The 144179-nt window shown below is 44.2% G+C and overlaps 1 protein-coding gene across 1 annotated transcript; it reads right to left on the reverse strand.

The window, feature by feature from the left end:
- Positions 1-4757: 4757 nt before the first annotated feature.
- Positions 4758-121263, reverse strand: LOC146071233 (uncharacterized). Its single transcript, XM_083179431.1, has 16 exons — positions 120950-121263; positions 72910-73450; positions 68030-68120; positions 43105-43202; positions 38368-38440; positions 35063-35162; positions 31825-31987; positions 27842-27875; positions 27147-27178; positions 22447-22510; positions 21539-21592; positions 19624-19708; positions 15616-15778; positions 14551-14584; positions 6641-6675; positions 4758-5331 (listed from the first exon to the last, which is right to left on the reverse strand). The coding sequence occupies exons 1-15, from the start codon at positions 120950-120952 to the stop codon at positions 6666-6668; spliced, it is 1545 nt and encodes a 514-aa protein (XP_083035557.1). The 5' UTR covers positions 120953-121263; the 3' UTR covers positions 4758-5331; positions 6641-6665.
- Positions 121264-144179: the final 22916 nt, after the last annotated feature.

A 144179-nucleotide genomic window follows, 5' to 3' on the forward strand; every position in this document is an offset into this window, starting at 1 on the left:
CTATGCCGGCAAAATGGAACTGATTTCAAAGGAAATCGGGTCCAGCGTGTGGATCGTGTACCTTAACTTAAAGGTACACGATCCACAAGATTGTGGCCGTGCTAGGAAACAAGTACCCATACAACATATAGAGCCTTAGGCTACAGGAACCTTGTATGGGGTTAGGAGTATACTTGAACATACACAAAACACAATTTGTATAGAACCTTCAGTGGCAAAGATACAGTATGTCAGGCAATTACGTCTGGGCATACCCAAGCATGCATTAGCTATGATAATTCAAGATGCCAAAATCCAAGACTAGTCCCCTGCACATACCAAAACTGAGGCAATATTTGTGCATGTGATGCAAAGACTTGTAGAGAGTAAGGTAGCTTTGCACTATTACAGAATGGATTTCTTTCCCAAGGTAATGATAAGAATCATATAGAAGGTAGAATAAATGACACCATCCATATAAATGCATACATATGTCAACCAGAACTATCACGCTTCTGTAAGGTGTATGCCTGGACATATACTGTAGGTACATTTACTAAGGCCTCTAAAAATGAAAAGATGCAATGTCATAGCAACCAATCAGATTATATAATTTCTCTATTGTGACCTAGAAAATGATAGATAGAATCTGATTGGTTGCTATGGGTAACATCAGGGGTGAAATGTAATAGGATGAGAGATTCAGAAAGTGAGAGATTTGGTAAGAAATCTCCAGTTTTTTTTTAAACCAACAATCATTTACTCTGCACAGCCAGTTTGATTTTGAAGTGTAATCATTTACACTTCAAAATCAAACTGGCTGTGCAGAGTAAATGATTGCCGGTTTAAAAAAAACTGGAGATTTCTTACCAAATCTCTCACCCTATTACATTTCACCCCTGATCTTTTTATTTAAAAAGCTTTAGTGAATTTACCCTATAGTGTTAGGTATCGAGTAGGAACTTTGATCTGTTTAATCAGAAAAATAGAGAACATCCTTTCCAACAAATAGTGCGGTCTACTATTGCAATTACAAAGCAGTGAATGATATGTGAGCAAGGGCCCATTTACTAACGGTCGCATATGCAATGCAGTCTGGCCGGGATCTTACCGCCCAGGATCGCATTGCAATAGGCAATCCCATTGGCAGCATTTATCACAGTGCAGAGGCAGGGACAGGGGCTTTGAAAGGAGTCCGTCCCTGAGAACTGCTCAGCTGGGTGCCCGGGGGTTTGCGTATGCACGGCCGGTGCTGACCCGGGCTACCTGCTGGCCACACCACACAGCACCCAATGTGGCCGGAAGTGTGGTGTGTAGCCCGAAGGCTACAATGGGCTACCACCATTCTGAGATGGCGGTAGCTGCAGGCACCTATAGCCGGATGTTTGCAGCTTACCTAGTCAGTGCCTATATGCGGATTTGAACACACCAACCACTTGTTTTGTGTTGGGGAGGCCATTTGTACATTCATTTAAAGATTAATTTGGACTGTATAATGCATCATGAAAAATGTTCTTTTAAACAAAATACCTTTGACATATGGCTAAATAATGGGTTTTTTTTATCGTCACTGGGCTGGGCGTCACTGAAGACGAGGCTGGTATAAGTGTTTTCAAAAAACATATCTACATTGCACAGATATTAAGGCCTGCAATAACATGTATACATTTGGGCTTAACCGCATAATTATGTTTTGGTTGCAGCCTACTTTAAAATGATCTGTAAAGCCCCATGAAATAGATTTTAGATTCCATGCTGATGTGTTTTTGTGTAGTCTTTGTCAGTTGGTATAATTTTTAAATCAATTGCATTGTCTTTTCCATTACAAGTGTTTATTTATAATTGTTTCTATTCTTTGCAGGTCCTTTTCATTTGATGTCAATACCACATTGCAGCAGCTGGGGGCGCACCCATGCAGACGCTTCAGCTGGACTTCCATCACCCAGAGCCACCTGTGTTCTCTGGTATGGGCTGCCTGATGGCTTGCTGGTCTTGGTAGAGCTGGCACCGACCAGATCTGGCTATGGGCGCCGCCATCTTGTTTTTGATCCTTAAGACCGATTCACAAATCCAACCAAAGCAGGCATCTGGGTATATAGCGGAGATTTATTTTTGGGAACAGCTGCCAATGCAATGATATTCACAGTTCTACTGTGCACACAAGTTCTCTGTTCTCCTAATCATGATAAAGCGCTATGGTCCAGCTGTTCACCTTGGGTATTTTTCTTTGGTCCGGTCCATCTGGTTATTTTCCAGCTCTATTATCAGCTCCAGAGTTAGTGCTTCTTTTGCAACTCTGGCCCAGTATGTCTGGTTATTGTCCAATCCTGGTTCACTGTGGATGAACTAGCCTTGTCCCTCACTATTTCTGGGAGCAACAGGTGTTTTTTATGGGGTGCCAGACAATCCAGCTGGACTACATTGCACAGATAAGATTACACAAGTACAGAACAACAGCCGTGGTGCCAGATGGCCTGCCAAATAAATAGTCTCATGCAAGAGTTGACCACAGGAGTGGTAGATTGGGTACATGAAGGGAATGTATTCTGGGGGATACATTAGGGAATCTGGTATTAAAACACATGTATGAACAGAATTTTGTGTGAACAATTGAACTCATATGGCTTATTATCATTTCATTTACAGATACAAATGCCTTACTACATATTTGATGCATTCAGGTAAAGCAAACATAAGATCCACACAGAAATCTGACCCCTTTTTCCCTTCTATCCTAGATGCACCATCAGGTTCTGCTGATTAAAATTATATGCAATTACATGCTTATATTCTGTATGTAATTGTTCTTGTACAGTGTTTTCCAGCCAAACAATGTAACATTATTTATGTAGATACAGTCACTATTACATGCAAAATATAGTCAAATCGCATATCATTGTATGCAGCTGTAAATGCATGCCTAATAGTGTTACATTGGGCCTCATTTTGGTTCACTCTTTCTGACAAAGGAGGTTATTCTGATCGTAGCGGCCAAACGTGCGTACGTTCGCAATTAACGTACGCTCTCCATACGCGGCCGTTGGGGTTAGGTCCACCCACAACTCAGCCACATTCGTACGGCCAGAAACATCGGCAAAGGGGAGTGGCGTACAATTGAGCGTACGCCAACGTACACGGACGGGCCAGCCCTTACACTCTAACAACTGGCGTACAATTGAGCGTACACCACCGTTTACGGACGTCTCTCGGCCGTCTTCCCACCGACTTCTTGCGGCTATCTGAGCGTACGCCAGCTTGCACGGACGGGTCCCTATTGTTTTCAATAGAAAAGTCAGCTTATGTCACCGCTCGTGAGAGTGAGCGTACGTCCGTGTACGCTGACATACCCTTCATATATATGGACCTGCAAATCTTGCCTTTCAACTATAATTATGAAAATTAATTAATTGATTGAATTAATTAATGTGCAAAATAGTGGGCATGGGCTTAAAACATTGCTGAAACATCCTTTGTAGGTGTTAGATGTGGTTTATGTTATTGTATCATAAATACAAAACCTATGTTTGTATTAGAGTGAACACGTTGACACATGTCGACTTGTGTAGATTGAGTGTGCTACTGTGTAAAGTCTATGAAAGCACGTAGTGAATGTGTCGAACTGTTTAACAAATACCTACCTTAGCATATATAAGCAGGTCTTACAAAGATTCTTACCTTAAATTAAATAAACCTTTAAATGTAGAGAAGTATAGAAAGATAACCTTCCAATGTGTTAGAGTGCTGTGTGTGGCTTGCAGGTAGTGAAATCATGGTTTGGACTTAATAGACTGCAGCATTGGTTATTACATTCAGGTGTATGTGTTTGGTAGTAATCCGCGTAAATTAGCTAACCCAGGCGCACGCTGGCATGCGGTATCTGTAGGGGTGGTTTGAGATGGCGGTTGGCGGCCGCCTGTTTTGTGTCCGAAATGAACGGTGCTTTAGTCGATCATGCGGTAGTAGCACCGCTCATTTTTGGTGCACACCCCCGTGTACACCCATATTTACGCCCATTTTCCCTCATTATTTCGGCCGCTCCCCTCATCACGCCCCTATGCCGCCCCCAATGCCCGTACACTCGCGTATAGGTTTTTTCGCACGTAGAGACCCGGCCGTAAGCGTTGTGGAGTGTTCGCGCCTGCGCATTAGCGAATGTACGCATGCGCAGATCATAAAAAATCCCGGGACGTACGCGTACGGCCCGGCCGCTCCAACCAGAATAAGGCCCAAAATCCTTCTTAGATGGGCAAAACCATGTGCACTGCAGGGGGGCAGATGTAACTTGTGCAGATATAATTAGATTTGGGTGGGGTTTTACTTCAAAGTGAGATCTATATTGCAGTGTAAAAATAAAGCAGCCAGTATTTTCCCTTCACAGAAACAAAATAACTCACCCAAATCTAATTCTCTCTGCACATTTTACATCTGCCCCCCTGCAGTGCACATGGTTTTGTCCATCTAAGAAGGATTTTGTCAGAAAGAGTGAACCAATATAAGGCCCATTGTTTGGCTGAGAAATGCTGTATCTAAACATTTTTATGTAAATACAGAAGCAATTATATACAGAATATAGGCACACTGAAAGCTTCTGACTTTTACTGAACTCTGACGCTATGCATTGCTCAACTTTGTAACTTGTCAAATTTTCCATAAAACACTGACATTTCACAAATTCTACTCCTATTACATACTGGGCAAAATCTTTTTTTTTTTTTTGGTTGGCCATGTTCTCTATGTAGAGCCTAAAAAGTGCACATTTTTTTCAGAATTTTTTTTATTCATAAAATCAGCACAAGAAATGGCAGATTACCTTATTTTGTAAAATCAAAACAAAACAAACAAACAGACAAATCTGTCAAAATGATCTTAAATACTTCACATCAATGGTTTGAATCGGCAAGTTATCAAACAAAGCTGTGAGTTATGGAGCCTACACACGGGGCGATTTTTCTTTCATGTAGTGATCTCACTACATCACTTAGAAAATGCCCTCACATCACTTCATTGTAGGGGCCATAGCGATGTGTGGCCCCACGCATTGCAATCGCCTGACGATTAATATCCACCATGCTGGATAAATGTAGTCAATCGCCGGGAAGGGCCAGTGTTCTCCACCAGAGAACCCTGACCCTGACAGATCGCTGAGCACACAGCGTTGACACATCGGTGTGTGCTGAGCGACCTTGCTGAGTGTTCTGAGCAATCTAGCTTCGCTCAAAATGCTTAGCAAATCTCCCCGTGTGTAGGCCCTAGTAAAATATACTGTGGTCATATATAATTTTGTCAAATAAATAATACAATTCAGAGATAGATGGTCTGCATTGTTTTTTCTTCGTTGGGTACTTCCAGGACCTGAAAGTATAATAAAAATAAACATTTCTCAGCAAACATATGTTTATAATAAAAAAAAAAAACACAAAAACACAAATATATATATGTGTAAAACAAGCATACATGAAAATGTTTAAATAGATTAAGCCATGCAACTGTACTTATCCAGAGAAAGACCTATATGACATTGAAATTTGGCCCCCACCCATTGAATTTACCAACCACCTGAGAGAACATTGGGATTAGGAGGCTATAAATATAGGGATCCCTTAAGGATCCACTAACACCTGTAACACACGGTCCCTACATAGTGGTACTGTACCCAGGGCCGGTGTAAGGCTTCTCGGCACCCTAGGCAAAACTTCAACCAAGTCCCCCCCCCCCCCCATACTGCTACCAATAACCGCTTTCCGGAATGGCAGGTCCACCCAGCTCACCGGGAAGGTGGGAAAGTCCCATGTTTTCCATGGAGGCCTCCCTTTGCCATCCACAATAGAGCACATATGTAGGGAAGTAAGCCTCAAGGGAAAGTATGGAGGTGAGGTCTTAGATGTTCCACAGCAGCCACCTGCATTAAGTACAACAAAGATCCTCATGGACATCCTTGATTTTTTTGATAGGTAGACTTGATGGCGCCCCCCCAGATCCTGGCGCCCTAGGCAGCTGCCTAATGGTAGACTGTAGAGCTGTAAAGCTCCCTGACTGTACCGACCTTCCTGTTGAGAAAAGGACAATCTCAAACATAGAGAGATTGCATATTGTATTGCATACAGTATATGCTTTTTATTACACTGCCGATCCCATAATTGTATCAAACACATATATCAAGGCACAGCTGTATGATATTTGCAAACACACTCATATATACTGTACCTACAGACATCTCATACATTTCATAGCCACATACTTATCCTGAGATCCCTGTACCTAATCCACACACCTATGTACACCTAGAGGTAAGCACAAGGTACAAATCTATCTATTCTATTGCCTACTTTCTGATTGGGACCACTCAAGTACCCAGCAGCCCCTTTAATTTAAGGCTAATTGAGCACCAGTATTCCCCAATTACCATAAGATAGCTACTAGCAATAAAATAAATCAAATAAGAAAATGCAGGGCAGAATCCACGCTTTCCAAATCCTAAATAGTCCTAGAGATCCTGAGAGGGTGGACTTCGTGTGATACTGAAAACCAACCCAGGTGGGTTCAAAAAAACTGCAAGCCCTGTTGCCCAGAAGATGCCAGCTATGCACTAAAAAGCACCAGGGTTCTTCCCATCCCATTTTCAAATTCTTAAAATTAGAAAACATTTAGTTATATACTGTACCTGGGGTGCCAACTCCATCTTACAATTATTTTTCACTGCAAATAAAAACATCAATGTTAAACTTGCATCTTTTTATTGCCATCATTTAGAGCTACTAGAAGATGTCTTAAAAAAAGAGAGTTGCAGCTTTAACCACACCTCCCAAAACAGTGTGCCTGAGTCAGGACACCTGCGCTGCAAAGGAGCATGGCATTGGAAAAAGGGGTGTGGCTTAGCCAAATGCTGCAATCCTGAACCACGCCCCCAATTGCAGTCACTGTGGGGGCATGCCCAGATTCTGTGAGCTGCTGCCCATGACCCCAGCCCCTCCGTGAATAGATGTGTGCATGTGCACAGAGTCTATTCACCACTTAGCAGCTGAATGACAGGGGGGTGTCCCAACTTCCCTCCCACCACCCGGCCACTGCTGCTCGTGGGTGAGACAACAGGAACAACAGTCCACAAATATTGGGACAGTTGGATGGTATGGATTTTACTACTTAGAGCATTGGGCTCTGACTAACAATCATGCAGTATGTCACATATTGGTAGAAGGTAAGGTCTGTACCACTCCTTTAAACCAGTATCTAGTCCATTTTGCTGCCACTGTAAGTTGTAAGAGAAACCAGAATACTCTTGAGGGTAACATTGTAATAAATTAATTAACTCTTGGAAACAGGTTGGCTAGATGAATCTCTATTAAATACCAATGTTTTTCTACAAAGAGTCCAATAGTGGTAAAAAGTAAATGTGAATGTCCAACAAAGGTATATAGGTTCCACAAAAAAAGATATATACCTTTGTTGGAACATTCACTCTCACTTTTACCACTAATGGATTGTTGGTCATAACACAGACAAATATCGGGAATAATGGCATTCAATAAACTAGGCAACCTGCATCCAACAGTTAATTCCTTTTATCAGCATGCAACTTATGCTGCTTTCACATTGCAAACCTGCTTTCAAGCCGTTTCTTAAAACGGGTCTAAAGCCAGTTTAGTAGGTCATTGTTCAACTATTTTGTCTTCACTGATGTTATTACTTGTGTGTCACACCAGGGGACTCAGTCGACGAGACTGAGACCTCTGGTGGGGACCTGGACCGGTACCTCAACCGGGGAGGTTGGAGAGGACCCTTGCGCATGGAGTGCGCGACAGTGCACCCAGAGCCAATAAGCAGTCAGAGATAAAATACAACCGGAGTTTATTTGCAGATGGTTGTAATATAAACAGACAGTAAAGTATGCAGGAGAAATAACAGAGTTCATGCAGATTGCAATACTTTACAGATGTGATGTTATGTGGGATCGATGGTGGAACATCAGATGTGAAGACTGTGGGTCCGGAATGACGGACGGAAGATTTGAGCTTGACTGTGGGTCCGGAATGACGGACGGAAGCTTGGCTTGGAGATCCGGAATATCGGACTATCGATGATGATGCGGGAACATCGGATTCGGGTATCGGATATGGAAGGAGACTGTGGGTCCGGAATGACGGACGGGAGATGACTGTGGGTCCGGAATGACGGACGGAAGCAGGAGATCCGGAATATCGGACTAGCGATGGAACATCGATGGTGGATGATGCTGGAGCATCGGAAGGACCAGAGTCCCGGAGCTAGGCTTGGTCGCTGGGCTGAAGAGGCAGGATCACAGGCGATGGAATAACCTGGACTTCACAGGAGATGGAACAACCTGGAACACACTGCAGCATGGAAAACAACACCAGCAGAGAAATACACTTGCACGGAGACAAGGACAGCTGACCATACACTGGAGACAACTGAAGCACTAGCAATGGTTCTGAGAGCTCCCAGCATACTTATCCCCACTGGGTGGCCAGGATTGGCCGAGGAAGTATGACAGGGAGATCAGAACCAACAGGATTGGACAGCACAGACATGTGACTGGAAAGAACATGGCAGCCCCCATGTCTGCTATGGCGGGAAAGTGTGTTTGTGCACACCATGCTGGATACTGGGAGCAATGGCGGCGGACAGGTGGATTGCCGTGCACTGGGGACTGTCACTGGGAGGCAGGACGCCGGCAGAGATGACGTATGGACCGCAAGCTGAACCTGCGGAGGCACTTAGCCGGTAGGAAAGTCTGTCTGACAGCTCGGATCGTGACAGCACCCCCCCCTTTAAGGGTGGCCCCAGGACACCTTTTAGGCTTGCGGGGAAACTTGGAGTGGAACGCCCGGATGAGTCTGGGAGCATGGACATCGATGGCATTGGTCCATGATCGCTCTTCGGGGCCGTAGCCCTTCCATTCGATCAGATATTGCAGACGACCATATCGGATGCGAGAGTCCAAGATCTTACTGACCTCATATACTGTTCCACGCTGGGTGCAAACCTTAGGAGCCTTGGGGAGCTTGGAATGAAAGCGATTCAGGACCAGCGGCTTGAGCAGCGAAATGTGGAATGTAGCTGGCACTTTCAAATAGGGCGGCAACTTGAGCTTGTAAGCTACTGGATTGACGACTCGCTCAACTGGGAAAGGACCAATATATCGGGGAGCGAACTTCATCGATGGCACTCTCAATCGAAGATTCTTGGTTGACAACCAGACACGATCTCCTGGACGGAGGGCTGGCACAGCTCTGCGTTTCCTGTCGGCAAATTTTTTGTACCTGCTTGAAGCCTTCAGAAGTGAAGAATGAATGAGCTTCCAGGATTTGACGAATTGCCGGATGGTCATGTCGACCGCTGGAACAGAGGACACAGGTTGCAGAGTGAAGTCAGGAACTCGAGGATGAAACCCATAATTGGCAAGGAATGGAGTGACATTTGATGAAGAATGATATTGGTTATTATGGCAGAACTCTGCCCATGGAAGGAGTTGAGCCCAGTCATCTTGGGAAGAAGAGACATATGTGCGGAGAAATGCTTCAAGGTCCTGATTCACCCTCTCTGTTTGGCCATTGGTTTGAGGGTGGTAGGCTGTGGAAAACTTTAACTTGATTTGAAGGGAGCACAGGCTTCGCCAGAACTTGGCTACGAATTGGACTCCTCTATCGGAGATGATTTCAAGAGGCAGCCCATGAAGCTTGAATATCTCTTTGATGAAGAGCTGGGACAGCTTGGAAGCTGACGGAAGACCGGTGAGGGGAACGAAGTGAGCCATCTTGGTGAACCGATCAACAATCACCCAGATGGTGGTAAACTTGTCAGACTCTGGAAGATCAGTTACAAAGTCCATAGAGATATGCGTCCAAGGACAATGTGGCACTGACAGTGGCATCAATTGCCCAGGAGGAGACTGACGACTGGTCTTGTGCTGAGCACATTTAGCACAAGAGGAGACAAAGTCCTGTACATCCTGTTTGAGGGACGGCCACCAGTAGGACCTGGTGATAAACTCGTAAGTTTTCTGAATGCCTGCATGGCCAGCGAATTTTGAAGAATGCGCCCAACAGAGCAACTTCTTTCTTAGAGCTGGCTTTACATATCTTTTCCCTGTAGGGGGGCGTGAGATTTGAAACTCTCGTTGCGGAGAATGCCACTGGATCAATAATAAAGTGTTGATGTGTGGACTTAGACTCACTTTCTTGCTCCCATGAGCGGGAAAGGGCATCAGCTTTTCGGTTTTGTGTCCCTGGACAGAACGACAGCTTGAAACGGAACCTGGAAAAGAAAAGTGTCCATCTGGCTTGACGGGGATTTAAACATTGAGCAGACTTGAGATACAGAAGATTCTTGTGGTCTGTGATAATTGTGATCTCATGAACAGCGCCCTCTAGAAGATATCTCCATTCTTCTAATGCCAACTTGATGGCGAGGAGCTCTTGGTCACCGATGGCATAGTTACGCTCTGCAGGCAGGAACTTACGGGAGTAGAACCCACAGGGATGAAGACGACCATCGGGCGCTTTCTGCGAGAGGACTGCCCCAACACCCACGGAGGAGGCATCAACCTCGAGAATAAAGGGCAAGGTGGTATCAGGTTGTCTTAAAACAGGGGCGGAAGTGAACCTCTGTTTCAACAGATGGAAGGCTTCGATGGCTTCTGCCGGCCACTTCGCTGGATTAGACCCCTTTTTAGTCAAGGCAGTGATGGGAGCCACAATAGAAGAGAAGTTACGAATGAATTTTCTGTAATAATTGGCAAAACCCAGGAAACGTTGAATACCTTTCAGCGAAGAGGGAATTGGCCAATCTTGGATGGCCTGCAGTTTTCCTGGATCCATTTGAAGACCAGAACCGGAGACAATGTACCCTAGGAAGGGTATAGACTTCACCTCGAAGACACACTTCTCCAGTTTACAGTAGAGATGATTAGCTCACAGCCGTGACAGAACCTCTTTGACCCAATAACGATGTTCTGTGATGTTATTGGCGTAGATTAAAATGTCATCGAGATATACAACTACATGACGATACAGAATGTCCCGAAAAATCTCATTGACGTAGTGCTGGAACACGGCTGGGGCATTGCTGAGCCCAAAGGGCATGACGAGGTACTCATAGTGGCCGTCTCTGGTATTAAACGCCGTCTTCCACTCGTCGCCCTCTCGTATGCGGATGAGATTGTATGCACCCCTCAGATCGAGTTTCGTAAAGATGGTTGCACCGCTGACACGGTCAAACAGCTCGGTGATGAGGGGCAACGGATATCGGTTCTTTACTGTAATGTCATTGAGGCCGCGATAATCAATGCAGGGACGTAGGCCTCCATCCTTCTTCTTGACGAAGAAGAATCCTGCGCCAGCAGGAGAAGTCGAAGGACGGATGAATCCCTTTGCCAGATTTTCCTTGATGTAATTGGTCATGGCTTGAGTCTCTGGAAGAGAGAGAGGATAGGTTCTACCTCTGGGTGGTTCTTTGCCTGGGATAAGTTCGATAGGGCAATCCCACGGTCTGTGAGGAGGTAGGACATCAGTGACAGACTTGCTGAATACATCTGAGTACTCTTGGTAGGGAAGAGGCGGAAGGTCTGCTGCATCGGCTGAAGAATGACGAGCTGGGAGTACCTTTTGGAGACAGGTACCGGAGCAGGAAGGATCCCAGGAAAGGATTTCCGATGTCTTCCAATCAAGACGAGGATTGTGAAGACGGAGCCAGGGTAAACCCAGAACCAGAGCATGAGTGGCTCGTGGTAAAACCAGGAAGGACAAAAGTTCAGTGTGCAGGACTCCCACTTTTACTGTAAGTGGCAAAGTTCTGCGGGAGACTGTCGCATCAGGAATCCTACTGCCATCCACAGCAGTAAGGAAGACAGTCTTGGAAAGACTTTCAGTGGGTAACCCCCACTTGCGGACCAGTTCTGCAGTAACGAAGTTGCCAGCGGCACCGGAATCAAGAAGTGCGGAGACAGTCTTGAAATGCTGACCAACTTGTAGGGAAACTGGAAGGACACAATCAGTTGCTGATGGAGAGGACTTAATTACTCCTAGCCTACCCTCTCCTTGACGGGCTAGGAGGAGGAGTTCTCCTTGACGCTTTGGGCCAGCAGAAATTTGATGTGCAGGATCTGCACAATACAGGCAGAGCTGTGCCAACCGTCGACGTCGACGTTCTCCTGGAGACAAACGGAAACGGTTTATCTCCATTGGTTCTTCTTTGGAATGGACCGCAGGAGCAGTGGGTAAAGAAGGCGGAGGAGTTGGCACTTTAACTGGAGCGCTCTTGTGACGTTCTACAGCCCTTTCTCGGAAGCGTAGGTCTACTTTGATACACAATGAAATAAGGTCACTTAGACCTGAGGGTAAGTCTCTGGTAGCGAGTTCATCCTTAATATGATCGGATAGGCCATGCCAGAAAGCTGCGTATAAGGCCCCATCACACCAGGAGAGTTCAGACGCCAGAATCTGGAACTGGACCAGATATTGCCCGACGGAGCGGGATCCCTGTCTGAGACGGAGGAGTTCAGTGGAGGCAGATGCTGATCGCCCAGGCTCATCGAAGATACGCCGGAATGTTGACACGAAGTCCTTGTAATTGGACAGGATGGCATCAGATCTTTCCCATAAGGGAGACGCCCATTCTAACGCTGCTCCACACAGGAGGGAGATGATGTAGGCGATCTTGACCCTTTCAGTAGGGAAGTTGCTGGGTTGCAGCTCGAAGTGAATCTCACACTGATTGAGAAAACCTCGACAGGTCTTGGGGTTCCCATCATACTTGGTGGGGACAGACAGATGAAGGCGAGGTGCAGCAGCCATTACAGGAGGATGAACGGGACTTGGAAGTTCTCTGACAGGCTCAGGGCCACTGAGAGTGGTCTGTAGCTTATCCAGCCGGGAAGACAGATCTTGCAGACAATGAATCACTTGGCTCTGCGCAGCCTCTTGCTGATCCAAGCGAACAGCCAGTTGCTGTACAGGGCTGGGTGGAGAAGCTTGGTTTGTGGCTGGATCCATTTGGATAGTGCTTACTGTCACACCAGGGGACTCAGTCGACGAGACTGAGACCTCTGGTGGGGACCTGGACCGGTACCTCAACCGGGGAGGTTGGAGAGGACCCTTGCGCATGGAGTGCGCGACAGTGCACCCAGAGCCAATAAGCAGTCAGAGATAAAATACAACCGGAGTTTATTTGCAGATGGTTGTAATATAAACAGACAGTAAAGTATGCAGGAGAAATAACAGAGTTCATGCAGATTGCAATACTTTACAGATGTGATGTTATGTGGGATCGATGGTGGAACATCGGATGTGAAGACTGTGGGTCCGGAATGACGGACGGAAGATTTGAGCTTGACTGTGGGTCCGGAATGACGGACGGAAGCTTGGCTTGGAGATCCGGAATATCGGACTATCGATGATGATGCGGGAACATCGGATTCGGGTATCGGATATGGAAGGAGACTGTGGGTCCGGAATGACGGACGGGAGATGACTGTGGGTCCGGAATGACGGACGGAAGCAGGAGATCCGGAATATCGGACTAGCGATGGAACATCGATGGTGGATGATGCTGGAGCATCGGAAGGACCAGAGTCCCGGAGCTAGGCTTGGTCGCTGGGCTGAAGAGGCAGGATCACAGGCGATGGAATAACCTGGACTTCACAGGAGATGGAACAACCTGGAACACACTGCAGCATGGAAAACAACACCAGCAGAGAAATACACTTGCACGGAGACAAGGACAGCTGACCATACACTGGAGACAACTGAAGCACTAGCAATGGTTCTGAGAGCTCCCAGCATACTTATCCCCACTGGGTGGCCAGGATTGGCCGAGGAAGTATGACAGGGAGATCAGAACCAACAGGATTGGACAGCACAGACATGTGACTGGAAAGAACATGGCAGCCCCCATGTCTGCTATGGCGGGAAAGTGTGTTTGTGCACACCATGCTGGATACTGGGAGCAATGGCGGCGGACAGGTGGATTGCCGTGCACTGGGGACTGTCACTGGGAGGCAGGACGCCGGCAGAGATGACGTCTGGACCGCAAGCTGAACCTGCGGAGGCACTTAGCCGGTAGGAAAGTCTGTCTGACAGCTCGGATCGTGACATTGTGCCATAACTGAAACCATTGGGACAGTGGTTCCCATACTGTGTGCCGTGGCACCCTGGGGTGCCTTGGGGGGACTTGCAGGGGTGCCCTGGATTGTTGGTCCAGGACCAATTCAAGTTATTTATATCCATTATAATAGTACAATTGTGGACAAACAGAAGGGAATCCTGTCCATTACCACATAACTGATCATAAGGATGAGATATAAACACAATTAATTTAACTTAATATTTGTTTAGCCTAAGGGTGCCACAAAAACATTTCTGATGCTTTGGGGTGCCGTGATTCAAAAACTTTGGGAACCCTGGCATAAGGACATACTGAGGCTTTTCCTCTAAAATAGGCTGATCTATATCTGTATACTCCCTCAGCTTAAACTCTTTTATAGAGTCCATACTTTCATATAAAGATTCATGGAGTGCTCATTTATTTTATTAGTTCTTAAAAAAACAAAATACTTACAGTTGCAAAACATATCTTCTTTTAACATATCCATCTAAAAAAAAAAAGGACCACATAATATAAGTGTCACTTTGATGGTGCTGTAATCATATCTTGCATCAGAAGTTTTAAGAAAAATAATATTTTACAAAAAATGATCGGTTTTATTTTTAATACAAATGAATGTAAATCAAATTGAAGGAAAAAATGCTAAGAAATGCAAACTAATCTCAGAACATTATGGAACATTTTGACTTTTCTGGTCTGCAGCGTGGTAGGCACAGAGGTGGTGGGGGGGAGGGGACCATGAAGCAGCCGCACAGTTGTCATTCTGACAGGTTGCATCAGTTGGGACTAGGGGTATACACTTTTCGGGTTTTGTGTTTTGCATCTGGATATCCATTCATGTGTTGGATCTGGATTGGTTTTGACAAAACCACCCTTCTAAGTTTTAGTTTTGGATATGTTTTTTTTTGGGGGGGTGGAGGGGTGGGGGGGGGTGGGAGGGGGGAATCATAAAATGACAGAATTTGGGTGGAATTGTCCTTGGGTCCTCCCACCCACCCTGGTCCTCCCAGGGGCAAGATGGAATTGTCCTTATGAAAAAAGATGTTGGTGGTGGAGATTGCAGGCGCCCCCATAGCAGTCATAGTAGTGCCCCCATGGTGCCGAACACCGGGACTTATATAGAGTTCAGGTCTCGCGAGAATCCGACAGCGGTATGATGAAGTTCGGCCTCGATTTGGATCTGGAAAATGGCACCAATGATCGAGCAGCTCTTGAACCGCCTTGGATCAGGTAAGTTAGGAGGGGTTCGGTTCTTTAGGGTTCTCTAGGAACCGAACCCGCTCATCTCTAGTTGCGACCATGGCTGAGAAAGCCCAGCTTGGTGTGGTTACATCTGATGCGTCCATGCCAGGTAACAGATTTCATTTATTTTATAATTAATAAGCTGTTTAAGTTGCATTATTAGATTCAGAAAAGTACTTTACTACTGTTATATTCTTCATTAAGTACTTTAATACTCTAAACTTATTTAATTAATGAAGCAAAAATGTTTTCAATATTTTACTACAATGTACATACATTTGCCTTTACTATTTCGACACAATATTTTTTCTTGGTTGGTAAACTGGATCACTTCTAGGATCTCGCCTTTACTGATTGGTAGGTCCTTTCCACCACCTCTCTTGTTCCCAGCACTCGGAACAACCATCATACGAGTTAAAACCTTTATTTCGCCTTCAATCTGAGTGACACAAAAGACATATGGGAGAATAATTTGTGGTTTACATTTTTAGTTTATCATATTCTTGTTAGTTTATACCATTATCCTTCATACATGGATTAATAAAAGTAATAATAATAATAATTATTATTATTATAATTATTATTATTATATATATTTCTTTACAGAAAATGGATTGATAATAAAACTATAAAGAAATAACAGGACAAAAATATTTAGGGGGGTATGCAATCACCGGCGAGCATCTCCTGATGGGGAAGATGGCCCGCCGCGTCCTATTCAATGCTGTCTTCCCCGACAGCATTGAACAGGGTAGCTCTTCAGAACGAGCCCGACTTCACAAGCTGTTGGGCTCGTTATTCCGAGAACGGCCGGGAAGTGACAAGATCTCAGCCGCAGCTCGCTCTTCCCGGCCGCAACTCGCGACCACACCCCCTTCTCATCCCACTGCAGGCGGGAGACTGAATCCTATCTGCGTGTTCTCGGACGAGCAGACCGAGAATGGGACAGGGTCAAGGCTGTCAAGCAAGCTCAACAGTTGTGACCCCCCCAGATTGAATACCCCCCTTAGTGTGTAAAATATTTCAACATAAAATATTCTTTGCTCGATTTACAATATTGTTCAGACTAAAGGGGGTATTCAATCACCGGCGAACATCTCCCCATGGGGGGGTTGGCCGCCGGGCCCTATTCAATGCTGTCTTCCTCGACAGCATTGAGCAGGGCAGAACGAGCTCGGCAGAACGAGCCCGACTTCACAATCTGTCCGGCTCATTCTGCCGAGAACGGCCTGGAAGTGACAAGCTGCTGGCTGCAGCTCGCCTCCCGGCCGCAACTCGCGGCCACGCCCCCTTCTCATCTCACTGCAGACGGGACATTGAATCCCGCCTGCATGTTCTCGGTCGAGCTGACCGAGAACGGGACAGGGCCACGGTGGTCGAGCAAGCTCGACCGCCATGACCTCCAGATTGAATACCCCCCTAAAAAAGCATTTTTTCACCCCAATCACCTAATTTAGGCAAAAAAGTTTTACAGCATCCTATCTTTGGGTTACTTCCGCTTTCCTCTGTGGCATCTCCTCCCTCACTTCATGTTTTATAATGCATCTCTTCCACGGTTGCCAACAGTGTAAATTTACTGACATAACGGGTGAAATTTAATAGGATGAGAGATTCAGAAAATGAGAGATTTGGTAAGAAATCTCCATTTTTTTTAAAGCGGCAATCATTTACACTGCAAAACCAGTTTAATTTGGAGGTGAAATTATTGCTGCTTTAAAAAAAACCTGGAGATTTCTCACCAAATCTCTCACTTTTTAAATCTATCATCCTATTTAATTTCCCCTAATGTCCCATATTCCAGGTGCACTGAATGACATACATAAGTATGAAACAGATGATTTCAAACATTGTCTAGTGAATTGTTTTCCTATTTTCACTGTTACTATATTTTTTTACTTAAAACTATATTTTGATAATATTTCCAGAGGTTGGCAAACTTATGTCATGAGATTTGGTAAATCTCTTTATGTACATGCCTCTAAAGCCCTGCATCGATTTTTCCCGATTTTCGACTTGATTTTGCTTATAGAAGCAAAATCAAATTGAATCCTAAACGAAATCGAATGGTTTTTGTGTCACTTTCGCTCTGCATTCGATTCGATGTGCGCTACCGTTTTCACAAAGTCGAACAGAAAAATCTACTGTGCCGCCAAGGAAATATCAAATTCGATCTAGTAAATCGAATGTGTACAACAGGCATTCCCAACCACGGTCCTCAAGGCACACCAACAGTGCAGGTTTTCTAGATATCCAGGCTTGAGCACAGGTGACTTAATTAGTATCTGAGGGATTCTGATTAAACCATCTTTGCTGAAGCCTGGATATCACTAAAACCTGCACTGTTGGTGTGCCTTGAGGACCGTGGTTGGGAATGCCTGGTGTACAATGTACCATGAATGTATATCGAATTCGATATCTAATGCAAAAGTACATATCTAATGCCAAATGGAATGGGAAGATCTCATGTCAGATCTAATAAAAAATCGAATCCAACATCGAATCAAAATCAAATCGATGTGTGTGTACGGGCCTTAAAGGGGTTTTTAAAATCCACCCTTTTCTTAACTACTCCCCCAATAAAGGCATTTCCTCCCATAATGGCAGTGGGTTTGCCGAATTCTAAAGCCAATAACATAAAAAACTATAATACAATTGCATGCAATGTAGAGTATATTTAAAATAGTTTAACATTGAAATATAGGGACATTTTTGCTGATAAATCCTTTCAGGGGTAAATGTTTAAAATGTGCTTGGACAATATGGACTATTGTCAGCTATGTAAAAGTCTCACTTCAAAGTCCAGCCTAATAGCATTTATTGTTACAATTCTGCCTCCAGTCAGCCCCAGCTATCTTCAAATCTGCTCCCCTTTCCATTTATATGTCCATTCATATCCCCTAAATGCAAATATGTGCAAGTCCTCGCTCCTCCAGTGTTCTTTAAATAATTATTTCCATTAAGTAGTACAGCGGTTCTCAAACTGTGGGTCCTAACTCCAAAGTGGGTCCCGTCCATCTCAGCATGGGGTCACGACTCCCTGTTGCTGACTATTAGGCTGATGACTTTTCTACTCTCAGTGATTCAAGAAGTCTGAAACATCTGTTGAATTTTCTGTTGTTTTTTGACTCCTCACAACATTTTGTGCCTCCACAATGCTGCCATGTATGTGCTGTCTGCTGATTATACATGTGATGTGATGACCTTCTGCAGTAACTTGCTGGGGTCCTGTAATTATTATTATTGTCTGATGGGGTCCCCGAGAAAATAGTTTGAGTATTCGTGAAGTAGTATAATTATATCATTTAGTTAGTATCATTATTTTGGTACTTGTTTCCTAGCACGGCGCCCATCGCATCGCATACCATAAGGCATAAGATGGTATGCGATGCGATGGCAGCTGATGTTATACAATTTTAAATTGTATACCATCGCATTGTATGCCATATACAATGGTATACAATTTAAAATTGTATAAGCACCCTAATGGGTGTTTTCAATGTTAAATGTGCCCCCTATAAGATAATTAATTGTATAAGCACCGTAATGGGTGCTTACAATGTTAAAAGCGTGCCCCGCGAGGGGACGCGGAATACAAGTAAAGTAATACACGTCCGCTAGCCACGCTTCGGGCTCGCTGCGCTCGCCACACTCTATAAGAGCGCCTCCACGCCGACGTGGATAGTGGGGGTATGAAAAGGTTGCGGGCTCGCTGCGCTCGCCACGCCTCGGGTTGGCGTTGATAGTGGGGGTGGCGTGAGGGTGCATTTAACATTGTAAGCACCCATTAGGGTGCTTATACAATTAAAAATTGTATAGGGGCTTATACAATTTAAAATCACATCGCATTCGCATGCGGGCATATGGCATGCGATGTGATGCGATGTCATACAACTTAATATCGTGGGCGCCGTGCTAGGAAACAGGTACCATTATTTTATGTATATATGACCAACATGTGAATTTGTCTATAACTGTTCTGTATACTCAACTAGGAACCTTTTTGGTATAACATAACATAACATAATAATAATAATATTAAGATGAAGAACAAGAATAATAATGAATTACATTTGTGACTAAGCAACATTTACTTGCAATTCAGTTGATTGTATTAATTATAGCACTATTAATTACTATTATCTGAATCAAGCTTTTTTATACACCTTTTAGAGGTTGTTTGTTGCCCATGCTTGTGCGTTATTATTAACCCTCAATCGCATCCAGAGATTGCAGCTTAGTATTAGTACAGATCATTGTTACACTGTTTCATTGTAAATGTAATACCTTAAATTTTTTCCTCAATTCTTTGAGCTCTTTGCTTTCATCTTTGACGTGTTTTGTACTGTTCCTTTTTGGCAATTCAGGTTTCCTGTAAAAAAAGTTTTAAACATATATCCAAAAAACAAATAAAATGTTTAATAATGCTCATATAACTATTTTCTATATTTTTCTTTTTTGCGTTACAATATTTTTTTATTATGACATAAACCATTGGGGTCATGGAGAGACATATACAGCAGCATTTGTTATTTAAGATAAACATTTCAATACTGCAAAATCACACCATATTTATCACCCTTTATATACCACCTCATCAGCGGTAGATTAAAAAAAAAAGTTGTATCTTTTCTTCAAATAGGGAGAAGTATACTCTGTTTAATCTACACCTGATGAAGTGTTCGTTAAGATACATTGGGGCAGATGTATTAAGCCTGGTGAGGAGATAAATTGGAGATAAAGTGGAAGGAGATAACGCACCAGCCAATCAACTCCCAACTGTCATATTTCAAACACAGCTGATTGGCTGGTGTGTTATCTCCTTCCACTTTATCTCTAGTTTATCTCTTCGCCAAGCTTAATACATCTGCCCCAACGTGTAGGTTGAGGTTGCAGAAGTATTTACCACTAGTTGCTGGTACCATCGGGAGCTCACACCCTGTGATAGGCTGTTAAAAACTCACCATTAGTGGGGCTAGACAGCATCATATTAAGGTGTTGTGTAAGCACATTTTTATATCTACATACAATAATTTAAACAGTTATTTAATGTGTTGACATTTTTTTTTTTGGTATGCGGGTCTGATTTTAGGATCCAAAAAGAAGTTTAACATCTAATGCTTTACCAAATAAGAGAGATACCCTAGAAGGGAGAATCTCCATTTGGTTAGCAGTCAAAGTGGGAATTTAGAAGTGGTGGTATGGAAAATTTAATGAGATTATGTGTTCATCCCAAGATGTACTGTTGCATGTGCCAGAAAATGGGGCTTGAACACTAGAGGTGGTGTTCTTAAGAATAAAGGGGCATGAGGCAGACTGGGGTGAGGAGGTATCACCTTAGTAAGCCTATTAATTTGACACTCAAACACCTTACATAGCCCTGATTACCTTTCCAAGCCCTAAAGCACTATCATTAGACACTCAGAACTAGCTTCCACACTGTCCTCAGGCCTTTTTTTTACCCTCTCAGCACTTCATCATCTTCCACAGCTTTATCTGCCCCTCAGCAATGCCCTTAGCCCTCATTACCTTCTTTAGCCCCCTCCACACCAGTCTCCGGGGCAGTGTAGCAGCTGCTGGTCACACAGGGAGATTCCCTTATGTTGCCATAGCTCCAGCCAATCAGCACACAGGGCCACAATATTGTTTTAATAAGGTGTAGTCAGTAAGTGTGTAGTCAGAGTCAGCAGTAGCTGCCTGTGCTGCCCAATGGGTGGGGAGTGGGGTGCCGTGGGCCACCCGATCACTGTAGCCGCTAGGGGGGTGCCAAGGGCAGTGATTAGGACACACAGCCACTGGGATGAATGGGGTTTTGCAGGCTGTACCATCACTGCTTGCTACAGTGGTCCTGAGGCAGCTGCTAGAAATACATTTTAGTGCTTGAAGTGCTAACATACTATAACATTGTATACTATAAAGTGCTGGTATACTAATACTATAGTATAACATTGTATACCGACACACTTTGAGCACTACTTCTTGTCTAATAAAATAAGTTGACATAGACAGATGACTTTTACTTTACACAAAGGGCTGCAGCAATTTGTAACTACATATCATATGGATTGTCATTAATGTGGTAATATTTATGTTACGTTTGTTTTATTGTCTCATGAACATTTTTATCTTCTCAGTTGCTGTTTAGCTTAATATATATTGTACTATATGCAAATTCATTATAATATATACAGTCTTACTCTACCTTGTTTGGTTGGTATTTCTTTGGAACAGTCTTGCGACGTATCCATTCTGTACTCTTCATTTCAGAATAGAGGGAATGGGGAAAACAAGATATCGATAATTCATTTGTGTTAAATTCAATACATATGTGAACATCCATTTTCTGGAATATCCTTTATTAATCTGTATTGAGTTATTGAAGAAAAGGAACTATAAGGTAATGTAAGTCATACATGATGTATATTGAGAGTGTACCAGGATATCAAATCCAAAATGAAATGTGTGATGGGAGCCTATTATAAATAATGCACTAAACGGAAAGTGTCTCTGTGGTTATTGATGGTGAGATTAAGGAAACCGCTTCCCAACTCTCTCACTTGTTGTCAGTTATGAACAATGCTAATAATGCTAATAAAAGATTACAACTTAATCCTGACATTCATTTCCTCTCATGTTTCCAAATCATTGGATATTAATCTAAGCACATAACATATGGTCACCACAGTTTATCACTATGCTGAATGAATGAGAAGGCTGTCCCAATTCAACCAATGCAGATGATGTGAAACGCACATTTGCTTACAAAGAAGTAATCATATACTACTACTACCACGTGCTATAGGTGCAAGAGGAAGCATTTTTGTAAAGTACTAGCATATCTTAGTGTACAGAATAACACAATCCTACACAATATTTGTTGTTAACGCAAGGTATGTTTCTGATATTGTGTTTAATTGTGCCACACATTACTGTGGTTTATTGGCGTATGCTTCCAACCCAAATCCATTTGAATAAAAAGCTATGACGTCAATATGGCATTCAGTGTTTCATTAAATGCACCATTAGAAAAAGCCAGGCTCTCTGTCACCTACAGTATGTTGGAAATGCCACACAAAATACAAATGCACAAGGAATAAAGGGAAAAGTCACCGCGGCTTGGCTGGCATAGCAGGAAATGTATTGGATATCAGCTCTGTATCATCATATATTTCATCTGTAAGGCAAAAACACAGATTGCATTTTGGGTTATTGGAAGGAGTAAAAATATATGGATCAGTAACTTTGATGGAACCCACTGGACCTATGCTTTCACTCTCTAGGACTGGTGGTTTCACTTTGTCTTAGTATTGTACCTGAACAATTCTACACTACATACACAAAGCGTGTGCCACTGTCAGAAATCAATGTATAATTTGAACTACGGTAATCATTTTCAGTGCATCTTATAAAATTGCTTATACTGCTGCAGGGGCGGATCCAGGATAAAATTACAGGGGGGGCACCATGATAAAAGAGGGTTTAGGTGGGGGAGGGGCAGTGTTAGTGGTGCCAGTGTACATGCTAAGAGAGCGTCAGAGAGCGGGTGAGAATGGGATTAAAGATAGGCCCTGGCATTTAAAGTACGCAGGCCCACCATGGCGACAAAAGTGAAGGATGTAGTTGTGCGCGTGCCGAAGGCACGCTCTGGAAAAGGGTGTGTGGCCACTCAACAGGGGGTGTGTCCTTGAGTGTAGTGTACAACACCATATACAACTTCTACACATTATGCAACAACATACTAGATCCCATTATACTTGCCCCTTACACATGATGCCAAATGGAATGAGCCAAAATTCACATAATGCCACATGGATTGAGCCAAAATTCAAATAATGCCACATGGATTGTGTCAAAATTCACATAATGCCACACGGATTGAGCCAAAATTGACATATTAACACACGGATTGAGCCAAAATTGACATAATAACACATGGATTGAGCCAAAATTCACATAATGCCAAATGGATTGAGCCAACATTCACATAATGCCACATGGATTGTGTCAAAATTCACATAATGCCACATGGATTGAGCCAAAATTCACATAATGCCACACGGATTGAGCCAAAATTCACAATACGCTTCATAAACAGGGACATTAAACATTTACACCATAATGTCCATTAACGGTTAAATTACACTCCATTATGTCCATTATGTATTATGCCAAACACCATAATGCCTTTTAAAAATTATGCTACATAAATGCTGCTTATCTACATGCTCATTGCCAAGGGTTCCATGCTCATTGCCAGAGGTTCTATGCTCGTTGCCATGTGGGATTACATGCTCATTGCCAAGGGGGAATACATGCTCGGGGTAAATGGAGGACAGCCGCCGCGAGGCAGAAGTGATAGCCACTGACAGTGGCAGAGCCTGGCTGTTTTCACGTCCCGCCTATTTGAAATAATACCCCTTTCACACCAGAAAATGCATTCCCAGGTTGGCCCCTTTTACACCAGCCTAGTCCCTGCATTTTCTGGTGTGAAGGGGAGAGAAAACCACCCCTCCCCCCTTTAACCATTTATCTAATTTAACCGGCTATATCTTCGGAACCAACTGACCCATTTACATTCAAGTATCATATTGAAAAACTTTTGAGTGGGCTTTGAATGATTTTGGTTCAATTGAAACTGGAATGTTTGGTTCCAGAGTAATCTGCCCTCAAAGAACATGAACAGCCATGAAATTACATTTAAAAAATAAAAAAATTGGTTTATACACAATATCTCTGGAACCGATTGACCGATATGGACCAGCCTGGTATCATATTGAAGGCCCAGCGATTTGGAATTGAATGAAATTAACCTCAAGCTTCTATGATGCCAGGGGTAAACTGAACCGGATGGGGGTTGGAATAGACGGGTCCCATATTATCCTATGGGGAAAAAAACGTTACAGCTTTGCCTGGCGATATCTCTGGTTCCCGGGGGGCTAGAGACACGGGGCTCAGCTCGTTGGAAAGCCCTGGTCCTCAGCTGCAAAATGAAATGACAAGGGGGGCACGTGCCCGGGTCCCCCCCCCCCTGAATCTGCCACTGTACTGCTGTATAAAACTAGATTGGTGTGGTCTCATCATTTTATATGGTGAAAAAACTCTTCATTTACTTCCACCATCACTTTAATTTATAGAATTAAGGAGTAAATTATCACATTGAAAAATCACCGTAAAAAATAACACAACACCATTTTATCAGTGATTTCTGTCTGCAGCCTCAGACTGAAGGTCAACAGGTCATTAGGTGGACACAAGCATTAGTTCGACATGGGGAAGGGCGACAGGCAAAAGGTCAACCTGGGATTCACTTTTTTGAGCCGACATGTGCCGACAGGAGGGATTTCATGCCCTACCATCCACTAGGGTGTGGTTGGAGAATAAGCGTTAGTTAGCACCCCCCCCCCCCCCCCCAGGCAGTAGTGTTAGCACAAAACACCCCCCCACCGCGGGCAGGAGCGTTAAAAAATTGATGGTCATCCATTGCATATTTAAGCACTATCGATGGCCAATTGCAGAATTGCAATCGATGGCAACCATCGATGGCAATGGCAACGATGGCCATCCCTACCCAGTAGTGCTTTGCACATACCTCCCAACATGACCTTCTCCAGGAGGGACACAATGCTCTGCTTCTGGACTTCTCTCTAATGTAAGATTGCCATCACCTGTGGTGAAGCACCTTCCTTATTAGTAAACCTGTTGAAAACAGGTGATGGCAATCCTACATTAAGAGGGAAGTCCAGAAGCAGAGCCTTGTGTCCCTCCTGGAGAGGGTCATGTTGGGAGGTATGTTTGCAGGAGGCGGGGCACACACACACACACACACACACACACCAGCACTGCCATTATGGAGACGCAGCTGAGCTCTCTCCTCCCTCTGCAATCTGCTGTTGTCTCTCCCCGGCGGTGTCTCACACACTCTGTTGGAGCAGGGAATAATCTCTAGTAACACACAGCTCCCTGATGCTGCAGTGTGTGAGAAGGGAGTTCATCTCACACTGCACACAGCAGCATCAGGGAGCTGTTTGTTACTAGTGATCTTCGTGCCTCCTCTTTCCCCGGGACATGACAGCCGGGACAATGGTATCGGCAGTACCCCCCTGATCTAGGACAGATGGCAGAGGTAATGGGGCCTACACATGTAGCGATTTAGGGGCATTTTCAAAGCAATCTCACTACATCGCTTGGAAAATGCCCCTAAATCATTCCGTGTGTAGGGGCATAGTGATAGCAATGCATGGCTCCGAGTGTCGCTAACGCTCCGGCAATTAAAATCCAGCATGCTGGATAAATCTGTAATCGCCGGTGTCAGGGCCAGTGCCCTCATGAGAGAACACATCACTCAGCATACAGCACTGACATACAGTATCGCAGGGTGCAGAGTGATCTTGCTGAAGCGTTGAGCATTCTAGCATCACTCAGAGGCTTCAGCATCTCCCCATGTGTAGGCCCCTTAAATCAGCAATTATAAGAATTTAGTCAGGATTGTGACAACCCTAAATGACCAGATGGGCCATATGGTCCTCATCTACCCTTGAATTCTATGTTTCTATGTCTAAATCATATGTACAATCTTTATCTTACATATTACTGGGCTGGAGAATATTCTCATGTGATGTGATGCAGCAGCGCGTGATTTCTGCAAGGCAATGATTCTCATCTGAGCAAGACTTCATTAGACTTGTGCTTTGGATTTTTTTACCCCTTTTTTCCTTTGACAACCTGTGCTGGATACAGCATTTCCTGTTCATAATATCTTTATTGAGGACTGAAGGATTCCTACTGTACATCCCCTGCTCCAGGCTGCACACTTATATTTCTGGTCCATGAGAGGTGGAACAAACCATCGATGGCAGGTATAATATTCTGTGTGGTGTAGTCAATGGTTTTGCCATTGAAGTTTCTGGTAAGCGTGCAACTGTCACTTCCTCTGTTTGAGAGCTGGGGGTGGGGCCAAGCTGTGATTGACAGCTGACCCTGTCTAGAAAGTGAAACATCCCGCTCTTACACATTGGCCCGTATTCAGATCTGATCGCAGTACATATTTGTTCTTAAAATTGGCAAAACCCTGTGCACTGCAGGTGGGGCAGATGTAACATGCAGAAAGAGTTAAATTTGGGTGGGGATTGTTGAAACTGAAATCTAAATTGCAGTATAAAAATAATGCAGGCAGTATTTACCCTGCACAGAAACCAAATAAAACACAAATCTAACTCTCTCTGCACATGTTACATCTGCCCCACCTGCAGTGCACAGGGTTTTGGCCATTTTGAGAAAAAAATTGTACTGCAATCAGATCTGAATGAGGCCACAGTGCAAGATCCAGAGGTCGTGTAGGGCTGCTGGCTGACAGCCTATTAGTCAGCAGCATCGAAAATGTCAGAGGTAAAAAACCCTCAGGAATACAGCTATCTCCGATGGCTGGAAATGATTTGGCTATAAATCATTGATGGTAGAAGGATCCAAAATAGACCATAGATGGCTTTGAATCATCTATGGTTGATGGCCATCCCTACTATATACTTAATTGGGGTTTTTTTCACCAAAAGTTAAATAAGTAAATATTCAGATACAACTGATAAAGGGCCAGATGCACCAAGCTTTAAAAATTGATAAAGTGGAGAGTGATAAACCACCAGCCAATTAGCCCACAACTGTCATTTTTGACAGTTGGGAGCTGATTGGCTGTTGTTTATCACTCTCTACTTTATCACATTTTGATGCTTGGGCATCTATTCCAAAGTGTTAATACATAAGAAAAAGCATTTATGTTGTAATTGGTAAAAGAAAAAAAAAGGCAGACTACGTACCACAGTTGAAATTATTGGACAGATTTTTCTCTCTAGCAAACAAAGAGAGATCAACATTAACATTTTGTAGCATTGTTAACAATTTCAGAGACAAAGAAATACTGTTTATCACTAGATATACATCTCAGTATAAAACTATAGAAAAGATTATCAAGAGACATTGGAATGTTCTTATCCATGACCCAGTATTGAAGGAACATCTGGGTCTCCACCCAAAGTTTGTCTATAGGAGAGCTTTGTCTACAGGAGAGATAATTTTAAACCCCAGACTGTAACTTGACAGTTAAGACCCATACACACTAGCACGATCCCACCAAAGCCGATATTGGCGGTGGAGGGACCAGCATCGGCAAGTGCATACTTGCCGATGCCACACACGAGGGGGACGACGGCCGTGCTGCCACTGCAGCATGGCCATCCTTAATGATCTTCATTAATGATGTGCGGGAGTGAGTGTACACACTTGATGATATCATTTAATATCATTCAAAAAGCCCCTGTGTCCAATATAGCCTAGTATGTATGGGCCTGTAGAAGCTGATTGGTTGTTGTGTTAGTACCGGCCACTTTAACACCAATTCATAGCTTCACAATGCTCAATACCTCTGCCCCATTGTCCTTTACCAGCAGATATTTTATTCATTACCAATTTAGTATTGCACATTTTACAAATGTATTTGTATAATATTACTTACAGGTTGAGAACAGCCTTTCTGGGGATGTATCCAACTGCAAGAATCAGAACACAATTCAACTGTTATGTTAATTTTCATGTAGGTGTGACATCAAATAACATGGTTTATGTTGTGTATTTAGATGGGCATTTACCAAATCATGAAAAAAGATAAAGTGGAGAGAAATAAAACACTAACCTGTTAGCTCCTGACATTTCTAAAACAAAGGGCAGGGTGTATTAGTGTTCCAGTCCAGTTCTTCTTAAAGGGGCAATCATTTACAAGGCATGGTTTTGCCTTGCAAATGATTTATGTCCTGAACTCAGATGCTATTACATCCCGCCCACAGTCTGTACAATGAGAGTTAGGCTGGGTACACAGTGTCATGGTGACACAATTGCGGCTACTCCCATTCGTATGCTGTGGGGACAGCATTTTTTTATTTTTACATCCGTGAATTGCCTAATTTGGAATGAAGAGGGCATGCTCGATGCCAGAGGACATTGTGAGTATAACCATGTACTTTCACAGGTACCCTAATGGATATCGACTGCAGAAGAGGACAGGCCTACGGTGGACCCTATGTGTAAGTATGCATGGATGAATTTAGTGTGTATTAAAGTTTTATTTTACTGGGTGTGTGTGTATCATTTATTTATTGAGTTATTTATTTAATGCCCCTGCATGCTAGGACCTGTGGTTTACCAAGTTCTTGCATACGGGGGTGGCTTCCTGGAACTTGTAGTTTCAACACTTAACCCAATATTTATTCATTCTATTTTTTTTACACTTTATGGCTATCAGCCCAGTGCACACTGCCCAGGGGCACCAGGGACAGCCCCGGGCTTTAGCCCTGGCTGGGGGTGGCCTGAATGCATGGCTTTTTATTGGGGGGTCTCCCCTCCCCCAGGGTCCCAAACAGGGCTGACCAGCTAGGGGTTAATGCTTTGGCTGGGGGAGCTTATATAAAAAGTCTTCCCCAGCTGTGGCATTAGCCTGCTGGATGTTTGGGCCTGGTGGTGGTTAAAAAATACAGGGTACCCCTATTCAGTTTGTCCCCGTATTTGGGAACAAGGAGCAGCCCATGAGCCTGGTGCTGGTTATAGAAATACAGGAGGACCCCAACTTTTTTGCACCTATATTTCTGCAACCAGGCAAAGGGCCAGATGTACTAAGATTGAAAAGTGATAAAATGGAGAGTGATTAACCACCAACCAATCAGCTGCTACCTGTCATTTTTCAAATACAGCCTGAGATATGGCTGTGAGGAGCTGATTGGCTGATGGTTTATAACTCTCCATTTTATCACTTTTCAAGCTTAGTACATCTCAATGCCTAATGCCTTATTGCTATGCAGGAGGACACCACGCCTTTTTTTAATTTATTTAATCTTTTTTTTTTTTACACTCAGCATTACACAGATCTCACTGGAAATATGCCAGCCAAATATGAATGTCTACACTATTGGAAATTCCGAATCATGAGAATACGGCAGTTAAGTAAATTTGTCCTATTCATGAATCAAATTTATGGTGGAATACGGACGATCCCGGTCATATCTATAGAAACATAGAATTTGACAGCAGATAAGAACCACTTGGCCCATCTAGTCTGCCCCTTTTTTAAACATGTTACCTCAAACCATATTTGATCCTTATTACTTTGTAAGGATATCAATATGCCTATCCCAAGCATGTTTAAATTGTTCTACTGTATTTGCCTCTACCCCCTCTGATGTGAGGCCACCTATCCTCTACCCTTTCTGTGAAGTAATTTATGATAGAAAAGGCTCAGGTAGGTATGATTTCCCTTCCCGTGATCCTCCTAACCCTCCCTTACAACACCCTATCCCCCCCCCCCCTCGCAGCCTGACCCTAACCCTCCCCACTAGAAGGTTAACCAAACCTCCTGCCTAAACCTAACCCTCCTGCCCACGGCTGCCACCAGGAATTTTGGGGCCGGGACTGATTTCCAGTCTGGACCCCGCCGGGCACCGTGGATGAGCTGTCAGTGCGGGAGGTAGCCTCCCCTCGCCAGGCACCGTGGATGAGCTGTCAGTGCGGACCCCCAGCTCCCCCCACCTCACAGCCTGGCTTTTTCAATGCAGGACACTGGCCGGCAATTAAAATACAGCACCAGAGGGTGATCCAATCAGAGCTACTGTACTGGCAGCTGCTCTGATTGGCTACCGGTACACAAGCTCTGATTGGTTTAAAAGCATTTTAATTGGATGCCGGCTTCCTGCATTGAATGATTTTGAACCATCACGCAAACTGCAAATGGGTGTTTAGTTTAATTTAATTAAAATTTGTTTGCTTGCCCACGGGTGCACTCTGCATGCGGGCGGCGTTTACATGACCCACAAGCAGCTTTGTGGGTCAACTGAAATGAGGGCCTTGATGCGCTGATAAATCTTTTGATATATATATATATATCATCATATATCAGCTGTGCTGCACAACCAGCGGTATATGACTGTGAAAATATAGTTCACTGACATATTGGGTGCACACTTCCCCGGGATAGCAATATCTATCAGCTAGTATATGTACCCAGGGGGTGAAGGAATGACCCTTCAGGTAGGATTTGCGCTGAGGGGGAGCAGCTTGATGTACGAGTTTAGATATAATGGGAGATTGTGCAGACACAATTTTGGGTCAAGCGCTAGGGAACAAGGGTGAGGACAGACTTGGGAGCACAAACAATTTGTAGGGAGAGGTGTACACACAGGCGATTAGCTTTGCATAGAGAGTGCAGGAAAGGAGTGGAAGCGTAAAAAAATATAAATAAAAACTGGAAAAAATGAGGAAGAAGAGGGGAGGATAAATGATAAATAAACCATAAATGAAATTAGATAAGAATAGATATAGAAAAATAAAATAAATAAATAAAAGTAAAAAATAGTAAATAAAAATCAAAATCAAAATAAAAAATAAATAAAAATAAAACAATAATAAAAACGTAAATAAATAAAATCAAAGACCAATATGTTTACACACTTTTGTGTTAATGTGGGAGTCTCGGGAGAAGCTGTCCCTATCTTACCCTGATGTTCTTGCTGGAAGTTAGCAGCGTTTGTGTGAAGCTGCGGGACTTCGCGGCTGGGTGCTGTGACGTCACCCGCCGGCTCCGACTTCTTTGTCAGGGTGGCTGGGGAAGCTTAGTTCTCCTCTCCTGGTGCTCCTTAACGTATCCAACGCGTTTCACACCGCATGGGTGCTTTTTCAAGGAAAATCCTTGAAAAAGCACCCATGTGGTGTGAAACGCGTTGGGTACGTTAAGGAGCACCAGGAGAGGAGAACTAAGCTTCCCCAGCCACCCAGAAGAACCTTGCCGCACATCCGACAAAGAAGTCGGAGCCGGCGGGTGACGTCACAGCACCCGGCCGCGAAGTCCCGCAGCTTCACACAAACGCTGCTAACTTCCAGCAAGAACATCAGGGTAAGATAGGGACAGCTTCTCCCGAGACTCTGTTGCTCCCACATCAACACAAAAGTGTGTAAACATATTGGTCTTTGATTTTATTTATTTACGTTTTTATTATTGTTTTATTTTTATTTATTTTTTATTTTGATTTTGATGTTTATTTACTATTTTTTACTTTTATTTATTTATTTTATTTTTCTATATCTATTTTTATTTAATTTAATTTATGGTTTATTTATCATTTATCCTCCCCTCTTCTTCCTCATTTTTTCCAGTTTTTATTTATATTTTTTTATGCTTCCACTCCTTTCCTGCACTCTCTATGCAAAGCTAATCGCCTGTGTGTACACCTCTCCCTACAAATTGTTTGTGCTCCCAAGTCTGTCCTCACCCTTGTTCCCTAGCGCTTGACCCAAAATTGTGTCCGCACAATCTCCCATAGTATATGTACCCCATTATAACTCTCCTCTGTAGGACTTTTCATACTGTGATAAATACTCCCATAAATCTGAATTGGGAAGCAGGATTACAAATTATATATATTAGTGCTATGGGCTAAATTGAATGTTACAACTTACATTTCCCCTCATAGTTGCGACATAATATCTTATCGGCACCAGTCAGCTGTATAACATCCAGGATTTCTCCTCTTGTGTATTCAAGATCTTTATGTCCGACTTTCTGAAGTATGGCATTAGGATCGACCATCACTCGGGTTAATACTTTAATTTCTCTGTGGAACTATGAAATAAATATACAGAAATATTTAGCACGGTATAACAAGAACATTGTTAATCTTCATAATTGCTTACTCTCCCTAATCACTAATAAATGTAGAAATAAACATGTATATATTTTATTAATGTCACCAGTAAATGTTGTTACAGCAACTCAATAGAATCAAGGGCCCTGAATCTAATTTCTTTGGTCATCTGCGTGTTCACACTGGGGACCAATGGTGAAGTACTGCACATGCACATACTGTATATGCACATGTGCAGGGCTTCTGTGCGGGAGCCTTTACCAACCTGCACAGTTGGCGTGGCGCTCCTACAGGGGGAAGCAGGATGGGGGCAGACGGAGGCGGAGGCGGCACTGGGACATGGGAACATCCAGCATTTCATGGGCGTCCCCATGCAAATGCTGGGCATTCCCATGTAAATGTGGTTGTGACGCAGTGTACTGGGGGCGGCGGCTAAAGTCACATGACATCAGTCGCCGACCCTGTCTTTGTCCTGGAGCCCGCAAATATAAGTTAGTCTCCACAGACATATTTGCGAACCCAGGAGAAATCATTTGATGGCCACATGCGAGGCGATGTATTTTAATAACAAATCCCCTCGCATGGCTGCGAGGAAATACGGCTGCGGGAGGTGGCATTTTTTCGGAGGGGCGGGCAGTCTGGGACTCCGTAAGCTGTGATTTTCGCAGCTTACCAAGTCTACTAGGATCAGGCCCAATATTCCTTCTACACTCCTGTTCTCTCACACAAGCAGTGGCGTAACTATAAATTTTGCTCCCTCCTGCCAAAAAGTTTGTGGCGCCCCCCCCCCCCCCTCCAGGCTCCTCTCCAGCATGTTTCCCCAGCATGTGACATGATGACATCACACGCATAACTGAGAAGCTGAAGCAGGAGAGAGGAAGGGAGACCAGCAGACACTGCTGCTTCCCTTGGCTCCGACGCATCCCAGGCCGCCCTAGCACGCCCATCCGCCCACCCATACTGTACACAGTACCCAATAGTCGGCTCTGTGTACAGTCAAATGAATCAGTGGGGGAATTTGTCATCTCTGCCATGGCCCCACCCGCGCTGCGGCTGACTCGCCTCCAGTGCTCAGTCAGTGGGCAGCGGTAGGCAGCAGCATGTCAGTGTGTCGTGCGGGTACCGGCACCCACACAGACCCTGCTGCTGCTTTCTCCCCCAAGCGGCTGCTGGGGCTGCCTTACAGTAGTTACGCCACTGCACACAAGCTATGGCACAGTACAGAAATAGGATTGGTAACATGTCCATACAGAAAAAAAAGTATAAGGTACGTACACACTAGATCAGGGGTGGCCAACCGGTCAGAGGTAAAGAGCCGAAAAATATCGGTAGTCAAGCTAAAGAGCCGACATCATGCGCGCGCCGAAGGCGCATGTGCCAAAAAAAGGGGCGTAGTCTATTTTGACCCCTTGGGTGGGTGTGATACAAATATGCCTCCAATAGTGCAGTGCCATATATATATATGCCCCCAATAGTGCCAGATACACATATGCCCCCCACGGTGCCGGGTATGCCCCTATGGTGCCAGAAAGCTGGTATGCCCCCACAGTGCCACAAACTGCTATGCCCCCACAGTGCCACAAACTGCTATGCCCCCACAGTGCCACAAACTGCTATGCCCCCACAGTGCCACAAACTGCTATGCCCCCACAGTGTAAATTTCCCAGCAGCAGCACTCACCGTGTTGCTGCTGCTACCAGGCAGGGAGAGGACAGTCTGGTGTCCGCCTGCATTCCTCCTGTCATGTCACCGATGGGAGGAGAGCACAGCACAGCACACCGCGCGTCTCCTTCCCCCTCACTTCCCTGTGACTGGGCCGCCCACCAATCAAAGCTCGCTTGCCGGCTCCTGATTGGCTGCTGGCCCACGAGCTCTGAGTGGCAGACGGCCCAGTCACAAAGATGCACAGTAAGGGGTAGGAGAGATGCACACTGCGCGCTCTCCTCCCCTCGGAAGGAGAAGGGATTCAGGGAACCGGCAGCAGGGGGGACTGGGACAGACGGTGGGCAGCAGTGGGAGCAGGAGCCGCACTTTACAAGGGGGAGAGCCGCATGAGGCTCAAGAGCCACAGGTTGGCCACCACTGCACTAGATGATCATCGTTAACAATATTTTCATGCATAGCATTTTGTTGAGAACACACATTGGGCCAGATGCACTATGGTTAAAAAATTCATAAAATGGACAGTGATAAACAACCAGCCAATCAGCTCCTACCTGCCATGTTACAAGCCTGGTTTGAAAAATGTCAGGCTGCAGCTGATTGGTTGGTTGTTTATCACTCTCCATTTTATCACTTTTTCAAGCTTAGTGCTTCTTGCCCATAATCTTTATTGATGTGTGCTATTGCGGGTCTTCAGCGTACCCCTCTGTCATCTATACATACAGTTTTCCTGACAATTTCATCAACGACAGCATTCTCCTGGATGTAGCCATGGAAGATATTATCTTTGAAGATATATTTTTATGAAATCTTTGTTGTAAAGCTCCACGGAGTTCAAGGGAAATCAATTATGATATTGTTCATGGAACTTATTGTCTGAAGCCCTGTACACATTGCCTACTAGCGACTCTGCTGATATGGTTCACGGTGCCGCTATTCAAACGTGGTAGTGCATACACACTGAATGATAACGATATCATTCAATGATGTCACTAGGTCCACGGGTGTCCATGCAGTCACTAACGATATAGTCAGATTGAGCTGTTTACACAGATGATGTAGGGAGGGGTTGTTAACGAGTCATGGAAGCCGACATTGTTAATGATATTGAGAAAACACACTACACTTTGCCAGCGTTGCTCAAATTTTTTTATATAAATTCAAATTGAAAATATTGTGTAAAAACAGATATTTCCTATATAAGGTAAACATTACAGGTCATTACGATGAATAAAAATGTTTGCTTGCAGATTTTCACAGTTATTTTGACAAATTCACTTGTCACTCAAAGGGTAATGTGTATCCAGCTCTACTGTAATGGCTGTAGCTATAAATGTGCACAGAACACAGACTACCCACTTCTCAATACAGTTTCACTACATTACACTTACCTGGAATTTCCTTCTAAATTCCTGCTCTTGTCTTTGCATTTTTTTCAAGTTTGTTTCATTTCTCCAGTTCGTTATTAAAACATTTTGCTCAGCTGGAGAACTGAAAACAGCAAATATATTATTTAGATACATTAATGGCATTAAGCATATTACATCAACATTCAGAAAGTCGACATTGTCTTATTGTTGTAATTTAAGATGTCAATATGAATGGAAGGTTGACATATCATAATCCATATTTTTTCAAAACCTTGGTTATTCTATATTAAAAGATCTAATTAAATGCTAAGTTTTAAACTAACTTCATATATACAAAAACAAGAGTGCGCCCACAAAGCCTTTTTTCTGTCTTGTGTTTGCCCTCTTCCGAGCAAACAAAAACCCCCACTCAGTTGCCATACTGAAATCGTGGGCGCACCACCAATCATTGACTATTAGAATTTACTCATTATAGTCCCTATGTTGGTCATCTAAATAATAACAACAAATTAATAGACGTCAGTGCGGCTCCAAACCCTACCCTACATATCATAATCCAAGTCACAATGTCAACAATGACATAATTTTAGTAATTGTGAATGTTGACAATCTGTACGTCTACCATGTGGATTCACAGAAAATTAATACTAAACCACTAACTGCAGCCTAACCCTGAATGGAATACTAAACTTCAAAACAGCAAAATGAGGGCGTCAACATATAACATTAGACGGTCCAAGTGATTCTTTTCTGCTGTCAAATTCTATGCTGCCGGGGGAGCTCAGGGGAAGTCGGGCCGACTTGTCCTTAGGCAGGGCCGGACTGGGACCAGAAATCGGCACTGGCATTTTGAGCACACAGGCCCACCTGCAGCAGATGGGACCCTTGCGCGGCAAAGCCGTGCAGCGAAAAGGGGGTGTGGCCTCATGGGAAGGAGGTGTGGCATCACAAAAAGGAGGCATTGCACATTAGGGAACACACCATAATGCCCATTACACATTGTAGCACACACCTTAATGCCCATTACACATTGTGGCACACACCTTAATGCCCATTACACATTATGCATCACACCCTGATGTTGTTTACATATTATACCACACACCGTAATGGCTACTACATGTTATGCCATATAATTTCCGCTTACCTACATGTTAATAGCCAAGGGTTTCTATGCTTGATGCCATGGGGGATTACATGCTCATAGAATAGGGTTCAGGCAGGGCCAGTCAGGGCTCACTCAGACTCACCCTGTTTATTATCAAGCAGCCTGTCCAGGACAGGTCCAGGAGGGCAGGAAGGCAGTCGGCAGAAGAAGACAGATGGTCGGAGCAGAGGTCCTCCAGTGGGGCCTGGGCCTGTACTGTATTAGTAGTAGCTGGACCGGTTGCTGCGCCTCCCAGGCAGGTGAGAGTGGAGGGCACACAGACACAGGGGTGCAGTCAGGGGTGCGGGTTCGGGTCAGGGCTTCTGACCGGGCTGCACAGCCTACTGTACTGCCCAACGGGAATACTGCACCGCATAACACAAGTCACTCGACGGTCCCGTCAGGCTCATACTCACGTCGCAGCGCGACAGTTGTCACGCAGCAAGTGCCACAGGAAAAGCCGGAGGGAGGAACATGACACACTGTCCCTTCCTTCTCCCAGCATGCGCCGCGACTCTAACTCACAGTATGTCACTGTGAGTGTCATAGAAATAGGTGGCACCTATGCAAATGCCGCTCAGCTCCCACTGCCTCTCTCCTAGTCTGCTATGCTCCACCATCCCGTCCCCTACACCGGCGCCTCTCAGACCAGCGGAAAATGGTATGGCTGTCAGTTCAGCATGTAAACGAATGGCGAAAATCAGCCCTACTGGCATTTGCCAGAAGTGCCAGATGGTCAGTCCGGCCCTGTCCTTAGGACAAGTTGGCCTAATGTATGGGAGCCTTTAGTCCCACAGCACATGCGTCAACATTAAAATCCATTACTGTAGTTGCTCGCAATGAGGATTCTTTCACAAAGTTATTGACAGGAATGGACTGTTTTGGTAAATTATCTGCAAAATTAAGTGTGTTGCAGGCAGGGCCGGCGCTACCCACCCAGCAGCTCCTGCAAAGCAGGGAGGCGCCATGCTGAAAAGGCGCTGTCTCCCTCCCTGCTCTGCTAAAGCTGCCTCAGCCCTCACTGTCAGTATGGAGAGGCTGAGCAGCTCCCTGCACCGCACACACACTGTCCTCCTCCTGCGACCTGCCCCATCTTCCTCACGGACACTTGCGCTGAGGCATGTAGCGCTGTCTGTGAATGCCTGGATCCGCCCCCTACACATTGCTCCCTGCGCCTGTCAGCTGTCAATCAAATGATGAACAGGCAGCAGCGCCACCTCCCCTTCCTTCCCTCTTCTCAGTGTGCTATGCCAGTGCCTCTGCCAGTCCTCAACACTCCGCCCCCTCTATCTCCTCCCCTCTTCTTCCATCTCCTCCTTCTCTCCCCTCCTTTCCCTCCTCAGTCACGAGTGCTGCATATACTTTTTGTACTGCTTTCGGATCGCATCGCACACACATTGCATGCATGCCGTGTGATGCGATGAGATCTAGCCCAGATTCTCGCAGCGTGTATGGGCACCTTTAGTGCCTGCAACATTTTGCGGACACAGCACTGAGATGGTGTATGCATACATGCACATGCACCCGAAATCCTCCATAGGATCGCATGTTGCATACACTCCCACAATCGGGCTGCAGCTTGTTGCAATGGCAATGTGAAAGGGCGCAAAATGTATGGTTTGCAGGAGGGCGCCGGACACCCTAGCACCGGCCCTGGTTGCAGCCATTTCAAGAGCATGTTGCTGTATGCATCTGTAATCGTGTATGCATTAAGAAGGCACAGGTGTCTCAGTTCATGCAGCCATTTTGTGTAACCATAGGGTTACTTAGTAAGAAAATAATCAGACATAGATCCCTCCTAGCATGCCTCTCAGCTGCAGGCGTCACTCTGGGTCACAGCAACACTAGCCAAAGTGTATATTGGCCCTCATTTAGACCTGATCGCAGTACAAATTTGTTCTTAAAATGGGAAAAACCATGTGCGCTGCAGGTGGGGCAGATGTAACATGTGCAGAGAGAGTTAAATTTGGGTGGGATGTGTTAAAACTGAAATCTAAATTGCAGTGTAAAAATAATGCAGCCAGGAATCGCTTTTACTTTTTTTATACATGGGTATCATGAATAGATTAGGATAGATAGATGTATGCTGGGCTGCAGTTGGTTCATTCATACACACACACACACACATATATAGGGTTAATTACTTGAAATAAATATTTAGCATTTAAAGTACAATTACCTTGGTTCTGGAATTTTTGGTTTATTCTTCTCTATCATTTCAACGATTGTTTCAACATCATCATACACATCTTCTAAATATGGAAAGATGAAAAAAAAAGGAAAGTTCATGTTTCCTCTATGTAGCGGTATTCCCTGGGTGCTCTATGTAGCGGTATTCCCTGGGTGCTCTATGTAGCGGTATTCCCTGGGTGCTCTATGTAGCGGTATTCCCTGGGTGCTCTATGTAGCGGTATTCCCTGGGTGAGGGCTGTTTTATACTATGTACATTTGGTATTCCAAAAAATGAAGCATTTTGCTAGTATCTGCCAAACTCAGAAGTTGCATAGATTCAGTAAGGTGCATAGCCATGTGTTGACCTTTTGTTTGTGTGAACCTTTTCCCATGTTGACCATATGTATGTCAACCACATGACGTTGACCTACTGACTGTCTACCTAGATATTGTTTACCAGCCATTTGGATTTCAGGATGCACATGGTCAACCACCTTAAACACCAGTCTGAACCCTAAACACAAGACAGGATGGATCCATGGAAACAAAATGCTGACTATGGGATCTGCATGTTGCAGCAGAAATTGAGATACATCAGAACAGATGGAGTTTTCTCAATCCTTAACAGTCTGGTCTTTGTGAACCAGTTCCTGGTGTATGCCACATTCATACTGTAAAAGACAGGAGAGGAACCAGCGGCAGAACTAGTGAGTGGTAGTCCAAGGCGCAACAATAAGCTTTAGTAGCCCACCCAACCAATTCTGAGAGAAGTCAGCTAGATGGTGCTTGGTACAGTTAAGTTCATAGAAAAAGGAATATGCAGAGGCAAAGGTTACAGATTTGCTACTGGAATTATGTAGAGTGCAGACAGGAACTAGCTGTAGGTCATATACTGGAAGTTTGCGCAATAACAGAACTAGGAAGAAACTAAGGCTGTGAGATAAACACTCTGGTAACATGCAACAGTTGTAAGAGTAAGACATATATATATATATATATATATATATATATATATATATATATATATATATATATATATATATATATATATATATATATATATATATATATAGAATGCTACTTTGAAACTGCTCTCTGGTGTCTTCAGTCACATGGCCAAAAGTACAATTTTGTGAAAGCATTTTGCACCAATCCACCATAATCCTTAAGGATTATGGGAAAACTGGTAGGACATATGCCATATACAGCATTTTGTGACAGTTATTTTGCTATAATAGCCAAACTACTGTATGATTCAAAAGCAGCCTTGGCTTACAAATATGACAGAACATTATTGTTGATCTGTAAGTGCTTTGTAGAGTTGAACAGTGGAGAAAAAATGGACATATATATATATATATATATATATATATATATATATATATATATATATAAATAATACAAGGAAGTACAAGAGAACTATAATAAATGTAAAGCAAATTACAGAGATGGCCTAGTTCATGAAAAAGCTTACATCACAGCTTTTTTAAAGCCACAAACTACCCACACTACTGTATATAACCTTTACAGCTGCCCCAATATGCCCAATGCAACACTCCCAGGGACTTATTAAGTGTCTAGTTCTTAACCCAGCACTTCCGTATTATACCTGCGATTTAAAAGAGCAATGCTTTTAATAGCCACGCTTTGGTAGTTAAAATTATTATTGGGCATAAAGTTGATCACTATATCATGTGAGCCCTTAGAGCCAATCTAACGGAGGGCCTTTGCCAATAACAGCCGCTCTTGTTCCCTTTGTGTACTTGATATGCCACCACGATTTATCCTCCAGACAGTAAAGGCTCACAGAATAGGCAGGAGACTGTTTGCCAACTCTAGAGTAGCAGTGCACTGCAGAGCCGCCATAAGAGGGTTGCTATGGGGACAATTGTCCCGGGTCCGGACACTCTGACAGAGAGTAGGGCCTGGACAGCTCTATCCCCAGTCGGCTGCTAGCACCGCCCTTCACAAGCAGCTGTGCCTGGCCGGCAGCCAGCCTCAACAGCAGTGGGCTGCATATCACCCGCAGCCCGCCGCTGATCTTTAATAGCGAAAACTGCCTGCTTTTCACTGCCAGTCAAAAAGACAGTGCAGCGGGCAGCAGAAAAGCTGGAAGGCTGAAGCAGCAAGCCTGCCTATAACTAATAGCATTTCACCCTTACAAAATAAAAACCTGGCAACAGAGCCAGTGTGAAACACTTAGTTATTGGCAGGTTTGCTGCTTCAGCCTGTGCACACTTGTAACAATGGGGGGGAGGCCCTTCCTATTTTCTAGGTCCCGGGCCCCACAATTTCTGATTGCAGCCCTGGTGCCTCAGATAGTATCAGAGAGATGGACTGGACTAATGCAGGAATATACAGTAATATGTACGAGACTGACAGCTAGCAGGAGAGTCGGTGCTAGTAGTTTTGAGTAAATGTAATGCTGCAGGGAGTATAACCCTGTTGGTATAATAACTTGGACTGAAGCTGAATATCCCACCCAGCTAAGAGCACACAGGAAGGTAAACAATAGTAGGACTACCAGTATAGAAATATTGACATGAGCTAGCAGCTCAGAGACAAAAATGCAACAATGCAATATGGATGTAAGCAGTAACTTATAAATGCAACAATGCAGAGTGATGATCTAAGTAATGTAATACAATTGCAACAATGCAGAGTGATGATATATGCAATAGCAAGCCAAACATCACAAAGCAAGAGGTCAAGTAAAAACATCAGGATTAATCAGTATATTTGGAAATGCCAGGACTCAGAGAACAGGAGCAGGACAGGGAAACCATCTACACCTGGACACAGTGGAACCGAATGACGAGGCTCACAAATAACATCACCAGCATCAGTGAACAGGAAGGGAAGCTATTCAAAGGTGAGCATCATCACTAATGAGGCCATAGGTGCCGATTCTGTGGGTGCACAAGGGCCCGAGCACCCACGGAAATTGATGAGCACCCACGGGCCTGAGTCACAATGGGCCACCATATTAACTTGGTAATTTGCTGCTGCAGTACCCGCATCGCCGGCCCTGTCGCTTCGCTAACAGTATGCCGGGAATAATAATAATAATAATGTAATAATAATGTCTTTATTATCATAAAATGCTCACATACATGAACATTAAACGAAATTCAGTTATGAACAGTACAAAAGATAAGAAAAGACAATAAAAGTAGAACAACATGCAAATAAGATCTATACCCAGAAAAATTCCGACTAAGAATTTAAAACACGAATTGCTGTTGGAAAGAAGCTCTCTCTGTATCGTTTAGACTTGCACAAGACAGAACGATAACGCTTGTTGGAGGGGAGTAAGGAAAACATGTCGCTACTGGGATGGGAAGAATCCCTCAAAATACTGTTTGTCTTCTTGAGAAGCCTGGATTCGAATACATGGTGGATACTTGGCAGAACAACCCCCACTATTTTGCTTGCCACTGACACCACCCTCTGGAGGGCTTTACGATCAGCTGCGGAACAAGAGCCGAACCACACCACAATACCGAAGGTGATTACACTCTCGATAACGCCAGTATAAAAATTCACCAAGGTTCTTCTGCTCATACCAGCCAGACGTAGCTTCCTTAGGAAAAACATACGCTGGTGGGCCCTTTTTGTTGCGGCGTTTATGTGGGCACTCCACAGGAGGTCTTTGGAAATAATTATGCCCAAGAATTTAAACGAGTCTACCGACTCCACTTGATTATTATTCAAGACCAGTGGGCAGCTTAGGGCTTTAGAAGACTTCCTAAAGTCAACTATCATATCTTTGGTCTTGTTTACATTAAGGACTAGACCGTTTTCCTTGCTCCAAGACTCCAACCTCGATATCTCCAACCTAAAGGCGGACTCGTTATCATTAACAATAGAACCCACAATAGCGATATCATCAGCAAATTTGATAATCTGAACAGAGTCAGAAACTGAGGAACAATCGAAGGTAAACAGGGAGTATAGCAGAGGGCTCAGAACACACCCCTAAGGGACCCCTGTACTAATTGTCAGTACACCAGACACTCGGTCTCTTATTCTTACTACCTGAGGTCTATCTGACAGGAAGTCAAGGATCCACCTGCACATAGGCCCACTCAAACCAATCTTAAGGAGTTTGCTCACTAATGAAGATGGGACTACGGTATTAAAAGCCGAACTGTAGTCTACGAATAAGACCCGTCACCAGGGAGAGGAGGAGGGGAGAATAAAACCTCCCTGTATGGTCTGGGCATGTAGCAAAAACTGGAACGGTCCGAACCAAACAGGGAGGCTGTAATCTACCCTTCACCATGTCGCTTACCCCCCCCCCTCCCCCAGGCAAAACATCAGTGACCTTCACCACAACTTCTCTCTGGTGACCACCTCTCACTGACTAACCCTTACAGCTATCCAATTCCACTTGTAGTTTCAGACTCTCTAGCAGCCTTCACATCATATCACAGCTTTTCTTAGTTCTTCTACAAACTACCCACACTACTTAACCTTTACATCTTCCCCAATATGCCCATTGTATCACTCCCAGGGTTTGACTTATTAAGTGTCTGGTTCTAAAACTACCGTCAGCCACTGCTGTGGGTGAAGGTCATTGATCTACTAAGGTTCAAGGCAGACTATATTGACATGAGATGAGATTCATGAAATGAATGAAAGGATGGTGTTGTTGGCAAAAAAAAATCATTGATAGTTGTGAATAAGAATACGCAAAAGCCAAAATAATAAAATAACACTAACAACTATGTTGAGAACATACCTGGTACAATCGTTTCTTTTATTCCAAAATGCTGTAATGAAGTTGATATCTTAATAGGACTAAACTGTATTACATCTTCATAGATCCCCTGGCTTCCCCTTAAAGAAAAGAAAATATGAGGTGTTATTAATATAAATAATGTATAATCAAATGTATTCCATGTTATGCTATTTTATGCAAAGACTACAAACTACAACAGTCCAAATAAATGTTGTAAGACAGTGGCAGGGAAAGTCATAGACGGCAGGTACTTTTCCCCTAGAATCCTGTCTTATGGCATATAGACTGCAGGCTATTTCAATCTGTGTGGTAAGCTCCGGCTTACAAAGGGTGTTCTGTCCTGGGCTGGTAATCAGGAGAACACCTGATTCTTTAAAAAGGAGTCAGCCCTCTCCTTAGCTCTCTCTCTCTCCCTGGGTGTTGGAGGCAGTAAGCTGCTGCTAGAGAGAGACAAGGCTGTAAGTACTGCATTACTTGAGCTATATCTGCTGTGTGTGTCCAGTGTCACATAGTGTGGCCCTGGTATAGAGAGGGACGTTTATTCTGTTTAGTTAGAGCTCAGACGAGCAGGTTTTTGTTTTCTGTTTTGCCTGAAGTGTAAAGGCTGTTGTTAGTTTCTTGCTCTGAGTGCTGCAATAAAACTCAGGCAAGCCCTGTTTTGGACCCAAGCCGTGATGTCACTGTCTAAGTCTGTGCCAAATCCTCACCTGTGCCTACCCGTTTGATGCTAAAACCCCACATATGGTGGAGAATGCAAGCAAGCATCTCACTTAAAGAGACATACACCGAACTATAGGACTTTTGCTACAGCAAGCTGGAAGTTGTTGCTAAAGGCAACCAGCCACAAGTGAGTGTCTGGAGTGCACTGATACTTGCATGTCCTGGCTAAAGGCTGCTGTAACACTGCAACAGGAGACTGTTAAAATGGAGGACCTTTTAAAACACTTGGTGCAGGCAAACGCATGTCAGCAAAAGGTGCATGAGGAGGCCATGCGTGCCCAGGCTGAAACCAATGTTTTGCTGCTTGAATCCAACAGACTAGCCTTAAAGGAACAGCAGCAAATTAATCTGCAATTACAAGAGCAAATACAGAATGTGGCTAAGAGTGTGGCGCAGAGTGTGCAAACACCCCAACCCTTGCTTCCAACCACACGGGCTGCAGTACAGAAATCTCTGCAAAAGATGACTCTCACGGATGATGTAGAGGCCTTTCTTGCGGTGTTTGAACGTGTAGCAGAGCGTGAACAGTTACCCGTGGATCAATGGGCAGGTGTGGTAGCACCTTTTCTAACTGGAGAACCACAAAAGGCGTATTTTGATCTGAGTGAGCAGGATGCTAACGACTACGCGAAACTCAAGGGAGAGATCCTTGCTCGCTTAGGCGTAAACATGAGTGTGCGTGCCCGGAAGGTGCATAACTGGACTTTTTCTGAACAGTTACCTGCGCGGTCCCAAATGTATGACCTGGTCCACCTGGTAAAGAAATGGCTACAGCCAGAGGAGTCTACACCAGCGCAGATCGTGGAGAGAGTCGTGCTGGACAAGTATCGTTGTTCCTTACCTCCAAAGGTTCAGCGCTGGGTCGGTCAGGGCGACCCTAATGATGCCGAGGGGCTTGTCAACTTGGTTGAGAGGTACAGAGCTACTGAAAATCTACTCCAAGAAGTGCCTCCTGGACATTCCACCCTCAAGAACAGCAAAGCGGCCGGATCATCTGGTAAGACTGTTCCGTTTACTAGAGGGGTGAATAATGTTGTAAAGGGAGGTGGCCTAGATGGGGAACAAACAGTGGAGAGGCGTTCCCAAGGGACAGTAGGGTCCAAACCTGGGCCGCAAAAAGACTGGGGCCGCATACAGTGTTGGCGTTGTCATGAACCTGGGCATATTGCTGCCAATTGCCCCTTTACTTCTGAGCCAATGGAGTGTGATACAGCCAGGCGAAGCTCTTTATATGCACGTTCTGTTTTCCCTGCTGAGACTGTGTCAGAAACTGGACAGCAAATTTGTCATGTAAAGGTGGATGGTTATCCCGGGAGGGCTCTACTGGACTCTGGGAGTTTAGTTACACTCATCCATGCCAGCTTGGTAGACCCTGGGACACTCACAGGACGTTACATAGGGGTCTTGTGCATACATGGGGACACCAAGGAGTATCCCACAGCTTTAGTCCAGCTAAAGAGTACTTGTGGAACTGTGTCCCATGAAGTGGGCGTGGTAGAGACCCTGATGCATAGTGTGATCCTGGGAAGAGACTTCCCATTGTTCTGGGACTTGTGGAAACAGAATGTACACTGCACTAGAAATGCTGTTAATAATGAGAATGTGTGCCCTGTGATTAGTCCTGAGCCTTTTGATCAGGATACTGAGGTTCAAACGGTAGGGGTGACCACTATTGAATCTGACAGTTTTCCCCTAGCTGTTCTTGCAGGTGAAGCTGAGGAGCAGGAAGAAGCGTGTGACATGCCTGAGCTAGAGATGTCACGTGATAATTTTGGGACTGCTCAACTTAGAGATCCCACCTTATTAAGAGCTAGGGAAAATCCTAAAGTCATAAATGGTGAGCCCCAATACCCCAATGCTGACAAAGAGTTCCCATATATGGCCATTAACCAGGATCTACTGTATCCGGTAGATAAAAAAGTGGGAAGTGTAAATTATAAAGTGTATCAACCAGGTAAACGGAAGCCAGAACAGTTGTACCATGTGAACTTAATTAAACCCTGGAAAGACAGAGAGACTCTGACAGCTGTAAGTGCCCCCTCTAGTGATAGCCCAGAGGTGCGGGTGTCAGAGACCCTGTCCAAATCCCAGAAGCAGGAAACTAAAGAGTTAGTACAAAGGAATTATGATGTGTTCTCAGAACTTCCATGGCGCACCACAGCCATAAAACATGACATTGTCACCGAACCTGGAGTTCGGGTACGCTTAAAGCCCTATAGAGTACCAGAAGCGCGTAGACAGGCCATATCTGGGGAGGTCCAAAAACGTTACCTGGGGTATGTTATCGGGAGAGGTATAATAAAGCCACAAATAAATAAAGTGGAGGCTATTCAAGACTGGCCTCGTCCTTCGACAAAAAAACAAGTCAGGGCTTTTTTGGGAATTCTGGGGTATTACCGTAGGTTCATTCCCCAGTTTGCAACCATAGCAGCGCCCCTAACCGATCTTACCAAAGGAGGTAGGGCAGTTAGGGTCAGCTGGAACCCAGAGGCTGAAAGGGCATTCCAAGAATTAAAAGTGGCCCTTTGTAATCAACCAGTCCTGATCACTCCAGATTTTAAAAAAGAGTTTGTCGTACAGACTGATGCTTCTGATGTGGGACTAGGTGCTGTCCTCTCCCAAGAAGTTGGTGGAGAGGAACACCCGGTAACATATTTGAGCAGGAAGCTCACACCTACGGAGAGAAACTACAGTATAGTCGAGCGGGAGTGCTTAGCAATCAAGTGGGCCCTTGAATCCCTAAAGTACTATCTCTTAGGACGCTCCTTTAGATTAATCACTGACCACTCCCCACTTACATGGATGTACCAAGCCAAAGAGAGAAATGCAAGGGTCATGAGATGGTTTCTCAATTTGCAAAATTTCAAATTTACAGTGGAACACAGAGCAGGAAGGCTTCAGGGTAATGCCGATGCCCTATCCCGAACATACTGCCAGTTGGCAGACAGTGTCCGACCCCACAGGTTCGAACAGAGGGGGAGGGTATGTAAGACAGTGGCAGGGAAAGTCATAGACGGCAGGTACTTTTCCCCTAGAATCCTGTCTTATGGCATATAGACTGCAGGCTATTTCAATCTGTGTGGTAAGCTCCGGCTTACAAAGGGTGTTCTGTCCTGGGCTGGTAATCAGGAGAACACCTGATTCTTTAAAAAGGAGTCAGCCCTCTCCTTAGCTCTCTCTCTCTCCCTGGGTGTTGGAGGCAGTAAGCTGCTGCTAGAGAGAGACAAGGCTGTAAGTACTGCATTACTTGAGCTATATCTGCTGTGTGTGTCCAGTGTCACATAGTGTGGCCCTGGTATAGAGAGGGACGTTTATTCTGTTTAGTTAGAGCTCAGACGAGCAGGTTTTTGTTTTCTGTTTTGCCTGAAGTGTAAAGGCTGTTGTTAGTTTCTTGCTCTGAGTGCTGCAATAAAACTCAGGCAAGCCCTGTTTTGGACCCAAGCCGTGATGTCACTGTCTAAGTCTGTGCCAAATCCTCACCTGTGCCTACCCGTTTGATGCTAAAACCCCACAATGTGTAAAGAATTTCTCTATTTTAATGGAGCCTTTCACCAAAAATGTAATATACAAAAATGTATGTACTGTACTGCAATCAGTGGCTTAACTATAAATTGGTGCCACCTGTCCAAAACGTTGAATGTACTCCCTCCCCCCTATCCTTGTTAACTGTACAACCCCTGGCTGCCACTACAGGTCTGCGGACCCATTGCACAGGGTTTGGATCATTTGGTCTAAAGCATGATGGTCGACAGTCATTAGTTCGACACCATTAGGTCAACATGGGTCAAGGTCGACATGGGAAAAGGTCGACATGGTTCTAGGTTGAAAGGTCATTAGTTTGACAGGTCGTTAGTTCGACAATGTCTAGGTCTACAGTCAAAAGGTCGACATGGGTTTTTTTAACTGAAGTTGACACAGTCAACATGGAATCATGGAGTGCATCGCTGCACTCGCGATGCGTCGGGCACGGTGCCTCGGCGCATCTGCACACTATTTTATTCTCCCACCACGCCCTAGTGGATGGTAAGGCACAGTGGTGCAAGTAGAAAAAATTTCTTAGTGGTACTGTGCTGGAAAAATGGGCGTGGTTAGGGGCGTGGTCATGACACAAGGGGGAGTGGCTACAAGACAAATATGTGCCAGATATGCCCCCATAATGCCACACAATTGCCCCCACAGTGCTAGATATGCCTCCACAATGCCACACATGCCCCCCACAGTGCTAGTTATGCCCCCCAGTGCCAGATATGCCCCCACAGTGCTAGTTATGCCCCCACAGTGCCACACATGCCCCCACAGTGCTAGTTATGCCACTGGTGCCAGATATGCCCCCACAGTGCCACACATATGCACCCAGTGCCAGATATCATATGCCCCCAGTGCCAGATATCATATGCCCCCACAGTGCCACACATATGCACCCAGTGCCAGATATCATATGCCCCCAGTGCCACACATATGCCCCCAGTGCCACACATATGCCCCCATTGCCACACATATACCCCAAGTGCGGCATTTGAAGTGCCACACATAAACAGTTGCAGTACAGAGAGCAACTCACTGTGTCAGGTCCTAGGTCCTGTATCCTCTCTGATGCTGTGTCCTCTCCGGTCCTGTGTCCAGTCCTGTGTCCTGTCCGGTCTGGTCCTCCTCTAGTCCCCTGCCGCCGCTGCATGTTTCTGGGGAGGGGAACGCATCTCGCGTCTCTCCTACCCCACATCTATCTCGCGGGCTGGCTCCTGATTGGCTGCCAGCCCGCGAGCACTGATTGGCTGACAGCCGACTGTGTCACAGTAACACAGGGAGGGGAAGGAGAGACGAGCAATGCGCTCCCCTCCCCTCCGAAGGCAATCAGCTGTGGCGGGGTGGCGGAGGCCACGCCCCCCGCCACTTCCATATGCGCGCATGCGCATTACAGGTATATTTGGCTATTTCTTATGGCGGTACGGGGTACCGGCAATATATCTTTTACCTGTACGCCGTACCACCCCGTACCGCCATACCTGCACCCCTGGTAAGGCATGAAATACCGCCTGTTGGCACATGTTGGCTCAAAAAAAAAGTGAAAAACCCCATGTCGACCTTTTGACTGTCGACCTAGACACTGTCAAACTAATGACCTGTTGAACTAACGACCTGTCAAACTAATGACCATTCAACCTAGAACCATGTCAACCTTTTCCTATGTCGACCTAGACCCATGTCAACCTTTTTCCATGTTTACCTGATGGTGTCGACCTAATGACTGTCTACCATCATGCTGTAGACCAAATGACCACATCCCATTGCACCTACCCCCATTGAAAAAGTCAAAAAGTCCAGCTTGTCAGGGGATCCCCAACCACATCCACCACAATGGGCCTTTTGCTCCTGCCCCAATTAAAAAATGTATCTCCCAAAACTGACCCAACCTCTTCTGGCATCCTTAACTCCTTCCCGACATTTGACGTATATTTACGTCATGGTCGGGATGTACTTCCCGACACATGACGTAAATGTACGTCATGACTTTAAACTGTCACCGCGTCTATAGACGCGGTGACAGAGGGACGATGTCTGCTGTCCCTGACAGCAGACATCTTCCCTCATTGCCCAGGGGGGGCACCGATGCCCCCCCCCTCAGCGATCGCTGCGATTGGCTGTTCAAACGTGAACAGCCAAAAGCAGCGTTTACTGTGTTATGTGTATAATTTTGACTCTGCTGCCCCCTAGTGTCCAAAAAAATTAAAAGCAGGTTGAAATAATGATGTAATAATAAAGTATACATATGGTCTATGTTAGTTATTAACTATTTTGAGTGGTATGATTATTTGTCTCACAAGCAGAAAATTTAACATTTAGCAAATTGCAAAATGTTCAATTTTTTTACGACATTTTGGTATTTTTCACAAAAAAAAACAGATTGTATCGACCAAAATTTACCACTAACTTAAAGTACAATGTGTCACGAGAAAACAATCTCAAAATCACTGGGATAAGTAAAAGCAAAAAAAAGTTATCCCCACTTAAGTGATACATGTCAGATTTGAAAAAAAGGCCTCTGTCAGGAAGGCAAAAACAGGCTGCGTCGGTAAGGGGTTAATACCAGTCTCCTCTGATGCGGTGGCCATTTTGGGAGGCCCATTTTCAATGGGGGCAGGCACAATGGGACTGAAGACAAGTATCTGCAGCTCCACGTAATGACATAGCAATGCCACTCACTCTAATGTTTAGGCCATGGGGCATATTCTGTATACTATTCTAAATGTAATAGCTCCATAAAGTCTTGTTAGAATGGGAAGCTTAGTTACCAGTATAGCTGAACTGTCCATTATAATGGTTGTAATATTCTTGAGCTAATGACTTTAGAGTAGCATATTTCTGATTACTATAATTGATCTGCATGAAAATCATATTTTATAGAAAAACAACGGATTTCTCTCTCCCATCTTTTTGAATTTCACATCCCCAGTTCAATAAATAGCTCATTTTTGTCAGATCTATTTTCCTTCTGAATTGTAGCCAACCAAACAAATCATCTAAAACTGGCAAGCCAGTTTTGTCATCTGTGCAATGTTAATGTGAGTGAAAATCTTAATGTAAGCTTCAAGTTGCCAGTTGTCAGCCCACAACCCTACAGCCATAGAACTACGTTCCAGTGGCTCTTTACATACAGTCTCTCAGTGTAGCACACTGGGAGTTAACCACTTGAGTGGTGGGTTTTTCTGGGGCAGGTAGTGCTGAAGCCAGTAGCAGCAGGGGCCCACACACAAACACAGGAACGCCCCAGCACTCCTGAGCGGTGGGGGGGTCAGCAGCTGAGGGTAGGATCAGCAGTGTGGACCCATTTAGGGGGGTGGGGGGAGGTTGGCGTACGATCGTCATTGAGCGGCGGGGGAGGATCGGTGGCGTGGACTAGTGGGTGGGTGGGGGGGGGGGGCAGCACTGGTTCTGACCCAGTGCTGCACCACTGGAGGCACCACTGGTGCACACCTGCTTATCAGTGGTATGCCTGGAAATTTTCCGGGCCAGTTGGCTAATGCAGTGCATAACACCAGAGCGCTTAAGCTGATGCATTGCTGCAGTAACTGGTGGTGAACCAGGGCTGCAGCACCTAACAAACATTGAAAACAAAATATTCATTTTTACACAACACATGTACAGCACAATACATATAAATACCCATAGGTCGTATGAAAGATGGTGGGGCAACATGAGGGTTAAGCCCCCACTGCCATAGCCAACATCTTGGCCACATAGCCTGGGTGTCTGGTCACATGTGCTATCTGAAAATGACATGAGCATGACCTTTGGATTGGAGAGTCTGCTTTTTGAGGATGACTGTCTCACCGTTCCACCTAAGGATCACTTCCCTTGGGTGGTAGTGAAGGGAGGAAAAGGGGGTTAAGAGCAGGGCCGGCATTAGACAGCTGCCTAGGCAATCCAGAATCTGGGGGGCAACCCTGTCTATCACAAATGACAGATCACTGTGAATTACTTTCCAGATAGCACATGTGACTAGACACCCGAGCCATGTGGCCAAGATGGTGGCTATGGCACTGAGGGAGTCAAACTGCATGTTGCACCACAATCTTTCAAAGGAACTATTGGTGACATATTTATATGGGAAACATCCTTGTTGAACTTAGGACCTTATTTTGATTCATTTGTTTTCCTGTGCATTCGCACGGGGGACCGATGGTGTGCATCTGCGCATGTGCAGATGCATTTCTGCGCATGTACAGATGCAGGGTGCATGCACCCACGGCAAACATTACATTCTGTTTGCCGGGTGCATGCACCCTTACACAGCAGGCTAGGGGTGGAGAAGGATGGGGGCACCAGGCAGCCTCATAACCATATGGGAACCCAACGTTTCATGGGCTTTCCCATGAGAACGCTACTCATTTTCATGGTAATGAGGCCGTGACGCGGGCGCGGGGGATGGGCAGCTGGATTACTGGTTGTCAGCTACCTGCCCTGTCCTCGCACAGGGCGACCGAAGTTTAGAGACACCGTATAGGTGTCTCTGAACCAAGATCGCTGGAGAATTCATTTGAGGATCACCAGCCATCAAATGATTTCACCCCGCCTGCGAATGGATGATTATCTATATCATCCATTCGCAGGCGTGCGGGGGCTGCACATATGAGGGGGGGGGGGGCGGCATCTGATGGACTCCCAAGGCTTCAAATGGTTGAAGTGTATTTCCCATTAGCCACTTGAAACATGTGCCTAGACCAGTGGTTGCCAAACTTTCTTGGCTAGGGCACCCTAGAATATCAGGATTTGTTCAAGGCACTCCTAGTCAAAAAGTTTCTTATGGATAATAAAAAATACAATAAATGGTGCTTAATTGTCCCCCTCAGGTTCAGTTATGTGCTGGCTGTGGTTCTAATTGTCCATACATTTTATGATTGGCAGCCACCAGCACTAGTTTTGCCTATTGCTTTGAGCATAAGTCATTTGTTTTGGTCATGGACCACCAACCTGAGCAAACCTTTGCAAACATCCTGAGGCCCTCCAGGGTGCCTAGATACACAGTTTGGGAACCACTGGCCTAGACGAAGCAACTGCTGAGATAATGCTTGTGATTTATTTATTTATTTGTTTACATTCATTATGACTTATTATATGTTGCAACTGGTATTGGGAGAGGGCAGAGACAAAGGAAAGTGGATTGGGTTGCAGTTGGTGGTTGAAGGTGAGGTGTGCAAAGTATCAGTGACCCTAAATTTGCAACAAACAGCAGGTGTTGAATTTTCTAAGACGCCACCTCCACACTTTCAACTGAGGTTCTATCAAGTCAGCATTGGTGTGTGGGTGGTGATGGGAGCAGTAATATGAAGCTTTGCCTGTGGTGCTTGAAAACCTTGGACCGACACTGTTTGGGGGAAGCAAACACCTCTGAATGGATGCCATGTGAGTAGAGCCCAGCATCCTTGGGAGTGCTGTGAATGCCCTCAGAGTGATGGAAACAGCTTAGACAAGGTTCACATTTCTGCCTCCCAGATGTTGGAATGTACGCATGACTCATTATCAGATGTAAAATTACATTGTTTCAAAATCAGTGATGGATTTTGCAATGTTATGTTAATATTTTCCTGCCTATTTACAAATTCTGATGCATACAATGGAACAGTAAATAAGATACACGAATACAACCAAAACATTTTCATTTAGTTTACAAAGATATTGGAAACAATGTAAGCTAATTTGGGGTTGCTGAATTAGTTATAGTTCTTGAAATAATGGATACCCTCAATAATTAGGGAACTAATTCATAATGCGTACATATGGGAATCTAAGAGAATTTTCTAGGAGGTGAGACAGATAAATATTCTAAGTGTTTACTCTGCGATCATTTAACATGGTATGCGTTGTCAATTGTGTTTTTGCTTGTTTCACATCTGCATATCTCTAACATTAGAGCCAATCTAGCAAAACTAATGTCATATTTGGAATCAGCATGACAGTCATTTAAATAACAGTTGGTCATGCCTAGATCAATGCCCATTACCGCTTTCTATGCTCACATTCTAAACAACTCACCAATATAAACTTTCACCCCATTTACTTCTCCTCTCTTTGTATCACATTGTTTCTTTTGTCTAATACTATATATCAACATTTGATCTCATGCTAATTATTTGTTACCCTGACCCCCCTTCTAAAACTCTAAATCTCCTTCCCATATTCCTCTATAATGTATATCCAATTGTAAAGTGCAACGGAATATACTGCTCTATATATCAAACTGTAAATAAATAATATCTGTAACATATTTTCTTTCTAATTGTCCCCCATTGTTTATGTATTACTTTATCCCATTTGTATTATCTCCCAAGTTACTATATATCATATACATCGCTATCATTGTATAATTAGACATACTCCTTTACCACTGTAGTAAATGTTATTGATTTTGTTCTGTACTTGTTATTCATTCTGAAGCTAATTTTATTGGGTACTTGTTTCCTAGCACGGCACCCATCGCATTGTATACCATAAGACTAAATATGATATGCGATGCGATGCTGCACGATGTTGTACAATAAAAAATTGTATGGCATACACTGCGATGGTATACGATTTTTTATTGTACAACCACCCAGATGGGTCCTTACAATGTTAAATGCTCCCCCACTTTCAAAGCCAACCCAAAGCTTGGGGAGCGCAGCGAGCCCGCGAGGGGCGTCGGTACGCGTCCTCCGACCTTTTCCTACCCCCACTATCCATGTTGGCGTGGAATTGATTTTATACAGTGTGGCGAACGCAGCGAGCCACCGAGCCCGAAGTGTGGGGACGCGGAATACATGTAAAGTAATACACGTCCCCTCGCTGCGCTCGCCACAATATCTAAAATCAACTCCACGCCGCCCTGGATAGTGGGGGTATGAAAAGGTTGGAGGACGCGTACCGCAGCGCTCGCCACGCTTTGGGTTCGCGTTGATAGTGGGGGTGGCGTGGGGGTGCATTTAACATTGTAAGCACCCATTATGGTGCTTATACAATAAAAAATCGTATCGCATGCATCGTACGCGGCTATATGGCATGCAATGCGATGCATAAGATGAAAAAATTGGGCGCCATGTATTGAAATGCCAGCATACCTCATGGTGCTTTACATGTGATGTCCCATGTAAATTTCCCCATACCTGTCTTAAGTATTTTGTGTAGGAGTGACATATGTGTGAAGCTGTACTGGTTGCATACAAAATTAATCACATTAGAATGTCTGTGTGTGCATGTACATGTGGTAGGGAATACAGATTGTAAGCTCCACTGGGGCAGGGACTGATGTGAATGTTCAAATATTCTCTGTAAAGCGCTGCGGAATATGTATGCGCTATATAAGAAACTGTTAATAAATAAATAACTAGTGAAAGCCAGAATGACTCTAAAGCATTCAGGGACTCAGAAAATGGACTCAGAAAATAAGAAAGTTTAGTGTTTTCGGCTTTTCGCTCAAGCTTAACAGGACCTAAGCAAAGAGATTTCCTGTTAAATATTTTTTTTTTTATAACAAATGATATGATTAACATTGCTCTGTTTATTCCATATTTGAGGTGAGTGCTAGATACTGTGTATTTAATTTCAATATTATGTAATTGTATTTACTTCTGTATACTGTAATACTCCTTTCACATCACACTTTTAAAACGGTATATTGCCGTTTTTTTTTCCATTTTAAAATGTTTAAGGCTGCAATGTAAAAGTGCCAGAGTTGATTTACCGGTTAAAGTTAACCGGTATTTCAACACGGTTAAAAAGCAGAGTCCTACACGTTTTAAAGCCATTTTTTTGCAGTTTGAACAGCTCTATTTCAATGGCTTTAAACGTGTCCCTTGGGGGTTAAACAGGTTGAATGTTTGAATGGAATTAAATGATTTTTAAAACGGTTTTCACCTGCAATGTGAAAGGTCTCAAGGCTCTGACCCGTTTTAAAGTCCCATTTAAGAATACCGTGTCATTACCCATTTCTGCAATGTGAAAGCAGTATTAGTATCACAATTTATACAGAAAAGCAGATTAGAACATTCTATGGTATTGACAATTAAAATCAGAATCCTATTATACATCATTTAAAGAATGAGGAACAAAGAAAACCAAATGTACCACATTTCTCGTAAAAAGAGTTTCACACACATGCAATTGCTGAATTTCCTAAGCCTTTACTACATCCTCCTGTACAGTATGTGGCAACTGGCTTTGCAGGCACAATACATAACTGTAAACATAACTGTCAGACAATGGTTTGAGGAATATTTTTATTCTATTTTTATGTTATAAATTGATATGAGATATATATATATATATATATATATATATATATATATATATATATATATATATATATATATATATAAAAATATACACATACAGTGCTCAAAGTGGGACGGTATACAACGGTATGACATACCGCCACTTCTAGTCAGGGCTGACACAAACTAGATAACGGGACTGGTATATAGATTGCAGGACAGTGCCAGGTTGATGATGTGCCACCTCTGCTCTGCTGCAGCAGCCCCACTGATCCCCTGACCTGCTGTCATCAGGGCCGCCGATAGGGCTTGCTGGAGGGGCCCGGCATGAGCCCTGGTCCGACCCCCTTCCCCCTCCACCCCTCCCGAGCAGCAGCAGCAGCACACACCTACCTACAGCAGGTGCTGTGCTGGCAGCAAGCTCAGCATGAGCGTCTCACTGACAGAATGAGAGCTCATGCTGCTGAGCCTGCTGTCAGCACAGAACATGCTGTAGGTATGCTGCTGCTGGGGACGACGACGACAATAACACTCCCCCCTCGACTTTAGAGTGTTTTATCACCCCTTAAACATTTTGGGGGCATGGCCTAATTCTGGGAGGTGGCCATGCCTCCCCCGATTGGGTCACACCCCAAATTTTACTGGGTCCCAGCATACCTCTCGGCTGCCATGGCTGTCATTATGTTGCAGCTCCAACAATTAGGAGCAGCAACACAGCCAGGCCAGCAGTCTAACTTATCTACTCCCTCCCATCTGATGCAGTCCGCAGTCCCCACTCTCCTGGCCCCCACCAGCAACTTCTTTGTTGTTGTCTTTGCTGTACCTTTGGTGGCCCCCTGGTAAGGGTCTATATCAGTGTCCATGTCATCATTCATGTCAGCATCTGTCATATCATCTGCATCAGTGTGTCAGCGTCTCTTTGTCAACATCTTTATGTCAGTGTCCGTCTGTCCAAGTAAATGTGTCCTCATCATCATTGTCAGATTCTGTCTGTGTACCAGTGTGTCATCATCTGTCTGTGTCAGCAGCTGTCTCTGTGTCAGTGTTAGCATCTGTGCCAGTGTCAGCATTTGTGTGTCAACATATGTCAGTGTGTCAGAATATGTCAATGTTCATCTGTCCATCTAAATATCCATATATAAGCGTATTTCTGTCTATCAGCATGTACTGTAAGCATCTGTGTGTCAATCTCCATCTGTCTGCATAAGTATGTCATCATCTATCAGTGTGTCATCATCTGTGTCAGCGTTGTAACCCTCCCCTAACCTGGAAAGGTTAATTATAGGTATGCTAGTGCCTCCACCCAAGTTAATTTACAATGAGGGCGGCTTGGGAAAAATACGTATTTCTTTATACAGTGTAGATGGTTGATTGATATGATAGTGCGGAGCCAGATGCTCCTCACTACTATTAGACTTGGATACTAATGTGTATATAAAAAGTATCCAATCCAATCAACCTTTTCTTGTTCTATTTAAAGTCTGCTCTTCTATATACAAAGTAACTTAATTCTGGCTGTTAGCCAAGATATTGATGGACACACAAGACCAGTGTAAAGTATTTGTTTCCGCACTGTTATTTCTCACCCTTCTTGCAGCGTTGCTGAACCTATGCCATCAGGATGCTTTAATATAGGCTGTACGTTTTGAAGCAGACTGCCTGTGAAACTTCCCTTTGTCACTCTACTTGGGCGCTGTCGCTTTCTTTCTCTGAGCTATAATTAGCGGTGGGCCGAGCTAAGCTGCTGTCAATCCTCATAAGTAGGTAATGATATCAGTGGCATCAACTTGTGGAATGGAGTGGGTCTCTTGGCAACCTCAGCAGCTCCCAGTGCTTCCCAGCGCCAGTGTGGGTGGCGCCGGTGCCTATGTTAGGTGCCTATGTTAGGCAGAGCAGAGATTGGAGGGAGGCGGCAGATCTCACTTCCTGCAATCAGTGACAGCAACAGCAATCAGCCTGTCCACAGCCGACTAGACAGGCTCCAATCCCGTAGAATGGGACGGCTTTGTGCAGACTCAGCTACCCGCTGCCAACCACCGTAGGTTATTGAGGGTTTGGGCGGTTGTCTGCTACTTCATATATGCCCACTCTAATGTCTACAGCTGTATGATTATGGCTCTGGAGGGTCAGTCATTGAAGGAGCGAACAGCAGTCTGTCTCTGACTGGCAATGACAGTGTTTTTTCTCCCCCAGAAACTGATCAGCTGACCAGCTCGCGGTGAACTGTTACTGCCAGTTTTTCCAACAGTTTGTCCATGCGACACAGCTTTGAATGACAGCTGCATGCCCAGGGGCATAGAGGACAGCACTAGGCTTCAGCCTGGCCAGGTAAGTTCTGTAGGGGAGGGGACCCCTTTATTGGGGGGTCCCCACTTCCCCAGGACTCCTGGCCAGGCTGACTGGTCGGTAGGGTTAATGCTTTGGCCGGGAGGACTTGTTTAAAAAGTCTCCCCCCAGCTGTGGCATTACCCTGCTGGCTGGTTGGGCCTGTTGCTGGTTCTTAAAATACGGGGGACCCCTAGTCATTTTATCCCCCATATTTTGGGAACCAGCCCGGCCCTGGAGCCTGAGGCTGGTTTCAAAAAATTGGGGAACCCCTATTTGGTTGGTTTCATGATTTTTCCATACCAGCCCCGGCTCTTTCAGCCAGGTGCTGGTTATGGCCGTAGGGGGACCCCATGCCCTTTTTTTATTTTTTTTATTTTTCTATTATTTTTACACACTGTAACCTGCACGGATCTGACTGATTGATAAAGGGCGAATGCCCGAAACGTTGACACACTTTACTGCTGTTCTGTTGACTTTTTATACTGTTTAACTGCCGCCGTGCAGTAGTACCAAAATCTCCAGAGTGCCATCTGCCTACCTCTTGGATATATATATATATATATATATATATATATATATATATATATATATATATATATATATATATAGACATTGTAGGGGCTCTGCACACACTAAATTAACTGATAATAAATAGTGGAGATTTGGTTCATGAATTGATCAATGCATTTAAGCCTGCAGCCCCCTTCACGGGACCCCACTGTTCTGCAGGCCCTAACACTATCGCTGGAAATGGCTACATTGTTTAAACAATGTGGTCACAAGCCATAGGGCACCCCAAAACTAGGAAAGGTGAGTGCCGATGTTAAGTGTATGCTCATAAGTTTACATACCCTAGCAGAATTTGTGATTTTCTGGCCATTTGTCAGAAAATATGAATGATAACTCACAAACTTTTCTTTCACTCATGGCTAGTGGTTGGGTGAAGCCATTTATTGTCAAACAACTGTGTTTACTCTTTTTTAAATCATAACGACAACAGAAACTACTCAAATAACCCTGATCAAAAGTTTACATACCCTGGAGATTTTGTCCTCATAACATGCACACAAGTTAACACAAACAGGTTTGAATGGCTTCTAAAGTTAACCATCCTCACCTGTGATCTGTTTTCTTGTAATCAGTGTGTGTGTGTAAAAAAAGGTCAGTGAGTTTCTGGTCTCCTGAAAGACCCTTGCATCTTTCATCCAGTGCTGCACTGACGTGTCTGGATTCTGAGTGATGGGGAAAGCAAAAGTATCTGCAGGAAAAGGTAATTGAACTGTATAAAACAGGAAAGGGATATAAAAAGATATCCAAGCAATTGAGAATGATATCCAAGCTGTGGAAAATGAGGGATTCTGTGAAAAACAAATCACGGTCAGGTAGACCAACAAGAATTTCAGCCACAACTGCCAGGAAAATTGTTCGGGGTGCAAAGAAAATCCACAAATAACTTAAGCTGAAATACAGAAGTCTGCATTTGAAGAAAAATGGGTTGCATGGTCGAGTCGCCAGAAGAAAGCCATTACCACACAAATGCCACAAAGCATCCCGTATACAATACTCCAAACAGCACAGAGACAAGCCTCAATACTTCTGGAACAAAGTCATTTGGACTGATGAGACCAAAATTGAACTTTTTGGCCACAACCCTAAACATTATATTTGGAGAGGAATCAACAAGGCCTATGATGAAAGGTACACCATTCCTACTGTCAAACACAGAGGTGGATCGCTGATGTTTAGGGGATGTGTGAGCTACAAAGGCACTGGAAGCTTGGTCAAAATTTATGGCAAGGTGAATGCAGCATGTTATCAGAAAATACTGGAGGAAAATTTGCACTCATCAACCCGGAAGCTGTGCATGGTACTTTGACGTTCCAACATGACAATGATACAAAACTCAAGGCCAAGTCGACCTGTCATTGGCTACAGAAGAATAAAGTGAAGGTTCTAGAGTGGCCACCTCAGTCTCCTGACCTCAATATCATTGAGCCACTCTGGGGAGATCTTAAAGGTGCAGATCATGCAAGACAGCCCAAGAATTTACAGGAACTGGAGGCTTTTTGCCAGGAAGAATGGACAGCTTTACCATCTGAGAAAATAAAGAGCCTCATCCACAACTAACACAAAAGACTTCAAGCTGCCATTGATGTTAAAGGGGGCAATACTCGTTATTAAGAACTGGGGTATGTAAAATTTTGATCAGGGTCATTTGGGTAGTTAATGTTGTCATTATGAATTAAAGAGAGTAAACACAGTTGTTTGACAATAAACATCTTCACCCAACCACTAACCATGAGTGAAAGAAAAGTTTGTAAGTTATCATTCATATTCTCTGACAAATGGCCACCAAAAAATCACAAATTCTGCCAGGGTATGTAAACTCATGAGCACAACTGTATATACACTGTTGCTTTCTCTATTGTGGATTGTACTCCGAGGAAGGGGCGCTGACCCTAATATATATATATATATATATATATATATATATATATATATATATATATATTAGCAGTCAGGAACAACCAGCTAAACCAGGGCTGTGCAACACCGGCCCTCCAGATGTTAATGAACTATACATCCCAGGATGCTTTGTATTAGTGCAAGGCATGCTGGGATGTGTAGTTCATCAACATCTGGAGGGCCGGTGTTGCCCAGCCCTGAGCTAAACCATGAGGTATAACACCCCTATGCAGTCACACTAAGTCCCAATTCCGGACTGCAGCTCACTCCAAGTATTTCCCAGGACTCACGGGAACAAGTAGAAATCTGTTAGAATAAAACAAAAGAGGAGCGCTCCATAGTGTAAACTGTCAATTTTAATACAGCACAATAAAAATGCTCCGGTACCGAGTACTGATTGACTACACCGGAGCATTTTTACTGCGCTGTATTAAAATTGTCAGTCAGTTTTATTCTAACGGATATATATATATATATATATATATAATACAAACAAAAAGTGGTCAGGAATTGCGCTAGGAATGGTTTTCCAACCAGCTGCACCTCTGGAACGGCTCTCCTGTTAGTGAGAGACAAAAGTAGAATACACAAAAAAGGGGGGGTGACCAGAGTGCGCTCAAGAGATACCACTTAGCCACAGAGCTAGACTCAAAGTTCAAATAAATGTGATCCTGGGGTCACTTGTATTCAAACGGAATGTTCATAGACTTCATAAATAAAACCGAAGACCTCGAGTGTGAAAACCAATTCTTTTATTGGAAGCCCAACGCGTTTCGTCTACACGACTTCATCAGGGGCAAGGCAAAGCCTAATACAGGCCGGGAATCCGGAGCGTAAGGACAGTATTGAACAATTTTCAGTTAAAATCCGAATAGGTAGAAGCGGATGATAACAGTAATCAAAGATGACAATCCAAAACAGGTATTTCTCAAGACCCTTCCTTCAAAGGTCTATATAGAAAAAGCTGTGTGTAGCCCAATAAATGAAATCCAAAGATTAAGGACAGAAAACCTACAGGTTTGGAGGTCAGACTTTCCGTTCTCAAATAGTTAAAAACAGTGGTAAAATCCGCAATGGAGCAGTGTAGATGCTTACTCCACCCTAGCTATAGTGGAGTAAGCATCTACACTGCTCCATTGCGGATTTTACCACTGTTTTTAACTATTTGAGAACGGAAAGTCTGACCTCCAAACCTGTAGGTTTTCTGTCCTTAATCTTTGGATTTCATTTATTGGGCTACACACAGCTTTTTCTATATAGACCTTTGAAGGAAGGGTCTTGAGAAATACCTGTTTTGGATTGTCATCTTTGATTACTGTTATCATCCGCTTCTACCTATTCGGATTTTAACTGAAAATTGTTCAATACTGTCCTTACGCTCCGGATTCCCGGCCTGTATTAGGCTTTGCCTTGCCCCTGATGAAGTCGTGTAGACGAAACGCGTTGGGCTTCCAATAAAAGAATTGGTTTTCACACTCGAGGTCTTCGGTTTTATTTATGAAGTCTATGAACATTCCGTTTGAATACAAGTGACCCCAGGATCACATTTATTTGAACTTTGAGTCTAGCTCTGTGGCTAAGTGATATATATATATATATATCTATCTATCTCGCAGGATGTTTGACTAGCATTCCAGTCCATCTAGCCCCCTAATCCAGCCCATCAGATATATCTGATGGTACAATTGTATACCATAAGTTCTATCTCCAGGGCTGCCACTAGTAATGTTGGGGCCCGGGACTGACCTTCACCCCCCCCCACCCTCCCCCAGGCTCAGCAGCGCAGCATCTTTTTCCTCCAGGAGTCGGGACTCCAGGAGTCAGGACTCGAGCCCCTCTGTATCCTAGGCTCGGCGCTCTGCAGGCGGCACTGTGTATTGTGCGTGCCTGGCCGCCGGGTGGGGGATGCATTGTACGGGTGCGTGGGGGTGGTGCCATGCCACTGTGGGCAGCTGCCGGGGCCCCTCCAGAGGCCGGGGCCTGGGACAGCTGTACCCCTGGCACCCCCCTGTCTATCTCATATAATGTATCTATGCTTGATCAATTGCATGAGATATATCTTATGGAAAATGACACCAAAGTACAAAATTGGATGGAATTGCTCCTAGGCAGGCCCCAGGGGAGTTCAAGGGAAATTCCATCTGATTTCAAGGTCAGACATATGGTTGCAGTGTATGGGGCCCTAGAGTTTATCAAAATCACTGTGATTTATATAGCAAATCAAGGCTATTTTACAGCCTGTCAATAGTGCTAGATTGTACCTGCAGGACTGCTGCCCCCCCATTAAATATGCCACCTGTAGATTGCATATTTATGGGGGGCAGGGGCTCCCTAGCAGTCACAGTGACTTCGCATAGAAAGCACTCCCTCACAGGCAGACAGGCATTACCTGGGGGACGTATTTTCTCCCCCTGCATCTGCCAGTCCACCAGCAATAGCAGAGTGCACTTCCCATAAGAGGCCACTCTCCTGCTGTAACATCAGCCCTATCTTGCATTTGTGGGATACAACTGATGGAGTCCATAGAGGCCAGGCTGTTTAGTAGCGTCATAGTTAAGCCCCCTGCACTGCCCCCCCCCCCCCCCCCCCCTTCATACACAGGAGCACTGTGTGTCATCAAATCCATAGGTAACCTGGAAATCATGAAATGTGTGGGGTCGTGAAATAAAGAAAATCTTACCAAAGGGCAGATTAATTCTCTTGAAGAGGTAAAGTGGAAGGTGAACTACCCAGCAGACAATTTTGGCTATGATTTTTCACAAAAAGCTGCATTTTACTAGCTAGATTCTCTGTCGTTTGTCATATCGTTCAGTGTGTATGCACAATATCGTTTGTCTAGGACACTGGAAAGTTCAAGGGAAATTGTTCTGCAATATCAATCACTGAACACATTGGGGGGAATTTAATAAGATGGGAGTTCTATTTCACATGGGATGTTGCTATGGGCAACTAATCAGAATCTACTTCTTATTTATTTAGCCCCTTCTAGAAGATAATAGATAGAATCTGATTGGTTGCACATAGCAACATCCTATATGAAATAGAACTCTCATCTTAGTCAATTACCCTCATTGTCTAGTGCAGGGGGGGGAGGTGGTTCGGTCCTTGAAATCTACCAATGGTCGACATTTTCAAAATCACTAGCTGTAGTCATAACTAACTGTAACTAACTGTCATTACTATCAGCCTTGTGAATCAATCTGAATAAGGGCCATTATGAAGGCAAACTGCTATGCCGCTATGGTGATAGATAAGTTTGTTCCAGTAACGTAGATAGTACGTTGCCTATTAACATAATGTTTGCTTTTAATAACAAAAGAAAGAGACATTTCTTTTTTAATAAGATATTTATGGCTCAACAAATTTGCTGAAATGATTAACTTACTGATTATTTAAATGCAACATATTTCAGTGGACTTTGGATGGGATAGCGACGTCATACGCACTTGATCACATTTAATAAAATACTGATTACATTATAGCTGACATTATAGTGAAAGTCAAAGTATGTATGTATATATATATATATATATATATATATATATACGACGTGGAACACATGGCAGCACTTGGAGACTTGTAGTAGAAAACAACTCATTTTATAAATACATGGTGCAAAAAAGATACCGACTTTTCGGGGAGGACCCCGTTTTCAAGGTGCAGAAGTACAACGTTGTACTTCTGCACCTTGAAAACGGGGTCCTCCCCGAAAAGTCGGTATCTTTTTTGCACCATGTATTTATAAAACGAGTTGTTTTCTACTACAAGTCTCCAAGTGCCGCCATTTGTTCCACGTCGTATCCACTGCTTTGGAAGGCACTGGAGCAAAGCACCAGAAGCGATTGAGTGCCAGTCCCACCCCACAAAGTATATATATATATATATATATATATATATATATATATATATATATATATATATATATATATAGCTAGCAGTTGTAAGTTGGCGCCCTTTTTTAGACTTTTCACAAATTTCAAAGCAATAAAAGTAAAGTCCAAAATTTATAAACATTTATTAAAAAGTCTCTTATTCCACACGGCAGTAGTGGTTGTTTCAGACCATAAAAAGTTCAGTAGTGTATTTCAGATATTTCACAATAGCAAACAGACGTTCCCTGGGGGACTGAGTTTCTCCACGGCTTATGAAATGCTGCTTTGATCCATACTGGTGTACAAGTTGATCTGCTGCTGCCCAAGGATGAGTATATTGTTTTTTTTTCTGCCTAAATAAATGTATATATATATATATATATCAATCAGGTTTGCCTACCTGACCCTCTCCTTCAGGGAGAAAATGCTCTGTTCCTGGGCTTTCCTGATAATGTATGATTGCCATCACCTGTGGTGAGCTAGGTAATTGATAAGAAAGGTGTTTCACCACAGGTGATGCAATCATACATTACCAGGGAAGTCCAGGAACAGAGCATTTTCTCCCTGAAGGAGAGGGTCAGGTAGGCAACCCTGATATATATATCTATATATATAGATATATATATAGATATATATATACACATTATTATGACCACCCCCTCAATACAAAGTTGGACCATCTTTTGCCCTTAATACTGCATGGATTCTTATTGGCATGAGATGTTGGAAGGTGGTATGAGGATTTTGAGACCATATCTGATGAACTGCACTTTCCAATTCCTTAAGATTTGATGGTAATGGATCTAGCTGCCTGATATCCCATTCAATCTCATCCCACAGATTCTCAATTGGATTGAGATCTGGTGATTGTGCAGGCCAACTAAGTAAGGAAAGTATCTGTTATGCTCTTAGACTCATCTACGGACAATTCCAGCTTTATGACAGGGAGCATTGTCCTGCTGGAAGTATCCATCCCCGGCAGGGTACACCATTAACATAACAGGAGCTACTTGATCTGCGATAACACTCACATACCCTTGGCCATTCAGACGTTATTCCACAGGAATCAAAGGACCCACACAATGCCAAGAAAACATCCCTCTAATCATAATATTGCCTCCACCAGCTTGAAGTGTTGTGGCAATGCAGTTGGGATCAGGGGCAAACGCACGATTTTCAGAAGGGGGTTTCTAGAGCAGCGGAGCAAAGCACGGAGATGGACACTTAGGTGACCCAGTATATGCCGGGTCAGTTAAAGTATTATAGATAGAACAAATGTACATAAATAATGATAATAAAAAATTGGGGCCCCTACCGATCCTCCAGTGGTAGGAGTGGGGGAAGCTTTGATGTCCCGCGGGTTGTAGGGGGTATTATATCCTCAGCATGTAGGGCCTGGATCAGTCATTTCCACTAATTACCCCTTTACTGCACAGATGGTGGGAGATGAGGTGGGAGAAGGGGGTCATTGGGCTGAATGAAGGGGCATTGATACATAACTTTCAGGGTGGTAGAGGATGTTTAATACGCAGAGGAGGGGTGTATAGTGGAATGGGCTTATTATTCATAATTTTCTGGTGGGAGGACAGCTTGCTTGACTGCAGATATCTCCAGTTTCCGGAAATAGATTTATTATATTTTAATGGAATTAAAAACTTGAGAATCCCACCTACCAAACGGTATTGGGGACTAGGGGATCAGATTTCAGGAGGCAGAGCAATCTACAGTACCAACGAGAATATAAAACTACATACCAGGTGTGTGGAGCTGTAGCAGTAACCAGCTGCTGGAAGGCTGATATCTCTGGTTCTGGGAACAGTAGAGACAAGCTACTAGTGTCTATCTAAGGGGGAGAGTCCCAGCTTTTGGAATATAAAAAATTCTAAGTCAGACGGAACCTGAAATATATGACTGGGAAGAGCAATTAACAGGCTTGGATGGGGACTACTTTGAAGTCATATATCTCCGGTTCCCAAGGGCAGATTTTTTAAATTGTTCTACCCATGGAAAGAGGGGACCCTCAGCTTTCAGCCTAGGGCCCTTAGACTCCTTTTCCAGTCATCTACTGTCCAATCCTTGTGCTCCTTTGCGAACTAGAGACATCTGCTCTTGTTCAAGGCGGACAGTAGAGGCTTTCGAACAGGCTTCCATAGCCTATACGGTGTAATAACAGTTCATACAGAGACCTTCGCAGTTGCTCCTTGATTAAGATTACCTGCAATTTGACATACTGTTGCTCTTTAATATCTGCTGCTCTCGAACACTTCACGAATGCAGCCATTTTGCTGATACTGGTTTGACGGTTCGAGCGCCTACAATCCCACATTCAAACTCAGTTAAATCACATTTTTTGCCCATTTCTTTGCAAGCAACACAGTGCAATTGATGCTTCACTTATCCTACATTCCCTTTGTATAGCTATCTCGCCCTCTAGCGGCAACAACGTGAAGTTATGGCCGATCTACGTATAAGTGTCAAGTGGTCATAATACCTCGCCAGAGGTAGCCTGACTGCCATTAGGTACCGAAATGAGATTCTCAGACCCCTTGTGAGACCATATGCTGGTGCAGTTGGCCCTGTGTTCCTCCTAATGCAAGACATTGCTAGACCTCATGTGGCTGGAGTGTGTCAGCAGTTCCTGCAAGACGAAGGCATTGATGCTATGGAGTGGCCCGTCTGTTCCCTGACCTGAATACAATTGAGCACATCTGAAACTTTGTGTTTCGCTCCATCCACCAACGCCACATTGCACCACAGACTGTCCAGGAGTTGGCGGATGCTTTAGTCCATGTCTGGGAGGAGATCTCTCATAAGACCATCCACCACCTCATCAGGAGCATGCCCAGGTATTGTAGGGAGGTCATACAGGCACGTGGAGGCCAAAAACACTACTGAGCCTCATTTTGACTTGTTTTAAGGACATTACATCAAAGTTGGATCAGCCTTTAGTGTGTTTTTCCACGTTAATTTTAAGTGTGATTCCAAATCCAGACCTCCATATATATATATGAGTCTCAGTAGTGTGTGTGGCCTCCACGTGTCTGTATGACCTCCCTACAATGCCTGGGGAGGTCTATATGTCTAATAGCCTCTGTTTTCTTTGCTTCTAGGCTTCTGTTTTGCATTGCCTACTACATCGAAACTCTGGAATGTGATACAAGGATACATGGCCCCTTTAGATGTCAATGCCGAATAGAGACCTAATAGGTAGTGTGACCAAACCTCTGAAATTGCCATTTGCAAAAGTTAGACCACATTTTTGCCTTTGGTGCATTCCTCCTCTAAGCTCTTATCAAAGACAGGTTAACCTTCTATTTTCTTTTAATATGAATGTGTAGTTGGGGAGATTGTAGCTTACGGATGGAATTCCAATCCTATTTTATTTCCAGAGACACTGTTGAGTCTCTGGGAGTCACTAGACATTCTGGGAGAGCAGGTAAGTATAATTGAAATACTGGGCAAATTTATTTTTATACAGGGTCGTAGCACTCTATTGGCTGCATATTTATATATATATTTGTAAACCAACAATTTCACTTTCTGCAAGGATTTACTCATAGCTTTAAAAGTCTTCAATATCTAATATCAATATCAATGAGGCCTTCGATATCTGCAATTTTTGCAATATTTCTACAAAGAAATCCTAATACAGTATATATCCAATATTATGAAAAATTGTATAAATTGAGCAAACATTAAGGCAATTGGCTAATATAGCCCCCACTGTACATAGCACATTAGTTGAAAATGATGTTCATCTGAAGGTACAACACAATACAGCATAGCAGCACTCACCCTGTTGAATTCCGAGAACTGTAAGATGGATAACACGTGGTGAGGTTAGGCTGCGATTGAGATGTGGTTAGTTGTGTTCTTTCTTTTGGGACTGAAATGTAAAAGAAAATTGTAGACATTGAAGCAGGTTATCTGGCATGCTGAACATTGCGCTCAGTGTTGCACCAGGAACCAGGTGAGCAGGGGTGCAGCAGGTCAGGGGAGACTTGCCTTCATTTACAAGAGGCCGGGAGAGCCCCCTGATTTTCCAGAGCCTCCTGGCTATTCCAGAAGAGTAGGCAAGTATAGTTCAAATGCATTCAAGCTGCATACACCTCTGCGCCACCGGATTTGCGCATGGTTTTGGAGCATGCGCAGTACGAAACATAGCACATCATTTCTACTAATGGGAATATGTTCAACTCAGCATCACACCCTGTATATCTAGTGAATATACTATATTGAAAACAAATGACCATTAAAATAGCTAAACATAGGTCTCAAATAGATATGTTGATACCAACAAAGTCTTGAAAGTATCATTGTTATTTTATTAATTTAAAATGATACTTTCTTTATTAAAAATGTCAAACTGTTTAATAAATGTGTGAATTAATCACAAAGTACTTGTGCAAAAAGGATCCAAATGGGGAATATATAGGAAGCTCCAATGAGCACTGTGGTAAAGCAGGTGAGGCCGCACACTGCCTGTGGATAAAAGTAAATGCACTCTTTGAAAAGCTTCCATCACAGGAATGAGATTGTTTTTTACCTGCAGTTTATTTTAACACAAAGACCGTCTTCACTTATGAGCTTGCACTCTGTGGACAAGTGAAGCCAGCATTGTGCCAGCGGCGATATGACACATCATCTGGAAGATCAGCATCTCTGCCCATTAGGAGCAGCCGCCACAGTCACCAAGTCTGCTAGTAACAGCTAAAACAACAAATGGGGCAATCAGCTGACTGAACAGTGAGAAGCTAACTACGTTTCTAAAGTGGCTGGAAAAGACACACACAGGAGTGGGAGAGCGGCATTTAATTTTTTCCAGTGGCAGGAACCTTTTTGTGCAGGTACTTTGTGAGTTATTTACAAGTTTATTAAACAGTCTGCACAAGAAGGAACTTAATATAGATATTTTGATTAATTTCAGAGATGTTTATATTGTGTTTTTAATAACATATTAGCGTTACATTGTTGCTAATTATTTTATTACCTGTTGCCCCTCTTTTTTGAATATTGAATGCTTAGTTCAAGCATTTGTTTTAATAAAACAATCTATGATTCTTCCTATCACGTTTTAATTAGCGCAATATAAAATCCATTGCTCCCAAGGCCCTCTTCAGTCAAGTATTTCCTGGGTGGATTCACGAAAAAGGCTACCACCACAAAGAAATGGAGTTGCCCCCATCAGTTGTATCTATCAGTTTTTCAAATACTTTAGCACAGATGACTGTGTAATGCTCAAAACACTTAGAGCACTAGATTTCGACCTATTCAATCAAAGTGCAGATTTTCAACTATTTTACACTTCCGGCATGGTCGAAAAACAAGTGAACTACACGTCAATCCACATGTTTTCGACAAAATTGCATCCAGTGTCGACCATTTTTTGCCAATGCAGTTTAGACTTACCAGTCAATCAGCTATTAACTGCTATGTCACAGGGCCTTATTCAGTGTTGATCACAAAAGCAAAATCTTTCTCAAATGGCCAAAACCATGTGCATTGCAGGTATTGGGAATGCATTAGATATAGGGGGGTATTCAATCCCTGTCGCTATTTCCATCAGGGGAAATAGCAGAAGGCACCTATTATATGCTGTCCTTCCCGACAGCATTGAAGAGGCAGCTTGTCAGAACGGACCTGACTTTAAAAGCAGTCAGGCCGTTTAGCTAAAAACGGCCCTGGATTGTCGAGATCACGACCAGATCTCGACAATGCATGGCCGTTTTCACAGACATGCCCCCTTTTCACATTGAATACCGCCTGCCGATAAACTGGTGAGCGGGACAAAAACAGGCCAGGGTCCTGACTGTCGGAACGCACCGACAGTGCAGACCTGGGATTGTATACCCCCATAGTCTACCTGGATTATGCAAAGGCCTTCGATACCATACCACACAAGAGCTTGATTAATTAAATGGAGGAGGTGGGACTAAGGGTACAAATCTGTAGCTGAGGAGGAGCTGGCTGCAGTATAGAGAACAGTGTGAATCATGTTTCTCACCACATAAGTGGACCTAAGGAAAACATTTAAATCACAACTAATTTAATGTTTTTCCTGAAATTAGTAACCAACACTTGGCCTAGGGGTGCCGCGAATAATATTCTGATACTTTAGGGTGCCGTGATTAAAAAAAATTGGGAACCACGGCCTTAGGCTATGAGGAAAGACAAGCCAAATTGGGAATGTTCACACTAGAAAAAACGACTCTTAAGGGGTGACATGCTTAACATGTACAAATATATTAAGGGCAATTACAACGATCTGTACGGCAGCTTATTTACTTTGATATCATTTATTAAGACACAAGGGCATGCACTTAGACTTTAGGAGAGAAGGTTTAGAACACTTAGAAGGATGGGCATTTTTTACCGTCAGGGCAGTAAAATTAAGTAACTCTCTTCCATGAGAGACGGTTTTGGCAGATAACAATAACGTCATTTAAATATAACCGGTAATCAAAGGTTGAATTTTGTCATTGAATTAATAACTGGTTGCACAATTGGGGACAGAGAGTGGTGGTAAATGGCATACATTCCAGCTGGGGTAAGGTCCAAAGTGGAGTCCCGCAAGGTTTAATATTGGGACACACATTGTTTAATATATTGGAAGCGACATAGTGAGTAAAATTGCAATATTTGCGGACTTCACGAAGTTGAGTAAGGAAATTAACTCAGGAGAGAATGTGGATACATTACAAAATGACTTAATTAAACTGGAAAGGTGGGTGGAAAGGTGGAAAATGCAGTTTAATGTTGATAAATGTAAAGTAATTCATTATGGGGAAAAAAAAGAAAAAGCTACTTATAGGCTAAATTGAGTTATTATAGGGAATTCTGCTGTAGAGAAGGACTTGGGGTCATCATAGACAAAAAAATTGGGTAATAGTGCACACTGCTCAAGTGCAGCAGCAAAAGAGAACCGGACAATGGCATGCATTAAAAGGGGTATAGATTAGGGTGGCCAATCCTGGGATTTGGCCCCAAAATTGCTGGGATTTGAATCCCGGGATTGGAGCTTCCAATCCCGGGATTCCAGGATTGGACTAGTCTAATGCTGGGCAGCGTCTGAGCACTCGCTCAGACGCAGCCCAGCTGCTTCTGTCCCCGATGCACAGCTCAAACTCGCAACGTGATGTGGTCAGAGGTCACGCTGCTCGTCACACTGTGCAGCCAACTGAACAGGCCCCCGCACCCTACTACCGGAGGCTCTTAGCCGATGTGACCAGAGACTCCCTGCCGCTGTGACCAGATTAGCTGTGACTGGGTGTGGCCGGGAGAGGTCGGGCAGCGAGCGAGTTGTGACACCGGAGGTGTATTGCTGCGGCCTGCGCAGCGTGACCCATGGGTCACGCTGCACAGGCGGCAGTATTGAACCCGCTCGCCGCCCGGCTGCACAGTCCAGTGACATACCGGCGCGTCACACCAGCAGCCTGCTTCCATTCTGCTGCCGCCTGCCCCTCTCAAAGTAAGGCAATGTGGGAGAAAGGGGGGTGGTTTATTTTATGCCCAGTGATTTTCCTCCCCAAAAATGGCGTGTGGATGCGCCTATAGTGCTTGTCTGCACCTAGCTCCAAAGTAGGGATGCCAATCCCAGGATCCCGGGACTGATCATTTTTCAATCCGGATTCCGGGGATTGAAAAAATGCTCAGAGATTGGCATCCCTAGTATGGATTCAAGGGGTGCCAATGTGATAGTGCCTCTTTACAAGGCATTGGTGAGACCACACTTGGAATATTGTGTTCAGTTCTGGGCACCGCGCCTTAAAAAGGACATAAATTAATTGGAACAGGTACAGAGAACGGAGACTAAGCTAGTAAAGGTCCTGAATCACTAGAATACAAATATAGGTTAACCAGGCTGAATATGTTTTCACTGAAGAAAAGGAGGTTGAGAGGTGATATGATTAGTATGGGAATCATATGGAACTGGGAGATGATTTGTTCACTATCAGGCCTATACTTAGCACACAAGGGCATGTACTGAGGCTCGAGGAAAATAAATTCCGTACTGAATTAAGAAGAGGATTCTTCACCATTAGAGCAGTAAATTCTGGAACTCATTGCCGGTGGGGGTGATTACAGCAACTACTGGTAATGAATTTAAATCAAACCTGGATACATTTTTGGCCACTAAGGGAATCCTATAGATATGACTTACTCACGTCAGTAGTTACAAGTCAGGTTGAACTCCATGGACTAACTTCTTTTTCAGCCTTAATTACTATGTTACTTGCTTACTTGAAGATCCTGGGAATGGTAAAGAGTGGCACAGGTATTTGTGAGGGGGCGCAATCAGAAGGATCATAAGTGGTTTGGAAGGGCCTCAGGTGGATTGCTCCATCACTTGCAATGCTAGCTAAGAGAGATATGAGGGTCAGGGCCTTCCTGCACTTCTACACTGTGCCGTGGTTAGACACACATATTTCACTGTAACAGGTAATTCAAGAATCTAAAGCATTTCATCATATACCGTATTTAAAATGTTTGAACAAGTATTTATTTATAAATGATGCTAGTTCTATTCTGAAACATTTTATAATGAAAATAATAGTTATATGTTACATTTTGTTTTGTAAAATGATAGCCAGAAGTAAATTTGTTGATATTGGTTACAAAGTATGTATACAAACGCATATTTTATAAAATAAAGACACAAGTGTAAATAAAATTACCTAGAAAACTGTTCATTGTGACATAATCATCAAAATCATCTGATATCCTGAATTTGTCAAGATCCACATATGGAGGACGAGCGGGTTTCCTTGGCTTTGGTCCAAGCGCAGCTTCACTAGGTAAAAGTTTTAATTTAGGTTTATTCAGATTCAAGTAAATATTTCCAATGTTTTTAGTAAGAGGAGTGTTCAAAGACGGTCTCTGTAATATTGGTCTTGTGGCCGGAACCAAAGGTTTATTGATACCAGCTTTATGGATGGATCCAGAATTACTTCGGCAGGAGAAGCTTTGATGTGATAGTAATGGTTTCCTTGGAGCTATGAAGGGATCACTTTTTGGGGAGACTTGTAAATCTGGAGAAGATAAAGCTTTGGGTACTGGATTCTGAAAGCAATGTACATTTATTGGCTGAATATTTGGTTTTGCGGGTACAATTGGTTTTACTCCAGGTTTTGCTGGTATAACAGGCTTGGTTCTAGAATTTTCTCCAAGGTCTTTTTGAAATTTGGATCTCAAGGTTTTAAAATCTTCAGGATCTGCCTGTGAAGTTAAAGGTGATACTGAAATAATTTTGCACACGTCACAAAATAAATATTTTAGAAAGGTTCCTGAGATCAGTCTACTGTAGATATACATCTCTAAAATATCCAAAAAGACAGTATTTTAACTCATATGTTGTACGCATACAGTAGCAAAAAGAGTTTATGTTCAAAGAAAATCAGATATACTAAACCAAAAACTGGTGAGAAATATTTTTTTGATATTCGCTTTGGCAGCAAAATATGCATTTCTTATTATGGTTTATTTAAATAAAATGCATCTACAATCTGGTAGGCATAATATTCCCTCTCTCATAAGAAATGAAAAAATGTATTTTAAAATGTACCCATAAAATCACAGGCATGAGCAGTTAAGTCACTATCAGCTTCAGGGCCAGATGTATAAAGCTTCAAAAAGTGATAAAGTGGAGAGTGATAAATAGCCAGCCTATCAGCTCTTTCCTGCCATTTTTCAAACCCAACCTGTAACATGACAGTTGGTAACTGATTGTCTGGGTGTTTATCATTCTCTATTTGATCACTTTTTGAAGCTTGATACATCTGGCCCTAAGAGAGCAACCAACAGACAGAGACAAATCAAAGCAGACAGGACTATATAGTGCTGGCAACCTCCTTCATCAACATTGTGTATTTGCTCTCAAAATTAATGATGGCTGCTTACATGTGTATCTAAACTCAACTATGACAGCTATTAAAGGACCGTTCCTGAGGCCAGGGCCGGCTCTACCCGCTCAGCAGGTGATGCAAAGCAGGGAGGCCCAGGGCAGGAGAGGTGCTCTCCCAGCCCTGTATCCCCTGCTGCTGCGCCTGTCATACATTACATACATGACAGGCAGCGGCACTGATAGCACACAGAGCGCTCCCTCCAGGCTCCTAATCACTTGGTCATCGGCAGGGACAGAAAAGGGACGGAGCTATGCGGTGGAGGGGGTGTGGCTACATGGGACAGATGGGGCGGAGCTACATGGGGAGCTTGTCTGATGAAAAAATGGATGCAGGAGAAGATGAGCTGGCAGCCTGAACTAGGTTAGTAACTTGTGGGCATACTATTGCTGGCAACTGGTGTGGGCATATATATAGGCAGCGCTACTGCTGTCCGCAACTGGTGTGGGCATATGTATAGGCAGCGCTACTTGCCTTGGCAACTGGTGTGGGCATATGTATAGGCAGCACTACTTGCATCCGCAACTTATGTGAGCATATGTATAGGCAGCGCTACTACCGTCAGAACTGGTGTGGGTATATGTAGGGGAAGCGCTACTACTGTCAGCAACTGGTGTGGGCATATGGATGGGCAGCACTACTAGTGTCGGCAACTGGTGTAGGCATAAGTATAGGCAGTGCTACTTGCCTCAGCAACTGGTGTGGGCATATGTATAGGCAGCGCTACTACCGTTGCCAACTGGTTTGGGCATATGTATGGGCAGCACTATTACTGTGGGCAACTGGTGTGGGCATATGTATAGGCAGTGCTACTACAGTTGGCAACTGGTGTTGGCATATGTACAGCCAGTGCTACTACTGTCAAGCGCAAACAGAATATGCTGCGCTATAAAAAAAACTGTAAATAAATTAATAAATACGGTCAGCAACTGGTGTGGGCATATGTAAAGGCAGCACTACTACCGTTGGCATCTGGTGTGGGCATATGTACAGGCAGAAAGACTACTGTCAGAAACTGGTGTGGGCATAATGTGTGTCATTATGTCATATGGGCATTATGGTGTGTGATATAATGTGTAATGGGCATTACAGTGTGCTACATATTGTGTAAGGGGAATCATGATGTGTGGCATAATGTATAATGGGCATTACTGTGTGTGTGGTATAATGTGTAATGGGCATTACGGTGTGTAGCATAATGTGTAATGGCAATTACAGAGTTATTGGTACTTTCATATGGCCTTCCCTCACGCTCCTATATTTTTGCCGCGTGCCACTCTCCCTATTTTGCCTGTGGTGGTAGGGCAGTCACCAATTCCCTTTCTGGCACAGGGCAGCAAAATGTCTAGTTAAGGCACTGTTGCTGTGTAATGTGAATAAGATTGTACTACTGTGTGCTGTAATTTGAAATGGGAGTACTATTGTGTGGCCATGCCCCTTCCTTGTGAGACTACATGTCTTTCTTTTGGTGTGCGCTGTACCTTTGTAAAGTATGGAAGAGCGTAAATTTATAGTTTGCAGGAGGGTGCCGAACACCCTAGCACCAGCCCTGCCTGAGGCAAATATGCTAGACACTTAGGTACTTGTGTAGTTTCACGGCGCCAGCATGGCCGTGCGTCTGAGTCCCCTTGCGGGCTCCGTGGCTCGCTACGCTTGCCACGCTATTTAAAAACAACTCCATGCCAACATGGATAGTGGGGGTATGAACTATCCATGTTGGCATGGAGTTAAGTTACTTTTTTTAACATAGTTCGTGGCGCCGTGAAACTACACAAGTACCGACACTTAATATATAGACAAAGTCCTTGATGAGGAATTGCGTTGGTGTGGAGCTTCCTGACGTACTCTGTCCTGGTCCCGTCCTGTGTGAACATCGTGGAGACACTGCCGTTGATACCATCCTACCGGTGCACTTGATTTCTGACGGTGTATGTGCTGTGCGGCTATGTCTCATGCTGATGAACCCTTATTGTAATGTATGTGAGCTTTTATTTTTGAGTAAAAGACTGTTATATTCTTTCTCATCGTGCACTCCTTCTTCTTCCTTCTCCATATATATAATAGATATATATACTTGCTATCGGGGTTTGGCACTCCGGATTAACACTTTATGCCATGGTGCCTTCCAGAGGAGAAATATATACAGTTATCCACTTAGTTCCCTCAGCAGGTTCCCTGTAGAAATTAGAGGCAGCACTCAACGGACTTGTATTTAAAAAAGTGTTATATTAAAGTACACCATTGGTACAGACATGTGCAGTGCGGTCTTTTCATCAGGTCTCTATGTAATTTGTTACAGAGAACTGATGAAAAGACTGCACTGGGTCTTGAAACGTTGTCGCACATGTCTGTACCGATGGTGTACTATAATATAATACTTTTTTGAATACAAGTCCGATGAGTGCCGCCTCTAATTTCTGAGGGAACTAAGTGGATAACTGTATGTATATATATATATATATATATATATATATATATATATATATATATATATATATATATATATAGATAGATAGATAGATACCAGGGAAATCCGGCACTCCCAGGGTTAAAAGCTGCTTTCAAATGCTGCGGTGCCTTCCTATTGGGAAGCCCAGATATAGAGAAACAACGGAGGCGGCACTCGTCAGTCTTTGCAAATAAAATCTTGTTTATTCCATTCCGACAGTTTCGGGGTTACCCCCCTTCGTCAAGGATAAGGCAGTACACACTGCCACAGTGCACAAGATCACATTATATACATGCACAAAACATACACTCCCCCCCTAATCCCGCCCCACCCATAATCAGGACACCACAGGGTCTCACCTGTTCAAACTCACACTGACCAATGACAGGATAGACTGCCCGTCACACCTGTCTGCTCCGTGCTTTAATGAACAGCCAGGAAGACACATGAAGACGCTCATCCATGCCGCAGCTCCGTTGCCGAGGTGTCCTGATTATGGGTGGGGCGGGATTAGGGGGGGAGTGTATGTTTTGTGCATGTATATAATGTGTTCTTGTGCACTGTGGCAGTGTGTACTGCCTTATCCTTGACGAAGGGGGGTAACCCCGAAACTGTCGGAATGTAATAAACAAGATTTTATTTGCAAAGACTGACGAGTGCCGCCTCCGTTGTTTCTCTATATCTGGGCTTCCCAATAGGAAGGCACCGCAGCATTTGAAAGCAGCTTTTAACCCTGGGAGTGCTGGATTTCCCTGGTATCTATATGGAATCAAGCTGACAAGGCTTCTTTCAAATCAAGGCACCCATTGAACCTGTTTTGGTTCACTACTCTTGCAGACATCGGTCCTGTCCTGAGACTGCTACATACCATCTATCTCAAAGCCGGAGGTGGTGAGATTTTTTACCTTTCTGCTGTATTGAGCACCCAAATTGCTATATGATCTGAAATGTCGGCTGCAAGCCAAGAAATGGATGCGGCGCTTGAGCTAATGAATTTGGATGCATGTGAATTGCTCACTTTTTCAGACACTGATGCAGAATCCATCTTGAATAAACAGCATTTGGATGATGTTGTTGGTGCTGTGGCACCTGAGACTCTTTACAAAAACCTTTTAAGGCTTAAGCAGAAAGAATGTGATTTTTTATATCACAGTATAAGTCTTTCAGACTATTATCGTTCTAAGCAGATTCCGCGTGGCTTCCGTGTTCGGAATTCTCCTACTATCGGCAGAAATAATATAAACTTCTGCCGCCGCTGGATTGCAATTCTCAACAAATGTTCGATGGACTTGTTATTATTAGTTATAGAAGAAGCTACTCGTGAACAATCTGCACTTAAACAAAAAATTGAGGACTATGAAAAAATACACCTCAATGCTTTGTCTCAGGACTCTGACAATGATTGGATCAATCGGATCCAGACACAAATGGAGACATACCGCCGTGAACTAGTTGCTTTTAAAAAAGAGAAACTTAGAAAAGTTCAGTTGGATTATGAACAACGTCGGGTCTACGATTGGCTGAGTACTAACCGCCAAACTAATTACCAACGTCCATACAAAAAGAGGGCACCCAGGTCCAGGTTTGGTGATACAGACGCATCCAGCACCTCAGCAAGCGATGCGGAACCTGGCAACCGATGGGCAAGATTCCCTTTAGGGACCAAGACCAGAGCAATGTTGGCCAAATCAGGGCAAGGAGAACCAGAAGGGCCAGACAAAACTGCCGGCAAAAAATCAACAAAGAAGGGTGTGGGGACCAAGAAGAACTAGTATTCAACCTTTCTTCTACTGCATTGACCAAAGCTGAAATGGAAGTCCTCTCAAAGGGGCTTTCATTTGTCCCAACTGCACCTAATGATCCCTTCAGATGGAAAGTGGATTCGTACAAATTCGGCAGATCTTTGCGTCTAAAGGACTTTTTTGGCCATCATACAGCAAGCAAGGGTAAAGATGACAGACAGGACATTCTACCGCAACTCAAGCAGATCTCCAAGCGCTCGAACTTTGACCCACAATCATTTAATCCATCAATCAGAACTTTCTCACGATTGGTGGACCAGCTGGGTGAACCTATGATGTCCCCTTCAAATCTCCACCACAATCTGTCTCAGGCACAACGGTCGGCCCTCAAGGATCTTTCTTCACGTAAAGACATTGTGATACGGGGGGCCGACAAAGGCGGAGCGGTGGTGGTACAGAATCTGGGAGACTACCAGCGTGAGTGCATTAGACAATTATCTGATAGCACTGTGTATTCATTGTTGAACTCTGATCCAACTGTGGGGTACAAGATTGAGCTAGATAACATTTTGTCCACAGCTGTCACCAACGGTGACATAACTGAGAGCTTGAGTAAATCTTTGATTGTTGAATGTCCTCTTACACCATTGTTTTATGCGCTGCCTAAGATACATAAGGGCTTGGTGGATCCCCCTGGCAGGCCTATAATATCTGCCAGGGGATCACTCTACCAGCCCATCTCTGTATTTTTGGACAGCATCTTGAACCCCTGCATTCAATTACTACCTTCCTATTTGAAAGATACTTCTTCCCTCCTGGTTATGCTCAGGGATCTGGGCACATGCCAGGATTTGACCAAGGTTACATGTCTCTGCACAGCAGACGTGAATAGCCTCTACACCTGCATCCCTCATGATGCAGGAGTGGAGGCAGTCCGTATGATTATATCTAATTGTCCCACCTACGTTGGGCCTCCAATTGAATTTTTCCTTGTATTGCTACGGCTTGTTTTAACAAGGAATTATTTCCTATATAATGGCAAGTTCTGGCTACAAGTCTCCAGGTGTGCCATGGGATCGGCGGTCGCTCCGGCGTATGCCAACGCCTTCATGTACCAGACAGAATCTCAACTATTCTTTAGGCATGATGTTATGCAATTGAAGGCAAAAATATGCCTATATCGTCGTTATATCGACGATCTGTTGATTTTTTGGTCTGGCGACATGGAGGCATTGAAAGAATTGTTTAATGCACACAATTTGACAGATAATCCCATTAAATTTACAGTTCAGATTGATGTAAGCAATGTGAAATTTTTGGATGTGGATATCAGTTTAAACAATGGTGTTATTAGCACAGCCTTATATACAAAAAGCACTGACCGTAACACTATTCTTAGAAATGACAGCTTCCACCCTCTCCCGCTACGCAGGGGCTTACCATACTCTCAGCTATTAAGAACCCGACGCATCACCTCGGATGATGCTACAGCGAGAAGTTCTCTTGATAGTGTCGTGAATAAATTTGTCCAGAGGGGTTATGATAGGGCAGATTTAATGAAAACCAAACAACGGGTTATGTCCATACCACGGGACATTCTTCTGGCCCCTAAACCTGAAGTGGCTAGGGAAGATAAACAAACTATCATCCCGTGGGTTCACAAATTCTCCACTGAGGACAGAGTGATCACCCGTAAAATCAAACAGTGGTGGCCTATGGTAGCCTCTGACAGGGATCTCCCTCTATTACATAACTCACGTATCCTACCTAGTCTCACTAGGAATAAGAACATCAAAGATACAGTCGTTAAATTGGATATCACTGGGTGGGACAAAAAACAACCCACTCAGCATTTCCTGTCCCAAAAAAGAGGGTGCTACCGCTGCTTAGGTTGCACCACCTGTAGAAGTCTCCAACCCTGTGACAAATTCGGACACCCACATACTGGAAAATATTACACGATTAATTATGCTTTGACCTGTACTTCCACAGTGTGGCTAGTATGAGGTCAATTATTATTGATCATATTCCCCTCAATATCAGGGGGGGGAATCGTAATAAAGCCCTCTTACAACGGGAAAGCCGGTGGATTTTTGTACTTAACACATTGGCCCCCAAGGGTCTGAATGAGACCATGGGTCTCCAATGTTTTTTGTAATATTTTTTGTAAGGTGTTTTCTATTACATATTTATTACCACATACAGCATTTTATATTTTTCTGTAATTGTATTCATACTTACATCTAACAACATCTTCTTTTACAGATGTCCACCCTTTGAATTGGCATTGGATGTCTGTTTTAGTTGTTCTTTATTGTATTTTTTTTGTGTGCATTCTATATATCTATACGCATTTGGCATAACAGCACCGCCACTATGTATTTGCTAATGTCTAGATTATGGCAGTACCGTTTACTTGTATTAATTGGATATTGTACATGATTGATTTTTCTTTGTTATGCGTGTTGCCTTTGCAACGATGAGCACAGGGTCTCCGACTCTGGCTGGGGCTGTATTGCACGCACGGCTGACAGCTACTATTGGCTGTTGGCTTTGCGTGCGTGATAGCCACGCCGGAGTTCCAGGTGCACATTGATGACGTCATCCCGCTTCTGCCGTTGTCTCGGCAACGGAGCTGCGGCATGGATGAGCGTCTTCATGTGTCTTCCTGGCTGTTCATTAAAGCACGGAGCAGACAGGTGTGACGGGCAGTCTATCCTGTCATTGGTCAGTGTGAGTTTGAACAGGTGAGACCCTGTGGTGTCCTGATTATGGGTGGGGCGGGATTAGGGGGGGAGTGTATGTTTTGTGCATGTATATAATGTGTTCTTGTGCACTGTGGCAGTGTGTACTGCCTTATCCTTGACGAAGGGGGGTAACCCCGAAACTGTCGGAATGGAATAAACAAGATTTTATTTGCAAAGACTGACGAGTGCCGCCTCCGTTGTTTCTATATATATTTGCACTTCCGGTGGGGGCTGAGGATGGTCGCATGCATGCGAGCTCCTGTCCACCGGAGCTTCCATCCCCGGCCCCCGGAGAAAGGGTTCCCTTGGACGGAGGGAGCTTGATGGGGAGAAGGCAGAGAAGCCACCTGGCCCAGACAGGTCACCGCCACAGCACCCGCAATGCCCCGGCACTGAGGAGACGGGGAGGAGACGGACCCGGCGCACAGTCAGTCACAGCATCACCACCCCCCCCCCCCCCGCGGCCCCTGCAACTGCCATGGCACGAGGAGTTGGTAGTAGCGAGGAGGAGGGGGACCCGTCCCGGCACTGGATGCAGCATAGGATCGGGCTTGTGTCACCACAGCCCCCCGGTGCTCAGCTCCAGAGGTTCAGAACGCGGCATAGGACCCGGCGCACAGCTCGCCCTCCCCTTCCTCCATCGGCACCGGACTGCGGCACCCACCTATGTCACACACCAGGAGGTGCCCCCCACCACAAGGCAGGAGGAGGTAAGAGGCGTGGAACTCAGCAAAAGCCCAGGGAGGGCCCAACTACAGCCCCAGGCCTCACTGTCTCCCCCCAGGCCCAGTGACTCTCTCTGCCCCCCCCCCCCCCCACCGCCCACCACCACCACACCACCTCCCGCGCTGGTTTCTCCTACAGGAAGATGGCGCCGCAAATGGCTGCCAAGGAACTGTGCACTCAGCTACTGTATGTAACCCCATGTCTTTGCCCCAATGTTACCTGGCTGGCTGGTGCAGCGACCAGTGGCGCCGCTGATGGCTGCCTAGGTGCTGTGCAGCTCGGCAGGTATGTGTTCCCTGTGTTACAAACTGTACTGTCCCTGCTTATACTGTAACCTACCGACTGCTGCAATGACCAGTGGCGCCGCTGACAGCTGCCTAGGCGCTGGGCAGCTTGGCGGGCATGTGTTCCCCACATGTAATGTCCTCAATGTAATGTATGCAATGTCCTCTCCCCCCCTCCCATCCCTGCTTGATGCTGCACTGTAAATCCACAGAAAATTCCTAGTGTGCGCAAGCACACATGGCCAATAAAGTTGATTCTGATTCTTCTTCTGATATATACACTCCTTCAAGGTGAAGAATGTTCAATACAAACATAACATTAGTGAAAGTACACACTCATAAAGTCACTCATAAAATGTTATAAAAGAAAGAGATCCAATTTGCTACAAACTTGTAGCCGGACATATTTGCTGTTACAATAGTGACTTAAGGTCATGGTATAGTATAACAAGATAGTTATATTACATGTATGGTTATAGCAGATTTGGTTTATAAATGTTTTCCATGAAGGCAGCAAACTGTCATGAATAGCAAATATTAATATATTAAATACACAACATCGATATTAAATGTTTATAATGTATAAATTAATACAATTACCTTTATCCATACTTGCCTACCCTGCTAGAATGGCTGGGATGCTCCTAAAAATTGGGTCCCCTCCCGGCCCCCAGGAAGGTGGGCAAGTCTCCCACCTGCCCCTCAAAGCCCCACAGCCTTTGAAATAAATTTGCAGGTCACGGGAAGGGGCAGGACCATAATGATGCAAATTTCATCTATAGTGAATTTTTAGCCCCACGTCCTCCTCGCCGAGTTTATGTGGATTAAGGGCAGGGCTTTGAGATGCCAGCCTTTTTCCGCCCCCCCAACATGTACATTTGGTTGCCCTTTTCAGGCTTCTCCTGAGGAGGCAACTATAAAGGTCGGCAAGTATGCCTTTATCATTGCCACCAATGGGAGGGACAATGGGACAGTCTACAAATAACTTGACTGTTCCACTGTAATCGGAACAGTTGGGAGGTATGGTTTGTTCATTATCTGTTTTTATGATGGATAATGCTGAAAACATAACCTGAGGTTCAAAATCTGGTATGAACATCTGTATTCATAACGGAAGTGGTACATCTGTCAGAACAGACTTAGGTCTACAGTCATTAGGTCGACCCCGGAAGGTCGACTGTCCCCAAGGTCGACAGGGTTAAAGGTCGACATGGCTCAAGGTCAACATGACTTAAGGTCGACATGGGCCAAGGTCGACATGGTTTTAGGTCGACAGTCATTATGTTGACATCAGTTTTTCACTGTTTTTTGACCCGAATGTCGACACAGTCGACATGGACACAGTTGGAGTCGAACCACAGCTGCTCGCAATGCTTCGGGCATGGTGCCTCGCTGCGCTCGGCACACTATTTTATTCTCCCACCGCGCCCTAGTGGATGGTAGGGCATGAAAATACTGCCTGTCGGCACATGTCGGCTCAAAAAACAGTGAAAAAATCATGTCGACCTAATGACTGTCGACCTAAAACCATGTTGACCTTGGCCCATGTTGACCTTAAGTCATGTCGACCTTGAGCCATGTCGACCTTTTACCCTGTCAACCTTGGGGACAGTCGACCTTCCGGGGTCGACCCAATGACTGTCGACCTAAGTCTGGTCTGACAGATGACCGTTTCCCTTCATAACATACATGGAAACTGAGAAACGTATGGGGAGGTGTCTTTATTTGGTAGGAACGCCAGAAAACTGGTTGTGCAACAAACTAAAAAACAAATATGAGTCACCAAAAGAAATAGGTCATGTATAAATGCTATGCTTGTACACAGATACTGTAGTTTGACTTGCAAGCTGCACTGAAAATAATAAAATCCCTTTTGAAACAATATATACTAGCTGATGTGATGAGGTTTGCTGATGAGGTGACAAAACATTTTACCCCTTTTCACCCCCTTAAGAATCGAATTTTGAAAAATCATTGCGTGGGTGGCTGCAAATAATTGTCAAAGTTTCCAGATCACCCAGCAGGTCACATGTCCCCAGTCACCCAGGACGTGCACAGGGAGAGCTCACCAACTCTCTAATTTTCCAGAGCACAATGGTGATGCATTGTTGACCTTTTGCCATGTAATTACAAAACAAATCAACTAATTACAACTTCCTTTAACTGCATACTGTATCCAGGGCAGCCGAGAAGGGGGGGGGAGAGCGGGTTTTTCTTTATTGCACTCCATGGTATTCTCTCATGGAATACCTTCAATCTCTCTGCAACTCACTCCTTTGTACACTTTGCAACCTCAATTATCCACTTCCCCCTTATTAGGGGAAAGGTCTAAATGGTAGACAGTCAAGTTTGACATTGACAAAAGGTCTACATAAGCAAAAGGTTTTATTTATTGCTCCACTACAAATAAGACCACAGGTTCAGATACGGGGGGGGGGGGGGTTCTCTTTAGAAAGCCATCTTCTTCAATAGTGTCTGCTCCTGTCGATCACTATGGTTGTTACTTTGTTTTCTCCTCGAAACCAAGCTTACCTCATCTATAGCTGATGCTCTGTACATTTCCAGTGGAGTTTGTATGATATGTTATGCCAACAGCAGATGCTACAGTACACTGTGTATGTATTTACACTTAACCTGTCTGGTCTACTCAGGAAAGACCATACCCTTTTTTGGGGTTATGTCTCATGAACTGTATTTCAGGGGTACACTTGTCAATGGCTATTCTATAAGCCAGTTAGTGCGAGACCTATATCAGTGCGAGACCTATGGGTTTTTACAATCAGGCCTCCTTAACTCATACCTCCCAACTTGCGTCCGGATGAAATATGCCCGAAAAGGGGGCGGGGCGTATGCAAATGAGGGCGCGGCTTATGCTAATTAGCCGCGACCTCATTTTCATACGAGAATAGACGCTGTGCGCATGCGCACAGCGTCTATTCTACTAGATTGGGGGGTCTCCCAACTGCCACCCCCCGCAGCGGGACAATGCCTGCCGCGGGTGGGACGTCGGGACAGGACCCGAAAATCGGGACTGTCCCGACGGAATCGTGACAGTTGGGAGGTAAAACTGCTTATTCACTGCTTGACACGCAGAGGTTCCCATTTCCTCAGCATACATACTGCAGGGCACATGCAGGCTCATGCACAGAATGCATGCCAGCATTTTAGAGGTATACACACTGTCTTAGGCACCATGCCTATTAGTGCAGTAGGACATTGCTGTCCCTTGTTTGGGATGGTTTCGCTGCATAGTTCAGTGTTCACTAATTGATTCACTAATTGTTCACTAATTGATTCCCCTGTCTGTCAGCACTTCCTCCAGGACATGACTGGCCCACTGGGCTCTGGTAGTGTCAATTTCCCCACTAGCTAGACCAGTTGTCAGATTTCCCATTCTAGCAACCCCAGCTTCACCTTATGGGCTTGATATTGGGACCTTTTCCACGATATTGCAGACCCACCACTTCCTTGGTGTTGTGTCCGCTGGGGATACGTTTTATTGTCTTTGCCTTTAAGCTCTTTTGGAGCTTTCTTCTGGAGCTCTTCTCTGTTCCTTCCTAACTGTCTGACTGGCGCCACGTCCTTGTGCTGGCTAACATTTGCTAATGCGAGGGGAGGGGCGAGGGCACAGTGAGCGGCAATTGGCGCGCTGTGGCCACACTGCCTGTGTGTATTTCAAGTACACAATTCTGTGAATAAGCCACTCCACCATTGTGTGAGTGACAGCAATCTCACTCAGTGTTACTCAAGCAACATTTCCATTAATGATCAGAATTTTATTGCTTTTTGAAATTCAGTTTTTGACATTTCAAATCATATCTAAGACGCTTTAATCGGACATGTGAAACCATCAGGTGTTTTTGTCTACGGATAATATATAATATTAAGGTATTAAATATTAAGGTATTAATTAAGGCAGTGGCTCCCACTGTAGTACAGTGTCCATATCAGCGGATCTATGTGGGCAAAACGATTTGCATGCTAAAAGAACACATAGCGATGCATCGGTCATCGATTAAAAAAGTCTTTAGTGTACGAGACCAAAGCACACCACCAGTCACGAGGCATTTCTTCGAGGCTGGCCACACAATGAGAGACTTTAAGTTTATGCCCGTGGACTGCATTAAACACCTTAAAAGGGGTGGAGATCGACATCTTTAAACTTCTCCAAAAAGAGAGTGAATTAATTTACAATTTTGAATTGATGACGCCGAAAGGGCTTAACGAGGAATTCAATCTAAACATGTTCCTTTGATGGGCTACTGTTGTATAGTTTAGTTATCATGTACCCTTGGAGATAGGTATTTATTGCTTAGATTGTGCTAATTTACTCTTCATGTCACTGATATAATGCTAGTACTATCTTTTTATGTATTTCACTTAATGGGACCGTTAGCTTGTTCCTAATAGTTTAATTCTGCCAGTTTAATCTGATTGAGGTTTTTCCATGAGACTTGGAATCATTGTGTCCGTGTCTATGTTTGATGTACAAAATGGATGGGGTGACCGCCGGGCTACCTATACGGTTACTAGTTGTTACATTACAAGTTTGCTATTAAAAATGATGTGCCGTGCTATAATGATGGTGGTACTTTGTTATTTGTTATGATCCACTTTCCATGACAATGCGTCTCGTCGAGGTGAATGGGAGGAGGCACATAGATTGAGTGATGCTGGTGGTCGTGACGGGGGAGCCTGACGCAGCTGGCAACGCTCTCGCAATGCCAGCCCTCCCACGCTGGTGACACTGACCAGGAAGTGACTGCTGCGTTCCACCACCCGCTTCCGGTTTCAGGTCCGGATGCCGCAGATGGAAGCCGGAAACGAGGTGCTCTATGGCTGTGCACGTGGCAACTATGGATACGGCCTTAGACCACCGACACTTAGGAAACAGGTGTAACTGGTTATGGTAAGTTTGGCGGGAACCCTACCCCTATTTTAATGTCATTGTATGCTTATTACATTTGTGCCCTTGAGGAAGGTGCTCACACAACGAAACAGCTGTTGGGCTGGAGGGGGCTTTGATGCATGGGCAGTTCCCATGTTGGAAAAATGATAAGAACAGCATGTCATTCTTTGCTTGCATTTGAACTGCATTGCTGTTTCCCTGTTGAAAAGACCTTATCGTCCAATATATTCAAAATGATTTAACTGGTGGTGCGCTGGTCTCTTATTCCTGGACACTGTTGTGGATAGGAGGTGTTACATATGATTTTTTTTATGGGATACAGCACCCGGAATTGATGTTTTCAAAAGTGTGCGGCTCTTCTGTATAAGGATATATATATATATATATATGTGTGTATATGCTAGTAAGCCCACTCAAAGCAACAAAGCAAATGCCTCTGTGTTTGTGCATGTGTGAGAGAGAAAGAGATGTACTGTAGTTTTACTTGCTGCCAATAGATGGCAGTATTTCGGAGACACAAACGGACTCTAGACATATATATATAGATGATCACATTATACCCTTTTTATAAAGCAGGATCATGGACACGATATGACTTGTCTAAAATAGCATCAGTACACAAAAAAAAACCTCAAAATACTGCATAACCATGCAAAAAAAATCTCAAACAGTTATATATTGCATGATGCTTCTAAGAACTTGTATTGCCCTAGTTATTTTTGTAACATTTGTAGTAGCTATTTTAACCAAAGTGGTTTTTAATGCAGTATTGATGTCCTAGTTACTGAAAGAATAAAAACTGGGCTGACAAGTAAAATATAACCCGTGAACATATGCTACATTCAGTTACCAGAAGTCAAAATGGCACAACATAACTTTAATGTCAGCACACTGGAAAAATCTAGAAATATGGTAATGGATGGTCCCAGATGCAACTACTCCTGAAGCAGGGACTCTCGCATGGCGAAGCTGTGGGCACCAAAAAGGGGGTGTTCCCTTGTGAAAAGGTGGCATGGCTTAGTGGGTATGATCAGGGCCAGCGCCACCACTAGGCAGGATTAGGCATTTCACACTATACAATTTTTCTGTGATCTGCAACTGGCACTAAATGAAGGTTGCAGCTAGGTAGATTCCCCTGGAGACCATCAATCCTCCAATATTATGTAGAAAACTTCGAATTGGGGTAGAATGGGAAACAACCAGCGCAGGAATAGAAATTTGCTTGTTAGCAGGAGATAGCACTCGTTGTACTGTAGCACTTGGTTTGAGTTTGAAGAAACTCAGGGAGCCCGAGGTGTGCTCCCACCACCACCAGTGCTGTGCCTAAACACGTGCAAAGGGGGCAGCCGTACGAACGTGTGGGCCCTCTCCCAAAGGAGAAAGGCCCCATGGTTCCCCTAACCCCCCTCAACCATAAGGCCGAGGAAGGGAAAAAAGGGATCGGTGGGTCCTCTTCGCCGAAGCTCAGACAGACCCGCTTTTCCTCCACCCCCGGAAGGGTTTTGGACGGTGGGTCCTCCGCACCCGAAGGTTTAGAGAGACCCGCTTAGGCTTCCCTCCGCCTTGCGGCTCGGGGTTGCCCTCGAGGGGACCGGGACTCTCCCCAAAAGGTGAAGAGTCCCAGCCACGTTTGGGGAACGGAAGGCCTGTTAGGGACAGCCGCACTACCCAAATCAAAAAAACGTGACAAACTAACGAAAAAACGTGAAGTGCCAAAAGTGCAAATCAAAGAAATAAATAAAAGAGGCCCTAGCCAGAAGGCCGGGGTGGGGGTGTAAAAAATTGTCCTACCCCATCCAAAAGGACGAGGTAAGGACGTGTAGCCTAACCTAGAGGGAAGTGCGCAGTGTGTGTGCCAGTCAGTGCATGGTGCTGGATATCACCAGTGCAAATCAGGCACCCCCGAGTTTCCCCGGGGGCACAGTGCAGCCTCGGGCTCCAGGCAGCCGACCCTTCAGCGTCCGACCAAGCTTTTCTCCGTCTCACCAGCAGGCATTTTCCAGCCCCCGGCATGGGAATGGGTACTCCACTGGGCTTTTCGAAAGACTCCCTTTGGGGCTGCACCCCCTCCGGAAGAGCAATCTACTCAGTCCCAGTGTTTCTCCGCTCCCAGAGTTAAGATACTAGGCTGAGCTTTTCGCTGTGCCCAGGCTGAGGACCTGCCCCAACCTGGACCAATCTACTCGGTCTCAGCTTTTCTCCGCTCCCTGGGATTGGATACTAGACTGAGCCTTTCGCTGCTCATCCTTCGGGGGCTACAAACCCCGTCAGGAGAGTCAAACTACTAGGCCCAGTGTTTCTCCCCCCCTCTTACCAGTGGATTTACGGAAACAACACCTCCTACCAAAGGCAGAGGTGAAGATACTTAGTGAGACTTTTCACTGCTCCCGGGAAAAAACAGAGGGGTCCCACACCCTCCGCCCATCAGAGCAGCTACTCAGTCCCACCTTTCTCTATTCTCTGCCAGAGGCCAGTCCATACCCACTGATAAGAACAGATACTACACTTGATCTTAGCCAAAAGGCCGAGCACTTGGTGGGCTAATTAGACCACACTTACTTTAAACTCCCTTCTCGCGTTCACGTAGCAGTTTCTTTATAAAGGCCACACTTCCTCAAGCATATGACTATCCTTTGTTGTATGAATGAAAAGTGGAGACTTACTTTAAAATTCTGTGACGCGTTCCCGTAACAGTGTCTTTAAAACCGCACTCCAGGGTAGAGAAAACAAATTTATTCAGACATCCGACAAACAATAAAACAGCAAACAGCAAAACAGCAAGGTGTCCCGAGATCCCTTCAATGAGCCAGGTGTTCTCTGTCCCGCTCCCAGCGCTGCAGACGCTGAATAGGAAGGCTCTGGTCCAGGACCCGGCACCAACACTTGCACGCAGACTGCTGGCGGAGGGTACGCCAGTGGTGGTCACGTCAACGTGTTTCGGAAATAATTCCATTTTCAAGACGTCTTGAAAAAGGAATTATTTCCGAAACGCGTTGACGTGACCACCACTGGCGTACCCTCCACCAGCGGTCTGCGTGCAAGTGTTGGCGCTGGGTCCTGGAGGATTTGCGCGGGGGGGCTTTGTCTGGGGTGGGAGGGGGACTTGCAAGCCACTCCCCTGTTTTCACTGCATTTGTGTAGATTAAGACCCTGAGGCTTCAATCTAGTTATATATATATATATATATATATATATATACTGTGTGTGTGTGTGTGTATATATATATATATATAAACGAATACTTAGATACAGGCACTCACAACATGCAGCGAATTGCAATAAGAAATAAATGCTCCCACACGGGTATGCTTTTGCCAACGTTTCGGGTCGCTGACCCTTTATCAAGACATAGTGAAATAAAGACAGTACTTACATTTATAGCAGAATACATGTGACAAACACCCCGTGACTGATCAAAGAAAAAACTCCCTGTAAGTGCGCCTTCCACGGAAAGATGAGGCAGTCACCTATACTAAGGTGAGTTAGTTCATTATGGAGAGTGTTGAGTCCCTGTATTTGTATATATGTATATATGTGTGTATATATATATATATATATATATATATATATATATATATATATATATAGACATTGTAGGGGCTCTGCACACACTAAATTAACTGATAATAAATAGTGGAGATTTGGTTCATGAATTGATCAATGCATTTATCAGAAAGGTGGGGTCCCATGACGGGGGCTGCAGGCTTAAATGCATTGATCAATTCATGAACCAAATCTCCACTATTTATTATCAGTTAATTTAGTGTGTGCAGAGCCCCTACAATGTCTGTTTAAACAATGTGGTCACAAGCCATAGGGCATCCCAAAACTAGGAAAGGTGAGTGCCGATGTTTAGTGTGTATATATATATATATATATATATATATATATATATATATGTGTGTGTAAGAAAGATGTAAAGTGCGCTTCTTTCACCTCAATGGACTGTTTCCTCAGTCTCCAGTGGCTGCATTCAGACACTGGAGACTGAGGAGCTATTTCCATTGTGGTGCAATTTGAAACACTGACATCATACAACACTGACGTTTGTTTACCAGTACCCCTGATGAAGTCACTTCGGTGATGAAACGCGGTGGGTCTGTTCCCATGTTTTTATGAAACAGATTGAAAATCACCACGTCTCATATGATGAACTCAGAATTGTTTTAATAAAAAAATAGTTTTTTATCAATAGTTGTATTTATATAAAAATAAGGTCCATTGAGGTGAAAGAAGCGCTCTTTACATCTTCCTATCCCACTCTATCCTCCGCTAACAGGGAGGTTTTGTAAAGTGCAGCTGACCAATAGAGCGCAAACAACAGTCTGTTCACACATATATATATATATATATATATATATATATATATATATATATATATATATATGAGAAAAACAAGAAGGAGCGCACAAAATAAGCAATCATATAGCAATCTTTACTATAAAGTTATAAAAGCTCACATACATCTCAGAAAGAAGTTAACAGCATGGATAACAGTAGCTGCATAGCATGGAACCATCCAGATATTATCACAGATTCCAAACGAACATGGCAGGAGGTAATTGAAAGCGTCTCTCTCCACAAAATCAAGCACGGAACGGAACCAAGATTCAGGGTAGACAGTCAGGAAGCCACACCCCAATGCATTTCGTCATCAAGGACTATATACACAGTGGTCGAAGTGGAAATTTTAAAGTGGGGGTATGTAAAAGTGAAGGAAATTTGTATGCACGCGCCAAAGGCGCGCACGCTCCAGGAAAAGGGGCATGGCCACTGGCGTGGTCCTGTGTAGTGTGCCACGCTTATATACATTATGCAACACAATAGTAGACCCCATAATACTTGCCCCTTAAGCCAAAATTCACATCATGCCACCCTGATGGAGCCAAAATTCACATCATGCCTCCCGGACCGGGCTAAAATTTGCATCATGCCACCCAGATTGAGCCCAAATTCTGGGTTTTTGCACATGAGTGTGCCCCTACCCGGTATTTTTAGTCAGGGGAAATGGTGACAAGATAAAAATCTGGTCACTATTATGGCATAAGCTGAGACATGCAAAATATTTGAACTCACACCACTCGCTGTTCCTAACATTCGTGGGCAATGGAGACTTCCAGCATGGGGAGGCTGCATTCCCCTTTACCCTGTTTGACAGAGAGGGAATCTCTAGTTTGAAGGACATATGCGACCCCTCCTTAAACAAAGTATTAACCTTTCAGCAGGCTTGCCAGAAATTCCCAATACTGAATAACTTTCCCCTCGCTTACTTCCAAATGAGCCACTATGCCAAAATAACAGTTAAACACCTTTCTTACAAAGATTGGTACAATGACTTGGATGGGGTACTGAGAGCTAAGCCCGTAATCGAAAAAGCCATATCTTTGCACTACAACTACCTTAGACCACTTATAGTACACGAGGACACAAGGTCAGGTATGAAGCTATGGCTAAGGGATTTCCCCGATCTATCATGTGAAATATTGCTTAAAACCTTGGTAAACTCTTGCCGTATGTTACCTGCTGCCCAATACCAGGAGCAATTTTTAAATCTTTTTCATAGAGCTTATTTTTCACCTCACAGACAGCTCCTGGCAGGGATGCCATCAAATGGATCCTGCCCTCGTTGTGGAGAGGCAGAGGCGGGGTTATTACACTGTCTTTGGACATGCCCAATTACAAGAGGTTTCTTGCTACAAGTGAGGAAATTCACGCTAGATAATTTAATAAACTACATACCCTTTAATGCAGAATGGGCCATATTTGGAATCATTCCTACAGAACAGAGGGTGACTAGGGGATGTAGAAAACTTGTACTGGCCACTATTGGTCACTATTATGGCATAAGCTGAGACATGCAAAATATTTGAACTCACACCACTCGCTGTTCCTAACATTCGTGGGCAATGGAGACTTCCAGCATGGGGAGCATAAGGTAGCAGCATGTAAAACCATTTTGCATGATTGGATATCCACGCAGTCTCCTTCGTTGGCTCTCTTTAAAACTAAGCTCCATCACATCTTTCAGATGGATTGGTTGGAAACAACCTTAGATAAAGAAAAATGAACCCCAACATTTTTTTGAAACCTGGGAAAGTTACATTGTGACTCTACCAGCAGACTTTCAAAAGAGAATTCAAAACATCTTGCAATACACAGAGTGGTATGAGACGAGGAGGCTGCTGGGAGATCCCCCAATAGTAGTGGTATAGGCAAGTGGAAATCTTTGTATAAACCGTGAACAAAGGGAAAGGGGTCATCATATTGTTACTCTTGGTTGGGGGGTTTGGGAAGATGGGGCCTTCAGACACACAAACATACAAATAAATAATTACCAATAACTCACAGGAGACTTTTCTTGGTTATTTATATACTGCCTTTTAATGGAGAGGTGTGCAGAGGACATTTTGAATTTTGAATATTGTTAAACAACAAAATAATGAAAATGTTTGCAGTTCATTTGAAGAATTGTATGATCAATTTGTAAATGTTGCAATGTCCTGAGATGTTTATGTTGCAATGCATTACACAATAAAAAAGAATTTAAAAAAAAATAAAAAAATCTGGTCACTAGCAATGTTTTTAGCAGGTCTTTTTTTGGTAATGATCTGAGGAGGCAGCTTTGACCCTGGATTTTTTACCCAGGCTGGGGTGGCTGGCATTGCACAGACAACTCCTGTTGCACGGCAGTCTGCTGGTCCCCGCAGGCTGCTTGGCCACCTGCTGGTCCCTGCATGCTGCCTGACCACCTGCCTTGCAGTCCACACATACTGCTTGACCACCTGCCCCTCAGTCCCCACACGCTATCAAGCCACCCACACACCGGTCCCCAGCTCAGCTAAAAGCCTGCCAGTCAGCTGGCCGTCGCTTTCAGTGGAAACAGTGTCAACCTGGGAAGAATCTGGGACAGTGAAAATGGGACCTGAGAAGGAAATGCACCAAAATCTGGAATAAAAATCCCAGGTGTGAACAGGGATTATGGTGGAAAAGCGGTATTACACTCAATGTCATCATATTCAGTACTAACAAATTGTTCTTTGTTCATTAAATCTCTGATATTCCAAATGTATCATTCACACAATGTACCAATTCATGTACAGGAGGAAACATATAGTATGCTATACAATTAATAAAAAAGCTGTAATAAAAGCCAATATCTTAATTAATGCAGAAGTCAGACACAGACTTCTCCAACCCAGAAGAGTAATCACAAGCACACAACAATAGAGTTAGACAAAAGTTATGCAATAATAATATTGTGCAATCAGGAAGCAAAGAAACAAAACAACAAACATACAAAGTAGAGCAAATGCTGATGCACTGGGAAGTGAACAAATGACCCAATGTTTTAGAGCACTCAGAATGCTTTTTATCAGTGAAATGTTAAAAAATGGAACAAACAATAATTACCATATATGTTTTTCTGTCAACTAATGTGTGCAGGCAGGGGCGTAACTAGTACTGTGAGGGCCCATTGCAAAACTTTGAAAGGGTCCCCCTTCACTACCAGAAAGGAGAGAATAGGACAAGAGGGGAGTACAGGATGACAGGAACAGAGTAGATGTGGAAAGGAGGTAGAGGAGGAGGCTAGAGGAGAGGTGGGTAAAGGATGAGAAGGGGGTAGAGGAGGAGAGAGTTTGTGGAGGAGGACAGTGCGGTGACAGAGGAGGAGAGGGAGGGGTAGATGAGGAGAGAGGTAAGGGAGGTAGAGGACGTGAGGGGTGGCAGAGAAGGAGTTGGGCAGGGGTAGAGGAGGAGAGAGGGAGGCTAGAGGACCTGAGGGGTGGCAGGGGTTGAGGAGGTGAGGGGATAGAGGAGGAGAGAGGGACGGTAGAAGATGTGAGGGGCGGCAGGGGAGATGAGCAGCAGAGGTAGAGAAGGAGAGGGAGTAGAGGATGAGACGTGTGGGGCAGGAAGATGAGGAGGAGAGGGAGAGCAGGGGCTTAAAATTGTTTGAATCCCCCTCCTCACCAGTGCAATCAGTGCTTGTACCGCCAGAAGTGCTGCAGTGTGGTCTCCTTCTGCTCACCAGGCGCCGATACTCCTGGCTGTACTTAATGTAGTATTTTTATATGTAGTTCAGCAAGCCCAAATTACATGTTATACTTTATCATGTATCTGTTAGGTCAGACTGTCAGAGGTTCCCAAACTCCACCATTACAGCCCAGTGAAGTAACCTGTGCTCAAGCATGGATATCCTTAACACCTGGACTGTAACAAACATGTTTTATAAACTCTGTATTAGGTGACAGACAGTGTGCACAGCATTGTGCAGAGTCCCTTTAAAAAAAATAACACAGCGTAAGTAAAGTACAGTACAGTACACCTTTGTTACCTGCTGTACATAACAAAAAAATCAGACTTGCCTTCTTTTAAAAACTAGTTTCAGGAAGATTGCAGGTAATAGAATATGCTGCACAATTAAGGGTCTGTTCTTTACAATGGTGTGTAACTTCACCTACAGATTTAACGCCTCTCAGCCAGCCGAGGGAATCACCAGATTCCCTGCTGCCCAGCCCTGCCTCCTTCCGCCAGCTGTGTGCGGTGTGACCTCATAACATCAAGCCGCACACAGCCGAATTGCCGGGGGCAGAGCCGGGCAGCGGCTGATAGAGTGCTCAGTGACCCTGCCCAGCCTCGGGAAATGCAGTGGGGATGGGGGGGGGGGGGTTTAGGGAGCGTTCCCCCAAAAAAACTTGCCCAGTGGGGAGCGCTCCATAAAAAAAAAAAAACACCATTGAAGGGGTAATAGAACTTCCATTTCAGTAAACTGACCTCATTGATGGCTATAATACAGATGGAGCCCCTCTCATTCTTGCAGGAGCTGGCGATAGAATCGCCAGCCCCTGGCAGCTGCCGCCAGGCCCCGCCAGCCGTCAGAAGAGAGCATGCATGCACCAGACGATCATGCACCCTGTTCCGATGGAGCTCCCCGCCACCATGTGCCACCTCCCCGGTCCCCATCGCCAATCCCAACTGCCTCCCTGAAACCAACCCCCAACCCTGCCCATCGCCCTGAAGTGGACTTCCAACTAACAGGGACACGCGTCCCAGTCTAATGGAGTCCCTCTTTGCCAGCGCTTGCCAGCGGTGATGTTCTTCCGAGCGCCGGCAATGAAAGAGGGGCTCCATCTGTACCTTGGTCCTCACAGCTGGCACTGAGCTATATATGCAGTACATTATTTGATATTCTAGGGGATATATAGACAATAATCACCTCCATGAAATAATATTCATTACTCCATACACACTGTATTTTCGCAGTCTCTGGTATATCTAGCTTATATCTATTGATTGCTATTACTCTAGATTGTAAGCTCCTTAGAGCAGGGCCCTCCTCCCTTCTGTTCTCACAGCACTCTTCTTGTATTTCAACTACAGCTCTCTTACTCATCTACCATCTATACCTGCATCTATTCTCATTCACTTCCTTATATCTCAGCTGTATTGTGTACTAAGAATTGTGCTTTAATTGTGTTATGTATAGTTCTGTGTACCCTGTACTGTTCTTTTGTGTTCTATATGTACGGTACTGGCTGGTGCAATCACCATGTGGTGCCACTGAATGGCTGCCTGGGTGCTGCACAGCTCAGTAATTATATGTTCCCCATATCCATGTCCCTCATTAGAGTACATCTAGTATGTATATATATATATATATATATATATCAGTACGGTTACTGGCTACCTAGCTGGCTGGTGCAATCACCATGTGGCACCGCTGATTGGCTGCCTGGGTGCTGCACAGCTCAGTAATTATATGTTTCCCATGTCTGTGTCCCTCATTAAAGTACATATATATATGAAAGAGAATGGTGGTAATAGCGCTACGATCAATCCCCTCTACTTAGGGTTATAAGAGTTAGTTTTGTCCTATTATAGGTAGTACATGTTGACTTTAACACGTATGCACAGTTCCTCCTTCCTTCAGAGTGGCAGCTCCTCTCCTGGTTGGTTCCTGTTCAAGTTAACCGTTCGGTAGAGATCTGAAAAAAGATGATTTTCTTGTGACTACTCTTTCCCCTTTGCTTGCTCCCTTCCTATCCAGGTTTCTAGTTTTTTCCACAGCTTCTGTTAAAACATTCTCCGGATATTCTCTCTCCATGAATCTTGTTCTATATAATTCTATCTGCTCCTCACAATTCTAGAGAATTGTGAGAGTGGAGTATTTGTCTTCCACTGTCTCTTGTGATTACTTCTGAAGTGAACATATGAGTTGGCGTCTACTGCTTTCACAAAATTTCTTGTGACTACTCTTTCCCCTTCGCTTGCAAGTATTAGGTCCAGATATTCCACCTCCTTATCACTCATTTTGTACGTAAAGGTCAGGTTGTACTCATTCTCCCCCAGGTCCTTCATGAATCTGTCAAACTCTTCCATGGTTCCATCCCGTATAATCAGTATAATATCTATATACCGCTTATATAGTGCTATCTGATTCGCAAACAAGTTGTTGATAGATGTTCTTCTTCTCCCAGCTCCCCATATGTAGGTTTGCGAAGCTGGGTGCGAAAACTGTCCCCATGGCTGTCCCACATACTTGCACGTAAAACAGCTCCAAAAACTTAAAGTAGTTGTGTTTTAAAATAAATTTTATTAGGGTACAGATAAATTCTCTATGCGAATTCTGTATGGAAAATGTGGGGTTAATAGAAGCCAGCACGATACCTAGGACGACTAGTGAGAGTGGTCACCTAGGCAACCAGGGCACAAACAAGACTGAGACTCTGGAGATAGCCGGGAGATCAGTGAATCCCGGAGTACGCCGATACCGGAAGTTGCGTGCGTGTCACACGCACTTCCGGAAATTACGTTTTGCGGCTCACATAACCGGAAGTGCCATTTGCGTTCCACTAGACCGGAACCGGAAGTGGGAAGCCGCGATGGCACGATTCCCACTCCAGTAATTGTTTAATCAGTGAGGGTATAAATACAGGATAGAGGGCCTGTGGAGAGTCACATTCCGGAGGAAGTCCTGCCTAGGGGCCACGGACGAAACGCGTTGAGGGGACTCTGTGCTATACCATGGTGATATATGACGGACTGACCAGATAAGCGATTTTTTTTTTAACATATTGTACGGACCACTTTTGTAATTTATTTGCTGTAAGAATAAATGTTTTAACAATATTACACTAGTATATTCCTGTATTTCCCTTTATGTGCTAGTGAATCTTTTGAAAAATACTTTGGATGACCTAAAAAGGAAGCAAGCATTTCCTGAAAGTCGCTGTCTATATACAATCAAGCTCTTATTATAGTGGTTGGAGACCACTATTAAGGGTACACCTGAATTTGTTGGGGTGCTTGTTTCACGGACGGTGAAGGGTCTCACTGTAGCGTATAAACGTATTGCACTAGGAGGTGCCCATCTCATCTTTTTTCATATATATACATGTATATATACATCAGTACTGTTACTGGCTACCTAGCTGGCTGTGCAATCACCATGTGGTGCCGCTGAATGGCTGCCTGGGTGCTGCACAGCTCAGTAATTATATGTTCTTCATGTCTGTGTCCCTCATTAGAGTATTAGAGTACATCTAGTGTGTATATATATATATATATATATATATATATATATATATATATATCTGTACTGTTACTGGCTACCTAGCTGGCTGTGCAATGACCATGTGGCGCCGCTGAATGGCTGCCTGGGTACTGCACAGCTCGGTTAATATGTTCCCCATGTTTGTGTCCCTTATTAGAATGCATCTTGTGCATATCTGTATGTGTGATGTATAACTGTACTGCAATTGTTGCCTGTTCCTTGTACTGATAACCCTTTGTATTGCAGTATGTGCATTGTTATTTTTAATGTCTGTGAAGCGCCTTGAGTCTTGTTGGAGAAAGTGCGGTATATAAATAAAACTTGCTTACAAGGGGTGGATTTGGATCTAAAAGTGGCCTTGAAAAAATTTGTAGAAGTGGCCTCACCAAATCAAATGTAGATATAGTCAGGATTAATGCATCACTACACCTGTGTGGAAGCTGTTAGTTTCAATACACTTGGCAATTTAGTAGCCCCCAGGCCTTTAAGCTGCTGTGACAAACCACAAACCTCCACATTTCAAATAAACTCCATCTCCCCACTGAGACTGAACACAGACTAACCGTATTACCAAAATCCCCAAATATTTCAAATTACCACCCCTCCATAACAGGAGTCCAGCAATATAAAATATATAGGTGTGAGTGGAACAAGATCTGCGCAAAAGGAGGCAGCTGGGATGTGCACTCTATAGGCAGAGCCGGCCCTAGGCATAGGCAAACTAGGCAACTGCCTAGGGCATTTGGAATGCCTAGGGGCACCAGCAGCTTCTGCTGATTAAAATGATATGCAGCATGCCTATATTCTATGTGTGTGTGAGGCTGTATCTGCATGAATTAGTGTATTCATGGAAATCACTGTAACATAGCATTCTGTATGCAGGTACAGCCACAGTCGCACACAGAATATAGGAATGCCACATATCATTTTAATCATCGGAAGCTCCTTGTGTGTCCTGGTTACATAACAATGCAAATAAGATGAGTTTTCAGCAAAAAAAGGCACCCAACATTAGCAGAACTGGCCTGGAGCTGCATGGCCTATTGAGGCAAGATGTATGAGGAAACATCTGTATCCAAGTAGAGGCAGAGGTCACAGTGTTAACGGCTGTGCGAGTGCTGTCTGCAGGTGGGTTGGTTGTGCATATGTGTAAGGGGCATTATGTGTGTCATGTATAAATGCATTAATAATGTGCGACGTGTAACAGGCATTATGTGTGTCATGTGTATAAGGGCATTAATAATGTGCAACATATGTGTAAGGGGCATTAATAATGTGCGACATGTGTAAGGGGCATTATGTGTGTCATGTATAAATGCATTAATAATGTGCGACATATGTGTAAGGGGCATTATGTGTGTCATGTGTATAAGGGCATTAATAATGTGCGACATATGTGTTATGGGCATCATGTTTGTCATGTGTATAAGGGCATTAATAATGTCCTACATATGTGTATGTGGCATTATGTGTGTCAGGTGTATAAGGGCATTAATAATGTGCAACATATGTGTTAAAGGCATTATGTGTGTCATTATGTGTATGAAGGGCATTAATATAGGTTGGCATAATGTGTAAGGGGCATTATGTTTATAAGGACATTAATAAGGGATTCAGTACTGAATCCCGGCGGTCGGGATCCCAGCGTTCAGAATCCCGATGCCGGAATCCCGACAGCTGAAATGCAGACAAGGGGGGGACGTGGATCGCCCCCCCTTGCGGGCTCGCTGCGCTCGCCACGCAGCGGGCCCGGTGCCTCGCTACGCTCGGCACACTAATTTATTCTCCCTCCAGGGGTGTCGTGGACACCCACGGAGGGAGAATGTGTCGGCATTTCGGCGGTCGGGATTCTGAACGCCGGGATCCCGACCGCCGGGATTGTAACTGCATCCCTTAATAAGGTGTGTCATGTGTAAGGGCCAATACTGTGTTGTATTATCAGATGAGCCGAGAGAAAGGGGAAGGGGGTACAAACTACCCAGGCCGAAGTCTAATGGAAGGGCCCAGTGGGGACTCCGGGACGGGACCCCTCCCCTTAAGTGACAGCAGCAGATGCAGCTCTTCTCCTCTGCCCAGCACACACTGCTTTGTGCTGGGTTGCAGTGTGGCCATGAAGTTGCTTAAAATACAATATTTTCTCATGATTTTTTTCTAAGGGTATAATGTGAATAATGTGAGGAGTAATGTATATTAGGTAAAGTGGTACTACTGTGTGATGTAACGTGAACAAAGGACACCATCGCATGGTATAATGTGAATAAAGTTGCACTAATGTGTGGCAGTAACCCTTCCCAGCAAGAACACACCCCTGTTTGGGCTGCGCACCGAATGTGTGCACTGTTTATATTTAAAATATTGTGGGTAGGAGCACCAAAATGATGACTGCTGGGAAAGGAGAGCAGGGTCAGAGGCAGAACTAGTGGCGGTTCTAGGGGGCACCAGCCAAAATCTTGCCTAGGGCGTAATTTAGGCTAGGGCCGGCTCTGTCTATAGGGGCGTTTCTTCCTCACCCAAAAACAACATATACATAAAAGCAGGTAGAGTACCCTTCACCAGCGCTTCAAAAGACACAAATAAAAATGAAATACTTCCCCTTTTTAGTTTCTAGAATATTTCAAAAGGGGGGAATGAGGTGGAATTCCTCCTTAGTAGTGGAATGTTGTTTTATCCATATGTGGAAGAAAAAATATGGTCATAGCGTAATACAGTTATTTTAATGACATATGTGTCAACTATATGTGTCATTAAAATAACTGTATTACGCTATGTCCATATTTTTTCTTCCACATATGGATAAAACAACATTCCACTACTAAGGAGGAATTCCACCTCATTCCCCCCTTTTGAAATATTCTAGAAACTAAAAAGGGGAAGTATTTCATTTTTATTTGTGTCTTTTGAAGCGCTGGTGAAGGAGTCCAGCAATGGTTACTCTCCCAGACAGCACCTACTCCTGTCCCTTTAACATATGTCACAATGAATAAACAGTAGATGGGCACTCGTCTTATTAGATGGGTATTTGCAACGTCAGGTATTCTGTGAACCAGCAAAGTTTGTTTGTATGGGCGACAGGAGGGGGATGGGGCCACTACTCTGGACAGGGCCACATCTTTTTTAAATAAAAAGTAAACGGCTAACAGGTGGCCTCAGTGATGCACCCACCTACCGGGACTCTTTCCTGTCAGATCTATGGCCAATCCGCCTCTGGTTATTATACACATACAGGCCCTTATTCAGATCTGACCGCAGTACAAATTTGTTCTCAAAATGGGCAAAACCATGTGCACTGCAGGTGGGGCAGAAGTAACATGTGCAGAGAGAGTTAGATTTGTGTGAGTTATTTTGTTTCTGTGCAGGGTAAATACTGGCTGCATTATTTTTACACTGCAATTTATATTTCAGTTTCAACACACCCCACCCAAATTTAACTCTCTCTGCACATGTTACATGCAGATCCTCACCTGCAGTGCACATGGTTTTGCCCATTTTGAGAACAAATTTGTACTGCGATCAGATCTGAATAAGAACCACAGTACAATGACAAATCTATACAGATACACTGTATATTGAAATTATATATTCTGAATGCCTTGAAAAGGCCATCGTCTGTCAGCTGTCTAAATTGTGTTGCTAGAACAACCTGTAATATTTCCTACTGTGTGATCTATCATTGATTAAAATAATATATTTGTGTATCACTCAGACCTGTGTCTACTAATTATAGTAACTATGGAAATTAGAGTTATGAGTGGATGAGCAATTTGGAGACCACCAATGCTCATCCCATAAAAGATCACTACAACATTTAATATCACTCAATTAGGGAATTACTAGATTCATTGGTTAATAACAATGCATAGTAGCATTCATCCTCTATTATTATTATAGAGGGAATTGCTGAATGCCAATAAAGTTATAAATACTTACAACATTGTATAGCAAAGTATTTGTTAAATTTAGCAAATTAATATTACTAGATATTAGATAGAAGCTATTAATTAATGACAGAGCACTGATAAGTTTCTAAGAGGATTGATTATAAACGATCTGTTTTATAAAATATAATATATACTACATGTCTAATAAGCATATTATCCCATACATATTGATAAATAACATATCTAAACAGTAAGAAAACACAGCAACCAGATGTATTGTGTTAGAATTTTAATACACTTTTTTCACTGTATTTTAACCCCTTCCCGACATTTGACGTACATTTACGTCATGGCCGGGATGTACTTCCCGACACATGGCATAAATGTACGTCATGACTTTAAACTGTCACTGCGTCTAGAGACGCAGTGACAGAGGGACGATGTCTGCTGTCCCTGACAGCAGACATGTCCCTGCATGCCCAGGGGGGGCTGCGATGCCGCCCCCCCCGTCGGCGATCGCTGTGATTGGCTGTTCAGTGTGAACAGCCATTCACAGCGTTTTCCTGTGTTACCAGCGAATCAGACGCTCGGTAACACAGGTGTCAATCACCGCCGGGCGTCAGGGGGCATGAGGGGGTCATCGGTGACGATGACACCTCACCCCACCCTCACCCCACCTGCCCCCAAGGCTGTGATTGGTCCGTCGGACCGACAGCCAATCACAGCCAAGGCGCGACATTTAAACTAACGGTGACTGCGCTGCAGACGCCATTCCGTTCTGGAATAGCGTGCAGAGCGGTCACCGTGCCTATCTGCCGTGATACTGACCTGATCCTTGCTAATACTTACCTGATCCTTGCAAATACCTTACCTGATCACCTGATCACTGCTTGTAGCGTGCTGGACGCTTCCTGGATCTGACTTCTTGGGACTTCCTGCTGCTGCTGCAGTGTGATAGAGAGATAGAGAGAGATAGAGAGAGATAGAGAGAGAGATAGAGAGAGATAGAGAGATAGTGACAGAGAGAGCTATATTTTGTGTCTGCTACCCCCCCTTTTTGGGGGTGCAGGTTTTTTTTATATATAAATAACTGTCAGTGCTGCTGCTGCAGTGTCATAGAGTGATAGATAGTGATAGATAGTGATAGATAGAGAGATAGAGAGATTTGTGTCTGCTACCCCCCCTTTTTGGGGGTGCAGGTTTTTTTTATATATATATAACTGTCAGTGCTGCTGCTGCAGTGTCATAGAGTGATAGATAGTGATAGATAGTGAGAGATAGAGAGAGATAGTGACAGAGAGTGATAGAGAGTGTATATTTTGTGTCTGCTACCCCCCCTTTTTGGGGGTGCAGGTTTTTTTTTATACATATAACTGTCAGTGCTGCTGCTGCAGTGTCCTAGAGTGATAGATAGTGATAGATAGTGATAGATAGTGATAGATAGTGAGAGATAGAGAGAGATAGTGACAGAGAGTGATAGAGAGTGTATATTTTGTGTCTGCTACCCCCCCTTTTGTGCTGATCAGTATATCTGTGCTGATCAGCAACTTTTTGGGGGCGCAGGGTTTTTTTTTTTTATATATATACCTGTCAGTTGCTGCCAGTTGCACTGTCAGTTGCACCAAAGGTTGTGCACCTGCTGCCCCTCACTGGTAATCAGTGTCGCATCACTGATCACCTTTTTTTTTTTTGAGAGTGCTGTGGGGTCTTTTTTAAATTTTTTTTTTACACACACTGTGATTTTGTGGGTGTCCTGTGGCCACTGTGCGCTGATCAGTGACGTACATCACTGATCAGCTTTTTCGGCACAGGGTTGATCTATTTTTTTTTTTTTGATCAAATTCCTGTTGCCTTTGAGCGCTGTTCAGTGACGGACGTTACTGACCAACATCTGTGCTCAATTTTTGGCGCAGGACCGTTTTTTTTTTTTTTTAACCCCTTCAATTTTTTATTTTTTTTATTGGGATCAAATTCCTGTATAAAGTATTTTTTTTTTTTCTGCACTACATACACACTACACACTACATACCCCCCGGGTTGAAATAAAGTTTGTACCCCCCCCCCTACACTATACACGTGTTGAAACATTTCACTACCAGTAACACAAAAATAAAAATGGCATCCCAAATGTCATCCCAAATGTCATCCCAAATGTCATCCCAGTCATCCAGAAGAATGTATTCAGTGGAGGAGGCATATGCCATGCTTGCCTCTGACTCTGACACAGCCAGTGATGCAAGCGGGGAATTTGAAGGATTCGTCTTAAGCTCCTCTTCCTCCTCTGGTGATGAGGGACCCCCTCAAAGACGCCCCCGTAGAGCAGCTGAGACCCCCCCCCAATAATTGATCTCGTATGGACCCCACCACCAGACAATTTTGAGCCCCAGGTTCCTGAGTTTTTGGCCATGCCAGGAATCCAATTTGATTCCACAGGTCTCAGAGAAATTGACTTTTTCAAATTATTTTTCTCTGATGATTTTATAAATTTAATGGTGGACCAAACTAATTTATATGCCCAGCAGTTTATTGCTCAAAACCCCACGTCATCATTTGCTAGGTGGACCCCTGTAGATGCAGTAGAGATGATGACGTTTTGGGGTCTGGTGTTTCATATGGGCATAGTAAAAAAGCCAGAAATTAGGCAATATTGGAGTACAGATGTTCTGTACAGCACCCCATTTTACCGTATGGCCATGCCCCGGGCTCGATTTGAGACGATCCTTAAATTTTTGCATTACAACGATAATGCACAGTGCCCACCCAGAGATGATCCCACCTTTGACCGGCTATTCAAAGTCAGGCCGGTCATTGATCATTTCAGTGCCAAATTTGAAGAGATGTACATCCCTGAAAAATTTATTTGTATTGACGAGTCCCTTATACATTTTAAAGGAAGGGTTAAATTCCGCCAGTACCTTCCCAGTAAGAGGGCAAGGTATGGCATAAAAATGTATAAGCTGTGTGAAAGCACCTCAGGGTACACTCACAGGTTTAGGGTATATGAAGGGAAGGATTCAAGAATTGAACCGCCAGAATGCCCCCCCTCCCTCGTAGGTGTTAGTGGAAAAATTGTCTGGGATTTAGTGCACCCCTTCCTGGATAAAGGTTATCACCTCTATGTGGATAACTTTTACACTAGCATCCCCCTGTTTAAGGCCCTTGGTTCAAGAGGTACAGCAGCTTGCGGTACTGTGCGCAAGAACCAAAGAGGCCTCCCAAAAACGCACATTGCCCAAGTAATGAGAAGGGGTGAAAGCAGGGGAATATGCACCGAAAATATGTTGTTGGTCAAATATAAGGACAAGAGGGATGTCCTTATACTGACAACAATTCACGGAGACAGTACCACCTCCGTCCCTGTACGAGGTACCAGTACCCACACCTCCAAACCTAATTGTATCCTGGATTACAATAAGTACATGGGCGGAGTGGATCTTTCAGATCAGGTACTGAAGCCGTACAGTGCCCTGCGGAAAACAAAAATCTGGTACAAGAAGCTGGCCGTGTATATCATCCAGATGGCACTGTATAACGCTTACGTGCTATTCCGTTCTACCGGCCAGAGGGGGACATTTATGCACTTTCAAGAGGAAGTCATAAAGGGCCTAATATTTGGGAACCAGCAGGCAGAGGGCCCCAGTACTTCTAGTACTGGCCCCCGTATTGTACCAGGGCAGCATTTTTCTGATGAAATCCCCTCCACTGGAAAAAAGGGCAGGACACAAAAAAGGTGCAAAGTTTGCTATAAAAAGGGAATAAGAAAGCAAACTATTTTCCAGTGTGACACTTGCCCCGACAAACCCGGCCTATGTATAAAGGAGTGTTTTAAAATATACCACACATCTATGGATTATTAGGTTCATAATTTCACCGTGCTTCGGGGGTCTTGCTAATGCCACATAGCACCCACCATTCATTCCACCAGAATCTGAGCCGCAAAATCCAAAAATCACTCCTTCCCTTCTGAGTCCTGCCATGTACCCAACTGGTATTTTTCGGTCACATGTGAGGCATTGCCGTACTCGGGAGAAATTGGGGCACAGATTTTGGGGTGCTTTTTCTCCTTCATACCTTCTGAAAATGAAAAATTTTGAGCCAGAACTGCATTTTTGTGTAAAAAAATGTAATTTTTCATTTTCACTGCCCAGTTGTATCAAAATTGGTGAAACCCCTGGGGGTTTGAAATGTACACTATACCCCTAGATGAATTCCCTGAGGGGTGTATTTTGCAAAATGGGGTCACTTGTGGGGGGGTTCCACTGTATTGGTGCTTTGGGGGTCTTGCTAATGCGACATAGCACCCACCAACATTCCACCAGAATTTGTGCTGCAAAATCCAAATATCACTCCTTCCCTTCTGAGTCCTGCCACTTTTTGGTCACACATGAGGCATTGCCGTACTCGGGAGAAATTGGGGCACAGATTTTGGGGTGCTTTTTCTCCTTCATACCTTCTGAAAATGAAAAATTTTGAGCCAGAACTGCATTTTTGTGTAAAAAAATGTAATTTTTCATTTTCACTGCCCAGTTGTATCAAAATTGGTGAAACCCCTGGGGGTTTGAAATGTACACTATACCCCTAGATGAATTCCCTGAGGGGTGTAGTTTGCAAAATGGGGTCACTTGTGGGGGGGTTCCACTGTATTGGTGCTTTGGGGGTCTTGCTAATGCGACATAGCACCCACCAACATTCCACCACCAAAAATCACTCCTTCCCTTCTGAGTCCTGCCATGCACCCAACTGGTATTTTTTGGTCACATATGAGGCATTGCCATACTCGGGAGAAATTGGGGCACAGATTTTGGGGTGCTTTTTCTCCTTCATACCTTCTGAAAATAAAAAATTTTGTGCCAGAACTGCATTTTTGTGTAAAAAAATTTAATTTTTCATTTTCACTGCCCAGTTGTATCAAAATTGGTGAAACCCCTGGGGGTTTGAAATGTACACTATACCCCTAGATGAATTCCCTGAGGGTTGTAGTTTGCAAAATGGGGTCACTTGTGGGGGGTTCCACTGTATTGGTGCTTGGGGGGTCTTGCTAATGCAACATAGCACCCACCAACATTCCACCAGAATCTGAGCTGCAAAATCCAAAAATCACTCCTTCCTTTCTGAGTCCTGCCATGCACCCAAATGGTATTTTTTGGTCACATGTGAGGCATTGCCGTACTCGGGAGAAATTGGGGCACAGATTTTGGGGTGCTTTGTCTCCTTCATTCCTTGTGAAAATGAAAAATTTTGAGCCAGAACTGCATTTTTGTGTAAAAAATGTAATTTTGCATTTGCACAGCCCAGTTGTATCAAAATTGGTGAAACCCCTGGGGGTTTGAAATGTACACTATACCCCTAGATGAATTCCCTGAGGGGTGTAGTTTGCAAAATGGGGTCACTTGTGGGGGGGTTCCACTGTATTGGTGCTTGGGGGGTCTTGCTAATGCGACATAGCACCCACCAAAATTCCACCAGAATCTGAGCTGCAAAATCCAAAAATCACTCCTTCCCTTCTGAGTCCTGCCATGCACCCAAATGGTATTTTTTGGTCACATGTGAGGCATTGCCGTACTCTGGAGAAATTGGGGCACAGATTTTGGGGTGCTTTTTCTCCTTCATACCTTCTGAAAATGAAAAATTTTGAGCCAGAACTGCATTTTTGTGTAAAAAAATGTAATTTTTCATTTTCACTGCCCAGTTGTATCAAAATTGGTGAAACCCCTGGGGGTTTGAAATGTACACTATACCCCTAGATGAATTCCCTGAGGGGTGTAGTTTGCAAAATGGGGTCACTTGTGGGGGGGTTCCACTGTATTGGTGCTTGGGGGGTCTTGCTAATGCAACATAGCACCCACCAACATTCCACCAGAATCTGAGCTGCAAAATCCAAAAATCACTCCTTCCTTTCTGAGTCCTGCCATGCACCCAAATGGTATTTTTTGGTCACATGTGAGGCATTGCCGTACTCGGGAGAAATTGGGGCACAGATTTTGGGGTGCTTTTTCTCCTTCATACCTTCTGAAAATGAAAAATTTTGAGCCAGAACTGCATTTTTGTGTAAAAAAATGTAATTTTTCATTTTCACTGCCCAGTTGTATCAAAATTGGTGAAACCCCTGGGGGTTTGAAATGTACACTATACCCCTAGATGAATTCCCTGAGGGGTGTAGTTTGCAAAATGGGGTCATTTGTGGGGGGGTTCCACTGTATTGGTGCTTTGGGGGTCTTGCTAATGCGACATAGCACCCACCAACATTCCACCACCAAAAATCACTCCTTCCCTTCTGAGTCCTGCCATGCACCCAACTGGTATTTTTTGGTCACATATGAGGCATTGCCATACTCGGGAGAAATTGGGGCACAGATTTTGGGGTGCCTTTTCTCCTTCATACCTTATGAAAATGAAAAATTTTGAGCCAGAACTGCATTTTTGTGTAAAAAAATGTAATTTTTCATTTTCAGTGCCCAGTTGTATCAAAATTGGTGAAACCCCTGGGGGTTTGAAATGTACACTATACCCCTAGATGAATTCCCTGAGGGGTGTAGTTTGCAAAATGGGGTCACTTGTGGGGGGGTTCCACTGTATTGGTGCTTGGGGGGTCTTGCTAATGCAACATAGCACCCACCAACATTCCACCAGAATCTGAGCTGCAAAATCCAAAAATCACTCCTTCCTTTCTGAGTCCTGCCATGCACCCAAATGGTATTTTTTGGTCACACGTGAGGCATTGCCGTACTCGGGAGAAATTAGGGCACAGATTTTGGGGTGCTTTTTCTCCTTCATACCTTCTGAAAATGAAAAATTTTGAGCCAGAACTGCATTTTTGTGTAAAAAAATGTAATTTTTCATTTTCACTGCCCAGTTGTATCAAAATTGGTGAAACCCCTGGGGGTTTGAAATGTACACTATACCCCTAGATGAATTCCCTGAGGGGTGTAGTTTGCAAAATGGGGTCATTTGTGGGGGGGTTCCACTGTATTGGTGCTTTCGGGGTCTTGCTAATGCGACATAGCACCCACCAACATTCCACCACCAAAAATCACTCCTTCCCTTCTGAGTCCTGCCATGCACCCAACTGGTATTTTTTGGTCACATATGAGGCATTGCCATACTCGGGAGAAATTGGGGCACAGATTTTGGGGTGCTTTTTCTCCTTCATACCTTATGAAAATGAAAAATTTTGAGCCAGAACTGCATTTTTGTGTAAAAAAATGTAATTTTTCATTTTCAGTGCCCAGTTGTATCAAAATTGGTGAAACCCCTGGGGGTTTGAAATGTACACTATACCCCTAGATGAATTCCCTGAGGGGTGTAGTTTGCAAAATGGGGTCACTTGTGGGGGGGTTCCACTGTATTGGTGCTTGGGGGGTCTTGCTAATGCAACATAGCACCCACCAACATTCCACCAGAATCTGAGCTGCAAAATCCAAAAATCACTCCTTCCTTTCTGAGTCCTGCCATGCACCCAAATGGTATTTTTTGGTCACACGTGAGGCATTGCCGTACTCGGGAGAAATTGGGGCACAGATTTTTGGGTGCTTTTTCTCCTTCATACCTTCTGAAAATGAAAAATTTTGAGCCAGAACTGCATTTTTGTGTAAAAAATTTAATTTTTCATTTTCACTGCCCAGTTGTACCACAATTGGTGAAACCCCTGGGGGTTTTAAATGTACACTATACCCCTAGATGAATTCCCTGAGGGGTGTAGTTTGCAAAATGGGGTCACTTGTGGGGGGGTTCCTAAATTTTAGCATCTTATGGTGCCTAGAAACCTACATGGTGCCTAAAAAATAATCTCATAAAAAGGAGGCTCCAAAATCAAGTAGGTGCTCCTTCTATTATGAAGCCTGTGGTTTGGTCAACGTGCACACTAGGGCCACATATAGGATATTTATGAAAACAAAAGAATTGGGGGAATCAATTTTTAGTCACATTTCTCTAGTAAAATGTACTGTGTTCCTTAGAAAAATGTATTAATATTGCAAATCTGCAAAAAAAATGAAATTTTGAAATTTCACCTACACTTTGTTTTAATTCCTGTGAAACACCTAAAGGGTTAACAAACTTCCAAAATGCTGTTTTGAATACTGTGAGGGGTGCAGTTTTTGAAATGGTATCATTTATGGGGGTGTCTCACATACAAGTCCCTCAAAGTCACATCAGAACTGAACTGGTCCCTAAAAAAATCAGTGTTTGAAATTTTCTTGAAAATTTGAGAATTTGCTATTCATATTGTAAGCCTCCTAGTGTCCAAAAAAATTAAAAGGAAGTTGAAATAATGATGGAAACATAAAGTAGACATATGGTCTATGTTAGTTATTAACTATTTTGAGTGGTATGATTATTTGTCTCACAAGCAGAAAATTTAACATTTTGCAAATTGCTAAATTTTCCATTTTTTTACGACATTTTGGTATTTTTCACAAAAAAACACAGACTGTATCGACCCAAATTTACCACTAATTTGAAGTACAATGTGTCACGAAAAAACAATCTCAAAATCACTGGGATAAGTAAAAGTAAAAAAAAGTTATCCCCACTTAAGTGATACATGTCAGATTTGAAAAAAAGGGCTCTGTCAGGAACGCAAAAACTGGCTCTGTCAGGAAGGGGTTAATACTTTTTTTTTTATATTTTTGTGACATACATGTATTCAGAATTTTTATATCAATAAAGATTTGACTTTTTTTTTATAAATGTAATTTGGTTCAAGTGCATCCACAAAATTGATTTTTTTTCTTGTTTGTGTTATGTACTGTATGTTAAAAAGCAGTGTGGATTATCTCTAGCAAGAATAATACCCCTTTCAGACAGAAAAGTCTGAAAATCCCGGCAAATACACAGCATTTCAAATGCCGTGTATTTGCCGGAAGCAGCCTGACCCCCCTTCACACAGAAGAACTAAATTACCGGGTTGAAAATTTCTACCTGGTAATTTGCTGAATAACACGGGTATTTCTTCTGTGTGAAAGGGTCAACACGGGTCATAAATCCCGTGTCCTCGACCCTGGTCAATTCCCGGGTCGGAGACACGGGATTTACGACACGGGTGTGCCCTTTCACACAGAAAAAGGACCCGTGTATTTAATGAAATTCCCGGGTGGAACTGCTTCACCCGGGTATTTCATTTTCTGTGTGAAAGGGGTATAACTAAGCTATCTATTCTATGGGGGAAATTTACTAAGATGGGTGTTCTATTTCAGATGGGATGTTACAGAAAAGATTGTTAAACAAGATTTGCACAAACACACCCCTTCTGCTGCCTGTCATAACAACCAGGTCTTCCCCTTTAGAACCCGTATATTAATATACAACAAAAAACAAATGTGTGTTACAGTGGCGCTCAAGAAGTTAATCACAAAGGGTTACATACAAAATCCTCTTAACAATGTTATACCCCTTTTACACCGCCGAAAAATCTGGGTCAGCGGCGGGTCAGACCCGGATCACCGGCGGTGTAAATGGGGTCAACCCGTGTCCATTTACACGGGTCCTCTACCCAGGTCCTGACCTGGGTAGAACACGGTTAGGACCCGTGTAGAGGCCGGTGTAAATGGTCCCGCTGCGGGTTGGGACATACAAGCAGAACGGGCAGTCAGGGGGGCTGCATCCGAGTAGCCGCTGCCCAATCAGGGGGTAGGGGGAGGTACTTGCAGTGACAGTTGGAAGTGAAGGCGGGAGGCTGCGTGGTCCATGGTGGAGGCTGGCGGCAGAGCAGGGAGACAGCGCCGAGCAGCCACTGAACACAGCCAGCCAGCTCCAGCCGTACGCTGTGAGTAGGGAGTGGGGCACAGGTAGTTTGCTCCCATCCGCTCGGGAGAGCTGCCCACCCCGCAGTGCTGACAGCCTGACACGCAGCTGAGCCTTAGCGGCGTTTCAGCGTAGGGAGTGGGGGACCTGAAAGAGTCGACCACGCTGCAAAAAGCAGCTGCAAGTTCTTCATGCTCTGTGCTGTGCACTTTCCCCACTGGCCAGGCAGCGTGTCACTGTAACCTGCATACATAGTGTTCCCACTAAACTATGGGGGAAAACTATTGACACCCCCAGATTTTCAGCAGCCCCCCCCCCCTTCCTCTCAGTGTTATCCCTGCAGAATTCACTGTTTTATTGCTTGACTTATAGTGGACATTAACCACGTCTTTCTTCAGTATATTACAATTGGTGTATCGGCTTGAAGATGCTCAGCACCCTGGGGGAAGGGGGGGGGGGATAAAATGTACCCTTTGGGGGCCCATTGCCACCCTATTGTAATGGGCATGTAATCTCTTTGGCAACAAGCATGGAATCCTTGGCATCCATAGGGAAAAGCAGGCTGACCCAGGTTCAGTGTAAACAGCGCAGACCTGGGTCGGACCCAGGTCGAAGTGCTGTGTAAATGGTGTATACAGCAGGGTTAGACCCTGGAAACTCCAGCGTTCAAAGACCAGGGTCCGACCAGGGTTTTTGGTGTAAAAGGGGTATTATTGAGTGACTTCAAGCCAGGCTCCTTATCTTTATTCTTAAAGAAAAGATCCCCACATGGTGCAATAACGTTTAAAGACAATGACAATATTTATTGTTCTCACATTCCACTCACATAAAACATAAATGTAAAAGCTTATCACCACCATTAGTGGAATACTCCTGAAAGCTCTATTAGGTGTACTCAGCACGCAGTCCCAAGATGGAATTCGGGTAAGTGAAGGAGAGGGTATCGGCTCCACAATCCTATAGTTCTCAGCATGCGTTCACCTCAGGTCCCCAGGGGGATTTAAAATGTGTCAAAAGCCTGATGCATTTCGGACTCTTGTCCTTCTTCAGAGGCTTGGTGACATCAGATGGGATGTGGCTATGGACAACCATCAGATACTATTATCTTCTAGAAGGTGTTAAATAGCTAAGAAGTAGATTCCCGATTTCCCCTGAGCACCCCGGGAGAGCTCACTAAGATTTGGCACTTGGGGCCTTATTCTGGTCTGTGCGGCCGGAGCCAAATATGCGGCCAGGACCGTGCGTCCTAAACCCCGCCTTCCGTACGGATCGCTCACTCCGTCCGAATGCGGTAAGCCGCTGACCGCACGGAGCACGAGTGGATTTCTCATGTATACACCTCCTCCATCTCTGGGAACCTCCCCCATCATTCGATGGTCGCATACCATCGAATGCAGGACCGAGCGGTCAGGCAGCTCCCGCGAGCTCAGACCACTCGGGCATTTCTCCGTGCAAAAGCAGGGATCTGGGCGGGCAGCTGACATCCGGCAATGTCATATGTCCACCCCCACACATGCGTCACGGCCGCATTACCATACGTACGCCCAGCGTTTTCATGGGAACGCCCATGAAACGCGGGGTGTATGCATATGTTAATGAGGCCAAACAGCCCTTCACACCCTTCTCCTCCCCCTGTTCGTAGTGTAAACAATTCATGCGGAATTTGGACGTATGTCCCTTTCGCACATGCGCAGATATGCCTCTGCACATGCGCAGACACAAAACATCGGCGGAACGAACGCACGCGGACATATCCGCACCAACCAGAATAAGGGCCTTGATGTGACATTTTTTTAGATGTGATAAATCGCATTTGATTTATCACATGTAAGCCTGGATAGCTGCAGGTGGGGGGCAGCAGACTTGAAAAATCCTATTCAAAAGACTGGGTGGCTGCTGATTGGCTAAGAGAGCTCTGTCAGCCAATCAGCGGTCTATTTTTTTTATTTTTTTCAAAATATGTTTTATTGAACCTCTCATAATACAGTTAGTACATATAATGGAAGATAAAACGTGAAATTATACAATGAGGATCAATCCACAATTTAATCAGCGGCCTTCTATTCAGACTCATGATGTGCCACTGATGGCTGCACATAAGATTTGTCAGCCCATCTGACCTCTGACTCTGATCCGAAGCACATGGGACCACCCATCGAATACAATAGGATGTCATATACTGCTTTGGGACGATTTCTTGGTCAACCTGCTGGAATCACGTGAAATCGAACCCAAATCACTAAGTATAAGGGAGCCTTCAGTGTAATGCCCCATACAGACAGGGCGACAGAGCTTCCATGCTGAGTAAAGTAGTGTAGAACAGATTACTCAGCACACATGTGATGCACCAGCGATGTAATGTAATGTAGCGTAGCACGTGCCACTCTAGCTATAATGTAATGTAATGTAGCGACACCCCGGCACACAAACGGGGCTTCTAAAGTAGACACCCCGGCACACCGCTATCAAATGTCCCCAATGTAGACGCTAAAATTTTAGACGCTTTAGCGTCTAAATTCACACTCCCTGCACTTTGCGCGCACAGTCTGTGTTTAGTACCGCGCGGACAGCGTAAAGTAGTCAGTCAGAGTGGTACGCAGGTAGCGTAGTCAGTCAGTCAGTAGTAGAGAACCGGACTCTTTTCAGTCTGCCGCAGACAGTGGAGGAGGCAGTGGCATTCCTGCAGGCACACCAATTCCTGCCACACACCCAGACCTGCCCCAATGGGCACCCCATGAGGCTGAGTGTGAGGGAGCGGATGTGGTGCTGTCATATCCACAGCTGCCGCAAGAAATTAAGCGTCAGGTCAGCGCAGGGGTTCAGGGGGTCTCATCTGAGCTTCGTCACCCTGATCCGCTTCATGTACTGCTGGGCGGAAGAGCTGACCAGCATCAAATTCTGCGACCGCCAGCTGAACATCTCCCAGAAGACAGCAGTCTTGTATAATAATCTGATGAGGAAGGCCAGCACAGTGGACCTGCTAGTGCAGCCTCAGCAGCGCATTGGAGGGCCAGGTACCATTGTGGAGGTAGATGAAAGCCTCTACGTTAAGAGGAAAAGTAATGTTGGATGCATGCTGCCCCAGCAGTGGGTGTTCGGGGGCATCTCCAGGGAGACAGGCCAGTGTTTCATCACTGCAGTGGAGCGGCGGGATGCGAGCACCCTAATGGCTGCCATTGAGGCCCACGTGGAACCGGTACCACCATATTTAGCGACTGCTGGAGGGCGTATAACATGCAGCAGTTGGAGCAGGCCGGGTACCAGCACGCAAAGGTCAACCACAAGTACCACTTTGTGGATCCTGACACTGGGGTCCACACCCAGAACATTGAACGCTTGTGGGGCAGTTGCAAGTGGCGCAATAAGCGCCAAAGGGGGACCGCGCGCCATCACCTGGACTTGTATCTCCAGGAGTTTATCTGGAGGCAGAGTTTAGGCGCACAGGACCCCTTCAAGCAAATCCTGTATGCGCTGACCCTGCTCCCCCAACTTAACAAAGATGATGATGACGCAGAGCCGACAGCATCCACATCAGCAGCTGATTCCTCTGCAAGTGGGGGCGGTGATGATGCAGCAGCAGCTTCCTGTTCTGAATCATGACTTTTTACCTAAATTTTACTGTTCTTTACGTTGATTATGAGTTGTTCTGGAATGATTTTTACCTCAGTATTCTTCGTTATATTTTACTAAAAAACAGTTAATAGTTAATAAAAATGTCGTCATTACTGTCTCAGGTGTATGAGTTTGCAGGTGTGAATGTGTTTCTGAAACAGCACCACTATCCACCACAACATCCAACCCGAAGCGTGGCGAGCGGCGGCGCTACACGTCCTATGACCTTTTCATATCCCACTATCCACGTCAGCATGGAGTTGAATTTATAAAGTGTGGCGAGCGCAGCGAGCCACCGAACCCGAAGCGTGGCGAGCGGACGTGGATTACCTGTGAAGTAATCCGCATCCCCTCGCGGGGCTTGCTGCCCTCGCCACGCTTCGGGCTCGGTGGCTCGATGCGCTCGCCACACTATATAAAATCAACTCCACGCCGACGTGGATAGTGGGGGTATGAAAAGGTTGTAGGACAAGTACTGCCACCGCTCGCCATGCTTCGGGTTGGCATGGATAGTGGAATTTACAAGGTCGACAGCTGTTATGTCGACTAGTGTCATTGTGAACAGGTTTAATGGTGTACCCCTAGACCCAACTAAATGTAGATGCTTTAGCGTCTAAATTTAGTTGTCCCCCTTCTTAGCAGTTTGCAGGGAGTCTGGATTCAGACGCTTTAGCGTCTAAATTTAGATGCCCCCTTCTTAGCGGCTTACAGGGAGTCTGCATTCAGACACTTTAGCGTCTAAATTTTAGCATCTACATGTGGGACAACCCCTTTGATAGCGGTGTGCCGGGGTGTCTAGTTTGGAAGCCCCGTACGTTAGCGGTGTGCCGGGGTGTCCAGTTTACATGCTCCCATTGTCAGCGGTGCGCAGGACTGCCTATTTCACTGTGGAACTACAAGTACCACAGTGACCTGTCAGCGCTGGGCGTAGCTTACATATGGAAAGCAGCCACGCGCTGCGCTGAGAACAGCTAGAGCGGCACGCGCACAGTTAAACACAGAGTCTGGCAAGCTGCCAAATTTCAAACACAGACTGCGCCGTGAAACTACACAAGTACCTAAGTTTGTATAAATTCTAGAAATGTCTGTAATGAACAATAAACTGATTAGAATAAGCTCCAACATCATTTTACATCAATATTCAAACCTAAATATTTATAAACTTTCATTGGTGTCCACATAGACCCCCCAACACCTTTCTTGCAGCCTATGTTTACCAGATTAATAGTGACAGAGACGTCCCCTGGCAAATATTTGTATAGGTTAGGTATTTTACTTCACATATGCAAGGTGAAATGCCCGGCACGCACAGTAATAGCATAGTCATGTTTGAGAAGGGCCCCAAACTGGTATCTTGACTAAGGCCTCATGAAGTCTAAATCCACCTCTGGCACTGTGATATACAGATGGGGGCACTCTCATTGTGGGGGCAGGTTAATTTCTAGAGCAGGGGTGGCCAACCCGCGGCTCGCAACCTGCATGCGGCTATCCCCCTTGTAAGGTGCGGCTCCTGCTGCCTGCCGCCCGTCCCCATTCCCGTCCCCCACCTGCCGGTTCCCCAAATCCATATTTCTTCTGAGGGGAGGAGAGCGGGCATCGCGTATCTCTTCTACCTTTTACTGTGCATCCTTGTGACTGGGTCGTCCGCCAATTAGAGCTCGCGGGCCGTCAGCCAATCAGGAGCCGGCCCGCGAGCTTTGATTAGTGGATGGCCCAGTCACAGGGAAGTGAGGGGGGAAGGAGAAGCGCGGTGTCCTGTGCTCTCCTCCCCTCCGTGACATGACAGGTCTGCAGGGGGACGACAGACTGTCCTCTCCCCACCCGGCAGCAGCAGCAATAATAGTGAGTGCTGCTGCTGGGAATTTTGCACTGTGGGGGCATAGCACTTTGTGGCACTGTGGGGGCATACCAGCTTTTTGGCACTGTGGGGGTATACCAGCTTTCTGGCACCGTGGGGGCATACCCGGCAATGTGGGGGGCATATTGCGTGGGGGGCATATTGGGGGCATATGTATATATGGCATTGCACTATTTGAGGCATATTTGTATCACACCCACCCAAGGGGTCAAAATAGACCATGCCCCTTTTTTGGCGCATGCGCCTTCAGCGCACGCATGATGCCAGCTCTTTAGCTTGACTACCGATATTTTTCGGCTCTTTACCTCTGACCGGTTGGCCACCCCTGTTCTAGAGGATGGTGATCTGGCAGCCGGGGATGGGACATGGATGCACGAGCGTCGCACACCCTCGCTCATCCATTGGCGAGAATGGGGCACACGAGCGTCTCGTGAGCGCGTGTCCCATTCTGGCGGATGGCGCAGGTCGGCGGATGGCAGACTGCATGATGGGAGCCACTCTGATGAGAGCTGTTCCATTTGTACTATCTGGCGTATGCTGCCTGGGTTCTGAATGTCTGTTTTGCCAATTAAGTACACTATGAATAAGTAATAAATTGAGCTGCACAGGCTTCTCACCACTGCAGCTAACAGCAGATTGTTACCACTGATCTACATCCAAAAACTGGCTCATGGTTCCTAAACTGGGTAATCTGTCTTCTGAGAACAGGCTCTCCATCTCTACAGCAACCTACCCGAGTCATCCAAAGTTGCCATGAGTCTAAAATCTATCACAATTTCTGTTTTTGGGCTCTATAAATATGGTTTGAAGTGTGAAGCCTAGAGCATTACGAAAGGACACCATCTGCTTTTTTTCCCCAACTTTTCACACACATATGATTGACAATTGGATTAATATAGCACAATCTATGCATTTAGAATGCACGCAGATAGCCAAGAATGAGTTGATGCCTATAGACAGGGATATTTGCTGTCATTTATTTATAAAGTGCCAGCATATTCCATTGCTCTTTACAACTGACAACAAAACATGAATAAGGCAAGACAGTAATAGTCGATTTGATAAAACATTAGTTAAGTAATATGTTATGATGATGATTCTGATACTACATTTAACATCCTGTAAACACTTGATACAGAATTTCTGTATCAGCAAAGATCTATAATAAAGTTGTTGCTTGGTACATATATATCAGCATTTTCATGAAACCATTAGGGGGAAATTTACTAAGATGGGCGTTTTAATGAAGATGGGATGTTGCCCATAGCAACCTATCAGATTTTACGTATTAATTTAGCAACTTGGATGCTATGGGAAACATCCTATCTTCAATGGATGGATCTCCCATCTTAGTAAATGTACCCATTATAATGAGAACTGACAGTTCTCTGAAATACTTCTTTTATGTGCAATATAGAAATATTATCAGTCTCCATAGTAAAGCAATCCACTACTGCAGAACTCATTGTTAAATATAATTATTATTAGGAGAATGGAACTTTTTAAACAACGTAGCTGACGGGATGCGGTCATTTGGTCTACAGCATTATGGTCGACAATCATTAGGTCGACACCATTAGGTCGACATGGGAAAGGTTGACGTGGGTCTAGGTCGACGTGGGAAAAGGTTGACATGGTTCTAGGTCGAAAGGTCATTAGTTCGACAGGTCGTTAGTTCGACAGGTCATTAGTTCGACATTGTCTATGTCGACATGGGGTTTTTTCACTGTTTTTTGAGCCGACATGTAGCGAGGCACTGTGCCCTAAGCATGGCGAGCGCAGCGAGTGGATGCGGTGCACTTTAAACTCTGTCCATGTTGACTGTGTTAGATTCATGTAAAAACAAACAGTGGAAAACCCCATGTCGACCTTTTGACTGTCGACCTAGACAATGTCGAACTAATGACCTGCCGAAATAACAACCTGTCGAACTAATGACCATTTACCATGTTGACCTAGCTCCATGTTGACATTTTCCCATGTCGACCTAATGGTGTCCACCTAATGACTGTCGACCATAATGCTGTAGACCAAATGATCCCAACCCGTAGCTGACAATGAGAGTTTTACATACTTCCCAGTACTTCAGCTAGCTAAATAGGGACACTTAGGTTCAGTAAACTTGCATTCCAACTCCATACTTATGTATTCACCTTGGCAGCATTCTCAGAGTCGCAGGTTAATGTAAATCACAATGGTTAAGGATAATTTGGTCGATAAGTTGGTCGACAGTCAGTAGGTTCGACATCACTAGGTTGACATGCTGAAAGGTCGACATGGGTTTAGGTCGACATGGGGTTAGGTCGACAGGTCATTAGGTCAACACAATCATTAGGTCGACATGGGCAAGGTCGACAGTCAAAAGGTCGACATGGGGTTTTTCATTGGGTTTTTACGCGAATGTTGACGCAGGTTTTAAGTGCAACACATGCACTCGCCATGCTTCGGGCACGGTGTCTCGCTTCGATCAGCACACTATTTTTTTCTCCCACCACGTCCTAGTGGATGGTAGGGCATGAAATACCGCCTGTCAGCACATCTAGGCTCAAAAAACAGTGAAAAACCCCATGTCGACCTTTTGACTGTTGACCTTGCCCATGACGAACTAAGGCTTGTGTCGACCTAATGATCTGTTCACATAAACCCATGTCAACCAAAGCATATGTCAACCTAAACCCAAACCCATGTCGACCTTTCAGCATGTCCACCTAGTGGTGTTGACCCAATGACTGTCGACAAACTTATGGTCGACCAAATGACCGTTTTGCATCACAATTATGGTGCATAGAATAACACAGAATAAAAAGATGTATTTGTAATAGTGTAGGAGGAGAGGTAATAGGGCACATATAATAGGGAACATATTAATAGAAAATGAAGAGCCACACAAGATTTTTTCTCCTTAATGTATACTGTACATGTAAAATAGAAACCATCTACTGCCTACTGTAAATCTGGGAATATATAAATAAAACAATGCAATCAATACCGTAATACTGTACAGTACAGTAATAGATTTTCTCTTCCATGCAAAAATAATTGATACTATGCAGCAAAAGGTAGGCAAACTGTGACACTTTTTGTGGAACTACAGTACATGTTCTACAAGTTATTTTTCCTGGCAGGGAATGCTGGAACTTCTAGTTCTACTACTGCTGATGAGCCTTAGCATGCTTGCTTCTGTTATACAGCTTTTCACAGTGAGCAATTTCCATGATTGTCCATAAGTAATCCTCAGCAAGTAATCCTCAAACACTTAATAATGAGGAGCATTATGACTGCTCTATACAACCGTGTAACATTCTGATCCACTTACCATGTCACAGAAGCTGCAGGGTTACTCCAATATGTGCTGAAAGGTTCGTTGCAAATGAGGAACAAGCAATCTTCCATACAAGACACTGGAATTTTGTAATGTCTTAATCTGTGGGCTGGTTCTAAAACAAGGGGAAGCTGTCACGCTGTTTCAACATAATGTGTAATTTCAGGAAGTGAGTGGTTAATATCAAAATATCTGAATGTTCAGTCTATGCTTTGGTGACTTGATTTCAAATGAGGACAGTGATGGCTTAAACCTGTTAAAGCAGTGGTCAGGGAACTCGGTCCTCATTACCCCACACAGTGCATGTTTTGCTGGTAACCCAGCAGGTGCACAGGTGTACTAATTACTCACAGACACATTTTATAAGGTCCGCAGGTGGAGTTAATTATTTCACTTGCGATTCTGTGAAGAGACCTGCAAAACATGCACTGCGTGGGGTAATGAGGACCGAGTTCCCTGACCACTGTGTTAAAGTGACATTGTAAATCAATAGTGCTGTAGATCTATCTATCGAAAGATAGATAGATAGATAGATAGATAGATAGATATTGTGACAAGGATCTTAAACATGGGGGGTCAGGTGAAGACTTTGTTGTTTATTCTCATCAGCAGGTTACAGCATAGCTGGTTAAATCTATATAGAGTTTATATTACAGGCAGTAGCATGCAGGCACTCTCAGCATAGCAGACTCTTGATGGGCTCCAATGGTGCCTAGTTTAACCCAAACAGCCCAGCCTATCACTTGGGTAGCTATTCCACCATCAAGAGAAAGGTGACTCTTCCCTGGAAACCCTTAAATCAGGAAATCCAAGGTGCTGCTGATTACACCTTGAGAAAGCTGTAAAGCGAAACACATTGGTGAAATACAGCACGGACACCCACCACCTGGACTCAAAACTTGTCCTCATCATTGTGACCGGACCAGCTTCCCCAATCATCCCAGCAGCCGTACAATATAGGGACTCAAACCTGCCAGCTTACCAGGTAGAACCCTACACCAACAAGCATTCGCTGGGCAAGAGAACACAGTTTCTCCCACCAATTCCCTGCTATTAAAATCGGCCTCCACTATTCAGGACAAACACAAAGGAAGCATCATAGGAACGGACACAGGACATTACTCTATCTGGACATTGGGTGACTATCCATGCTTAATACAATCTTTCTTGGTACCAGCATTTTTGAAACATTATTACTCAGCAAATCTAATAGATTGCTTATTAATGTATATTGCATTTATATAAATATGTTATTAAATTTGTTTGAATTTTTTACACCTGATGGGATGATGGGATCCCGCAGCGAGTCAACCACTGGCTGACAGTCAGGGAATCCCGCTGTCACTCACTCCAGCACCACCCGCCCCCCCACCTGACAGGGCACCAGTGACGTCAGATCTGACACAGTGAGGTCAAATGGTCCTCATTTACATTGTTTTTGGCGCAATTACTGTCTATTTAAACTGGGACTGCTGTGTGTTCTGTTCCCCTGATGACAACTGGCTAAAGCCCAGTTGAAACGGCTGTCAGGACATCCATCGTTGCTTTCTTATGCACATGGAATAAAACCACTTTTTCTTCATCAAAACAAAAAAGCATTTCTTCAGTATAGACCTGGCACCAGCATTTATCTGTCCTGTGGAGTGCCGCCCTGCTACCCACAATTATATATATATATATATATATATATATATATACTTGTTTGGTGTGGCCGAGCACACTGCCCTGTTGCTGTAGCTGGTCGGGTGCCCCGTCAAAGGTTATGTAGACTGTGGCGGGTGTGGACGTAGCACTCCAGACATTGTAGTAATCCTAAAAAGTTTATTTGCAGACAAGCAACGTTTCAATTGAAACGTTGCTTGTCTGCAAATAAACTTTTTTGGATTACTACAATGTCTGGAGTGCTACGTCCACACCCGCCACAGTCTATATATATATATATATATATATATATATATATATATATATTCCAACAATACCCCTAGTCGCGCTAAATGACACTTTATATATTATAAATGAGTAAAACGTATATAATAGGATAGGCCATTGATCCACTTAGATTCCCTGAAGGTGGAGAATCATAACATAGCAAACATGAACAACAAAAGTGGAAAGGCGCCAAATGATCTCTTCAACAAGAGATGACTTAAAAAGTTAATAACTGTCCATGACTTGAAATGTTGTAAACATACTCGAAGTAATAAACGGTTTGTCCGATATCTTTATTTGATCATGAAGTTTTCGTGCATAATACGGAAGTGATCCAACGTGTTTCGTCTTGTCAATCAAGACTTCATCAGGGGCATTAGTCTACAATGAATTATAACATAATTGTACAAATCAATTTACAATAAATATTTTTACATGAGGTGAAAATTTATAGGACAGACTTCGAAGAGCTGTTATTTAGAGATCAGTATTAGAACGAGCTATATAAGAAAATAGCTATATAACAAAATACTTTTGTTGTTCATATATATATATATATATATATATATATATACAATCTGTGCGGCGGGCGGCACTCTTAGACTAAAGGAAGTCACGTTGAAAACTATAGAAGTGCTTTAATGAACAACGTTTCGGGGGCTCTTGTCCCCTTCGTCAGGATGCTTAACAAATGTCACACACAGTGAATAAATAACTTCAACTTACCCATCATGTCACCCCTCCCGCTGCTCTGGTCTTCCGGCTAGGCAGAGTAGTCACCACGGCCCCCCAGTTGCTGCTGCTTCCGGCAGATGTGCGTCGCCTCCAGCCCGCCTCCACAACTTTTGTGAAGTTTCTCCAGGCCAAGATAGGCATTAATACCGGCAAGAAAAACCCCTGATGAAGTCTCCAAATGAGACGATATATATATATATATGTGTGTGTGTGTGTATACATGTCAGGAGACAAAGCTTGCACTCTAATGCTTAATATCAATAATTGCACCCCGTGCCTTCCTCTGCTGCAGACTGGCATATGTATAGGAAACAATAGGCGGCACTTGGGCGACTTGGAAGAAATGAAGACCACACACAGGTTCAAGATCCTTCAAGATTTAATCTCGTCATCAGGATAAAAAGTTACATGCATACAAAGCATTTATAGCCACATCCCTGTGAAATCAATCCATCCCCTTGTTGGGGCGTGAAGGACTTTAACTAAGACACCTGTTGTGATCAGGTGATACATCGTGAATCTATATTACTATAGACTATAAGCAAATTAATTGCCAAGAGGTGACATACAATACAAATAAATCACGATTACATATCAATCACATTACACTTCTAATAAACAACACATCTAATAAGTAGAAAATGTATATATAATACAACAATACAATATCTGTCATATCAATTCATTGTTACAAAGCTAACTCCGTAGCAGATCTTAATGCATAGACTTCAGGTGACCCCTGCTGGTCAAAAGAGGATACTCCTGTTAGCTGGAAAAGAATATCAGAGTTACAAGGCTAGCATGTTACAATGTTGCCGTTCTATAGAAAAGCATTTAACCCTAGACTCTCATTAAGCCCAATTGGTGACAACGTCTTAAAATAGTGTATCCATTTAGACTCCAACTGTAGGAGTTTTCTCGCTCAGGCACCTCCCCTGACATTGGGGGTACATGATCAATAATTCGATACCTGAGAGAACTTAAAGAGTGCCTGGCTTCCATGGAATGCCGGGCCATCGGCTGTTCACTGGCTGTTCACTGTGGCCCTTTTCAATAGCCAATTTAATCGCACTGCAATGTGCAGCCATGCGCTCCTTAAAACTTCTCTCAGTTTTGCCCACATAACATTTACTGCAGGGACAGGTGATTAAGTACACTATGAAAGATGAACTACAGGTTAGATAATGTTTAATTAAAACAGATTTACCTGACATGGGGTGTTTGAACGAACTACCACTTATCATATAGTTACATGTCATGCAATTGGGGCACTTGAAGCATCCCATTTTCCGTGGAACTATGACACCTTTTTTGTTTGATTTATCGGTAACATCGGCCATAACCAATATTTCTCTGAGATTTTGGCCCCAAGAAAAACACTGCATAACCCTAGTGTTTCTCAAAGAGTCTAATTCGGGGTCATCTCTGACCAATTTCTATTCAATGATTTGCGTATCATATCACTCTTGGGATTAAAATGATTTACCCAGGAGATATAATTAGAACGCTCTTTCTTCATGCGGGACCATAAAAGTTCTTCTTTAGGTACCCTTATAGCTTTCTCTTGTGGTCTCATGAAATCCTCTAATGAATATCCCCTGTCTAGAATTTTTTTTTTAGTACTGCAAACGGTCTAATTAATTCATCATCTACACTCACGGAAGAACCCATGGCACACCCCGTTCGCTGTAGGTAAAAATGCCCATAAAAAAAAAAGTAATTGCACTGTAAGGTAAGATGTAGCAGATGCATAAAAATTTTTTATTCAGGTCCAGAGTACCAAGGGTTACTTTGAATCAGTTGTTGTATTGTGCACTAAATAGATCGCTGTAGGCTGGTAAAGAGAACCCTGGGCAAAGATGATCAGTCTGCCCAGGGGTTTCTCCAAGGATTTATGTACCTTCGGCAAAGTGTACAGCAGCGGAGCCACTGGACACTGAACCGAAAGCGCATTTTTAATTCTTGTAGAAATAATACCATTCGTAACAGCCACTGCTAGGATCTTATCCAACTCCAATTTAAATTTCAAGGTAGGATTGGCAGGCAGCACTTAATAGGTGTTTATATCGGACAGCTGTCCATATATCTCTGATTTATAATAATCCTTGTCTAAAATGACAACGGATCCCCCTTTATCCTAGGGGCGAATAACTATTTCCTCACACCTGCTCAGATCAACCAATGCCTTCCGTTCAGACACCGGTAAATTAGGATGACAAAAACTTTTATCATTCAACACTTCATTGTGCATAACACAAGAAAAGGTCTTAATGGAACTGTTTTGGGAAAAAAGGGTAATACTTAGATCAAGGGGCAATGCTTTTAAGTTTAGGTGGCATAGAGAACACTGGATCTTGTACAGATATGACTTTATCATTGAAGTGTTCTTTTAGCCGAAGAGTTCTATTTAATTTATAGTTCTCTATTTCCCACTGAAACAAGTTAAAAGTCCCGGCAGGCACAAAAGTCAAAGCTTTATTTAAAACATTGAGTTCCCGTTAAGGACCTCCTGGACAGATTGAACACTAGGTTCTCGGGGGATGTCAAATTCCCCTTCCCCCTCTGGTTTTGGTGGCCCCTCCTGGTGTAGGTTTGTTTCTTTTTCCCGAGGTCACCGCTCGGGTATCGACAACTTTCTGAAGAGGGTCCCGTACAGTGGCATAACTATTGAGGGTGCAGGGGATGCAATTGCTATGGGGCCCAGGGCTTGGGGGGGGGCGGGGCCCCAGCAGGCTATCCCCTGCACCCCCTTGATCTTCTTCTTCACCACTTTTCCGGTCCTCTCCTCTCTCTCTCTCTGGCTGCTGGCTCTCTTCCCAGCTCCCGTTGCAGGCGGTCCCTGCACGCCGCTCTCTTCCAGACAGGCCACAGCGCTAATCGCTGTCTCCTCCTCCTCTTCTGATGTTCACCATGTCTCAGCATCTTCACCTTCCTGCTCTGCGCTGTCCATCACACAGGGCTCAATCGAAGGGAGCTGGTGTCACATCACGGCATTAATCATGCGCCTCTGTACCTCCCTCCATGGCTGCCGGTTTCTTCTCCTTGGGTGAGCTGGTTGCTTAGCAACCACCTAACGCTGGCTCACCGTGGAGTGCCTTGGGGCAAAACTGGGGAACCCCAGGCAGGGGTACCACATTCTCTCTCCCCCACCTCCTGCTGTCTTCTCCCTGTCCCCTCTTTCTCTCAACCCTCTCTCACTCCTCTGCTTTCTCACATCTCTTTTTTTCTCTCTGCTCCTTGTCTCTTTCACCTCTATCTCTCTTCTATCCACCTCTTTTCCCAATCCTTCATTCCTCCCTCTCCCTCTCTAACAGTATCACTCTTTCTTTCTCCCCCCCTACCTATACACTTGGCACTGTCTCGCTCTCTCTCTACCTGACACCCTCTCCCCCTGTCTCTCCTCCTTTCTCTTCCTGACACTCTCACATTCTTGATCCTTTCTTCCTCACTCCTGCTCACACTCCTCCCTTCTCTACTATTCTCCCTGCACCCTTTATCTCTCACTCTACCCACTCTATCTTTCGACCCCCCCCCCCCCCCAGTGGCATTGTAGTGACAATGGAGGGGGGGGGCCCTTCCAGGATTTTGCTATGGGGCCCACAAGGTTGTAGTTACGCCCCTGGTCACGGAGTACTCTCATTGCCGCTGAAGCCCACAGACCAATCAGAGTATTCCCCTCTTCCTTTGTGCTGGTATGTTTTAAAATGTCTGTTATCCTGGTGCGAAGGCCTAGACTGACTACCGGTCAACCACGGGTAAACCCTCTGCTTCTCGTAGTCCTCTGTTACGATGTTAAATTTATTATTTTTACATTTAATGAGGTCCGCCACATAGGTATCCATTTGCTTCTGGAGTATATCAATCCAGTTAGAATTATCCGCTGCCAGGGTTTCCTTGTGGGCTTTTTTTTACATTTGTAATAGTCTGATTATTTGTATCACTGCATTACTTTATCGGTTTCCCTTTTCTTCAGTCTAAACCAGTCTTTAAATAATTAATCATTGGAAGATTGTATAGTCCTTGCTGGTAGACTATTTTATCAGCCTCTGCATCAGAGAAACTGAAAATGTCCCCCACATCCAGTTGAATACAGGGGTTTATCTCACCTCCCTCGGCCATAGTGGTTCACCTGGAGTTTTTTTCAGACAGTAGATATTGTTGTAACCACCTTCACTGCGAATCCACATCTGATGTATGGTAAACAAAAAGCTTAGTGCCTTGCTGCTGTGTCCTGCTTGTGAGGCTGGTACACGCTGTATATTGGGAGATAAAGCCGGCACTCTAATGCTTAGTAACAATACTTGCTCCCCGTGCCTTCCTCTGCTGCAGGCTGTTTCCAGGTTGGCATATGTATAGGAAACAATAGGCGGCACTTGGGCGACTTGGAAGAAATGAAGATCACACAAGATCTTTCGAGATTTAATCTCGTCATCAGGATAAAAAGTGGAGATGATGAATTAAGTTCTAAAAAAAAATTCTAGACAGGGGATATTCATTAGAGGATTTCATGAGACAACAAGAGAAAGCTATGAGGGTACCTAAAGAAGAACTTTTATTGTCCCGCAGGAAGAAAGAGCGTTCTAATTATATCTCCTGGGTAAATCATTTTAATCCCAAGAGTGATATGATACGCAAATCATTGAATAAAAATTGGCCTATGGTCAGAGATTAGACTCTTTGAGAAACACTAGGGTTATACAGTGTTTTTCTCAGATATATTGGTTATATTGGTTATGGCCGATGTTACCAATAAATCAAAACAAAAGAGGTGTCACTGTTCCACGCAAAATGGGATGCTTCAAGTGCCCCAATTGCGTGACATGTAACTATATGATAAGTGGTAGTTCGTTCAAGCACCCCATGCCAGGTTAATCTATTTTAATTAAACATTATCTAACCTGTACTTCATCTTTCATAGTGTACTTAATCACCTGTCCCTGCAGTAAATGTTATGTGGGCAAAACTGAGAGAAGTTTTAAGGAGCGCATGGCTGCACATTGCAGTGCGATTAAATTGGCTATTGAAAAGGGCCACAGTGAACAGCCGATGGCCCGGCATTCCATGGAAGCCAGGCACTCTTTAAGTTCTCTCAGGTATCGAATTATCGATCATGTACCCCCAATGTCAGGGGAGGTGCCTAAGCGAGAAAACTCCTACAGTTGGAGTCTAAATGGATACACTATTTTAAGACGTTGTCACCAATTGGGCTTAATGAGAGTCTAGGGTTAAATGCTTTTCTATAGAACGGCAACGTTGTAACATGCTAGCCTTGTAACTCTGATATTCTTTTCCAGCTAACAGGAGTATCCTCTTTTGACCAGCAGGGGTCACCTGAAGTCTATGCATTAAGATCTGCTACGGAGTTAGCTTTGTAACAATGAATTGATATGACAGATATTGTATTGTTGTATTATATATAAATTTTCTACTTATTAGATGTGTTGTTTATTAGAAGTGTAATGTGATTGATATGTAATCGTGATTTATTTGTATTGTATGTCACCTCTTGGCAATTAATTTGCTTATAGTCTATAGTAATATAGATTCACAATGTATCACCTGATCACAACAGGTGTCTTGATTTCACAGGGATGTGGCTATAAATGCTTTGTATGCATGTAACTTTTTATCTTGATGACGAGATTAAATCTCGAAAGATCTTGAACCTGTGTGATGTCTTCATTTCTTCCAAGTCGCCCAAGTGCCGCCTATTGTTTCAAATATATATATATATATATATATATATGGAGAAAGATGGAGTATTCAGGGTGCGCTACAGAGACCTTATACAATTTCGGCTGTACAATTCAAACGTTTTAAAAAACAATTTATTAAAAAGATGCTCACAGGAGCATAGCAGTTTAAACACAAGGTTCAATTACAGATACTGTGAGCTGAAGATATGATGATCTGTATGTACACAGGGTAGATGAATGTTCATAAACGACAAATGAGCCCAACGCGTTTCGTCGTTCACACGACTTCCTCAGGGGCATGGCATAATATGATAGACACACTGTAAATCACAATACAAAACATCAATCATATAAATGTTTATATGTTGTACTAAAATTCATTAAAACGTATAATACGAATAGAGAAGGGAACGGCAGGTGTAAGAAAAAAAGGACAAAAAGGACAAAGATATAAAATTGAAGTTGAATTGAAATAAAGGACAAAGATATTTGATTTTGTCCTTTTTTTCTTACACCTGCCGTTCCCTTCTCTATTCGTATTATACGTTTTAATGAATTTTAGTACAACATATAAACATTTATATGATTGATGTTTTGTATTGTGATTTACAGTGTGTCTATCATATTATGCCATGCCCCTGAGGAAGTCGTGTGAACGACGAAACGCGTTGGGCTCATTTGTCGTTTATGAACATTCATCTACCCTGTGTACATACAGATCATCATATCTTCAGCTCACAGTATCTGTAATTGAACCTTGTGTTTAAACTGCTATGCTCCTGTGAGCATCTTTTTAATAAATTGTTTTTTAAAACGTTTGAATTGTACAGCCGAAATTGTATAAGGTCTCTGTAGCGCACCCTGAATACTCCATCTTTCTCCATTTCTTTACCCGGATCCCATCTAACAGGGGATCCTTTCAGGGCTGCAGCTCCATCCATCACTCACATTGAGCGCACTGTGTGGCCCCCCCTTCTTTTCAATATATATATATATATATATATGTTAGGTGTGCGCTAGCCACTTTTCGTGTTTCATGTTTCGTGTTTTGGGTATGTATCTCCTGCCATGTTTTGGATCTGTTTCAAAACACCAAAACACCACCCTTTCTTTGTATCGTGTTTTGCAACTGGATTTAAAAAAAAAAAAAAAGAAAAACCAGAAAAACCGCTAAAATAACAGGATTTGTGTTTTTTGTTTTTTTTTGCTCCTACGCTAATATTAACCTCAATAACATTAATTTCCACAAATTTTACTGCAGTGCATAAGTGTGCACAGCTTTTTGGATCTGACTTTGCCTCCATCCTGCCCATTTGAGTATGTGGGAAAGGCATCTAATTTAAATTTTTCTGTCACATTCACATTTCAGCATACAGAATGGAGGACAAACAATAAAAGATCCGTAAACAATTCCTACTATTAGTGCTGAAGCTAGTGGCACCAGTCTTGACACTGCCTTCCAATCCATCAACATCATCTGCTTAGGCCTATGCAAAATGTCATAGAGGGAATGTAAAATCCAAAAAACCTAAACGTAATAATAATTAATAACACAAAACTATTTTAACTATCTACAGAGTAAAAAAGAGACCAGGTTTAAGGTGCCCTGCTAACTGCTGCTGGTTTGTCAATCCACTTATAAACAGAATTAAAAAAATGTAGTAATATAGTGAAATTTAGGGGAGATAGATTTACAATATTATGTAAAAGAAAAATAGAGCTGCGCAATATCAGGAATATAATTCAACAATAATATGACATTTATTATTATTATCTTTTTCTCCAATAAATGACACAAGAATTTATAAAATTACATACAACATACAATACAATACAAAGAAAGAAAAAAAAAAGAAAAAGACACAACCGGTTGTGATTAGGTACCGTATATACTCGAGTATAAGTAGACCCGAATATAAGCCGAGGCACCTAATTTTACAACAAAAAACTGGGAAAATTGACTCAAGTGGGACCCTCACTCGAGTATAAGCCGAGGGGGGCTTTTTCAGCATAAAAAATGTTCTGAAAAAGTAGGCTTATACTTGAGTATATATGGTATATCTCCAAAACATAAATGATAAAAATGGAATGGGCAGAGATTGCTGTTTAAAAAATGGCATATATTGAACTTGGTTAGTCAATAAGTAGGGTGGGTTAGTCCATGGCATTTGTTAATAAGCCGTTCATATCTCTTATATGCCAATATTAGTTGTTAGAACTCATAACGGTTGTTGACTTAGCCTTGGGACATTTCAGTTAGCAGAAAAGTATCCAAAGATAGAAATTTCAATTGAGGATTGCAAGTAGCAGATAGGTATGCAGTATGAAGATTCAAATGTCCAGTCTCTATGTCTAGCCAGACAGTATAACAGAGGTACCTTACAAATGTCCCCTCCTTCTTAGGTCTCCCAGTTGCTGGTTCTTATATGCGCAACTTTATCCGGAGTTGTCTTGGGAGATGGTTAGGACAATTCAGGCTTAAGTATCACCTTAAGTATCACTATCACCTGGTGTCTGCAAATGCAGACACCAGAAACATAAAATTGATTAGCTAATACTTAGACAGTAATTCTAGATCAAATCAAAATGGAATCCTATCAAGGACAGTGATCAGCCATTAAACCTCATTTCATAGTTACCTCCAGCTTGCCTGTTCTTCCTCTACTGCCTGCCCCTTCCTTCTCTAACTCTGATATTTAAACCTTAATCAGATTAATTAATTGATTAATCAATTGCATTGAGTCTTATTGGCAAGCTTTGCTTTCAATCATGATGTCATCATTCGCCCAACATCTAACTTCCTTGTTACTAGGGAAAGATTCAGTGGCCTTGGGTCTACGCATGTGTGGCCCTGTTCGCATAATGTTGACAAGTTTGTGGAGACTAGCTAGCTGTCCTTGCTCCACTATACTGTCAACATCGGCATTCTTAAACTTGTAAAACCAAAAACAATTTTCGGTACTTGTTTAGTTTCACGGCGACCAATATATTGGAAGCGATATTTGCCAATATATATCGGCCGATCCGATGTGGATTTTTACCTGTTCATAACCCCACTATCCACTACACATGGAGTTGATTTTATATAGTGTGGCGAGCGCAGCGAGCCACCGGGCCTGAAGCGCGGCGAGCCCCGCGGGGGGATGCTGATCACTGCGCTCGCCATGACACTATATAAAATCAACTCCTTGCGTAGAGGATAGTGGGGTTATGAACAGGTAAAAAATCACATCGGATCACCCGATATATCGGCCGATATCGCATGCGATATATCGGCCCCCGTGAAACTAAACAAGTACCCAATTTTATATACAAAACACTTTTCTTGCACTATTCTGAATCTTCAGCCATTTTATAATATTTTTATGCAAGTCATAGTTGACAAAATGGTTGCTGCTTTTACCGAACACATGCTGCTTAGCGCAAAGGGTAGGCCTCGTAGTTGTACCTTGTGCAACCATCTGCAGCAATAATAACAGTAGTTTTTTTATTGAATTTTCAAACATAGAAAAGACAACTAACATTAAAGTTCTGACCTAGGCAAAGTAGACGTATAACAGGCGAGTAAAAACAGTTAGTTTCATATACCCAGAGTATTAGAATTAGACCGGATGAGTAAAGAGGTGTCAACTCCCATCGCCTATATAGATAAATCATAGTTGCCCGGAGGCGCCATCCAGGCAACCAAAAGAACAGGAAATATATGAGCGCATTTGTACATTTAAAGTATTCGACAATGTACCTCAATCTCATAGTTCAGGATGAGTAAGCAGTAAGTTGCCATCTGCCAGAAACTCTATGCTAAAACCTAAAATAAACCTACTATGCTCAACAAAATATATTCCCAGAAGAACCCAAAGCAAACCTCCCCTAAACCCCCCACCTTGTATAACCTACCCTCAATTTAGGAATACCTGGAGCCCGGCCCACTAACCCCTAGCCCACTACCTACAGTTACTAATTCTCAATCTACCCATGATTACCTTTATAGAAACTGCCCCCCCTCCCCCTAAGTTGTGAAACACAGGATATTACATCCAGAGGCCGGTAGGATCCCCCCCCCCCCAACAGCCCACACCAGCCCCGGGTAACCCTGTGGCAGCTCCCCCCCCTCCCCCCCTCCACTGACTCTCCACGGCCTCACTGACTCTACCCCCCCCCCCCATCACCACCACCAGAGTGTAAAAGGTACAGAGCTGCGGGTGTGCAAGGGTGCGGGTACAGTGGAGCCGGTGTTTGAATTTACCGGAAAGTCGTGTGAGACGAGTCAACTGAGCTTAGCTCCTGAGTCCCATGCAAGTGTACAGGAACAGAAAGATGCTCCTCCCTCCGGCAATCATGTGGTGGCGGATGGTGAGCAAGGGTGCAAAAAGAAGAATAAAGACTGGACGGGGAGGGTATGGGGGAGGGGGGGGAATACATCAGGTATACTGTCATGTTTCGTGAGGTGGCTGAAGCACCAGCCGGAGTGTAACGGAGGCTGGGTGCTTTAATGTAGGGCTGTTGCATGAACGACAGAATGGAGTAAAGCAATTGAATAAAATTAAACCTTTTTTAATAAAGATACTGCGGTACAAAGATAAGGATGATGGCACAATGAATAACTGTAGATATTGATTTGAATGATAAAGAAGACAATAATAATAATACTTATTGAAAAAGCTTGAAGATGATTGGATGATTGGAAGATTGGATGCTTGGAAGATTGAAAGATTGGATGGTTGAATGATTGGATGATTGGATGAAAGATTGGATGGTTGAATAATAATGAAGAAGGAATGAGAATAAGATGAAGTCCAATTGTAATCTTTTGCTGAATGAGGCAATGACTGCCGGAATACCAGGGATACTGGCCACGGATATTGACGGTCAGGATACCAGGAAGAAGATGACACCTTTTGGGGTGTTTAACCTTGTCCTTGTCCTAAATGGCGGCAGTGGAGTTCCGTGGACGGATATGGTGGAGCAGTAGACGACCAGCAGAGAGGATCAGGGTAGACTTCACCCAGGAGTTCGGAGAGTCAGCCTGCAGCGGATACTGCAGGAATTTCCAGGGATGCACAACGATGCTATCTAGAGGACAACATTGTACTGACTGCCGGTCTGGCCCGGCTAGTCAGTATTTAAGGGTTGAGCTGAAGGATGATTGGCTGCACTAGTGACATCATGACTGGAGCCGCGCAGCATAGGCTGTGGATACCAAGAAGATGGCCGCCGCCTGTTGTGGCGACAGAAACCAGCCGGCGGAGGATACTACGCGGAGGCGGTGCAGCCAGCGCTTCCCAGCCTGAGGCCTAGAATGACACGGACACCATCATGGCGGATCGTGCCTCACGCTACCCGGAGCCAGCACGCCAGGACACTGCACACCACAGCTGACACCCTGCAGATGGACATGGAGCCTGGGTGAAAGAGTGACAGAATGTAACCAGTCGGCGTTGGCATCAGCAGCGGAGGTGAGCGCCAGGGCAGAGGGTATAGCGTCAGAGGTCTGTGGGACTGGAACAGCACAGGGAGCCAGGGTAGCTGCAATGGTGGTCGTGACATATACAATGCAACATCCTCAATTTAATAATGCGCTACAAAGCAGTCTAAAGGTCAGTTACATGGCAGAGGTACATGAGCTCAAGCTAGGAGATCTGAGGGAAGATAGATTGACAGGGTTATATCGTGTGCTGGGGCGGCCCGAGTTCTCCCTATATATGGACCACTTAAGCCACCTCATATGCATAGAGGGGGCCAATGTGGAACCATTGTAATCAGTTGTTTCAAAGATAAAGTGTTTATGCACTTTATTTTCAATCGCTAATATATTGGGGATTGCGGTTGATTTCCACAGCTAGGCTATGGTAGCTTTTGTGGCTATCAGGATATGGCCCAGGAGGTATTTGTCTCCTCCGGCTATTTCGTTGGGGAGGTAGTGAAATAGAGCCAGAAGGGGGTCCCTTGGAATATCTACTCCCAATACCTTCGATATGAGTGAGAATACCTCGCTCCATAGGGGCTGAATTGCTGGGCAGAGCCAAAAGACATGTAGGATATCTACTACCATTCCGCAGTTCCTCCAGCAGCCAGATGAAACATCAGGCCATATTTTATGTAAATGCTCCGGGGTATAATATAATCTATGAATTAATTTATAATACATTTCTGAATGGTTTATACATCTGGAGAGCTTAAAACATGTCTGGAAGCTTCCCAGATCCCTTCATTGAAAGTATTGGGGAGTTCTTTTTCCCATTTAACCTGCGCAGGGAACTTTGCTTTCTGCGCTACGTTAAGTAGGTGCTGGTACCACCTAGAGATGTTCCCTTTTGTGCATTGGGATGTGAGGAGAAAAGTTAGTATTTTAGGGAGACCAATCTGTGCTGGAGTTTTTGGCAAGTACTTCTGTAACCAATTCCATAGCTGAAGGTACTTATAAAAGTTATGCCTCGGGATTTGGTGTTTTGATTGGAGGTAGGAGAAGGGGGCCACATTCCCATCCAAGAAAACATCCTGTATGGACTGAAGGCCCAATTCCTGCCATGCCTTTAACTGTAAGTCCTGAATCGTGAGGGCTATTGTGTGGATGGACAGCTGCGGGGCAGGTAACACCTTGTCCTGCGTACAGGAAATTAGACTATGCCAAGTGGCCAAGGTCGTTTGGATCACCCTACATCTCTTGACTCCCCCGATAGCCAGAATATTGGGCATCCAGGGTAGATCTGATAGGGAGAAAGGATGTACAGCATTTTGCTCTATGGATACCCGTGGTTTGGGAGTATCCTGGGAAAACCAGTCCCTGACTTGACTAAGCATCCATGCCGAATGATATTTTTCCTAATCAGGGTATGCTACTCCCCCCATATTTTGGCTGTAGTCAGGGTCGACCTAGCTATTCTCGGTCTAGCCCCGCCCCAAATATACTTAGATATTAGACAGTTGAATTTGTTACACAGGATTTTAGGGAAAGGTCTAGGGATGGTACGAAATAGGTACATTAATTTGGGAAGTAAAACCATTTTCGCCGCCACCACCCAGCTGACCCAAGAGATCTCCTGCATCATCCAATCTTTAATAATCTTTTCGAATGCCACAAATAATGGGTCAAAGTTGCAGCTCATTAAGTCACTTTCTCTAGAAAGATTTACCACCTGATATTTAATCGATTTTGATTGCCATGAATATTTGTATTTTTCTTTCAGGCGTCTAAGGACATCCTCTGAGACATTAATTGGAAGGGCCTCAGTTTTTGTCGTGTTTAGCTTGTAATAAGAAATATCTGTGTAGGAGTCTAGAATATGGTGTAAATGTGTAAGGGAAGTTTCAGGCTCTAGCAGGCATAGTAAAATGTCATCAGCGAAGAGGCTGATCTTGTGGGAGATTGTACCTATCTCGTGCCCTACTATAGATCGCATGGATCTAATGCACTCCGCCAGGGGCTCGATGGCCAATGCAAACATCAAGAGTGATAGGGGGCAGCCTTGGCGTGTTCCATTTGTAATATTGAATAAGGAGGAGGAGCAGCCATTGGTGAACACTGAGGCCTATGGCGAGGAGTATAACGCTAAAATAGATATAAATGTAATATTTTATCAGTAAATCCAAACCGTCGTAGGGTGGCCTTCATATATTCCCAATTGAGCCTGTCAAAAGCTTTTTCTGCGTCTAGGGAGAGGATTAGCAGTGGGAAGCCTTACAGTTGACAATATTCTAATAAATTAATAACCCTTCGAGTGTTGTCAGATGCTTGTCTACCTAGCACAAAGCCAACTTGGTCTTGGTTGATTAGGTTGGGTAATTGTGGCGATAGTCTGTTGGCTATCATCTTAGCGAATATTTTAATATCTGTGTTCAACAGTGCAATGGGGCGATAGTTTTGCACCGCTGTAGGTGGTTTGCCTGGTTTCGGTATTGTGACAATTTGAGCCTCTAGCATCTCCTTTGGGAAAGAGGAGGAGTGGGAGGCTTCATTAAATACTGATAAGAGCTGGCGCAATGGTGGGCTTAAACATTTTGAAAAAGTTAGAGGGGTAGCCATCTGGGCCTTGGGCTTTATCTAAGGGGAGAGACTCTATGGCGGCTTCAACTTCACCTAGTGTCCACGGAGAGCTAAGTGAACTACAGGTCTCCGGGTCAATAGAGGGGAGATCTAGTTGATCTAGAAACTTGTTTATGTTGGTTAAAGTCTGTTGGGGCACGCTAGGGTCGTCTTTCAGGTTGTACAGTTGTGAATAATATTCTGCAAATGTATCGGATATGGTGACGGCGTCAACAACTTTAACTCCCTTGGAAGTGTAGATCGCATGTATGCGTTCCTTGGCTCTACGACCCCTTAATTTGTGGACTAATAGACGGCTTACTCTATTTCCAAGGGTATAGTATCGCTGGTTGAGCCTTTGAATGTTACGGTGAACTTCATTGAGGGTAAATGTGTTCACTGCATCTCGGGCATCAAGGAGTTGTCTAAAGAGTGATTTATTATAGGGATCTGCTTTGTGGGCTTTTTCTAATGTGGCAGCTTTTCTTTCAGCCGAGTCTAGGTGCTATTTATATTGACGCTTCAGTCTAGCTGCCACTTGAATTGCAGAGCCTCTGATAACCGCCTTCAGTGAGCACCAATGTGTGAAAACAGACGTATCTGGTGTCAATATATAGATCTAGTGAATCTGATATGGCCTGGCGAGCGTCCGTTCGAGTGAGAAGATGGGTACATAATCTCCAGGAACCTGGGGCAATTGTGCGTTTACTAACTTCCCAGACTATCATAAGCGGGAAGTGATCTGACCAGGACATTGGTAAGATATTAATCTTGTTGATGGACGCAAGCGTCTCTCTATCAACCAATGCCATATCTATTCTGGAATAAGACCGGTGTACATGAGATTAAAAGGTGTAATCTCTTACTGATGGATGCTTGGATCTCCATGCATCAAACAGTACATAGTTGGCGGAACTTAGAGGAAGGGTCTTGAGGCGAAGTCTAATGGAGGGAGCGTGTGGGGTGTGAACGATCTATAATGGGGTCTAGGACCATGTTAAAATTTCCAAGTATCATCAGGGCCCCTCTTAAATGCTGTTGGAGGATTCTACAAAAATTTCTGCAGAATGCAATTTGTTTAGTATTTGGTGCATAAAACGAGACCAAAGTGGTCTCAACATTGTCCAGGTGGCCAAAATGTATCAAGTACCTCCTCTCTGGGTCTTCATATCTAGAGGAGAGCTGAAACGCACAGTTTTGGGGCTAGAAGTACAGCTACTCCGGCTTTTTCGTGGGACCGTTGGCCATATAACAATGGGGATATCTGGAGTTAGTGAAGAGGGGGGGGGGGTAATGCTTTTGGAAGTGTGTCTCTTGGGCTGCTACCACCTGCGCTTTAAGCTTATGAAAATAGTTCAGGGACACTTTCCTTTTGTGAGGGGAGTTTAAGCCCTTTGCATTTATGGATACTATATTAACCATTTTTTTATAATGAAGATAGCTTTCACCTTGCTGAAGGGTTCTGGTGTATAAAAAACTATACCTGATGTTTTGATAGGAAACAGACATAGAGAAAAATTGGGAAAACATGGGGGAAGTAGAATAAAAAGTAAATACAGAACTAAATCAATCTCTTTTAAGATCCTTACCAGTCCCCATATCAAGGCGGCTGTGTACATTGAGTGAGGGGGGGGGGGGGGTAGCGGCAGACCTCCCACCTTCTAATGTATGTTATACATTAGAAGGTGGGAGGTCTGCCGCTACGTAACGCTAACGGGAAAGGATACCAGAACTTCACAGATATTATAACTGAGGACAAGAGCAGTCATCAACTGAAGAGCAAATCTAGATGCATACTTAACAATCCATCCTCTAAGTTTTAACAAAAATGCACAGAATGGAAAATAAATGTCTCAACATTAGACAAGGCAGTCTATTTCACGTATCGGTAAACTCAGAGACCGAGACAATACAATGCAATAATATAACAGTTTGAACAAGAAAATGTGCAGGGCTTACCCCCTAACCCACCGCAGACCAGTCCTGCTGAAGTCTGCGACTGGGGGAGCCAGCAGAGCTGGGTTCGGTAATGTTCCATGACTGAAGTATCCTCAGACCTTCTTCGACATTGCTAATTGAAACATTGGAGCCTTCGCAGAACACTAACAGTTTAGTGGGGAATCCCCATTGGTAAGGGATATTTGCTTTCTGAAGAGCAACCGTAATGGGCTTAATTGATCTGCGTTTCAAGAGCGTCGCGGCCGACAGGTCCCCAAAGAGTTGAATTTCTCTGAGGGCTGGAGTAGTATCAGATGATGGTCTAGCAGCTTTGAGCAATCCTTTGTGTGGAAATAAAGCATTCGCAGCAGGACATCACGAGGAGCATTATATGGGGCTGCCCTGGCCTAAGGCAACTGGTGGATCCTATTGATAAGCAGAATTGTGGTGGAGGCATGTGGTAGGAGCTCGTCCATAGCATGGTCATGCAGGCGACTATTCGACACAGATTCAGGGATGCCACACAGCTTGAGGTTATTACGATGCAATCTATCTTCTAAGTCTGTTACCTTATCCCGTAGTGAACGCACCTCCACCTCAAGTTCACCATGAGAGTCCAGCAAGCAATTATGCAACCCCACCACCTCCTCCATCTTAATTTCCAAATGGTTAGTTCAGCCACCTAGGTCGTCGATCAAGTGTTGGCAGGCTTGCAGGGTGGCACGAAATTCGGGACAGAAGCAGCTTCATTGTGCCTATAGTCAAGGCGTCACCATCTCCTATGGAATCCACAGTGGGGCAAGCTACAGACGAAGCTACAGGAGTTGCCATGGGAGATGTGAATTGAGAGGTTGTGGGAGTAGATGGAGGGACCACATCTTTAGGTCGAGAGTGTTGGGAGGGTGGTTTGAAGAAGGCAATTTGTGGATTTGGTTTTGGGGACTTACTGCGTTTGGATGACCTAATAGGCTGAGAGGCTTCTACTTATTCAAAACTTAACGTTAGAAGGCTCCGCTGTCAGAGGCGAGATTATGTGGGTTATTCTGATTCACTCGGAAAGGCACAATCATTTTCTAATGGACAAAACCATGTGCACTACAGGTGTGGCTGATGTAACATGTGCAGGGATAGTTAGATTTGGGTGTTTTATTGTTTCTGTGCAGGGTAAATACTGGCTGCTTTATTTTTACACTGCAATATAGATATCAGTTTGAAGATCACTCCCCACCCAAATCTAACTCTCTCTGCACATGTTACATCAGCCTCACCTGCAGTGCATATGGTTTTGTCCATTAGAGTGTGATTGTGCCTTTCCGAGTGAATCAGAATAACCTCCTATGTCATCCTCTTCATTCTGTGAGAAGGTGGGAGAGTTTATGCGTGCTATAGTAGCATAGGTGGGAGTTTCAGCCCGTGGGAGAGGGACATACCATGTCCCAATTACAAAACACTTCTTATTTCCTCAGATTGAACCTGCCACATCATGTGACCCCTGCAACAAGTGCAGTCAGCCTCACTCCTCGGCAGTATGGGCTCTGGTCCGCCAAGAGAAAGAAAACAATGACACGCTTATAGTAGTTAGAGGGATATCAGAGAAGCTTATATGTGCTCCAACTCTCTTCAGGAACAGCACCTTCTGGGCTGTGGTGTGATAAAGTGCCCAGGTGTGACTGCAGCAGGAGGGGGAGCTGCGATTTGCAGCAAGGATGGTGGACTGGGGCTGGGACGGCTAGCTATTGCTCAGGGTTGGTATATTATACCTCTGCCTCAATCAATATGGCCACCACACCCAGATATCCCTGCTTAATGATAGTATGCTTGTGCCTGCCCCAACCAATATGGCCGCCGCTCACCGTCTTCTGTCGTTAACAGACAGGGGTGCTCTGTCCGCAGGTGCTGGGCCACCTAACGGCTGTGTGGCGCCTCAGGAGAGTACCCGGTGTCTGGGCTGTGGAAGTGTAGCTGTGGGGCAGCGTGGGAGCGAGTCTGCGGCTGTCCCCACAATCCAAGATGGCCATCGCTATCTCTGTGTGGGACCCGGGCTGGCTCTTACGGCGCTGATTACCGTCCAGGTGAGGTGGTTGGGAGGTTGGGAAGGGGTCTGGCAGCACCAGTGGTTCCGCTGGGTGAGCGGACCGCGTCCGGGCTCCGTCCCCGGAACCGTCCTCCTCCAATGTGGAGCTCCAGCGGCGGGTGGACTGCCTAAGCGAGGTCCCGGCTTGCAGGGATACTAGGCCGCAATCCGCAGAGACCAGTAAAACGGGTCTCCAGACTCCGCAGCCGTTCCCAATCAGATCCCCCCGGTGGTCTGGGGGTCACTGTGATTGCAGATGGGGTAGAGGTGGGTCAGGTGAGGGTATTTACAGCTGGTTTTAAGGGCTAGGGATCAGGAGCTCTGGGTAAGTGCAGCTTTCCTATTCCGCGGTCAGGCTACGCCCCCCGATTGATTTATTCTTAATATATACATATATTTAAGATGCTACTAAAGATTATTAATTTATTTTATTTACAAGGGTGTAACTACCATAGGTGCAAGGGGTGCAGCTGCTTTGGGGCCCAGAGCTGAAGGGGGTCCGTCTTTGCTGTCTAATACTACTTTCAGATTGCAAATGCCGTGTCGCACACGGGATTAGGACACGGGTCCCATCCCCAGAGCAACACGGCAATGCGGTCTGAAAGTTCCGACACCGACGCGGCATATTGCAGAGTCGGTGACGTCACATGGGGCGGTGCTGGGCGGCGGCGCGTCATCGGGGGCTCGAGAGGAGGCAGTACTTGGAGCTGACAGTGCTGCCTCCTCCATACTGTGAACGGGCACCCAGGCACCCGTTCACACTGCACTTGACACGGGTCATAGCCGTGTTCAACCCTGGTCATTACCAGGGTTGAACACCCGTGTTGCTCGACCCGTGGTGGCCTTTTCAGACCGCACCATGACCCATGTTGGGGCCGCAAGAACACGGCAATAACCCGGGTCTAGAGTGCAGTCTGAAAGCGATTTTACATACATTTATCACCATCAGTTGATAAAAAGAAACTTTTGCTATGGGGCCTACAAATATTTAGGTACGCCTCTGTTTATTTATATATAAAGTCAACTATAATGTATAAATTATCAATACTGACTGGAGAGTATCAAATATCAATACTTACCTGATATATAAAAGGAAATTACATATAAGAAATATATATATATCGGTTCCTACATATAAGAAATCTCTATATGGGTTCCTATGGTTACAAAGACAATCTAACGACCATGTGACCTAGTTCCGATCACATGACCATGTCTAACCGATCACATGACCATGTCTAACCTATCACCAAGCCTGTAGAATACAGCGTCATATACCTGGAAGTGGCCACACTAGTAACAACCTCCATCTGACAGTAAATATACCGCCGAATATTGGAGGCAATGGATGATGCCAGCATCAGATTCAATGGGCACACCATTTACTAAAATATCAGAGGAGGTAAGCAGATTGGGTCTGCGTTTAGATGTCACAAATTTAGAGTTATACTACTGCTCCTTCCTGGTCATGTGATCAGATAGAAGTCATGTGACTGAATTTACACAGTACACAGATAAACTCTTCTGTTAAAATGTTGTTAAATAAAAATAAAATGAGATTTATGTCTTACCTGGTAAATCTCTTTTTTCAAGGACATCAGGAACCACAGCTTTACATTAGGTAGTGGAGTGGGAGTGAGCACCAGCAGAGAGGTGCTTAGAGGTTAAACTTCAACTGCCTCCCAGGCAGCCGGGCTCCTCCCCTCCTCTACCCCGCCTCCAGGCCAAGGACTTCAGTTTTTTTAACAGGCCAAGGCAAGAGACAAGAGAGAAGTAAGAGAAGCACCACACAGAACACATTCTGAACACAAGTTAGTTACCTCAACAGAGGAACAATATAACCAGGGCTATTTTTGTGCAGGCTCCAGCAGGAACTGAGGCCCTTATTCTAGTTCACCCTTTCAGACAAAATATTTCTTAGATGGACAAAACCATGTGCACTGCAGGTGAGGCAGGTGTAAAACCCCACCCAAATCTAATTATCTCTGCACAAGTAACACCTGCCTCACCTGCAGTGCACATGGTTTTGTCCATCTAAGAAATATTTTGTCTGAAAGAGTGAACTAGAATAAGGGCCTCAGGTTCTGCTGGAGCCTGCACAAAAATAGCCCTGAATAGAACATAATCGTAGCTTAACGAAACTTTAGCTAAATTAAAGCAGGCGCGGCAGGGAGGGATCCCTGTGGCCCCTGATGTCCTCGAAGAAAGAGATTTACCAGGTAAGACATAAATCTAATTTTCTCCTTCGGGAGACATCAGGGGCCACAGCTTTACAGTGGGACGTCCTAAAGCAGCCACATATGGGTGGGGACGCGCCTGTGCTGCAGCCAACACACTCTGCCCGAAGGCAGAGTCCTGGGAGACAAACGTATCAAAAGCGTAAAAAAAGGGATTTTTGTAAGAACTTACCGTTCGAATCCCTTTCTCTGATATGGTCCTGGTGACACAGCTTCACATTGGGATGTAGGAGGGTCCGCAGGAGCCACGCACCTATCCTAAAGCTTTTGGAGGGTAGACTCCTCCCCTACTGCATCCCAGACTCCTCAGTTCAATCTTTCAAAGCCACTGGAATACATTAACTCAGTACAACGCCTGCACATATTATATGTACAATTTTAAATTTAACTTTTCAACCAATTATAACATGAAACATCATGAACACTGGCATACTTACTGAGCGTAAGGGAGGGATCGCTGTGTCACCAGGACCATATCAGAGAAAGGGATTCGAACAGTAAGTTCTTACAAAAATCCCTTTTTCTCTTTCAATGGTCCTGGTGACACAGCTTCACATTGGGACGTTCCAGAGCCGGTCCTTTTGGGTGGGTA

This window comes from Crinia signifera, chromosome 1, assembly GCF_055691185.1.
Source record: "Crinia signifera chromosome 1, ASM5569118v1, whole genome shotgun sequence".
Classification (NCBI taxonomy): Eukaryota; Metazoa; Chordata; class Amphibia; order Anura; family Myobatrachidae; genus Crinia; species Crinia signifera.

Excerpts from the sequence above, each read along its gene's own strand:
- LOC146071233 (XM_083179431.1), bottom strand. Across the intron at positions 21,593-22,446 it reads GCTATGCCAGCCAAGCCGCG|AGTACAGAATGGATACGTCG; the intron begins GTGACTTTTCCC and ends TCTGAAATGAAG. Across the intron at positions 19,709-21,538 it reads AGAAATACCAACCAAACAAG|GAAACCTGAATTGCCAAAAA; the intron begins GTAGAGTAAGAC and ends CTTTTTTTACAG.